Raw genomic sequence first — 144179 nt, 5'->3', positions numbered from 1 at the left:
CTGTTTGTGGGAATTTAATGGGTGCAGCCACTATGGTAAATAATGGAGGCTCCTTAAAAGATTAAAAATAGAACTACCATATATGATCCAGGAATTCCTCTTCTGGATATATATCCAAAGGAAATGAACAAAGAATTACAAAGAGATATTGCACTTCTTTGTTTACTGCAGCATTGTTCTAAACGGATGAATGGATACAGAAATTATGGTACACACACACAGCGATATTATTCAGCCATGAGAAAGAAGGAAATCTTGCATTTGTGACAATATGGATGAACACTTGAAGGCAGTAATACTAAGTGAGAGAAGTAAGACACAAATACTGTATGATATTACTATATGTCAAATCTAAAAGAGCCAAATTCATAAAAGCAGAGGACTGCCTGGGTAGCTCAGTCAGTTAAGCAACTGACTCTTGGTTTCAGCTCAGGTCATGAGCTCATATCTCAGGGTCATGAGATCAAGCCCTGGGTGGGGCTCCAGGCGAGACTCTCTCTCCCTCACCCTCTCTGCCTCTACCCCCTGCTCACTTTATAAATAAATAAATAAGTCTTTAAAAAAAAAAGGCAGAAAATAGATTAATGGTTATCAGAGACTGAGGAGTTGGGTAATTGGGGACATATTACTTAGGGATACAGACTTGGAGATCTAAATCACAGCATAGTGATTACAGAAAATACCATATTATAAATTTCAAAGTTGCTAAGAGATTAAATCTTAGTTGTTCCCACCACAAAAAATTATGTCACATAATTTATGTTAGCTAATAGAGGTATTAGCTAAGTGTGTGTATACACAGACACACACACACGCTATACCTGTTTGTTTAAGTATTTCAAACACCTCGGAAACCTTAAACTTATACAATATTATATTTTAATTATGTCTTTAAAAAAACCCAACAAACTACTCAGTTGAGTTAGGAGAAAAGGCCCAGCACTGCCCTTAGCTGCCTCATTTTAGAGGGCCTCTTAAAAGAATCTATGCCTAGGCTCTCCTGTAGCTATGGCCCTTAGGGCACAGACTAAAGGGCCAACAGGATATCCCCACCTGGAGCCCATCTCATTCCTTTAAAGACTGTGTTCAAGGTACCTGAGATAAATTTCCTACCTGAACAGCTCTGCTTCCAGGGTCTCCATGAGCCTCTTCACCCAGGTCCACCTTCCCTAAAATGCACCCCTAAACCTAAATGGTGGCCAAGAGGTGGCTATTTGCCAGGGGTTCAGAATTTAAGCACGTAGGCTGAAGAACCACAAAAGTTCCTTTGAGGCCTGTCATTCACAGAACAGGTGGAAGAGGAGGAGAGGGATGGGCTGTGGGGTGGTTCTCCTCTGGCTGCTACATTTTGACATGGAATCCTGAAAATTCTCAAATCCAAGCTATATGTACATGCTATGAACATATTTTTTTATAATTTTATTTATTTGACAGAGAGAGATCACAAGTAGGCAGAGAGGCAGGCAGAGAGAAGGGGGGGAAGCAGGCTCCCTGCTGAGCAGAGAGCCCAATGTGGGGCTCGATACCAGGACGCTGAGATCATGACCTGAGCTGAAGGCAGCGGCTTAACCCACTGAGCCACCCAGGTGCCCCTATGAACATAATAGCTTGTTTTTATAACAGTGAAATCTTTTGACCTACTGCTTCAAGGCCTGCAAATGTTAGGGGAGGGCCTAGGAAGAAGAAAAGCAGTGATTGATAAATGGGTTTCAGGTACAGCCCTTGCTAACAGAGAGGCTACAAGGGGGCCTGCTCAGTTGTGGTTAAGTTACAGCTACCGCCATCATCTTCAGTCAATGGAAACTAACTTTGTAGGTTCCCAGAGCCTTAATTGCTCTCTTACAGTGTTCTTCTATGGTCTTTCAGGCATGTAGCCGTAGGATTATCTGATAAAAAACTGACTTGTTTATTGGCTAAGATCATAAAGGCAGTGTAGTATAATGGTTAAGAATACAGCTCTAAAATCAGGTGTGGTACATAAACAATGAATTTTGGAACCCTGAAAAAAATAAAATTAAAATTAAAAAAAAATTAGACTGTTTTGGTTTAGTTCATAGATTGTGAGTCACTTAATGTCCCCAGGCCCAGTGATACGCTGGACCTGGCTTGTACCAGATGAATGGAAGCCCGTTATATGTGTATCTTCCTAATTCCATGTTCAGTGACATCACATTGGTTGTCTGCTATTGGCCCTGTAAGAGCATTTATACCATGGAAACTGGCTACAAATCAGGCCCACAGAAATTGGTTCAAATTAGTTTCTGCTTTTGTAAATTAGAAATCCTTTATAATAGTTATAATTAGTAATCTTTTATAATAGTTCCCACATTATAGGGAAGCTAGGATAAATAAGAATATGTGAGTCATATATAATCATTTAGCAAGTACTCAATAAATGCTACCCGGTTATTAATACTACACGGTCAGAATATACAAAGGCCAGCTCTTTATAAGGCAGAGGAAACTTCGGAAACGAAAGATACATTGGAAAGAGACAATGGAAAGATTTCCATTAAGGATGAAGTGCTGATGTGAGATCTTTGAAAGTCACGTTCCCAGTTCCATCTCTTTGAAACTTACTTCTTACCGGTTTTATGGTCTCTGTCAATAGAGGAAGTGGGAGGGGAAAGAAAGAAGGGAATCCTAACTGGGCAAGCCAGAAAGCCATGTGTGGTAAAGCAGAGATCTCAGAATTTTAGGTGCTGGTTTTTAGCCTCTAACAGCCAAGAGATAAAGCCTATAACCTTCTAAGAACTACTGAAGAGCAGTTGACCTGCTGAGTGTTACTTACTCATCACCTCCCATAACAGCAATGCCTCATATTTGATAATTCCTCATTTTCACACAGATTCTGGTTTAATTCCATAACAGCCCTGTGAAGCAGGAAACAAGCTTAGGTGAAACCATTTGCTGAGAGTTACGGTTAACTGAGTTTCAACACAAGTTGACTCCAAGTCCAAGACTCTGTATTAGAAATACAAATCTCAGGACCACCGTGTTTTGAAGGAGCTACCCCACCAAATATCAGAATTCAGTAGTCAATTCTTTCCTATCAGTTGATAGAATTCCAACTAAGGTACGACAGACATCCTGATAGTTAGTGATAGCCTTTTTTGGACTCTGGATTTATGTGGAGGTATTATTCCAATTATTCTCTTGTTACACTATTATCACTGAAGCATTCATTTTACAATCATGTGGATGAAGGTTGAGAGAGAAGAACAAGAAAACCCAGGGCAGTCTTCTATGAGTCACACTGTTCTCCTGGTCTGATTTTCAACACAAAATATAAAAGTCCTTTTTCTCAATTGACCAATTCTACTCAAGTAGCTCCTGAGTTTCGGGAGGGCTAAAGTCATTTCTCTTGCCTTTGGAAAACTAAAGATCCTCCAAAGCCATCTAACGACCCTCATGTAGTGACAAATTCAGGACTGTATCAAAAACATTATGGAAATGAGGCCCATTAGGAAGGACCTAGTCATTTTACTATGTTTCTTGCTCAATTGGTGTTCATTGATAAGTCAGGTTTTAACTTATTTCAGAATCACATATTGGATACGAGACAGCAGAGATCTGCCAATCCAGATGTGAGCTATACAAAAGCTATTCCTGTGCGACTAATATGAGGGCTTCCTCTAAGCCTAACAGCCACACACAGGTCATCAGGACTGAAGCTCCCCCTTCTAAGTGATCATCTTCCTACAATGAACACAAGTTATTTTCAAGGGGCCTAAGCTCAGGGAAGAAGGGACGGTACTATATAAGTTATAATAGCTGATTAATGCTGTTCTCTAGATTTTTGTGGAAGTGATGGATTCCAGTTCTGCTAACATCTAACTGGATAGTCATGAACCAAGTTTGTTTTCTCACTAACTTGAAAAAGGGGTTCCATGTGCTCTTTTCTAAGACTCTATATATCACAACCCATGTTATATGTAAGTAACATAAGAGCAACAGCTGAGTACAGGCCAGAAATTCAGAGTGGGCCATTTTTTTCTATTTTCGTAATTTGTAATTTTATCATAGAATGTAATAAAACATTCCCAGGAAAAGTATCACTGATTAAGGGCAATTTATATCCCTCAGTTCACTGCTACCCCTAAGCATCTGAGGGTTAAATTATGCTGTGAGGTCTTAGAATTAAGAAAAAGATTTTCTTGAACACTAAGCCACTTAAATCCTTGGGAGATGTGTACTTATTACATTGCACAAGGGCTACACAAAATGGTCTCTCCATTTTTGTGTTCTTAAAAAAAATTAAGAAATACAATCCCTTATTTGGATAGTAGTTTATAATTTACAAGTTTTCACACACACCGTTCACTTACACTGCATCTCCTATAATCTTCAGAGGAAGTGAACATTTTCCTCACTTAACACATGAGAATACTGACCCTTGTCCCAGGTGACATTACTGGTAATGGTGGTATCAGGAATAGAATTTGGGTCTTTTGAGCCCAGTGTTCTTTTTCTCACATACCAGCCACACTTCAGCATTAGAGATTTTGTTCCAAAGCAGTTCTATTACTTTGTTCAGGAAAAAACTTTAAAAACCTAGTACAAAAATTCACAAAAGATAAAATTACTTGCCATCAAAGCCTTATTGATGGTGGTACACCTGATTTCCAAAGTCCCCAGAGGCAGGTCTCTGCATGTTCAGCACCACGTAGGTGGGCTCTATACCATACACAATCACTGCCCCACAGCTTTCTGACCAAATCAAGTACATTAAAAGACAGGCATGATAACACATTACCAGAGACCTGAATAAATGACCTCACAAAGTGAAACAGACCTTTCTGAAAGCCTACCTGAGTACAAGCTGTTCCATCCTCTGACTGGGAACTGGTAATGGAATATTAAGAAGCCAAAACGGAGATTCCTGCTATGAAACTAACAACACAAAATACTGTAATTTTAGAAAAGTTTGTAAAAGATGGCTGATTGGCTATGTTGAAACTATCAGTGGTTAGAAACTATATATTGAAATCTTAAAAATCTAAAATCCATTTGAACTTTAAGAAGTTGGGGAATTGCAAACACGAACGGGCAGAATGAATCCGTACACCTGGAGTCCAACAAAATATCCAGGAACATTGGCCTATTGAGAAAAGCATTGCAATGTGATGACTATTCAAAGTCTTCCAGTTGGCATTCTGAGTTAGGACTGTAGCATCTTTTTTTTTTTTTTTTTTTAATGTGCTTGTTTTATATGAAAAGGATTTTAAAAAAAACACAACATACTAAGTATAAGCAAATTAGAACATTTTGGGGGCAGTTAAGATTAAAGAGATCGATTAAAGTTATTTTTTTTTTTTTAAGATTTCATTTATTTGACAGAGAGAAAGATCACAAGTAGGCAGAGAGGCAGGCAAAGAGAAAGGGGGAAGCAGGCTCCCTGCTGAGCAGAGAGCCTGATGCAAGGCTTGATCCCAGGACCCTGAGATCATGACTTGAGCCGAAGGCAGAGGCTTAACCCACTGAGCCACCCATGCGCCTCAGATCGATTAATGTTCTTAATTGTAATCCCTGAATTCAAAACATATACTGAACATAGGTGTTCTTTTATTCTTATCTTTGAGGCAACTTTCTAATTCTTTGGTAGCACTAGAAGCTCCCAGAATCTGTATACCAGATCTTTAATAATTTTCCAGCACTTTTTAATAAGTCAGAAAGAACCCCAAGTCTTTTTCCCATACCTGTAAGACATTATTGCAAACCTATAAGACATTATTATCAATCAGCAAGATGATAGCAGGAAAGCAAGAACTCCGGTCTTGTTCTATGTAGACTGGGGAAAAAGGAAATCAAATGGGAATCTCATCACTAAATTATCAAATGAGGCAAAGCTAATGGTTTTTTACCCTAGACTTATACCCAAGATTCAGGCATGACGCTAATGACACCACCACCTTGGATGCTGTGTCATGTTTGAAACGACTCAGTTCTCACAACCATCGAGCAGCTGGAGCTAACTGGAGATGCATCCTCTCCAATATATTATAGAGTTTTCCCTATTTAGAAAACACCGCAGTACCAATGTTGAAGTATCAGGACTGTGGAAAAGATTTAAAAATGCATTGTCCAACAGAATGGGAAGATGAGAAATCACATGCTTCATATCAGATTTTCTTTCATTCATTCAAGCCCTTCCTTTCCATGTGGTTCAAGAGGCAAAGGATTATAGTCTGTTTATTCCGTACTAGTACAAAACAGAATGAATCAATATTCTTACAATCTTGTAAGACTAGGATCACTCCTAATACTACTTTCCTTTAGTTCCTTCCCCCCTAATTTTAAGTCATCCATTCCTTCAAGATGCAGTATAGTCAGCATTACTGAAACAATATATTGTATCTAGAGATTTTCTAAATTTTGTAGGAAATTGAATCTATAAGCACAAAGATAGACTCTACCAATGAATTTTTGTGGGGTTTTTTTGGTTGTTTTTTTGGGTCTTTTTTTTTTGCTTTAATTATATCAAAAATTTTTTCTAAAGGGCACCTGCGTGGCTCAGTGGGTTGGGCCTCTGCCTCTGCTTAGGTCACTATCTCGGGGTCGTGGGATTAAGCCCCGCATTGGGCTCTCTGCTTGGCGGGGAGCCTCCTTACCACCCCCCTCCCCCGCCTGCCTCTCTGCCTACTTGTGATCTCTGTCAAATAAATAAAATCTTTAAAAAAGTTATTTCTGAGACTTAGTGTAAGCTAATTAGGTATTTGAAAATTGAGTATTCTTCCTCAACACAAATAAGAATAACCAATAATCTTTCTCATTTAAAAGATAGTAACATCATCCTTTTTTTTTTTTTTAAAGATTTTATTTATTTATCTGACAGACAGAGATCACAAGTAGGCAGAGTGGCAGGCAGAGAGAGAAGGGGGAAGCAGGCTCCCTGCGCAGCAGAGAGCCCGATGTGGGGCTCGATCCCAGGACCCTGGGATCATGACCCGAGCCGAAGGCAGAGGCTTAACCCACTGAGCCACTCAGGTGCACCAGTAACATCATCCTTTATTGTTATAAAACAATAAATAAAGTAAATTAGCCTGAAAGCTATGGCTTGTTTCCCACTCAGCAAAAAAAGTGTAACAGGTAACAAATAAGGTGTAATTTCCGTAACTGGGTGTTTTTGAAAATTTCAAGGTTTTCATTCATAAAAGAGTAAAAATCTGTGCTACACTTTTCTAGTCAGCTTGATTTGTCAGAAGATTTTACATCAATATTGACAGTCTTTGTTCTTCCTTTTTGCCCTATCATATACTCAAACTTAAAAGGCAGTTACTTGGGCATCTAGATGGCTCAGTCAGTTAAACATCTGCCTTTGGCTCAGGTCATGATCCCGGGGTTCTAGGATTCAGCCCCGTGTTGGGCTCCCTGCTCAGCGGGAAGCCTGCTTCTCCCTCTCCCTCCCCTTGTGTTCCCTCTCTCACTGTGTCTCTGTCAAATAAATAAATAAAATCTTAAAAGAAAAAAAGGCAGTTACTCACATTAAATTTATGTGTTCCTAAAAATGTATAGTAAGTTATATGGGCAAAGGTCCACATAGCATTTGGGGGCTGGGGTGGGGCAGTAGAGAAGTTATTCCTCAAAAGCAAAAATTCTGGTGCTAAGTATTTTACTTACCAATTTTTTTTTTTTTTAAAGATTTTATTTATTTATTTGAGAGAGAGAGACAGTGAGAGAGAGCATGAGAGGGGAGAAGGTCAGAGAGCGAAGCAGACTCCCCATGGAGCTGGGAGCCTGATGTGGGACTCGATCCCGGGACTCCAGGATCACGCCCTGAGCCGAAGGCAGTCGTCCAACCAACTGAGCCACCCAGGCGTCCCTTACTTACCAGTTTTATTCTTTCACAATCAAACATATCAATTTTAATCCAATGAGCATCCAATTTGCCAAATCTCTTGATTTCCAACCTTAGTTATAATGATCTTTTCCCTTTTCCTAGTCCTTTTTACAAACTGATAGCAAAAATGTAATAACCAGCGTGCCTGGGTGGTATAGTCAGTTAAGCGTCTGCCTTCGGCTCAGATCATGATTCAGGGGTCCTGGGATTGAGCCCCACGTGGGGCTCTCTGCTCAGCGAGGACTCTGCTTCTCTCTCTCCTCTGTGTGTGCTCTCTCTCTCTAGCTCTCACTCTCTTTCTAATAAAATCTTTAAAAACAAAAACAAAAAGTGTGACGCTGAAATAAAATTTCTCCCATCCAAGTACTAACCAGGCCTGACCCTACTTAGCTTCTGAGATCAGATGAGATCCAGTGCATTCAGGGTGGTATGGCCATAGACTGCAATCAAACTTCTGACTCATAGACAATGCTACCATGAGCTAACTTCAGTTATTTGCCTACTAATATAAAAAACTTATAAAAAATAATATGCAATTATAGGGAGCTAATTTGTGAAAACTGAATATATAAAAATGGAGAATTGCCTGAAGTAAACAAAATCAATACAAAATTTTAGAGTCGGAAGGAAATTTAACAGTGGTCTAACCAAACTTAATTCCTGGATAAAAAGAATGAGGCACAAACAGATTGAAACACTTGGCTAAAATCACACTTCTCGTGAGTGCCAGAGCTAGAACTAAGTTGGGCCTAGTATTACTAGTCAATTATTTTACATTACACAATACTCATAGTTTGGAAATTTTATTATTTGGAAATTTATCTTCAACAGATCTTTGTTAGAATTATAAAACAACCACAAAAACGTTCAAATTCTTTATCTATTCTTCCTTCCTAGCTTATGTTCTGTTGAATAAATAGTTAAACTTTAGAAGGATAAATGGTTAGGATCAAGGAAATAGACAATTTAAAGTGGATAAAATAAAGATCTGATCATAATGCTTTCCTCTAATTCTGAAATAGGTTGATTTCAACATTAATTCTTAGCTATTTTTCACTCACCTTTCAGACTTGCTTATACAAGGTTGTGTGGTAACAGATCTTAAGATGTGGAGTTGATTCAATTACAAAGTTCATTTGAACACTTCCTTCATAGCTACTACTGCAACCATGAAATCAATTTCTCCCAGGAGGTTTTAGTTTCAGAGAGCTCACATACATAATAATCTCAATCAATGAAAATAATAGGCAGCTTTCTGTTTATTCTTTAGAAGAACTACATCTCAGATGGAAAGTAAATTAGGGAGTAAGGCAAAAGTTAACCCAGGATAAATTTTTTCACTGACAGGAAACATCAGTTCACAATTTCATCAAGAGATCTACATTATAATGTATGGCATATTTAAGACACAAAACTTGACGAGATTTGAGGTGGCCGCTTACAATGAGAGCTTAAAGAAAGATACGTAAAAAAAGACACTTTATAAAAGGGATGGGAAAATTAAAATTGCAAGGCTAAATCAAAATGAAAATCTGAAAAGTTAAAGCATATTTATTTTTATTTAATAGTGATCACATGAATTATAAGAAGAAAAGGGATATTAGAATATCCCTTGGGTAAATGTATGCATGCTACGGTTAAGAATAAACATTGTTCTTACATATTATGGTTAGTGAGGACAGTATCAGTGTAACAGGGAACTGTGATTATTTAAAAATATGCAGAACTGATTTAATTTGTACTTTAGAAATAACTTGAATATAGTGTTACACATTGAAAAGAATTCAGAAGAATAACTAATACCAAATATACACTTGTGTATAAGAATTCAGAAAAGGCTGCAATCTGTAAAGTTAATCGGCTGTATTAAAAATGACACAAATCCAAAACAAGATGCATGTTATATAAAAAGGGACACTATAATTTACTTGCTCTGTTAAATCCATGGTTAAATCCACGAAATTTCCTTTTAATGAACATTTAGACAGAAACATGCAAATAGTCTTAGGTTCTACTTAGAGACTTCCCCAAACCTGCTAAGGCTACAATATCCCCCTTTCAGGAGCTAAGCAGGTATTCGGGTAGCTGCTTCCTCCTCTGCATCAGCTCTGTTTGCATTAATTTCTGCGAGCGTTCGGCCGAACCGTGCCCATTCATCATTTCGGGGGACAGCAATCTGCTGTTAAAAGAAAGACAATGTTTTATGTACGCTGAGATAAAAGATCATCTTACCCAGTATTTCAGTTTGTTTTCAAATAATTTTTCCATTAAAAAGTAGTAATTTCGTCTTTCCATAATTACAGAGACTATAACAATGCTTTACAATACATTTCAAAACAAAAGATGATGTTTGGGATGTGTGTTGTGACAGCCTCAGAAACACTTCTGCTGTTACCACCATCAGTACAAGAGAGAATAACAATGATACTCTGCAAATATGACTCCTATCCACTATTTCATGGATTTTGCTGGTGGGGTAGAATTCCTTAAAATTTTTTACTTCTTGCACTATTCCAAATATGAAATAGTTTTTGAAGTATGCTTCAAAGGGCTGGTTTCTTATGAGAAATTTATTTTTGTTTGGTGCATAAGATAACCATTTTCAATATCTTTTTTTTTTTTTAAAGATTTTATTTATTTATTTGACAGAGAGAGATCACAAGTAGGCAGAGAGACAGGCAGAGAGAGAGAGAGGAGGAAGCAGGCTCCCTGCCGAGCAGAGAGCCCGATGCGGGACTCGATCCCAGGATCCTGAGATCATGACCTGAGCCGAAGGCAGCGGCTTAACCCACTGAGCCACCCAGGCGCCCCACCATTTTCAATATCTTAATCCCTTCATCAGAAGGTAAGTGTTTTACCACTTTAGTGACTTACAAATAGCTAAAGGAGAAAAGAGGCTCATGATGTTTTTGCCTCTCTGAAGCATCCAATGACTAAAACTTGTTGATAATTGTTATCATAATATTGGAGAAATCTCAACACTGCCGAATTAAAGCACAAACCACCGAGTATAGGAAACCAATGTGCCTGCTTCTTAATCTACCATATTAGATTAGATTAGATTAGTCATATCCAATATGGTAACTACCAGACACATGTGACTGTTCACATTAAATTACTTGAAATAAAATTTAAAATTCAGTTCTTTCATTGTGCTAGCCACATTTTAAGTGTTTGATAGTCATATGTGGCTAGTGACTACTGGATTAGACAGTGCAGATATAGAGCAATTCCATCTGTGTGGACAGTTCAATTGGCTATTCTAAATGATTCAATCTACCTCCCTCCAGATCCAATTACTAGAGGCCACAGGGAGTCCAGAGGGGATGGGGACTCATAAGGCATAGCAAAAAAACAAAAAAACAAAAAAACAGTGACTAAGGCTTCTTTTAGCCAGGGCTAAAAAGAAGGAAATCACTCCTGAATATCATGTACAGCCAACCCAAATACTAAAGATGACACAAAGATGCAACTCATTCTGCTGGATTCAATGATAATGGCTTTCCAACAAGGTTCAGAAGTCAAGACTCACATTTCACACAGTCATCAAATAACTCTCAAAGATACTACTTTTGATTTCTACTACCTGGCCCAAGCAAATCTAAACATATAGAAAAATAAGAACCTAAATCTGTAAAGTCCTGAAGTCCGTAATGCAGAGTCTATAATTCAATTGTAACTCCAAATTTCTTCTTCCTGAAAAGTTTCTAATCTCTAGTAATGTATGCTTTAAGAAATAAGGTACTTCCAATATATGATATTATCCTCAAAATCTGTTGTGTGGGGACACAGAACATCCAATTTAGAAAGAAAGTTAATCTTAAGAGTTGCTTCTGTTGTGAAAAAAGTTTTATCTTTACAACCATATGGTTTATAAACTTATGAACCGCGAAGACTAGTTTTAGCCACAAAGATACCATAACCACAATGCCCTGAAAGCAAACAAATGTATCAAAATTATAGGCAGTGAGCCCCATACCTCTCCCACATCATATATGACAATCTGTCCTTCAGAATCACCCACAGCAATCTCTCTTCCAGAATGGGTCCATCTTACACGATTAAGAGCAGGATTACCCTCCACAGAAATGCTGGCAGTTGGCACCTGAAGTCATTTAAAATATAGTGCAGTTAAAAGTTTCATCAAGATTTCTATAAACATGTAAAACAGTAACTCTTCTTTCTTCCAATCGGGCTACATTTTTTAAAACAAAGATGAAAATAGATGAAGAATTTTCCCAACTTTCTTCCTGTTCAGTGATACATTATGAATGACATTACAGTCAATCCTTGAAAATGGTTTGGGAAAATAACTTAAGTTCTTATATAAGAAATTCTCACATGACTGGATACACACATCATTTTGAAAGATCTTCTCCTTAATAAAGGATTCTTTGTTGTTATTTTAACTTTTTTTAAGAAATCAAGCTGTTTGAAAACAGATGGACAAAATCCCATTTTAAAGAAACATTTCAAAAGCCCTCATAAACAGATTATGGTTCAATTTTAGAGGACAGAAATTACTTTTGTAGCTTGTGACTCTGTCAGCTGAAACCTGTGATTTGATCCACAGTTCCTAGAAAGAGTTCATACTGAAGGTGCAGTCTGGGTCTTGCCAAAGCTCTTGTTCCCATCAGCTGTCTAGAACAGGGTAGGATGACAGCACCAAGACAATGGCACCCCCCCCGCCCCCCGTCCCAGAATCTCCCTGTACTTCTCTTATGCTGAGGAAAAAGAGATTTATTTGCCACACCCAGAACAAACAGTCTGTCTGACTCAGACTGGAAGCACGAACAAATTTTTGAAACCTGATTAAAAATAATTCTTTTAATTGACACTAGTCATCCCCAGATGACTATTTTAACTCCTAGAATGCCAAAACTGTTAGAGAGAAAAACTGTAATTTAGATATATTTTTTGAGTTAAGGATTATAGGAAAGACCCATATTTAAGTATAACCCCAAATCTCAAACACCAAAATCCAAACTGAAAAAATACAATTGGTACCATTTTAGGTAACTATAAAAGTATAATTAATCCCAACCATCTAGTCAGATACTCTTTCTCCTAGAAGTATCTGAATATTCCTCCTCAAAATACTAAACCAGGAGCTGGCACACTTAACTACTCTTACATTTCTAATATATAACTTCCTTGGCCTGTATATCCAACTATTTTACTTCAAGTGATTTGGATGGCTGCCACCAGAAATATGAAGAAATAGGGAAAGAGTGGGATGTGGGGGAAGGCACCAAGAGACTTTATCCTCTATAACTGTTTCTGACAGAACTTCTAAAAAACATTATCTCTTACCACCACATATCAGTATAGAATTCAAGGAACATTTAAAAAATATATATCTAAAAGTAAGTAATAGCTGTAGTTAAATTTCATTTCCAGGAAGTAATGTTAGCATAGTAATTAGGAAATTTTGTGCTTTCTCTATTCATTTTATAGTAATAACACTCTGTTTTCAAGCATTCATGGAACAAGTCATCAAAAATAAATTTTTCTTTCATTTAAATAAGACAGGCTAAAACTAATGTTTATGGAAGACATACAATTCTGTCAAGGCTAAGAGATAATTTAGAAATTCAGAATTAAGGTTAACATACTTCAACAGTCTGAAATGATCTGCTTTGTAGCCTGCGAGTAAAAAATAACCCCGTTGCCTTATGAATGAGACTTTGCCAGGACACTACAGACATGATAGTGCTTTTCAGAAGTAAAAGGAAATGCCCCAGTGCTCTTGGCAACATTATTTCTCCCTTCAGTACTGCACAGCATGCTGTTTATTATTAAGGGTACAAAGCTTATTTGGTTTCTTTGTGATGAGGCTACAATCACTGAGCACTTTTACATTCCTTGGGATAAAAGGAATTTCACAAATTATTCAATAAATCTTCAATTTTCTATTTTTCAGTGCAATTTTTGTTATTTTCCTGCTCACCTCTGTATCATTATTGAGATTCCACAAATCCAGCCTCCCCATGCCATCCACACAAGCAAACAGGGCTGGGTGGGTGGGTGACCACATAACATCATAAACATAGTCTGAATTATCTTCAAATGAGTACAAAGGCTTGTTATTCTGAAAGCAAAAAGTTGATTCTTAGCATAGTCAAAATACAACATACATTCAATAGGTATGAACAACATTTTATGATATTTAACTCAGCCTAGAAAAAGTTCCTCCTACTTGTTTCACTACAGACTTACCTGGAGTTATGAACTGAGAACTGACTATTGTATTGAGGGTTCTTTTTAAGTTCTAGACACCACACTGTTTTAAAAAAGGAACAGAATATGCTTCAAAAACATGTGCCCAAGAGAAGACTCTGGGAGGATGATAGCAATGGCAGTTCACTTTTTGAATTCTTCTAACTCTCCCCATAAACCCAAACAAAGCAATGAAGATAGCAAAACCAAAGATTCAAAGACAATATGCACAACAAAATCAGGAGACAAAGCTCCAAATATAAGTAGAAAGAAACTGGGGCACCTGGGTGGCTTAGTGGGTTAAAGCCTCTGTCCTCGGCTCAGGTCATGATCCCAGGGTCCTGGGATTGAGCCCCGCATTGGGCTCTCTGCTCGGAAGGAAGCCTGCTTCCTCCTCTCTCTCTGCCTGCCTCTCTGCCTACTTGTGATCTCTCTGTCAAATAAATAAGTAAAAATCTTTTAAAAAAATCATTTAAAAAATAAGTAGAAATAAACTTCTACCAATAACAAGGCTTCTGTAGTACAAACATCTGTGTGCAGGAAGAAGTGTGGAAAGGCCTCGGGCTTCTGACAGCCAGAAAGCAAAACAGAAGAGCCTCGTAGTTGACAGCAGATACTCACTGGGCAGTGTCAGGGAACATGCTGAGTCTGAGAACAGCAGCAGAAACTGGGAGTTCAATGTAATTCTATTTATAAATAAGTGCAAGCAGACTCCAACGTGATATAAGTAAGGTCTAATGGTGCAGTCTGAGTTCTATAAACTCTCAAAATTAAAAAACCAAAGCTCCCTTTCAGGACAAAGTCTCACCGCAGAGAAACTGCGAGGAATAGAATCAGCTTTGTAGAATATAGCACAGCAAGGACAAAGGGAAAGAGAATGCTCAGATAAAACTGGTGGAGAGAACAGAAAAGGCACATCTCAGAAAGTACAAGACTGAGAGAGATAAGTATTTACTTTGCAAAAAACACAGAAGAGAAATCTTTAGCCTAAACTAGAAAAGCTATCCTATGCCCATTCCCACCCTCCTAAAAGTAGAGAAAAACTAATTTCACTAGTAGAGAGTAAGTGACAAAAAAGGATTTTGGTCAAATCCCACACGAATTTATTGTGGAAGACCTTCAATAATGCTGTCATGACAGTTAAATGGAAAATGGTAGACAAGATGGATTTGCACATGCACAAGAATGAAGAAGGACCCCTCCTTCCTCATACCAGACACAAAAAGTAACTTAAAATGTACTGGAAGTCCTAGCCAAAGCAATCAGACAACAAAGAGAAATAACAGACATCCAAATAGGTAAGGGAAAAGTAAAACTTTCACTATTTGCAGATGACATGATACAGAAAACCCCCCAAAACAGCAAGAAGTGCTGATTTTTAAAAAATCAGTAAATTCACAGGATACAAAACTGATGTACAGAAATCTGTTGTATTTTTATATATCAACTATGAAGCAGCACAAAGAGAAATTAAGACAATAATTCCATTTATAATTGTACCAAAAATAGTAAGACACCTAGAAATAAACTTAACCAAAGAGGTAAACAACCTGTACCCCCAAAACTATAAAACACTGATGAAAGAAACCAAAGATGACACAAAGAAATGGAAAGACATTCCATGCTCATAGATTGGAAGAGCAAATACTGTTAAAAATGTCTATAATTAACCAAAGTAACCTACATATTCAATGCAATCCCTATCAAAATATCAACAGTACTTTCCACAGAACTAGAACAGACAATTGTAAAATTTATATGGAACCACAAAAGAGCCCAAACACCCAAAGATATTTTGAGAAAGAAAAGCAAAGCTGGAGATATCACCATTCCAGACTTCAAATTATATTATAAAGCTACAGTCACCAAAATAGCATGATACTGGCACAAAAATAGACACAGAGATAAATGAAATAACAAACCCCAAATAAACCCACAACTATATGGCCAATTAATCTTCAACAAAGCAGGAAAGAATATCCAATGTAAAAAAGTCTCTTCAACAAATGGCATTAGGAAAACTGGTCAGATACATGCAAAAGAATGAAACCGGACCACTTTCTCACGCCATACACAAAAATAAACTCACAGTGGATTAAAAACCTAAATGTGAGACCTGAAACTATAAAAATCCTAGAAGAGAACACAGGCAGTAACTTCTCTGACGTCAGGTGTAGGAACATTTTTTCTAGGTATGTCTCCTGAGGCAAGGGAAACAAAAGTAAAAATAAACTATTGGGACTACATCAAAATAAAAATCTTCTAAACAGTGAAGGAAACAATCAACCAAACTAAAAGGCAGCCTATGGAATGGAAGACAATATTTGCAAATGACATATCTGATAAAGGGTTAGTATCCAAAATATATAAAGAACTTACACAACTCAACACCCCAAAAGCAAATAAACCAATTTAAAAATGCAGAAGATATGAAGACATTTCTCCAAAGATGTCCAGATGGCTAACAGACACAAGAAAAGATGCTTATCATGATCAATCATCAGGGAAATGCAAATCAAAAGCTACAATGAGGGCCCCCTGGGTGGCTCAGTCAGTTAGGTGATTGACTTCAGCTTGGATCATGATCTCAGGATCCTAGGACTGGGCCCCGCATGGGGCTCCTCACTCAGTGTGGGGGGTGTGCTTGTCCCTTTCCCTGTACCCCTCTCTCTGTGTTCTGTCCCTCAAATGAATGAATAAAATCTTTTTTTTAATATTTTATTTGACAGAGATCACAAGCAGGCAGAGAGGCAGGCAAAGGGAGAGGGAGAAGCAGGCTCCCTGCTGAGCAGAGAACTGGATTCTGGGCTTGATCCCAGGACCCTGAGATCATGACCCGGGCTGAAGGCAGAGACTTAACCTGCTGAGCCACCCAGGCGCCCCAAATGAATAAAATCTTAAAACAAAAAAAAACCCTACAAGGAGATATCACCTCAGACCTGTCAGAATGGCTCTTATCAATAACACAAAAAACCAGTGTTGGTGAGGATACAGAGAAAAAGGAACCCTCTTGCACTGTTGGCAGGAATGCAAACTGGCACAGCCACTGTGGAAAATGGTACGAAGGTTCTTCAGAAAGTTAAAAACAGAGGTAACCCTATGACCCAGCAATGGCACTACTGGGTATTACCCAAAGAATACAAAAACACTAATTCAAAGGGATATATGCACCCCTAGGTTTATAGCAGCATACATACAATAGCCAAGATATGGAAGTAGCTCAACAAACACACAACAAAAACATACATGAGTGTTCACAGCAGCATTCACAATAGCCCCAAATGGAAACCACTTAAACACTTGATAACTAATGAATGGATAAACAAAAAGTGGTATATCCATACAATGAGACAGTATTTGTCCAAAAAAGGAATGAAGTACTGATATATGCCACACATGGATGAACTTTGAAAATATGTGAAGTGAAAGAAGCCAGTCACATATTGTGATGCCATGAAATGTCTATAATGGGAAGTTCTGCAGAAATAGAAAGTAGGTCATTTCCAGGAGCTGGGTGAAGGGAAAGGAGGAGTGACTGCTAACAGATTTAAGGTACCTTTCCAAAATTTGAAAATGTTCTAAAATAAGACAGTGATGATAGTGCATATCTCTGTGAATCTAAGAACTGTACAATTTAAAAGGATGAATTTATAGTATATGAATTACATCTCAATAACAGGTTTTTAAAAAAGATTTTATTTATTTATTTGAGAGAGAAAGCAAGAGAGGGAAAATAAGCGGGGGGAGTGGAAGAGGGAGAAGGAAGCCTTCTGCTGAGCAGGGAGCCCAATGCAGGGCTTGATCCCAGGACCCTGGGATCATGACCTGAGCCGAAGGCAGAGGCTTTAACTCACTGAGCCACCTGCGTGCCCCAATAACAGTTATTTTAAAGAAAAGAGATAAAGTGAATTTCTTAAAAAGCGATAGACAGAAATTAACAAAGATATACCTATAAAGGCAGCCCCTAAAGAAGAAAACCAAAGCAATACTATAGAATACAAAAAATAACTCAAGAGAACTCTCCTAAAATAAAAGACAGCTTGAAACTACACATTTAAGAGTAGCCTATGCATCTACGACAATCAACCCTTTAAAGAAAAAGAAAAAAAAGTTTGATCAGCCAGGTTTTGTAAGGACAATTAAGGACAACAATGCTTTTTGCCAAAAGATGACAGAGTGATATGTAAGGTAATCAAAGAAAACAGTGTAAATATGGATTCTATATACAGCCAAACTGACCTCTGTAACCCAATAGGCTCTTGTGAATATGAGAATAATGCATCCACAAACACACGACTATAGAATGAGCTTCAGGTGACAAAAAAACTGAGGAAATGTCAACATACGGACAGGCAGATACCAAGTGATTCATGAGGGTAAACTCTTCTTTATGGAAGTGGAAACAACCTACAACTATACACAACAGTATGAACAATACAGTAAAAATGAAAAATCCAGACTGTGAGAAACTCTAACAAGACAACCCATCTGGTTTCTTCTTCAACAAGACGAATCGAGAAGAGAGGGAAGGAAGCCCTATCTTAAGAGAGAGGCTCAAAAGATGTGTTACTTGCAAATATATGGATCTCATTTGGATCGTGCTTCAAAAAATAAACAGTAAACAAAATTTTATTATTTTTTTAATTTTTAAAATTTATTTTCAGCGTAACAGTATTCATTGTTTTTGCACCACACCCACTGCTCCATGCAATACGTCCCTCTCCAATACCCACCACCTGGTTCCCCCAACCTCCCACCCCCTGCCCCTTCAGAACCCTCAGATTGTTTTTCAGAGTCTATAGTCTCTCATGGTTCACATCCCCTTCCAATTTCCCTCAACTCCCTTCTCCTCTCTAACTCCCCTTGTCCTCCATGCTATTTGTTATGCTTCACAAATGAGTGAAACCATATGATAACTGACTCTCTCTGCTTGACTTATTTCACTCAGCATAATCTCTTCCAGTCCCGTCCATGTTGCTACAGGAGTTGGGTATTCATCCTTTCTGATGGAGACATAATACTCCATAGTGTATATGGACCACATCTTCCTTATCCATTCATCCGTTTTTTTAATTGAAAACTGATTGGCTATTTAATGAAATAAAGAAATCTTTTCATTTTGGGGGGGTGTGATATAGAGTATCATGGGTTTTTTTTAAGACTTTTTTTTTTAGAGATTATGTATTGAATATTTGTAGATGACATAACATATCTGGATTTGCTTTAAAATCCAGTGGTACATATCTGGATTTGCTTTAAAATCCAGGGGTGGGGAGGGTGTGTACATGGAAATGAATCAAACAAGATGGGCCATGTGTTGATAATCATAGAAGCTAGGTATTGGGTACCATGGCTTCATTATACTCTTCTATTTGATTTTGTATCTACTTGGAATTTTCCATAAGAAAAAGAGTTTAAAAATATTTAAAATTTCCATTCAGATATTAATGTCAAGATTATGACTTAATAGCCAAAAATGTTTACCTGTAATTAAGAAATTTTTAAGCAAAACTTTGAAGTAAGCTAGAAACTGAAACTAAGAGGTTTTTTCCTCTCAAGATCACCATTTTCTATAACTCTCTTTGGCAAAAATGCCAAAAGAAGTCTCACTCTGAAGTAGCGGTTTTTTTTTTTTTTTAATTTTATTTATTTATCAGAGAGAGAGAGAGAGGGAGAGAGAGCGAGCACAGGCAGACAGAATGGCAGGCAGAGGCAGAGGGAGAAGCAGGCTCCCTGCTGAGCAAGGAGCCCGATGTGGGACTCGATCCCAGGACGCCGGGATCGTGACCTGAGCCGAAGGCAGCTGCCCAACCAACTGAGCCACCCAGGCGTCCCTGAAGTAGCGGTTTTCAACGTAGGATGGGCATCACATTCATATGTAGAGCTTTTTTAAAAAAATACTTACTTTGTCAGAGAAAGAAAGAGAACACAAGCAGGGATAGCAGCAGGGAGAGGGAGAAGCAGGCTCTCTGCTGAGCAAGGAGCCCAGTGTGGGACTTGATCCCAGGACCCTGGGATCATGACATGAGCCAAAGGCAGACACTTATCCAACTGTGCCGAGGTTTTTAAAACTCCAGATGCAGCCCCCTGCATCATACAATTAATTCATCAGTGTTTCTGGTGTTGCTGCACTAGTATTCTGACGCACACCATGATTAAGAGCCACCATGCTAAGGTACATTATTCCTAAGGTGATAGTATACTGCCTCAAGAATATTCCATTTTTAGCCCATTTTATGGTCTCCAATCAAGGACTTAACAACAGAAGTTGTTCAAAATCAAAATCATGTTCACATGCTCCACTCTGTAAGCATATATATAGGTCTACATAATTTTCTAAAGAAGGGGTTATCAATAGAAAAATGGATAAAAGATTTGAACAGAAATGTTACAAAATGGCCAAAAAGTACATGAAACGTGTTTAACCTCATCAGTCTCAAGGTGATGCAAATTAAAACCACAATGCAATGCAACTACACCTATCAGAATTACTAAAATGAAAAAAAAAAGGGGAGAAAATATCAAGTGTTAAGAAGGCTGCAGAACAAGGGAAGATTTCATATGCTATCAGTTGATTATAAACTGGTAAAATCACTTTGGAAAACTGCTTGGCACTCCTAGGTATATCCCCAACAGAAATAAGTGCTTATGTCCATCAGAAGACATCTACAAGTGATTCTGAGGAATTATTTTTCTTTAAAGAAGTATAAACAGGGCGCCTGGGTGGCTCAGTGGGTTAAGCCACTGCCTTCGGCTCAGGTCATGATCTCAGAGTCCTGGGAACGAGTCCCGCATCGGGCTCTCTGCTTAGCAGGGAGCCTGCTTCCCTCTCTCTCTCTGCCTGCCTCTCTGCCTACTTGTGATTTCTCTCTGTCAAATAAATAAATAAAATCTTTAAAAAAAAAAAAAAAGAAGTATAAACAATGCCAGTAGCAGCACTACTCTTAACAGCCCACACGGGAGCAAACCCAAATACCATCAGCAGTAGAACGGATAAACTGTGGTATACTTACATATTGGAATAGTATACAACTGAGAGAACAATCAATGAATCTCACAAACATAATGTTTATAAGAAAAACAGCCAGCCACAAATATGTAAATATTATATGATTCCATTTTTATGAAATATGAAGTTATATGCAAATTAAACTTATTTATGTCTTTTTTAAAAAGATTTTATTTATTTGAGAGAGAGAGACAGAAAGAGCACAAGCAAAGGGAAGAGAAGAGGGACAGGGAGAAGCACGTTCTCCATTGAGCAGGGAGCCAGATGTGGGGTTCGATCCCATGAACAGAGCCAAAGGCAGATGCTTAACTGACTAAGCCACCCAGCCGCCCCAATAGAATCTCTTTAAAAAGAAATAATTCCAAGGTCAGAAATATCTTCCTATATAACTTGACTGAGATATGACCTTTTTGAGAAGGAATGTGTCTATTAAAAGCAAAGGAAATATAAAGAAGCAGAAGATAGTACTGAATTCAAACATTGTCCAGGAGAGAGTCTCAGCCAAAGGATTCTAAGAATTACCACCCATGGCAAGGCTATCTCCATGTGAAAATGAATGAATCACACTATCTTCGCTTGATACCATTAAACATTCAAATTAGAAAACTTCCTTGTTCCAATTCCTTGCTCACCAAGCAATCTTCTGATTATAATTTGGCTTCCCACGTGGGTGATCTACAGAGAAACAATGAGCTGGTCAGGCCAGCATGAGTATCTGGGCCTTCTGGCAGTGGTTTCTCATTATTAAATTAATAAATTGACCCTCTCCTATCAGTGTCTTGGAAGCCTGTTAGTTCAGTCAGCACTCCCTAGCTAATCAACTCTAGTAGACTGACAAGACTTAAGTTTCTGAATTAGGAAAGAACAGGCTGGACACTGGCCAGTGGCAGGTTACTATAGTAAATGCTACCATGGAGGATTGGGTCCCAATGGTCAGAAAGCCTTCCCCAAGAAACACTTCAAATTCAAAGCATTTTTTCATTTGAACGTGTCTAATATGTGCACAGTTGCTATTCCAAGCATTAGGAATGTCTCTTCAACCTCATTTTAAATGTGGTGTTCTCTGAGAGTTAAATAATGAAGCTGTTAAAATATAAAAGAGAATTTAAGACATCAGAGATTGTGAAAAAAATTTAAGGCATGTATGGACTACTGAAGTCTGAAAACTACCTACTCTAAGAAATTATCCCATTAATGATTTTAACCTTGACAATTAATGGCAATACAATTCTGACAGGCAATGTTCTGACATTAGAATACACTGTGCATACATGGAAATATTTTGACCCCAAATAAACAATCCTTATATTTTAAAAGTAATTTGTAACAAGTATGGTTAAATGTGGCAGAACATTAAGCTAATTTACCAGGTCTACCCCTAATCAAGTTCTTTTTTTTTTTTTTAAGATTTTATTTATTTATTTGACAGAGAGAGATCACAAGTAGGCAGAGAGGCAGGCAGAGAGAGAGAAAGGGAAGCAGGCTCCCCGCTGAGCAGAGAGCCCAATGCGGGACTCGATCCCAAGACCCCGAGATCATGACCTGAGCCGAAGGCAGCGGCTTAACCCACTGAGCCACCCAGGCGCCCCCTAATCAAGTTCTTTTTTTTTTTTTTCCCTGATTTTTTTAAAAAAAGATTTTATTTATTTATTTGACAGAAAGAGATCACAGTAGGCAGAGAGAGGGGAAAGGAAGCAGGCCCCCTGCTGAGCACAGAGAGCCTGATGCGGGACTTGATCCCAGGACCCTGAGATCATGACCTGAGCCGAAGGCAGCGGCTTAACCCACTGAGCCACCCAGGCGCCCCCTAATCAAGTTCTTAACAGAATCCTCTGTTTACCTTCCAGTAATTTCACTGCTCACACATTCTTCCTACTGTTTTACAGGGCTGCCAAAATATTTCTGTCATGACTTTCAAATTTGGCATTTTGAAAAGGTAATAGTGTCCTCCAAATATATATATATATATATATATATTTTTTTTTTTTTTTAAGATTTTATTTATTTGACAGAGATCACAAATAGGCAGAGAGGCAGGCAGAGAGAGAGAGGAAGAGGAGCCCAATGTGGGGCTCAATCCCAGGACTCTGGGATCATGACCCGAGCTGAAGGTAGAGGCTTTAACCCACGGAGCCACCCAGGTGCCCCTCCTCCAAATATATTAAAAGTAATGTCTTGGTTGGTATAAACTTAAGAAAAATGTGGAAAATCCTCTACACCTCTGTTTATATTCTTTACTAAAAATAACTGCGTTTAAAAAAGTCTTGAAAACAATTTGATGACCCAGAATTCTGTTGCTGCATTTTAAATTCCTGACTAGGCAAAAATTAGAAGCTGACTATAGAAGTAGATCATTTTAAATTTGAGGCAGTGTCAAATTGAGGCTTCTGGGATTTTTTAGAGGACTTATTAAAAAGGAGAAAAAAGGAGGAATCTTGTTTTGCTATTAGGGAAGAGCCAGATCTTAAAGGATATAAAGATATAGCATATATAGATATCTCTTAAAGATATAGCAATTTTTGGCAACTCGTTCCTTCCACTTATGGGGACTCAATTCCCAGAGTCAGAAAACCCTTAAAAAAAGTAGAGGCTGAGAAGAAAAACATTTAAAGTCTGTTAAATCCACGAATGTAAGATACTGGTTTAAAAAGCTTAAAATGGAATTGAAACAATGTTTTTAAAGAGATTATTTAAAAACCTTGTCTACTGGGACACCAGGGTGCCTCACTCAGTTGAAAGACTGACTCTTGGATTCAGCTTAGGTCATGATGTCAGGGTCATGAGATGGAGCCCTGTGTCAGGGTCCACCATCAGCAGGAATCTGCTGGAGATTCTCTCTGTCCCTCTCCTTCTGTCCACCACCTCTACCCCGCTCTCTCTCTCTGAAATAAATCTAAAAAAAAAAAAAAAAACAACAAACAAACCAAAAAACACAGAGGCACCTGGGTGGCTCAGTGGGTTAAAGCCTCTGCCTTAGGCTCAGGTCATGATCCCAGGGTCCTGGGATCAAGCCCCACATGGGGCTCTCTGCTCAGCAGGGAGCCTGCTTCCCCCTCTCTCTGCCTGCCTCCCTGCCTACTTCTGACCTCTCTCTCTGTCAAATAAACAAAAAGATCTTTTTAAAAGACACACATAAAACACACACACACAGAAACCATAAAAAAGACCAAAAAAAAAAAAAATCACCTTGCCTATTACTCATAACCATTGTGTTGGAGAGCACAGAGACTCAAGTTTTTTTGGCAGAGTAGAAATAAATACCACCAACACAAGTACCACGAAACATAAATCCAAGATCAAAACAATAACACTGGAAGCCATAATATAACCAACTAAAAAAATATTTACTCAGCAGATTGTTGCTATTCTAGCTTTCACAGAGAATTACTTGTGTGCAAAAAATAAAAGGCAGTTCTTCTGATAAAGTTTTAGAGGGCCCTTAAACATGTATAAAAACACTCTGTTCTATGCTGGCTCATCCTTTGACCACTAACACTGGAGAGGTATGTACTTGTGTATGTGTGTGGGGGGGAGACATATGTATCACAGTTGAATGAATAAGTGAAGCTCACAGAAGGAAGCAATGCCTAGCTCAATTAGGAAAGAAAAAGATATGCCTGGCTGTCATTCTTATTCAGAAGGCAGTTCTATGTTGAAATACAGCAAAACACAAGAACAAAAAATACCAACCACCAATCAACCAGCTGTGTGCGTACCACAAAAGCAAGCATCAATCAGTCTGCTATCACAGACACAAGTTCTGTTCTTATTTAGGCAATGAAGAGGAATTCTTCATTTTCCAGTCCTGCTGGTAATATATGCAAGGGTGGAAGCCTCAAATTTAAAGCTAAAAGACTGGCAACTGAAGCCCTATTAAAATAAATCTATAAATTTATAAAAGATTCTTTCCAAATACTGAAAAACAAAGCTGGCCAATAACCTAACAAAGATATGTCTCCTGTGTTTTTATATAAAGAACTACTAAGGTGTAGCACATCCAGAAATACAGTAACTTATATGTGGCTACCTGCAGCCTATGCAGAAATAGTTGGCTTCATCTCTCCTATTCCACACCTTGCTTTGGTTTTTCTAGCTAGATTATATATTTCTTTGCTTGTGGTTATAAGAATCTTCTTCCCCTACCTTTTTCCACTGAAAACTCTCCTTAAAAAAACAAAAATTCAAGAACAACTCAAGAAAGAAAACAGATGATTGATTAAATGCATTCAGGGCTCTGTCTGAACCCCATGAAAGAGGAACTGAACATTGCTAAGTGCCTATTACATGTTAGACACTGTGTTAAGCACTCTTCTATATATTTCCTTCATTAGCCTTAAGTGCTATTTTTATGCTCACTAATGCCAAACATGAAAATGCTCAAATTTAAAAGGCAAGCTTTTAGAGGCAAAGTTTTCTAACTCACTTCATATTACATTGAAAAAAAGCACCACGAAGAAAAAAATTGAACAGTAAGTCCATCCCAGATTTCTGAGGCCAGCTTTTGATATATAAATACGGGTTCACTGTAACAGTAAAAAACATTTCTTAAGACCACTAGGTTTCCTTAAAGACACTGAAGAACCAAATAGAGTCTCTAAATTCTGTCTCATGATAAACTACTCAAAACGTCAACATTTAGAATAAGGCAAATAGACAATAAGTGAAAAATGAAAATGAAAAAGTATAGCTTAAAATTTAACTTCGTTTAAATAGAATCTGGGGGCGCCTGGGTGGCTCAGTGGGTTGGGCCGCTGACTTCGGCTCAGGTCATGATCTCAGGGTCCTGGGATTGAGTCCCGCATCGGGCTCTCTGCTCAGCAGGGAGCCTGCTTCCTCCTCTCTCTCTCTCTGCCTGCCTCTATACCTACTTGTGATCTCTCTCTGTCAAATAAATAAATAAAATCTTTAAAAAAAAATTCTCTAAATAGAATCTGCTGTTCTGATTATGCAGCTTTGCCAACTACAATGTAATACTGGAGAAAAGCCAGACAGAAAAGTCAAGGCTTCTAAAATTTGATATGCTCTCAAACGAAATTACAAGGCCTATCACAAGAAGTAACGTTCCCTACTTAGATTGGCCTTGAGACTTTCAATGGAACAGGGCAATGTCACATTTATCTGGAATTGCTGGACAATCAGCAATCACTTTATAACACAGTAGGTTTTTCAAATAACTGAAGCTAATTAAAAGGTAAATAAACTATTTAAATTTTTTATTGCAGAAAACAAAAATATATATGCCTTTATACAATATTTCCTTACTGATTTAAGTTTGTTATTATAGCCTTATTGTATAGGACTTATTGTACATCTGTTACCTGCCTTTTCTCCATTTTCCACCAGCTGTGTGAGCCTCTGCAGCCTCTAAAAGCTCTTCCAAGAGCAAATGTATGGCTTTTGTACTGGACTATACAGAGCTATGAATGGTGCTATGAGAGATACTCGCGTGCTTTTTTCCCCTACTCAGTTCAGAGTAAACAGTTCTGTGCTCGAAAAGCCTGAACTGAGAAGACTGGTCCTTGGTTATGTGTGAGGTTAACACTTTTTTTCACACTTTATGAAAACTACAACACCCAGTGGCTCACTCACTTTCGGTATAACTTCTTATCAGGTTTGATCTATCAGTGAATCATTCTAAGCTATTAGAAAGCTTTCTGTCTTTCCCGCGTAGAATTAGAGCACCACCTTGTGTCAGAAACCCAAGGAAATGAGCAGACATCTGTTTTTAGATACCTTAGTTGTCCAAAGTTTTACTGTCCAGTCAAATGATGAAGTGACAAAAAGATGTGAGAAGTCCACTGCTCCAACAGCTGCATGACAATGGATACCAGTGATTGGTCCTTGATGTCCCTCAAACATCTCACTGATTCCAGCTTTGCTATTTCATAAAAGTGAAAATATCAGGGAACTCTCTTGGAAGTAGACTGCTTATAAATACATTTTATTAAGGATTATATATATCAGATTTTGACATAATTTCAACAAACCTAACTCTGCTCATAACACATCAGAGTAACTTATGTTGAGTGTTGCTCAATCCAGATTTGATAACACTACTAAAACAGTAAATACATTTTGAACTATAAACATGGTGTTGACAATACAACTCACAAGTCCAATTATCTGAGGTGATGGAATAGAGATAAAGGGAGGCTACTAATTTTATATCAAAAGCTTTGACATGAAGGTGATCTGAATTGTGATGAAATCTGGACACTCTATTTTTTTTTTTAAAGGAAGAAATTGATAAGGTACAGCTAGACAATTTCAAAACAGATTGAACAGCAGGAGAAATACTAGTCAATTTAAAATGTGTACGTGACATTACTACAAAATTATCAGCAGGATGTACTAAAGCTCAAAGTCCAAATATATCAAAATGGAAAAACGACTGAAAATCTTATTTACAACTTTAAGGGTCAGTATGTGGCATGTGCATATTATATTTGCAACTGCATACATACAAAACCATAACACACCACAACCCGTAAGATCCAGAACATATCATGATCCAAAGTAACCTTTTATTTGAAACAGTATTTAAGTTTTAATTTTATATACCTGAACTCAAATACAATTTGTCAAAAAATAACGAGTGACTCTATGACAAATCTCTACTTAAACAAGGGGCAATTTGTTTTAATGAGACTATTAAAGGGAGAAATTTAAATAATTGCAAATTCCAGTTTAGATTTACCTGCCATGGCGGCATGCTGTGTACACAGAACCTTCTTCACTTCCAACAACAAAGTTGTTGACATCTCCAACAGGGAAGGACATAGATGTCACAGCTACTGCCTTTGACTGTTTATGAACCAATTCCATGCTATCCTATGTAGAAAAAATTAAGAAAATTATTTTATAAAATTGCAACTTTTAATTTTCTTAGAAACAGTTTCAGTTTTAATTGGTTTATAAACAATTATTTTATTATAATACTTATACAAATTTACTTTGATTAAATGAAGTAGGTTTGAAAATAAAGTATATCATGACAAAGTATACCTAACCGGTTAGGCTCATAGGCTGTTATCATAATACTATTATAAACATTTATGAAAAAACATAAGCTGGGATTTACATGGACTTAAAAAATAAAAATTTAGTCTCAAAATTTCAGTTTTCCAAGTTTAACTTACCTGTGGATGAGAAAGCATGTCCAGACTCCACGAACAAATTTTTCCATCAGTAGATATGCTAATCAGATTGTGAGCATTTTGTGTTCCAACAACATTTACACAATATACAGGATGCTAAAGAAAGAGATATTAAAAGAAGTTTTCTGGGATTATTTTGCCCAAAAAATGGAACCACTTTTACACTATAATCACAAGTATTCTGTTCACAAGAATACTGTTGATTAATAAAAGCTTGTCTCAGAAGATAGATGAGTTTTTAATAAAAACAGATTTCTAAAAAGACAACAACAAAAAAAGGTCTTCATTCTTGGTGGCCAACTGATGAAGAATTCATACATCAAAGGAAACACATTCTTAGACTACTCTGACAGACACTACTAAGTATTTAATGGTGAACCAGCACAGAAGTCTAATGGAAATAACCTCTTTACTACTTACTGTGTGTGCAGCAGCTGACAGCGGAGTTCTCTGCACTGGAGTTCTTTTATTGCTGCGGTTATCCCACAAGACAATTTGGCCTGAATATGTACCACCAACAACCAGATTTGGATGAAATTTTGCAAATGTAGCAGACATCACAGCTGACTGTAAATAAGTAAGATTTTTATATTTAAGGTTCAAATGGAAGAAGCCTGATAAGTTATAAAAACAAATCTATATGCAAACATTTTCCCTTTTAGTGTAAGGTATTAGAGGTTATAAAAAGAAGTAAATTAATTTGTTTAAAAATTTCACTTTATTTCATAATATAAAAATACACCTTTAGAATAGTTTTTGCTTAAGTCAAATGTAATGTTTACATAAATGTATTCAAACCATTTATAAGAAAGGTAAAAAAATTATTTCATTTGATTACAGTATTAAATCAAAAGACAACTGGCTCTAACAGTAATGTGACAACAGAGTATAAGCTAGTTTTGATTCAGTTAAGCATTTTTCTCAGAATTATGAGAATCTTTTAATAAAAAGATTGTAACTTATGCAACTAGAAAAGGCTTGCAAATTCTAACCTTCCACTAAACTCACTTTAAAAATCTGCATCTGTTTCCTACTTCAAACATTTAAAACCATCTAGTTCCAAAAAAATAAAAATAAATATAAAAAAAATAAAACTATCTAGTTCCAACTCCTCAGGCCATGTATAAGTAATTTAGTGGGCCAACTGTCTAATTGTATATTCAGCATATAAGTTCATGAGAAACTCCCTGTAGAAAAGACATTTTACAGAAGATTCCTTTTATATAATTAATTACAATAACAGAAAATCACAAATGCAAAGGACTTTAGGTGTGATTAAACATAATAGATGTCAGAAAAGCCACAAAAGGCAGATCATGTTGAACTGAAAAGTCTTCAGTTTTGTTAACATCTGTTTGCAAATATGAGGTGGTTTAGTAAATGCCAATCCAATGAAATCATTATGTTGACAAGAACAGAAAAAAGGCACTTGTCTAAATTCATTAATGAATTCTTAAACTTAGGGAAGACGGTTAAAAGACCATCTTACCTGGCAGTGAAACACATATTCTGGGGTAGTTTTTTTGTATTTCATATTCCACACGAGGGCCACACCATCAGGTTCATGAGGAGCATCTTCATTGTTATTATAGGAAGCCACGAGTAGCTCTGGATACTGTTCACAAGAATCAAGTAGGGAAAAAATTGCTATGTGTAAGAAATGTTTCACATTCTCAGTGACTCAACGGTCTTTACCAGATTATTTGAAAATATAAATATTCAACATTTCCCCAAGAAATGTATCATGAGAGTTATGATTACTGGGATGTAGTTACCACAGTTAATTATTTAAAATGTTTTAACATTAAAACACGCTGCAATTTTAACCAAAGGATATGGTGAGCAACTGAAATTAATGAACCTGGGTTGTGGCATAAATTCAATCTTGAGTTTAAATTAAAGTATGGTTTCAATCCTTTCTTCCAAATATATAAAATGAATACAATAACATTAGAACCATTCATCCATTATTACTTTAAATGATATATACTGATTTAATTATACAAAGTTTCCATAATTAAGAGTGCCTATTAATTTTAATTAAAAAACGAGTAACCAATTTTGTTACAGTTTACCTGAGATGACCAATCCAAACAGCTAACAACACGATGCTTTGACCAACGTTCATCAAAAAATTGTCGATTTAATGACAGTTTAGCACCTGCTTGAATCTCTCTACAGAAAAAGACCAAATCCAAAAAAAGAATGATGTTATAACTTATCACTCTTGATCGGAAAGTAACAAAAGTAATCTTAAAGTAACATTGCTAAAGCCATAATTTTAGCCATTAAACATTACCCTTCTTTGTCTTCCAAATCCCTTCCGCTGTAGTCAAAGAAGATATTAATCTGCTCAGAAAGTGCTCTCTCTACAATTCTTGTAGAATGGTCAAAGAAACTTAAAAATTCCTCCGAATGTAAGATTTGTTGCTTTTCTTCTTCAGTCAGCTCATGAGGGGGAGCTGGAAAACAAATATTTTCCTGAAGTCAGTCTAATTGATGTCCATCAAATCATGTCAACTCACTATCACAGTTTGGATCAATGAATGGCACATATTTTTTTCAATCAAATTCACCTCTTTGATTTAGAGGATTCTATTCTACTTTAACACATAAATAATAAAAAAATTTTAATAAGAATCAACAAAATTTTTGTAAGTTAATTCTTTAAGGTACCTTTACTATCATTTTCTTCATCTTTCTTTAAAGTTTTCTCTTCTTCAGGTTCAGTAGGTGGTTTAGGAGTCACTACGTCATCTTCTTCCTCTTCATCTGAAAAAAAAAAAAAAAACAAAAACACAAAAATTACTTTTATGAAAATAACCGAACTTTCAAGCAACAGTTCAGAAGGTGTACAACTAACTATACATAAATACAAAAGTAAACCACTTACAAGACAGAACAAGTAAGAATAATATGAATTCAATCAACACAATTTTAAAGAAATCAGTGGAACTTCTTGGTGTTTTACATACCTATGTGGTACCTCTAACAGTCATTCCAAATTTTGTAGCTACATAAACTGAAATAAGATATATAAGCAACTAGGACAAATTCCTCATGGAAATCTCTAAAAGCTTGCAAGCATTTATCATTCCAGACAGAACAACATGCAACTCCTGCATAGTTTTATGTAACATGCTGACACATTAATGCTGTGGAATGAAGAAAATCAAATGTCTAAAATAGCCTACAGAGCTGGCTGCTTACTTGTGATCTGAAACCATCAGTGTCTAATGGGTCTTCATATGGCATAAAGACGGCTTACATTAACTCTCAGGTTGCTATTTGAGAGGCAGATTTTAAAGATAATAGCTATGAGACCACATTTTCTATTCTGTCATTTTAAATGCAAGTCTCATTATCTATTGTTGCATGATGTGGCAATAAGCACTTAAAATCATGTTTTCTTAACTTGGAACAAAAATATATATTGAGATAATATACAGTGTTTATAGGAAGACTTTATTACTAAATCTCCTCTCCAAACCAAGAACTTAAAATCACTTACTTTAAAATGTTGTAGAACATACAACTCTGCATACCTTCTCTCTTACTATGTACTGAGACAGATTTTTATGAAGAAAATGCTTCTTTTTATTGCCTGAACAGATGTGTCATTTGTCTATAAGGGAATGGCAGCAGGCGTCTGCAGCAGAGTGCATCTTAAGTAATGAGGGCCTATTCAATAAGGGGACTTGTTATTTATAGTCATTTCCCCGACCCATGTTCAAAATTATCTAAAGCACACATACATGCTCCGTACACAAAAGAATGGTCAAGGATGGGAACCAGCTGCCAAGTCATGGTCCCAGCAGCCAGGCCAGCTGACTAGATAGCAACAACCAGATGGCACTGCTGGGATTGTGTCTTTCTGCTACAAGGTGGCAAAAGGATGGCACAACATTCTTCCGCTTGGCTGCTTCCAATCCCGTCTCTCCCCAATGGTGAGCCTGTGCAATTACCCACACTCCAGGAGGCCTACAGATAAGCCTTTACCCTGCAAACAAAATGCAGCTTGTAGGCCACACCAGCTGCCAAACCACACACATAGTGTTAGGTTTGGAGAGCTATGAAAATCTTTCTAAGTCTATAGTATTAGCAATAAAAATAGAACTGTACCTGTAGGAAAGAAAGCTTTAAATGGCACTGTATAATGCACACAATGATACAACCTCCAACTTAATCAAAATGATAATGACGTATGCCAATCCTACATTACTTGAAATTGAGCGATTTTTACGTTCTGACAAGTTTACAGAACTAGGATAAATGGCACGAATGATTTCAATATATGCTCATACTTTTGAACCAAATGGTGAAGGTTAAAATTTTTCCTTTCAAGGGCCTCAATCAGCCACAAAGGAAAACAGTAATCACTGTCTTTTCAGCCAGCCCAACCGCATTTGTCAGCCCTTTCTCCGTCAATGCAGCCAGAGCAATCAACCTGCCAAACATTCAGAATGGAAAAACAATCTGAAAATACAGGGTATAATGCACCTGCCAGTGAAAATGGCCATTTCAAGAAAAGCTAGTGATCTCAGTGACCCCGCTGAGGAGGCGGTGGTGCAAAGGGGAAAGAACACGTAAAAGAATTCTTAGTGATCGCCACTCTCTTGCACATTGACACTTCCTTACAAAGCATGCCAATTACAGCTTTTGTGCTACTTAAAAAAATGAAAGCTTTTTTGGGGGGCAAAATAATCACACAGAGACACAGAAAGACAGTACTCCTTTTAGATGAATTCTCATATACAACAGATTATTAATCTGAAAACAGTATAACTGGTGACAATTCTATACTGTGCTGCTCAAACGTGATGAAATTCTACCATAAAGTCACCTGTAGGTATAATGTAATAAAACAGTTTAATTACATTTAACTCAGAAGTTGACTTTTAGAATAATGATATATTTACTTGAATTAAAAATTAAGTTTGAGTGTGTGTGTGTGTGTGTGTGTGTATATATATATATATAATATATATATTTCCATTTTCTGACTATCAGTTATCCTAAACAGTTTTGTTTACTAGCAGGGTTTATGGTATGTAAATCCTAAAATCAAGGAGAGGGATTTTGAGACACCCTGGACAGGTCATTCTTGAGCACTGTGAATTACAAATTACAGCCTCCTATCCACATTGTATTTTCCTCCCTCAACTTTGTTGCATTATACGGCTTCTAAGTACTATTTCCAATGACAGGTGTCAAATTCCTGTCATAATGCATATGGTCAGTACTTTAGTGCTAAGTGACCTCATAATCTACATATTTAACAGAAAAGATCTTGTTTATAGACCATCTTTTCCTTCTAAAATTTAAAATGTAGATGAAGTATGCTAGACAGTGATCTATATCTGCCTCTTACATGGCATTTGCCCACAGAGATCGGTTTAGTTGTGGCTGAATCATGAGTTATCAACTATTTAGATACATGTTTTCAGGATTTTGTTTTGGAGTTAATGTACATAACTCTCTTTCTACATGGATGAAAAACTGATTTAAAAACTATGATAGGTCAAAAGATTAAACTAAATAAAATTTCAAGGAACAAAACCCCAAATCATCTGTTCTTCTTAAAAACTACAAAACACTGTATTTTTATTATGAAGTTGGTCTTAAACAATTATATATATCAAATATTTGGTAAAAATGCCCATCAGTAACATCAGATCAGAGAATGTTTCTCCGAACAAATACACTTCTCTTTTTAAAAACTAATATGATAGTTGCTAAAGGACTACTGACACGAGCAAAAATATAGTATCATAATTCTGAAGATTTTCTAAGCTAGTCCTTATTACATGATAAACTATAATGTATTTAAAACAGAAAAAGAATGCAACAGAGCAGGAAGACTGAAAAATGGGACTGCCATGTCACATCAATTTATTGATGAATATTCATTGCAATATGCTAAGTGGTTAACTCCATGCTTTCTCTGACAGGGAATCTAAGGTTATAAACTGAGCAGTAAAGAATGCATAAAAGTAGCAGTTACTTTTAAAATGACAAATCTCTTGTCAATGAATGCTAAGACTAAGTTTAATGAACCATTGAATTTTTACTTTGAGTTAACATCAAAATTGTGATGTATTTTGGTGAGATGGAAAGAAAAGCTGCTCTGTAAATTAAGCTGCACCTAGAAATAACACCAAAGAATGAAATTCCAGTTGTCGGAATAATCTGTTACAACGGAGTAGGTTAATCAAAGTTAAATCATCTGTAAAATGGGTGGCTTTTGTTAAGCTGAAGGAAGGAGTCTTCAGAACAAGTTTTCTCATCTGTATGTCACATTACACTTAAGAGACATCTAAGCTAAGAATAAGCCACAAAGTACATTTTGAATTATTTTAAAATGTTACAACACATTTAACAGGTAATATGCAACATCCTAGGAAATCCTCACTAAATACTGATACTTTTTAAATCTATCACTTATCATTATTAATTCTTACTATGAAATGAAAAACAATCTCCTCATTGGTGCATTAATGTTCAGAAAATGTGTTTTTTGTCTATAAATGTATCATGTAGTTTCATCAAATTGGTGTGCCATATTTTAAGATAGTTTTAATGTCCTATAGAGTATTCTTAATTTACAAAGTAGCCTTATTGTTTATAGTATACCACGTCTAGAAATCAGAAAATTTACTGCATATAAAAATGATTTAATTTTCAAAAATTCAACTTGTGAATAACTTTACAAAATCATAAAATGAAATTAGAGAAAAATGATTTAATTATTAGTTTTTAAAATATAAGTTAGATATGAACAGTTTTCCTACAATATTCTCAAAATAATCCTTTCTTTTCTAGATCAAAATCATTTTGAATCTCTTCATTTCAATACAGTTGTCCATAATTTCATCTATTTATACCTTACGCTTTAAAATCATGTTATGAGGGGTGCCTGGGTGGCTCAGTGGGTTAAAGCCTCTGCCTTCAGCTCAGGTCATGATCCCAGGGTCCTGGGATTGAGCCTCACCATCGGGCTCTCTGCTCTGCAGGGAGCCTGCTTCCTCCTCCTCTCTTTCTGCCTGCCGGCCTCTCTGCCTACTTGTGATCTCTCTCTGTCAAATAAATAAATAAAATCCTTAAAAAAAAATAAAAATAAAATCATATAATGAGAACCTTATATTGGGATAAAACTTCATGAATGGATCAATGGAATCCACTCCTTTTATATTTTTAAATATCTAGAATGATATGCAAGATCTCCTGAATTTCTTAATAATTTAGATCTTCACCAAGGGAAAATATACAGCAGTTTTTAAATTAGTAAATATTTTGAATACAGATCTAATGCTAACTTAGGGGAAAAATAAGAAAGAAGTGAAATTTTAATTATAACCAGGTCTTTTTTATACAAAGTTCAGATTTATCTAGACAGTATTGGCATCACTGACATAGACCTTGATATCTGTGATTTCATAAGTACTACATTCTTCTGATGCCATAATTTCACATATGCTGATTAATAGTCTTTAAGATTAAGAACACATGCTTTAATTTTCAATTATATTTATATTCTCAGAGATTCCCTGAGGGTTGAAACTCATTTATTACGTCTTATTTATTCCAGAATTTTTTAAAATTCAATTTTGGACAAGGGTAATTTTTACCAGGGGCCCCACAAATTTAGTCTACCTGGGAAGTATGGATTACAGACAGATGTTAAGATCATGTGATAACAAACTTAGGCTATTTACATATAATGCTTTTCTATATATTATAAATACTAATTGACATTTTCCTAAGAAGTATCTGGCTACTAAACCAATACCAAAAGTAACTGTAAAACTTCACACAGATAAAAAAAAATTGGAATAGTAATAAGAACTGTACCTGACTGGAAATCAAAACCAGGTTCTGGTTGAGCCCTATGGTCACCCACCAATTCCTACAATTGTCAACCAGAGGCTCATCAATTAACTTCTTCAGGCCTCAGTTTCCTCAGGTGTAAATAAACTGATAATATTAGATAACATAGGATTTCTTGCTCTTTAGATAGATCTTTAAAGAGCAAGAAATCCTATGTTATCTAAGATCTATCTAAAAATAGCAAGAACAAAAATCTATACCGAAAAGGTAGATAAAAATAATGCCATTTTCAAAAGAGTTAAAGACTTTTAAAAGGTAAGGGAAGAAAAGTAACTTTTCCAAGAGTGTATCTGTGGACACCATGAGAAGCTCTTTACCTGCAGAGAGCGAAATTGACTAAGGTCACATGTTCCTAGTCAATTTCATTCACAGTAGGTGCTTTAAGACTGCAAAGCACCTCAGTTCAGAAACAGTACTACCAACTTACAGAGTAAACTTGAAAGCAAGAAAATGCCTAGAATGGAGAAAAAGAAAAACAAGGCAGAATAAAAACCACTGCTTTTTAAAAGAATAGATTCAGCCATTTGGAAAAAAAAATGGTAGAAAGATAAGAGTTAAGCCTAAGACCAATTTTTATCTTCAATTTAGTAACTCATATTACTCCTGCACTGATTACACTGACTACCCAAGTTTAATTTACTCCTCTGCTACACTCAAATTATAATTTCAGCAATTTTGTCTCATGGTGAGTTTTGGAATTTGTTACATAATTCTTAAATGGAAACCAACCAGGCTAAGTTTGAGAACCACTGTATTAAAGCAATGGATAAGTACAACCAGTGCTAAGCACAAAGTGTTTTCATTATAAAACCTTAATTTCAGGTTTTTTCTTTCCCTCTTTCTACAACTTCCACAAATTGGGGAAAGAAACTTAATGGTAAGAGCCCTAGACACAAAAATAATTATAATAATATAGAAAGGAATTGATCTCATTTTTATAAATAGTTCCAAAAGCCAAGGATGGCCCCAGAGTATCAGGATAAATTTCTCATTCTCCTTCACTTATATAACTTTAAAAAAAAAAAAAAAAAAAAAAAAAGGTAGGGATGCCTGGGTGGCTCAGTCGGTTAAACATCTGCTTTCTGCTCAGGTCATGATCCCAGAGTTCTGGGATCGAGTCCTGCATCAGGCTACCTGCTCAGTAGGGAGTCTGCTTCTTGCTCTGCCTGCTGCTCTTTCTCTTTCTCTCTCTGACAAATAAATAAATAAAATCTTAAAAAAAAAAAAAAAAGAAAGGATGACCTAATGCCTCCATATATAGTGTATACTCAATAAAACTGTAGAATATAAATACTTGTTAGGTTGAAAATGAATAAACACGGACCTTAAAAAATTAATATCTAAGTCTAATCCGCATAGGAAAATTTTTAAAGGCACTGGTGCTGATGCAGACATACTCATTAGAAAGAGGGCTGAGTTCACTTATCTTGTCACTTTCACCTCCAATTAGTAAAGATAAGAAAAATTACATTTAGCACTATGAAAGATCAAAGCTGTTTATTCATTCCTGTAGATAATTACTATAAAGTATTATCCTGATGCAGATACACCAATAAAAAGTTAATTAAACCACACTATCCTATAATAAAGTGTTCTTCAAACTACAGGCCTAACTAAACCAATAAATTGAGCACATTATGGTCACTTTTCTTTTCTTTTTTTTTTAAGATTTTATTTATATTATTTGATAGGCAGAGATTACACGTAGGCAGAGAGGCAGGCAGAAAGAGAGAGGTGGAAGGAGGCTCCCTGCTGAGCAGAGAGCCCAATGCAGGGCTTGATCCCAGGACCCCAGGATCATGACCTGAGCCGAAGGCAGAGGCTTTAACCCACTGAGCCACCCAGGCACCCCTATGGTCATTTTTCATTAAAAAAATAAGTATAGCAAGAGAAAGGGAGATGCTATTTAATAAAACTTTTATTTGTTATACATTTGTATCCATGCCTGTACTATATTACACTATAAACTGGAATTTTTATCATAGGTTAATACCATAAAAGCATGAAAATGCTGCTTCAGTGGCAGCATGAGAAAGCTCACCTTAAAATCAGACTAGGTTTAGAATCTTAGCTATTAGCTCTGTAAGCCTTGATAAACTCTTTCAGTTTTACCTTCTTCGTGTGTAAATAAAACCTATACTTAACTCTTACAGTTTCGGTGAGAGGATTAGAGATAATGTAAAGTGCTTCACACTGTACCTGGTATGTGAGCACTCTTAGTGTTTAAAATTTTCAGCTATTAATTTACACATAACATTTGAAGAACATTACAAATGAATAGCTAAAATTATATTTGAAAGATGTTAACAGGTTCAATTTTGTTCAAAGTATTCAGAGGGATACCTAGAACACAAAATAACAACACATCTGTATCTACACAGTTTGTCACCATGGAACTCAAGAAGGCTTTAAGGAGAATCTATAATAGTTTCATTTATGGATCTAAGAGCAAACAAAGACTAGAATATGATAGTCATATTAAAAGCAAGAACTGAGACTAATCATACTTTTTCACCCAAACTCATCAATAATTATACTATAGCATTAACACTTGAAAATAACCTATTTCCTAGTAGTTACTTCCAGAGTAAATGCATGAAAATAAATAATGCAAGTAAGCAAAATCATACTCCTGAATTAATTCCTTCACCAAAAACTATGTTCTTACCACATGACAGGCACTATTCAACCAGGCATTACAGCAATGAAGAAGAAACAGTCTCTATACTCACAGAAAATCCAACAAAGAAAAAGTTTGGTGATGCTAAAAGCCTTGCCCCAAATAATTTAAAACTGAAAAAAATAGAGTTCATCTTGTGCTTCTGGATCATCAGCTTATCTAACAAGTCATGATCTTTCAAATTTTTAATTACTTACAAAATAAAAACAGGAAAAAGAATTAAAAAAATTTTTTTTTCTATTTATTCGACAGAGATAAAGCGAGAGGAGGAATACAAGCAGGGGGAGTGAGAGAGGGAGAAGTAGGCTTCCCACCAAGCAGGGAGCCCGATGCCGGGCTCGATCCCAGGACCTTGGATTATGACCTGAGTAGAAGAGAGACGCTTAACAACTCAGCCACTCAGGCGCCCTGGAAAAAGAATTTTTTAAAAATGCCAGTCTTATAGGGCTATACACTCAAATTAGTTCAGTGGGAATAAGTTACATGTTAACATTTAAAATTTACACACATCTCAAAATAAACAATTAAAAATGCAAATTTCAAAGGATAAAATCATATGTGTGTATATATATTTATATGTGTGTATATATACAGACAGAATTTTAGAAAAAAATGCATCTTAGAAAACTGGAAACAAAATATTAACAGTGGTTATTATACAGTGGAATCATGACATTTCCTCTTTATATCCTTTCTGCATTTTTTAATTGAAGTATAACTGTCACAAATATCCTGTTAGTTTCAAATACCTTTTAGTTTCAGATATACATATAGCAATTTGGTATTTTTAAACACAACAAAATGACCCTAACAATATGTCTAGCTATCATCTGTCACCATATAAAGTTATATATTATTGAATATATTCCCTATGCTGTACATTATATCCCCATGACTAATTTATTTTATAACTGGAAGTCTGTACCTCTTAATCTCCTTCACCTATTTCACCCACCCCCAATGTCTGCCCTGCTCTGGTAACAACCAACAGTTTGTTTACTGTATCTATGAATCTTGTTTCTGTTCTGTTTGGTTTTTTGGTTGTTTTTTAGGTGAAAATGCAGTATTTGTCTTTCTCTGTCTGACATATTTCACTTAGCATAATACCCTCTAGATCCATCCATGTTGTCACACATGGCAATATTTCATTCTTTTTATGGCTGAGTAATAGTCCATCTCCTTTACCCGTTCATCTATTGATGGACACTCAGGCTGCTTCCGTATCTTTGACTACTGGAAATAATGCTGCACTGAACAGAGGGGGGCATATACATCTTCAAATTCATGTCCTTGTTTACTTCAGATAAATACCCAGAAGTGGAATTGCTAGATTGTATGATGATTCTACCGTTAATTTTTTGAGGAACCTCCACACTCTTCTCTAGGGTATCTGTACCAATTTACATTCCCACCAACAGTGTACAAGGGTTCCCTTTTCCCTATATCATTACCAATTCTTGTTATTTTTTGTCTTTTTGATACTACCCAAAACGACAGGTATGAAGTAGTATCTTTAGTTTTGATTTACATTTCCCTGATGACTAATAACGTTGAGCATCTCTTCATGTATCCATTGACCATCTGTAGGTCTTTTTTGGAAAGATGTATATTCAAGTCCTCTGCCCATTTTTTAATTGTTATTTTTTATATTGTCTAAGTTCTTTATATATTTTGGGTATTAACCTCTTCTCAGGTATATGATTTGCCAAATTCTTCTCCCATTCAACAGGTTGTCTTTTAGTTTGGTTGATGGTTTCACAGAATCTTTTTAGTTTAATGTAATCCCATCTATTTATTTTAGCCTTTGGTGCCAAAGTCTGAGAAAACTGGTCTAAAAAACTACGTACAGTTAAGACCTATGTCAAAGAGCTTACTGCTTATGTTTTCTTCCAGGAGGCTTATGGTTTCGGGTCTTACATTGAAATCTTTCATCCATTTTGAATTTATTTTGTACATGATAGAAGACAGTGGCCTAGTTTCATTCTCTGTATTTTCTATATTCTCCATGATATACTACTCTAATAATTAGGAAAAAATTATTGAGAAAAAAGGAATTCTTCACTTAAACTGAATATATGATAGGCATTACCCAAAATAGCTTCAGAATGCTTTATATTTCAAACAATCCAAAATGCATTTCATAAGTATGATGGAATAACTAAAAATAAATCTCCGAATTATTAGATGAAGAAAACCAGCCTAATATCCTTTTTAAATGAGTCACTATGCCCTCATTTGGGCTATTCTGCTCACTTGTTTGAGTTAACATATATAATAATGTAGCTTCAGAAAGACAGACATTAAAATACTTAAATATACTGATTAATAAAATATTATTTTCCAGAAATTATGGAATCTTGCAGTGTTCATATTCTCCATACTGTTAGTTCAACACTTTACCTTTCCTTTTTTCTTTTAAGTTGCTTAAGTCTCAAAATTACCATCAGTGGCTTTTTTTCTAGAAAGATGAGGATTTTTCTCCTGTGAAAGCTATTTTACCAATCAGTGGAGCAGTAGGAATGAAAAAAATGTATTCACAGACATGAACATTCACATGATCAAGTAAAAAAAAAAAAAAAAGGCCTGGATAAAAATATTATCCTGCTTTCCAAATTTTTGAAGTGTAATAGTATGTACGACAATGTCAACCCTTTTTGGGGAACAAGATGAAAGTGAACAGAAAAGTTTAAGGTATTTATTTCACTTCCATCCTTACTGGGCAGTGAAAGGAGAGTTGTTAAAAAGTACATAGATTGTAAATAGGTATAATCCTAATTTCTTTTGGTATATATAAACATGTAAATTTAAAGATTTTCTTTGGTAATAGCTAAAGGTTTCAAGAACTTTTTTTTTTTTTAAAAGATTATTTATTTATTTATTTGACAGAGAGAGAGAGAGATCACAAGTAGGCAGAGAGGCAGGCAGAGAGAGAGGAAGGGAAGCAGGCTCCCTGCTGAGCAGAGAGCCCGATGCGGGACCCGATCCCAGGACCCTGAGATCATGACCTGAGCTGAAGGCAGCGGCTTAACCCACTGAGCCACCCAGGCGCCCCCCCCCTTTTTTTAAAAGATTTTATTTATTTGTTTTACAAAGAGAGAGATCACAAGTAGGCAGAGAGACAGGCGGGGGTTGGGGGGGGGGAGGAAGCCGGCTCCCCACTGAGCAGAGAGCTCTATCTATGTGGGGCTCAATCCCAGGACCCTGAGACCATGACCTGAGCCGAAGGCAGAGGCTTTAACCCACTGAGCCACCCAGGTGCCCCACAATAACTTTTTTTTAAGGGGGGGGGTGGCGGAGGGACAGAGAGAGAGGGAATGAGAATCTTAATCAGACTCCATGCTGGGACACGGGGCTTGATCACACAACCCTGAGGTCATGACTTAAGCCAAAATCAAGACTTGGATGCTTAACCAACTGAGCCACCCAGGTGGTCCAAAGATTTTTTTTTCTCCATTTTGTTTACCTGTATTTCCTGGGCTTTCTGAAGTGAATATTATTTTTGATTCTCCTTAATGGAGAAACATGGTAATGAAACTGAAATTTTAAAAATAAATTAATTTAAATATGATAAACAAGGTTTTAAATGTTTGATATTCCACAATTAAACAGGAATAAGTTTTCCAAGTCAAAGAGAAAAAAATGTTCCTTATGCACAGACTGTTAAAAGGAAAATTTATTCTTGGACCACAATCTAAAATATCAACAACTCTAAAAATCCATAACTCATTTGGTGGTAAACCCTGATATGATCAGAGGTAAAGCTATTTATAATCATTACTTATTTTATTTGGTTTGAATATTCATATCTTCTGCTATCAAAATATTAATGCCCAAGATGCTGCTAGAGTGTTTACTTACAGTACATATATTTTACTAGTAACTTTACTATAATCTGACAAATTCTGAATTCAAATACGTATGTGGCTTCAAAGGTTTCAGGTAAGAAACTGTGGACCTCTACTAGAGATATTATGTAAATCCTTTTTATGTGTGACATAAATTGATTAGTCTAACTGGAAAAAACAAGAACTATCATATTAACTTTATGTTTGAATCATTAACTATCTGATGAGATTTTAAAAATTAGTTCCCAGTATAAAAATGTTAATTCCTTCTGGTTTAAGAATCAAAAGACTCCTGGGGTGCCTGAGTGGCCTAGTCTGGTAAGTGGCCAACTCAGCTCAGGTTATGATATCAGGGTCCTGGAATAGAGCCTTGCATCAGGCTCTGTGCTCAATGGGGAAACTGCTTGAGGATCTTCTCTCTCCCCTGCCCTCTGCCCCTGCTCCCCCCCACCTCTAAAGTAAATAAATAAATCTTTAACATAAAAAATCAAAAGAATCAAAAGACTCAAAATTCAATATAATGCTTGCATATACATCTATTACACACAGATTAAAGTCTGCATATGAAATCAACATTATAAGAGCCCTTAGATCATAAAACCAAAAGTTTAAGAATTAGGTCTAGATTTGTTCATTAATATAGATAACAATGACAGCATACCAGAATATCATATGCTCTACAAAATAAATTTACACTGTTTCATTTACTGTGTGATCAATTCTTTTAAAGGATTATCCTCAGTGACAGAGAAATAGAACATTCCTAAGCTTTTTTGATTCTAAAGCATCATACATCAATGAAGACTAAAAACTTAAGTTTTTTTTTTTTTTTAATAAATTTATAATGTATTATTAGCCCCAGGGATACAGGTCTATGAATCGCCAGGGAAAAACTTAAGTTTATGTTAACAAAATTAAAAACCATAGTTTATACTTTAACTTCTAAAAGAAAAAGGTTTAAAACTCTAAGAAATAAAAACATCAATACAGAAACCTAAAAGTATTAGTTTTAAATGTTTCCCTAAGAAATTATGCCAAAAAAAAAAGAGGAAGAGAAAAAACAATTTATTTATTCAATATGGGAATTCAATGATCACCAAATTAAGAATATTCACTCACCTTCTTTGGGTTGAGCCATAACTGGAGTCTGAGTTTCCTTTGTATATGTGACGATTTCTCGAGGAGGAAAGTCAACTTGTGTAATTTTAGCCATTCCAAGTTTAATAGGTCCTCGTCTAAATAAAATGAAGACAAATGTTTTTAAATACAACAAATGAAACATTTAAACTACATCAAACCATGTTATTTTGGAAAATTAAGAATTAAACATTGTGTATCCAACATTGTAATTTAAATCCCTGTTTTATTCGAGAAATATCAGATGAACAATAAATTGGCTTTATTTTAACAAAGGAATTTAGAAGGTAGCAAAAAACAAAGGTATTTCTGAATCATTCAAGATGTTTGTTTTTCACTTTAAAAAGGCAAATAATTTAGTTTCTTAGAGCAAATGTGTGGGTAATAATAGAGTAGGAGGATAGGAATTTCAGAGTGACTACTAAATATGGTTGGTTACGAGAAATGTTCTTAAAAGGGATATGATTCAACTTTTTTGAAGAGGCAGATATATGGATCTCAGACCACGTTTAGTTTCTTTCACCATTAGGAGACTTAAGCTTTAAGAATGAAAAATAAGTTTCTGTTGAAGACCTTCCTTCCACTTATATTTTGCAGAAATTGAGAATCATACAGTCAATTTTGATTTCAAAATGAAATATTTAAACTTCTAAATCTCTAATCTCTGCATGGTCAGTACTGTCCTTGATTCATATATGGACAATCTACAATGCAGATATTCTACTCCTGAATTAAAGCAACAGATATTTTGAATACAAGAAAACTGTTAAAGTCACTTCTGTCTTAAATAGAGGGGATACATTCTTTTCTGACAAATAGAAGAAAAGAACTGTAGCTGAGGAATATAGATCAAATTAAAGATATCTTTTATTAGATATATTGAGGATCTTTTCTTGATTTATTAGATATCTAAATACTAAATCAAATAATACAGTATGCTTCCAAGCTCCCCAAGAAGTTCTCAATTATACAACTGTCTTAAAAGAATGTCTAATAAAAGTATTGATGTAATTTCAGAATGTCAAGCAGAGTATCTAAAATATATACATATATGTAATAATAACTATTTTCTTATAAAACATTTTCAAAATCCTATGCAAAAAAGTATAATAAAATTAGTACATTAAATGGGTTAGTTTTCTTTAAGATCCCAAATGTGGGCTACAATAAATTTTTTAATGTGTTTTCCACTTTAGGAATATCTTAGCTTTAAAGGGGAAAAAAAGCATATAATCAAAGAATTAAACAGGAAAACCTAAGTAGATTTGAAGTAATCTCATATTCTAAGAATAAAATTTGAAATACAAAACACTGTATTCTGAATTTTAAAATGTAAACTACTTGAAAAGTAAATCATTCACGTATCTGGGAAAAAACGGCCAAGCCAAGAACAACATTAGGAACAAGTTACCAACTTGGCTGCGTATAGAGTCTAATTAGATAAAAATCACATTAGAACAAACAAATAAAATACTTAAGATTTAGGAGTAGAAGGGTAGGGAGGTAATACCTCACTTATCCAAAGCCACTTTTCCTGAGACTAAAGAAGCAACCAAGGTTGGGGGGGGAGTCACAGGGCAGCCAACAGAGAAGCTTCCAGTTAATGTACAAGAAGCTCATATACTTTTCTTACAAGCCCGAATTCAAGGCTTATTTACTCTTATTTTAGACATAATTCCAAAAGAAACGATCATGTGTTTTAGAAGGTGCAAATTATCATATTACTGAGTATGGCACAATGGCAGCACCAAACATAATTTGCATTGGGATTATAATAAATAAATGAGTGAATAAATGAATTAAAGAATAAATCAATAGCAATCCAGGGCCATAGTGTAGAAGACCAACAGCTCTGTTCCTCTTAACATCTTAGAAATCATGAGAAAATTTTACTATAGGAAAACAAATTAATACTTGTATCAGGTAACCCAGAAAAGGTTCAATTATATGTAGAATACATATCAGAAAAAGTCTGGGAAGTTTATAATCCAGGTTAGAAAAATTCACATCAAAGATATAGAAATAACCAAAGGACTCTGGACACTTTAATGGTAGACTTATGGTACCTAGGAAATCAGATACATAAAATATTTCTTTCACTAATGACAGAGGATAAATGAGGTGTCACGGTAAAATATTAACTCTTTTCCTAACTGTATAATGTACATTAGAAATTTAAATAAAATTAGGAGTTTCGCAAAGAAGCAAATTAATTATAGAAGAGGGAAGGTAAAAAATCTATTCAATACCCCAAATCGGAATCTGAGTGAAGCTGAAGAACTGATGGATCTGTATCCCAATGCAGCGTCCTAAATGGTTGTAGGACAACCATGAAGCGTTAGCAAAAAAGGCCATAAGTTAGTCAAGCAAATAGATTCTATGAATAGGTAAAGCTAAAATACTGTTCACAATTAAACACCACATGTTCTGGTTAGTATGAAATAAATACCAGGTTATCACTCAATGCTCTACTGCACACCATAAGCATAAGTTGGTTAAAGATGCAAACATATAACCCAGAATAGTTAAAAGACAGTATTTTCAGATTACAGGAAACTAATATTGCCTTATAATGGATAAGAACAGCCAAAGCATCCAACAACACAAATAATATATTATTTTTGGATAACAAGCTAGGCTATAAAAAGTTAAAATTTTAATTTTCTTAATTAAAAAAGCATTAGTAAAAACATCTTAGTTAACATATTATAATATTGCCCAAAGCATTAAATGTGTGCAGAAAATTGTCATATTGCTAAAGGAAATGAATCAACACATAAGCCTTTTGGTAAGAAAACCAAGGACTATTCCACTGGGATACAAAAAAGCTAAAGTTTCCAAAATGTGACCCCTGTGCAATTTATGGGTTAAGCACAGCCTTGAGCTTACATGTCATCTGCTTTAGAAAACAACTAAAGATTTCTGTCTCTAGGGGAAAAAAATTTTTCCCAGGAAAAATATTTTATGTTCAAAGGACTTACCTAAATTAACTAAACTTCTAGAGAATACCAATTCTAAATAAATATTTCGTTGTGTTTAGCCTTGCCTACCGGGTAAATGACTTACATGGGATCTTTTCCACTTAAGCCAAATCTTATACTACTAGAACAAAAGGTACTTTATCACATGGGCATTCTTACAAGTTAGCAGTATATAAGATAATTATGTACAGTACTGTATGATACTCATAGTCCCTATTAAAAAGTTAAGCACAATATATGTAATACTATCACTTTTGGCTATATATATACTCATGCATATAAGGTATAACAAGCAACTGAAACAGCTACAATATTTAAATACAACAAATAAAAAATAAATAAATACAACAAATAACTTCTATATGTTACCTGTATAAACAGTTTATCAGTAAAAACACTCAGATGAATTGAACTAGAGAAATTCTTCATATTAAGAATGTAAAGACGGGGCGGGGGGGCACCTGGGTGACTCAGTCGGTTAAGCATCTGCCTTCTGCTCAGGTCATGATCCTAGGGTCCTGGGATCAAGTCCCGCATCGGGATCCCTGCTCAGTGGGGAGCCTGCTTCTCCCTCTCCCACTCCCCCTGCTTGTGCTCCTCTCTCGCTATGTCTATCTCTGTCAAATAAATAAATAAAATATTTTTTTAAGAAAATGTAAAGACGGGGCGCCAGGGTGGCTCAGTGGATTAAAGGCTCTGCTTTCGGCTCAGGTCATGATCCCAGGTTCCTGGTATCAAGCCCCGCATTGGGCTCTCTTCTCAGCAGGAAGCTTATTTCCTTCTCTCTCTCTCTGCCTGCCTCTCTGCCTACTTGTGATCTCTGTCTGTCAAATAAATAAATGAAATCTTTAAAAATTAAAAATAAAAATGTAAAGAAAGATTTGGGGATTTAAACAGGATTATGTATGTGCAAAGAAAAGGTCACTATGAAGATCTACTTTGTACTAAGCAATGAACAGCAACAAACTTAGACTTTGTTAAATCAGAAGGGGTTCTATTAGGTGCTCTCCAAGGAATATGACAGGTGTAGTTGTTACCAGTTACCTAAAGCTCCTTGCTGAGGATGTCATTTAAGTCTAAAATTAAGCAAAACTTTACTTAAAAATATACCCAGTACTGAAAATACATTACACAGCATACAGAATTATGTTTATTACAGGCATCAGTAGACATACAAAGTAAAATTCCTATATAATCCAAAGCCTGAAAGGTAAACTAATTAAGAATGGGAAAAGAAACAGGAAACATGGATTACCCAATTGAATAACTGTCAGCTACATTCTAGAGATAACAGAAGTGACTAAGAGAACTAGAAACTTAACGAATTCAACTCCAAATCTGCAGAATTAGGGAGATATCACTTTTCATGGCCTTTTATATTTATTCGTAAATTACAACCAGGCCAGAAATTTCTGGCATTTGGAAATAGTGATTCAGGTATGTCTTGACAGCATTTTTTGGTAATGTCTAATATATCTTTTCCAGATATTGAGTGATATTGAGTGATATATCTTTTCCTATCCCTTGACTAATCTTGGACTGTCTTCCAATTAACAGAGTTCAGTGTGTGGGTTCACACATTTCACACATCTTCATGTATTTTTCTGTGCTTAATCTCTTTATTCTTTCATTACCAACATGCCTGTTCAATTCAAATTCATTCTGTTTCATTATCAGATCTTGGGATTCTTTTCAAGGGCCTTATATTTAGAAATGCTATTATTTCACTGCCAATAGCACCAATTAATCAACAAGATTAATTCTCTCTCTCTACTACGGAATCTGGAGATGATGTAGTAGAATTCATAGTTTTTACTCTTGTATGTATACATAAAATACATAAAAAAGAACATATGCAGCCCTCTTGAAAATTAATCTATGGTCTCATAGGAGACAATGTATGTAGTAAGATAACCAGGTCATCTCAGTCAAAAAGAGGAATTTTTTTTTTGCTCTCCTGTTAAACTGAGAAGAAACTAAATTTTATATTTATTTCCTAATAAGAACAAACCTCTAAAGGTATTTAAATACCTGTTTTTTTGTTTCATAACTTATCATTAAAAATTTATACTCAAATGAACACAAGTTAGCACACCATGCTTGGAAATTTTCAGTGTAGTGAGTAATATCTTTAAATTAATGATGTAATCACTAGCATGTAAGTTCCATGAAGGCAAGAACCATGAATATTTTATTTTCTGTGGTAACCTATATAATATTGAAAATTAACTTGGCAATTTGATGGAATACATATTCTATATACAAATAAATATTTTTCTTAACAGTATTTACTCCTTGTACCAATTCACAATATTCCAATGGGTCTCCAAAAAACCAGGGAATGCCTGGATGGCTGAGTTGGTTGGACATCCAACTATTGGTTTTGGCTTAGGTCATGACCTCAGAGGTCACGGGATCAAGCTTCATGTTGGGGCTCCGTACTCAGTGGGGAGTCTGCTTCAGTTTCTCTCCCTCTGACCCTCCCCCTGCCTGCATTCCCTCTCAAATCAATCAATCAATCTTAAAAAAAAAAGAACAATCTAGTAGATGTTACATAGTTTTGAAAGCAAACTTACTAATGTGACATTTAAATAATGTACTATTCAAAATCAAGAACACAGAGTTCAAAATGAACACAGTATAATATCTACATAAAAAATTTATAATATAAGTAAATTTAATGAACATAAAATTATCTGGGTAAATATTTGTACTACAGTAAAGCTGTAGAAAGGGGGAAAAAGCTTCTCTTGAAAATACCACTTGCTTATTAGCAAAGGAATACTAACATATTTGTACAAAAACATAAAAGTATGAGGTATGAAACAAATTTAGTCTTAAAAATGAGTTTAGGGGCACCTGGGTGGCTCAGTGGGTTAAGCCTCTGCCTTCAGCTCAGGTCATGATCTCAAGGTCCTGGGATCGAGCCCCGCATGGGGCTCTCTGCTCAGCAGGGAGCCTGCTTCCCTTCCTCTCTCTCTGCCTGTCTCTCTGCCTACTTGTGATCTCTGTCTGTCAAATAAATAAATAAAACCTTTTTTTAAAAAAATGAGTTTAGACTAAATAAATTTAGCTTTTAACAAATAATATATACTACTTTATAAGGTACTATTATTTCTAAAAAAAAGGCTGATTTTTTTTTTAATGATGGTTATATTATTTATTTCCAATGACAGTAAAACTGAGATTTCCAATTTTCGTTCTATTTACAAAACAGTTTTGGAAAACACATCTCAAATCCAAACTGGTGAGACCTTTTTGTCTTCTAATTGTTAATGATAACCTGATTTGAACCAGAATTGATTAAAATACTGAATTTATTATCTAGCTCTCTTGCTTCTTTTTTCTTGCCTTTTAGGTACTCATTATAACTTCAATCAGAGGAACTCAGGCACAAAGAAGATAAAACGTCTCAAGTTTATTTCTTATTAAGAGGTATGTTAAGAGATTCTTCTGAGGAGGACATTTAACTTCCTACCTAAAATAAGGATTCTGAATAAAGATTTTAACTATAGGGGCGTCTATATAGCCCACTATATAACTATAGTGGGTTAAAGCCTTTGCCTTCGGCTCAGGTCATGATCTTAGGGACCTGGGATCTAGACCCACATCGGGCTCTCTGCTCAGCAGGGAGCCTGCTTCCCTTCCTTTCTCTCTGCCTGCTTGTGATCTCTGTCAAATAAATAAAAAACTTTAAAAAAAATTTTTTTTAGTATGTTTAATCTTATTTCAGCTGACATGAGGAGTCAGAACGTATGACAGTTTTTAAAAAGCTTGCTCTGTGTGTGTGTGTGTGTGTGTGTGTGTGTATGTGACAAAGAGGAATAAGTAAAAGTACTTTCCCCAGTACAATGTTTGGAGAGAAGCTGAAATCTTACTGAACTTTTGGAAACCAAGTCCCAACATGTGTGCAGGATCCTAAAACAAATATGAAATACGGTTTTATAAGGAAGACATGAGGATAGGAAAAGTTGACAGAAAACTTTTTTTTAAGTGAGGTATAATTGACATATAATACTATATTACTTTCAGCTATACAAAAGAATGATTTGATATTTGTATATATTGTGAAATGATCACCACAATTCTAGTTAACATGTGTCAGCATACATAGTTACGAAATTATTTTTTCTTGTGATAAGAACTTTTTTTAAAATTTTTTTTATATTTTTTATAAACATGTAATGTATTATTAGCCCCAGGGGTACATGTCTGTGAATCACCAGATTTACACACTCCACAGCACTCACCATAGCACATACCCTCCCCAATGGAGAACTTTTAAGATCTCTCTCAGCAATCTTCAAATATGCAATATAGTATTATTAACTATAATCACCATGCTGTACATTACATCCTCATGACTTATTTATAACTAGAAGTTTGTACCTTTTGAAACTCTTCAACCATTTTGACCATTCCTTATCCCTCACCTCTGGCAACCACCAACCATCTGTTCTCTGTATCTATGAGCTTGGATTTCTTTGGCTTTGTTTTTTTTTTTTTTTACATTTCACACATAAGTGACATAATTCAATATTTGTCTTTCTCTGACTTGTTTCATTTAGCATAATGTCCTCACGACAGTAAACACTCCTGTTTCCTTAATAGTTAACTCTATTTGATAATTTTATGCAGTATTATTTTCTATCTTGATTAGAACTACTGACTCAATAGAACACAACTGAAGTGTTTAAACAAACTATTTAGACTTTCAATTACTGAATGGACAACTAACCTCAACAGAGGTTTCACATTATTTATAAACTATTTTACATTATTTTGATACTAGTCATGCCATAACATTTATACTATTTTATACTATCATACACTATTTATACTGTTTATATTATATTGTACATACAAAACATTCACACAATAGTCTATGATGTATGCTTAGACATAAAAAAATTAACATCTCTATTTTAATAAAAATAATTAGTGTAAAATCAGTTAACTATTCAGCCTAAATTAATCAAGAAGGACAGCTAAAATACTATTAAAAATTTTCCCCTAATTTAAAATAAGTGTCTATGCCACTTAGATTTCAAAATGTTAGTTTTAACATAGCTATTTAGAGTCCCTCTAAAGCATCAAGAGTATGTTTTAAATGCATTCTATCATTAAGCTATTAAAAGAAATTTACTGTACCTAGATCCCACTGCGCCATCTCCAGAGTCTTGGCTTCCAGCTTCACTTGGTGTGCTCACAGATTTGGAGGATGGAGACATAGGAGGAGGGACTAAATAGTGAAACAGACAGGTATCCGCTGTTACTATACGGAGAGGTTGCTCAGCTTATGACGTTTCAAAAGTAATTTAACATGAAGTAATTAACAAAAGAGAAAAAAATGGCAAACCAAAAAACAAAAATACATGAATGAAAATGAACGTAGAAAGAACAGGAGAAAGATAAAGTTAACAATGCATGCTGAAAACTCATGCAATTTCTCTGGCAAAATGCATTTGGGTTTTATATATTAAAAAAAAAAAGGCAAGATTATGAAAGGATGCATCTTCGTCCCAGCCAACACCAAATGTGGGCACTAATTTTCAAAGGAGTGCATTCCTTCCCCCCTTTCTAACTTTTCACTTTTAAGATCACCAGATTATAAATACTACTGATAACTGTTATCAAAATTAAAACTCTGAAATATTCTTCAAAAGTCATTTACTCTTAGTTTTCTGAGATTTATTTTAAAATGTTAATTTTTGTCCAACAATTTTTATTTCAGAAATTAATGCCTTAAATGATTTCATTTTTCCTTTACCAAGAAAAGGGGCCAATTTAGGGAAAATGACCACAGCTAAAGGAATGGCTCCTTTAAAATGTCCATTAGTTTCCAACAATTTGGGTAAAAAATGCAAACAGGCCATAAAACAGCATGCCTTCTAGACATGATGCATAACATAAAGTGATACATGCAACTTAAATAAGGCAAGATTTATGGTAACTTCCTTACCCCAGTATTCAGAAAAAACTGAAGTGTACAGACAAAGATACAGACACCCAAAATATTCTTAATCCCTTCTTATAGAAAAATACACATTTTTCATAGTATATAAAACAAACAGCAAATGCTTTCCCCTAAATCAGCACTCTTAACATTATATATCAACAGTTAAACGTGCACATTTCATGCTATTACATTTGTAAAACATTTTGATTACCATTGCAGGAAGTATAGGAGGATCATCACTGCCATCTTCTGGTTAAATTTTACCATAAATGTCCCCCATCCCAAGTATCTTTTTAAAATAATTTTTCAGTATATAATATTAAGTGACTACCACATTCTATGTTGAGCCTGCAAGCCCTTCTTTTAATAGTCTACCTAAAAGAAGGTAAGTTCCTAATTATAAAGGAACTAATCTAAAGAACTACATCTTTAATTAAAAATCTGTTTGGGGGACAGTCACACACACTGAACCCTTAAAATGATATTTAAATGTTTATACATGATATAATAAAAAAAGGTGGGTTTGCTAATCTAACAAAATGTACAATGAAAGTATGATAAATTACATCTTTTGCCTTTTTTTTGGTAATGTAAACTCGACATCCAACCTGAGGCATGAACTCTCAACCCCGAGATTTAGAGTCATATGCTCTACTGACGAGAGCTAGCCAGGTGTCCCTAAGATGAATTACATCTTAAACACAGGCACAAAACTAATCATCCTTATTTTTCCAATGGCAAATTCTATTGGTAATCAATAGTAAGATCAAAGAAAAGAAAAGCATAAATAGAATGCTTCCTGAGATACAGTGATTAAGTCTTACTTAAATTCCAAAGACTATAAAAACATAATTGAATGTTTCTAATATTGTGACTACATCTCTCAGAAACAATGATAAAATCAGATCACCTTCACATAGTTCACAGGTGGATGGCACTGTGCTAGGTGCTGTGTATACAACTCAAAGTAGCTAAATATGATCTGCATCTAAAATAAAAGAACATTAATGTCTCTTAACTTCATTTAGGCTACATTCCTCATCTTTTTGTCTGTTTCTCAATGTGAGGCTTTCCCTAGTCTAAGTCCTAACTGATACAGGAATAAATAGTATCTTACTTGGTTAAAACTACAATATAAAAAAATGTTACCTCAAACTCTTTATGGAAACAGGTTAAACAGTAATTATATGTACATAAATATATGAACCTAGCCAATAAAAAAATAAAAGTTACCAAGATAAAAAATAAATTACAGGGGTGGTGCTACCAAATTATCACAATTTATCAGCCAGAAGCAAAATTAATCACCATGGCATCACATTTGTAATTCAATAAAAACCTCCATCCCAGAACTGTATAATTTCTCACAAAAGATAGTTTTCAAGCCAGTTTATGGAAGAATTCATTAAAGACTCAAAGTTATTATCTGGCTCACCCACTTCATCTTGCAATAGTAAATAACATATACTACAGAAGAGACAAACCGAGAAAAAGCAAATTACCATTATTGAAAAAGGAGTAATATTAACAGAAAAAAAATGGAATGGTAGTGTTGTTTGGTCACTACCATATTTCAATCTAATTAGTCTAGAAAAATCAAAGATTACAGTAATTGCACAGTAAGGCAATGCCACCATACTCTCAGATTCAACAAACAACCCCTAAAATCAAAAAGCATGAATTGAGGGAGGTTAAAAAAAACTTCTGAAATCATAGCCCCTCAAATCTCAAAAAAGACTCAATTTTAGAATTCATTTGTAAAGATGGTTTAAGAGTCCAACCAGCTTTGAAAATAACAAAAGCCATTACTAATTAGCTTTTAACAAGTATCTGAGATATAATCTGCTTAAAAAGAACAGCAATTAGGTCATATTACTTTTATTCCAGTCAAATATATATATATACACATATATACTTAACATGTATACTCATTATATATTATATATGTGTGTGTGTGTATATATATACATACATATATATATATGGCCTAAAACAAGGCTTTAAAGAGAACAAAATAAAAGATTTAACATTAACATATGTGCGTATTTGAACAATTTTAAGCTTATTAAAAGGTTAGAGCAAAGATACTTATTTCCTTCTTTGAGAACCAGAGGAGAAATATGGAGTAAACTGAAAGACAAATCTACACCATAGCATTCACTGATCATGTAAATAATATTGAAAGACCGTGACTCTTTAATTATCTAGAACAAAAACCCAATCAAGAAGACCTTTCCTACCAGTTTAGATCTTGGCCTTCCAAGGATATAAAATCATACATTGCTGCCTTTTGGCCTGCAAAGAAACACCTAGATATTTTTAAACCAGAAAGCACTAGGAATGCACCTAGATTTATGATTAGGATTCAGTTTGAGGTGGCCACTCAGAACTATGCAAACGTCTCAGAGATGAAGGATGACACACAGCCCAATTATTTTCTCAGTAGAAGAAAGCCTCTGGCAAGAAGGGGCTTTTTCCAGGAAGGAGAACCTAGGAAAGGTGAACAGCCAAGGAAAGTGAATGCAGGGAGTATGAGCTGGTATGAGACAGTAAAATGGAAGGAGTGACCTTCTGAGATAACCCCAAAGTTGTAAGACCTCCTCTAGCTAATCTAGGATACTTAATACTCAAACATAGCCCGCACTACAATAATACCCCCTTGTGGATACTCTTAGCCTAGAATAATAACATTTAACTTTTTTGTAACTCCCTCTTTTCATCCTTAAAGGTATTGCTTTAAACCTTAACTCTCCTAAATATTAATTTCTCCCTTTTTATGGCCTTTTCTCCTGATAATGAAGATTAAATATCCTCCACTGATCTCTAAATGTTTTGTTTCCTTTATTTATTATTTATTTATTTGCTTCCTTTATTCTCTTCAATGTAATTCAGAGCATCAGATAAATTTTTTTAAAGAAATTAATAAAAATAAAATCCTGTGGTATTAAAATACTATAATGAACCATTTGTTAAAATTAGGCTAAACTTGAAGAAATGAGCTGGTACATAGAAAGCACTCATTCCATCTAAGAATCAGATAAATAAGTACTAGGTATATACTATACAACATGATGACTCTAGTTAACACTGTTATATGATATGTAAGAAAATTATTAAAAGAATAGATTCTAGAAGTTGCCATCAGAAGGAATTTTTTATTTCTGCTTAGTATATCTGTATGAGATGATGAATGTTAACTAAACCTACTGTGGTAATTATTTTATAATATATGTAAATCAAACCATGATACAACATAACTTAAACTTACATAGTGACATATGTCAAATATTTCTCAACACAGTGGAAAAAATGAGATTTAAGGTATTCAAAAGTTACAAGGGGTGCGAGGGAAATAAATGATGCAATTCTTGTTTTTGACTAGCAAAGTTCTTTTGTTTTTTCCTAGTAAGAGAAAATCCTAATAATAAACTATCATACAAATCAATGTTCTGTGGCCTACTGATACACACTCAGGCTATAGAATACTTGGCAGTGTATGTTTTCATCTCTTTACAAGATGGTTAAGATAGTAGTTACACATACAAAAGAGATTCACTTTACTTTTTCAATCATCAATGCTTAGTAACTCCATATTGAATATAACATGTCTTGAAAGTTGTACCTAAAATTAATTTAAGACTGGCCACTTAAATTTAGTTTAAAAAAAAAAAAAGACATGCTTCTTTTATGAAATGGTCATATTTCATTTCCATTATGCTTTTTCTAAAATTTAAACAATCAGATTTTGTTTTTGCTTTTAAAGCAGATGGCTTTTATTTGGCCTTACAAGAAGAAAGACATATGACCTAATAATAATCCAACAAATATTTAAGTGTCTATGCTGTGCTGGACACTATTCTCTGTTTTCAAGGATCTCTGACAAAAAGCAGTCAACTCACCCATAAATAAGAAACTACCAATGATGAGAAGCTAAAAGAGATTTTATTAGCTATAGCTTTTTTTAAAAATTCTTTTCAGAATTTTTAAAAAAAAGAAAAAAGTCTATTTTAGGAAAAGAGATTGATATTTTTAATAAATCCTCTTGAATATTCTAGCAGTATTTTTATACCTCTATAATTTAAAAATATTGACTAAATACATTCTGTAGTGAAAAGAGAAACAAGTATCCATCCTAAGTCATGATATAAGATGTACTTTGTATTTTGGGCTACTGTCAAAAAAGTTTGGTAGACACTGCCTTCATCTGTATCCTGTATTCTTCAAGCCTAATTTTAAATAAATACTGGAAAGATCTTTAGGAATCTGTCAGAGAATAGAAGAAGGTGATAACCACACAACCCATTTAGTATGGCTACTATAACCATTATAGATATAACCATTATATCTATTATAATGGCCAGACAAGATATAATAAAAGGAAAAAAATTATAGGCATGATTCTGAGTATATATGCAGAACTCCTAAATAAAATATTTGCAAATGCATTCAGCAATGCATAAGAAAAAAATCATCTCGGGGCACCTGGGTGACTCAGTCGTTAAGCATCTACCTTCAGCCCAGTTCATGACCCTACAGTCCTGAGATTAAGCCCCGCATCAGGCTCCCTGCTCGTCGGGAGGCCAGCTTCTCCCTCTCCCACTCTCTCTACTTGTATTCCCTCTCTTACTGTCTCTCTTTCCGTGTTGAATAAATAAAATCTTAAAAAAAAAAGACAAAAAATCATCTCATAACTAAGTTGTTTATTCCAGAATGTAAGCATGCTTTTACATTAGAATGCTATCATTATAAATCATCAAATTAGTACATTAAGAGGAAAAAAAGCATATGATCATGTCAAAATATGAGAGAACTATGAATCTGTAGCAAATATTCTGGCAGTTTTAAAGAAAGTCCAAATTCTTTGTGAATTCCAATTGACAGAAGAATGTAGTGGAACTGATCATTTCTAAGAGTAAGTCATAAAAATAACAGCTTTTTCCTGGCTTTCTTTATCTTTGGATCTCACTCTGGAGAACCTGATATTCTGCAAGGATACTCCTGCAGTTCTGTAGAGTGGCCCATGTGGACAGGAACTCAGGTCTTTCACCAACAATAGCCAACACCAACATGCCAGCTATATGAGTGAGGCACCTTGAAAGCATATCCTAGCAGCAGGCAAGCCTTCGGATGCCTGCAGCTCTGACTGACATCTTGACTTCAATGCCATGAGATACCCTGAGCCACAACCACTCAGCTAAGCCACTACCAAATTCCTGATATGCAGAAACTATGACAGATAATAAATATTATTGCTTTTTAAAAAAATCAAACCAATACAGAAATAAATAGAAAACTTGAATAGACTACAACCTTAAAAGGGACTTAAAATGGTGAATAACCTCTGCCTCAACTACACCCTGAAAAAAAAAGTTGTAATATCCCAGGCAGTTTTACAGTTGAATTCTACCAAGTTTTAAAGGAACAGGTAACATCTACCCTTTAAAAGCTATTCTACAAAATATCATAAGGTAAAGCTGTCCAATTTATTTTAAAATCATAACCACGATGGCCAATGAATACGGGCAGTACAAGAAAATTACACAGAATACTTAAGTCATAGTAATTGAAACTGTGGGTTAATAGTGTAGAATCAAACCAAGTGGATGAACAGTGAAAATACAGAGCCCAGAAATGTCATGAATATATGGGAAGTGATTGTACAACAAAGTTGGCATCAGTATCAGTAAGGAGAAAGAAAGACTATTTAATAAATGGAACTGAGGAAATTAGCTCACTATATAGAGAAGAACTAGATTGGATCCCTACCTCATACTATATTCAAAAATATAATCCAAACATCTAAAGGTAAAGGCTGAAATTATAAAGCCTAACAGAAATAATATAGGAAAATATATATTGTGTCTTCAAAGAAAGGGTTTCTTAAAAAAAAAAAAAAAGCACAAAACCACAAAAATTCACTATAAACAGATAAATTTATATTAAAACATTTTGGTATACTAGTTTATACCCATTCAAGTTGGCAAAAATTGGAAAGTCAGAGAACATCAGGTGATGATGTGGATATGGTAAAATAGTTACTTTCTCATTCACTGGCACTTGGAGGGTAAACCTGTAGTCATTCTTGAGAGTGGTATGTAGACTCTAATAAATGTAAAGTAAGCCTATACACAATAACACAGTAAGTCAATTCTTAGGCATACATCCCAGAGAAACTCTTCCACAGTTCTCAAAAGTAAAGTATGTATTCTTTGCAGTGTTTACTGTGATAGCAAAGAGATGGAAGCAATCTAAGTGCCTATCACTTGGGGAACAGATAAGTAAAATATGGTATATAATGGAATACCATGCATCAGTCAAAAATAAGTAACTAGATCTGTATTTAGCAACATGGTTAGGTCTCAAATGCTGCTTAACAAAAAGGTACAAACAGAATGATACATAACACAATGTGTTTATGTGTATGAAGCATATATGCACACACATATATATGAAACCTTGAAGTATGTAAACACAGGTAGGGCAGATTAAAAGCACATATGTTAAAAATGCAAAAATGGGTACTTAAGCAAGACTGGGAAGGGGGATGGAACTAGAGATGGGGAGTAAGGGAAAAACAGGCACACTCACTCACACACACACACACACACACACACCTCTGAAGAACAGTCTTTCAAGACTTGATAATGGAGGAGGGCCATGAACTGAGAGATATGAGCAAGTGAATCAGTAAAACTGAAATACTAAAAATAGAAAAGGGGAAAAAATACCCCACAGGAGGAAAACAAAGCCAGCAACAGAAAAACTGATCAAAGACTATACAACTAAAGAGAAACTTGGTTTAGTTACTATTTTATTAACAATACTATTCTCATTCATTTACTTTTAAAACTGCAATATGAATGTAAACTTATTAAAGACATATACATATATTTCAATCTTCAAATGCTATCATTACGGGAAAGACAAATGAGCTGAAAGAAGTAACAAGAAGCAGACCATGAGAGTAACCAGCTTTTTCATCTTGAAACCTTTTAGAAATATCAGCTCTAGAAACAGTTATGTTGTAGTTCACGAAGGCAAATAGCAGTTATTATTTCTGGTATTTGTTCCCTGAACTAGATGGAATTAGCTGCCGACAAACTAACCCTAAATGACAAAGACCATGTCAAACTAAAATACTATGTAACTTTTTCTGAAAATAAATAAAATTGGAAAAAAAAATACTATGTAACAGCATCCAGGTTAGAATTATTTTAAGTAAGTGTTTAATGCTTTCTGACATGTAACTAGATTGTCTTCAGTACCTCTACTATTTCAGCTTTTTGGTTTAGTACTCTTATCAAAATGAATGGCCCAAAAAAGAACAAGTCAAACTGCTGCATAAAAGGCTACCAATATTATTTCCCTTATTAGCAATGAGAGCAGAAGACTATCTTTCCCTTCTCCTCCTATATCTCTGAACACTAACATACTTTTAGAATTTTGATTCATTATACCTCTGTTTAACCTACAGAAACAAATATAGAGTTAAGATCAGGAGTTACCTTTAAGCCAAATACAGTATGGCATAGAAACTTGTTCAACAAATGTTGAAATAAATTACTGATTTAATAAGAGAAGTCAAATGGTTGTTCAGTGTATGTTAGTAAGTACACTTAATCTTGCAGCTCTCATAAACAAACAAAATAACCATTTATTGGCACATGTGAAAAAAGATAATTCTGAATAAAGTATAAGATTATTTTTAAGAGACACAAATAAGAAAAATATGCAAAATATATTAAACTCAATTGTATTCATCTCAGATATATCTGAGCTGAATAACATCTATTCTTGGCTCTTATAAATGGATATATTCTTATCCTTACCAATGGGGGATTCTGGAGTTAGCCCCATGCTTTGAAGCAATGCTTCAGCTTCTCTTCTTTTTTTTTCAAGATCTGATTCTTCTTGCACAGGAGCAACTGCTTCCTTCTTCTGATCAGTCTATTTTTAAAGTTGAAAATTTAAATTTACATAGACTATGTAACATTTCTGCTTGCAAAAAAAGGTGTATTTTAAATAATAAATGAACACTGTTTACTCTTGGTGGGGGTGTGACTTGGTTTTGAATGCACATTACACTCATTACATGAAAATCATTCCCAGTAGAGCTCTAGTAAGTAATTTCCAAAGGATATGTAATCAAGGAGTTCCCACAAAAGTTTTTACCTAATAGGTAAATTCAAAAATCCAGCCAACTTCTATTTATCTACAGTAGGAAATGGCTATTCAGTTAGGAATTTAGGAAACCTCCCCCAGTGGCACAAAAGCTTAGATATAAATGCCACAACATTATAAAAAAAATTACTTAACAGGTAACAAATTTTAAGTAAATGGACAATGCGATTTGTTGAAAATCAAGTGTGAATACCTCAGACTTCTGTATGAAGTCTTCATTGTATTTATGCAATTTTATGTAGAAGATGTTTGTCAAAAATTCACCTGGAAAAAGGTTTTTATTTCTGTTTTTTAAATTATAGGTCTTATTTTTATGACAATGAAAACATGGTTGAATTTGGTAAAGTTAAAATTCACTTTTGCGTAATACAGAACATTTGTTATCAAAATTATTGCCAGCTTTCAATTCACAGACCTGTACCCCTGGGGATAAAAATATATTATGTTTATAAAAAATAATTAAAATAAAATAAAATAAATTATTGCCAGCTTTTATTTCAGTCACTTATAGTTTTAGCAAAAATCTTCCAGGTAAACTAGATAAGCCTCAATAACCTCAGATCATCCAAAACATCTCAAATGAAATTTAAGCCTTCCAAGGGAAAGTTTTCTATATACACCTCAGATGCCTATTTTGTCTAGACAACTATTACTCATACAATTATTCACAGTGAGTTCTGTCAATCATAATATTCCATGATACCACTTTAACTTAAAAAAGTCATCAATGGGGGGCGCCTGGGTGGCTCAGTGGGTTAAAGCCTCTGCCTTCAGCTCAGGACATGATCCCAGGGTCCTGGGATCGAGCCCCACATCGGGCTCTCTGCTCTGCAGAGTGCCTGCTTCCTTCTCTCTCTCTCTGCCTCTCTGCCTACTTCTGATCTCTGTCTGTCAAATAAATAAATAAAATATTAAAAAAAAAAAAAAGTCATCAGTGGACTTCATCACAATAGCCAAACAGGCTATATTATCAAGTTGACACTTTACCTGTATATATAGCAATGTATTAGTAGACTCACTGTTTAATACTATTAAGTTATCTCTTGTAATGTTTTATAACTTTTAAATCATCTATAAATCATATAGTATATATTCCTAGACTATTTATGCCAATTATGGCCATCTTAGAAAACAAAAATCAAACATGCTCTCAGCACTGAAGGGTTTAAGGTTATAGACACTACTTTGGAATGGCTCTATCGGACATGTTTCTATCACTTAACTTTTAATCAAAGAGCTAACTTAAACCTCCAACTTTCTTACAATAATATATCACAGAAAGGTTCAGAATAAATTAGAAAATTCTTCAAAGGCCTTTACAGCATCATAAAAATGCTGCATGCATATTAATTGTACTTTTAATTTTTCTGATTTTTCTTTTCCCTTAAGAGATTTCTAGAAATCTTGGTTATTAGCAATCAAATAGAAACTTTGGTACTAATGTCACACTTGGGACAAATTATATTACGCTGATCATTTAAACATACTAATTTAAAACATACCTGTGGTAAAAGTATGCAAATCTGTCCAAATAGTTGGGAAAAATGTACATATCCATAGAGCAACAAGTAAAATATCTCCAGCTCAGGGTCAATGTATATTTGCCATGCATGATAAAATAGTAATATGAAAAGTCAGAAGACATACCTATCTAGTCTATCCTTAAGGTAATATTAGACCTACTGCTTGGCAAAAATATTTCAAGGAAAATGTTTCATAATGAAAGAGATAACAAATTCCCTAACCAATTAAATAACCTATTATATATTTCTCTTTTCTATTATTTATTCTGACAGATTGTTAGCAGGGCAGACTAGCAAAGCATTCAGATAAGGAAATTCAAATTCCAAACTAAGTTATGATATATATGCCATGTTTTATGTGCTATTACAAGGAAGATGTCCCTTAATTTACATAATCAAACATACACCTAGAAGAGAAATATGTAGATTGAGTTTTATAAACCAAACCCTCAAAATGCAACAATCTATACAAAATATTTTTATTCAGTAAAAAAATCACATTTTAATTTATTAATTTTGTCATTTTCACATACCTGGCTTCTTTAAAGTACAATTCACCTACAATGCCATATTTGCAGTCACAACTGCTGGATTTTTAACTATTCTGAAAGTATTATATAAAGGTGTAAGTATTTGATATTAAATCCAATTATTTTACATTGTTTACTTAAAAAAATAAAACATACCTCCTTTTTCTTCCTTTCTTCTTCTTTTCTCTTCTTTTCCTCTCTGATTTGGGCCAACCGCTGCTTCTTTCGTTCCAATTCTGCCTTTAATTCACTTTTGTCCGACATGTTTGTGACCTTAAAAAACATATAATCATTTACCATCATTATTACGTTGGTAAAAGTAGCGCTCTTTTAAAAAATGCATCTTCAAGAAGAAAATTGTCTCAAGAGGCCATGTAGTTCACTGCTATCAAAAGATAACATACAAACTCTACTTTTTAAATATGGAAGCATATATATTACTAAGTCTTGAAAAACATAAAGAAATGTACATAAATATTCAGAATTGAACAAAGTAGCTGGCACCAAGTAAGCTCTTCACATGCCCAGATTTAACGCAATGTCTCAGACTCTTAAAACAGAGGACACGGGCTGGCATCAAGGAGCTCTTAAGTTATACGACATAGAGCAAATCTATTACCAGTTTTGCATTCATCCCTAAAATTTTGATTTAAAAAATACGCGGTCAGACAAAATTCCCGTAAATGACGTGTAACTAATAATATTCAGGACAAGCAAAACACAAAATTTACCATGATTAACTATCAAATATATTCAAAGTAAGTATACTTTTAGTCAAAGCCCAACAGCAAAGTCTGACCAGCTCATCCTCCCAGGCCGGAAGCTCCGTGGCTGACAAGTTCACTCTCTCAAAACTACAAGGAAGAGAAAGCCTCTGTCATTTTGTGCTACAGCCTCCACGTTCGGGCACTTTGCAACATACACGGCAAGGGAAGGCCCTGTCAACGCCGTGTACGAATGACTTTTGTTTATAAAACGGGGGCAAGGTGGAAAGGAGTCACTTTTCCCCTGAGGTCACCACCAAGAGGGCGCGGTCTAGGATAGTGCGTCTAGGAGGGGTCCGCCGGGCGCCGGCAAGCCTCGAAGCTCCGCGGGCCACCCTCCGGTGAGTCAAGAAGGGAAACCAGTGGTCTCGTCTCCCCTGGCCTTCCTGAGTCACCGCACCTGGCTCTCCCCGCCCCCCGGGAGCCGGGCCGGGCAGCGCTGTCAGCAGGAACTGCCAAACCGCCCTTTGAGCCGGGACATGAGACACATAGGGCCGAAAAGCGTTGAGGCTAGCAAGGTCAACTCACCTGTCAGCTGGCGCGATGGGAGAAAGAGTCCGCCCGCCTGCAACGTCCGGATAACGTCCCTCTCCTTCACTCCCAACTCCCAAGAGTCGCAGCCACTAGCTCCGCGGCTTCCCGAAGCACACAAAGAGGGATGGGCGGCGGCTACTACGGAGAGAGCTTAGGGACAAACAGCTTCACCAGAACTAGGTCGCTCCCGGAAAAAAGGGGTGGAGCCCTGCTGCGTGAATTTCAGCCTCTCTGTAAGTTACCTCTGTAAAGTAGAAACCGAGAGATAAGACAATGAACCCACTCAGTCTAGTGTCTCGAAGTGTTTCCACTTTTCCAAGAACTGGAAGAATATGCCTGATGTCCTCCGGCTAGGTAAGCAACCACACACCCTCGCCTATACCGATGCAGACGACCGGAGAGAACTACAATTCCCAGCTACAAGGAAATCCTGAGTGCCGCGAGCAATGCATTCTGGGAGTTATGGTCGCTGGTAGTCGCAAACCATGCCGGGACATGTAGTGTTTTCCTAGGCTTGCGGTTTCCCACTTCAAGGCCTTCTATCTTAAGTATTCCCGAGAGAAGCTTCCAGGACTTCCCTTTAACGTATTCTGGTCCGTTGGTCAGTGCTCACAAAATCGTATGTGTTATATGTTAAAATCTTTGACTCAACATTGGCCAGATTTTAAGAAGGGTTCTTTCCCAGTGGTGAACTTATGTATTTCATTGCACATGGAGAAGAACTTTTTAGGATATATACATCAGTTTTAGGGAAAAAAATGCCTTATAGAGCTTTCATGTGGCACCTAAGGCAATAGCTAAAATATAAAACTAAATTTTGAAAATATAGTGTAACCCATTCCGTCAGAAATGTAACCATTTGTCTTTAATTAGAAAAAGATTTGGGGGGTGCCTGGGTGGTTCAGTGGGTTAAAGCCTCTGCCTTCAGCTCAGGTCATGATCTCAGGGTCCTGGGATCGAGTCCCGCATCGGGCTCTCTGCTTGGCAGGGAGCCTGCTTCCCCCCCCCCCTTGTGATCTCTCTCTGTCAAATAAATAAATAAAATCTTTAAAAAAAGAAAAAGATTTGGAAGTCTTTACTCGGTTTTTCCTAGTATTCTTGATTGGTTGTAAACTTGCTTGGCTGGAGTGTTACAGTTACGAAAATTCGCAGTAAAAACTTTTATTATATTATTATTTTTTTTAACATAGGCCTGGAGCCCAATGCTGGGCCTGAACTCAACACCCTGATATGAAGACCTGAGTCAAAATTAAAGTCTAGAGTCAGGTGGTCCAACCAAATAAGCCACCCAGACACCCCAGCAATAAAGACTTCTAATCCCCATATCTTCTAAGTTTTATCATGTACACATGGAATATTCATTTGAGTCTACAAATAAAGTGATTACTGTTGGAATAAATAAAAAGATAAATAAATGTTTATCAGGATTGCAAATAATTCTCCAGTACTTCATTGCAGTGTAGTAGGTAGCATTTTGATTTTCTCTCAAGAATTTTTGAAAAGGGAGAATTTTACACTATTGAAATCAATCATTTTGCACTATTGAAATGAAGCAAGAATGGTTTCCACAGCTGTTAGGCTTTTTAATATACAAAAAAGGAAAAGTTATTGGAATATGAATTTGCCAGAAATTTAAGGGTCAATACACTTTTTCAATTATCTTATTTAAATAAAGCAGTATTTGGAAACAAAGCTAACACCAAAGCAACATCTTTCTTATTTTCTAGAGGGACATTGCCCAAATCTAAAATTAACCTTTAGGATTTAAATTCTAAGCCCTTGGGCCTATGCCTAGTCTTTTCCTTATCTTACCCTGCCTATATAAAAGATAAATATCTCAGAAATAAATTTGAGAAAGAAAATTCATTTTTAAGACTTTTCCCCATAACCTGAAAGCTCAAAGAGTCCTATAACTGTACTACCTTTTTTCCTTTGTAATATTTAGTTTTTAATTTTTATTTAGCTTTTTATTAATTTGAAAATTTGTTATTGGTTGCCTACCATGTGCCAGGAATGGTACTAGGTGCTCTATGTAAGACCTAAAATGCTTATCTGTCAGGACACTCAGTTCAACTAAGTATTACAATGAGACTCAGTAGGGAAGTGATGGAAACATTCTGGAAAAGAAAAACTTCAGAAGGAGATGATTCCATAGCTCAATCTTTGATTTCAGAAGATTGAATAGAAGTTTACCAAACAAAGAAGATGTAAAAAGTTGCCTTAGGAAGAGGAAGAAATATGACCAATGTACATAATATGAGAGCATGGACTACTAGAAAATCTGGAAATAATTTGAAATGACTGTAGGCTAGGGCAAGAATTAGGGGATTAGGGAATGAAGTCACAAGTAGGGGCAAAGTCACATATCCTAGTTTAGAATCCTGAAGATGTGAATCCACTGACAGATTTTAAATAGGAGGCTGGTACAAGCTTAGCATACTAGACATTTGACCTTTGGAAGTGGTCTGAAGAAAGTATGATGTGATGGTATTTTTGGCCCTCAGACTCATTTCCTACCCTTCTTTGCCAACCTCTATGCCTCTGGGGACCTTGGCTTCTTTGATGACTCCTTTGTAGTAGTGTTTAACTAATGAGAGGCATAAGCAAGGTTATCAGAAGGCAGATGGAGGGTGAAATTTGGCATCTCTTCCCTACTTGTTCCCTCCACTGATGTTCTATCCCCAAAAGTAGCTTCATTCATTCCTGGCTACAGCTCTTGCAAGTGGCCCCTCCTCCATGGCTCTACCTTTCACTGGGCTCTAGAAACTTTATTTTCTCATTTTGTCTCCTTAGCATCCCCTCTGTAGCTAGTTGCCAAGTGCCTCATCAACTCTTACTTGCTCACTTACCTATGTCAGCCTTTCTGTAACTGGTCCTTTCATTAAGTTATCTTTATTTGAATTCTTTGGGTGAATTCTGTTTCTTTTTTTTTAAGGTTTTTTTTTTTTTAATTTATTTGACAGACAGAGATCACAACTAGGCAGAGAGGCAGGCAGAGAGAGAGGAGGAAGCAGGCTCCCCGCTGAGCAGAGAGCCTGATGCGGGGCTCGATCCTAGGACCCTGGGATCATGACCAGAGCCGAAGGCAGAGGCTTTAACCCACTGAGCCACCCAGGCGCCCCCTGTTTCTTGCTGAGATTCTAATTGATACAGCTTGGTTGAACGGATGGGAATTGGAGAGAAGAGACAGGGTAGAGACTAGAAGCAAGGAATATAGTTGGAAGGCTTTTGGATGGAGCCAGAAACCACTTGTGTATGAGCCAATATATCTGCAGTGGGAATTAGGAAAAATAGACTGGAGAAATGTCAAGGTTGTGCTAGAATTTTAGAGCAATAAAGCGGGTTAGGTATCCAAATTGACCTTTCTCTGGAAAAGAAGTAAAAATGGTGGATAAAATACCTTCCTTCTTGCTTCAATGAGCTGGCAAGAAGGTAAAAGAAGTTAGGACAAAAGAAGGTGGGAACCCAGAGGGCATATGCCTAACTTGGTGAATTTTCATAGTTTGTAGGCAGGAGACCACAAAAGACAAAGCCCAAGGCCTACTCTAGACTGCTATTTCAAAAGAAAACCTCCCAATACTTCCTTGATGGAAGAAATCTACCTCCTCCTTATGTAATGCCTAGCAACTTTGGCACTGATGGAGTGGGAATGAGGAGGCAAATTTCTAAGAATGTGCAATCACAGGTGGGCCTTCACATGGCTTTTCAGCCTGAAATTTCAGTACCTGGATGGTTCATGAAAACATGGGTTGAAAATTTGATTTAAAGATATCCAGACTTATCACGTACTCAGGTGCCTGGGAGAAGCAAACATGAATCTTTTTGGAGGGGCTCCTCTTATTTCAAGCTTTGAAGAATTCAACACTTTTGAAGAATTCTAAGATAAATTTTAAGAAATATGAGCTCAAGAATCAGAAAACACACAAAGAAAGAAGGCACCAAAAGCAAGAGCCAACCAACCAGAACAACAGATACTAGAATAAGATCCACAAAAGCTTCTGATTTTAGGATATAAGACACAGGATATAAAATAAATATGGTTAAATATTGTAAAACATAAAAAGAACTAAAAATATGACTAAAACAACAGATTTTAAAAAGAACCAACTAGATCATCTGGAAATTAACAATCTACTAAATGAAATAAAAGACTCAAGAGATGAGTTGAACATAGCTAATAAGAGCAGTACTACCCTTACCTTGGTCCCTGTATTTTGGAGTTTTCTCTGGTCTTCATCCTGCCCCGAGGAATCTGAATGGCTAAGGATATGGCCAGTCATATGAAATCTATATGCCCCCTTACAGATCATACTTCTGACACCAGGGACCCTGAAATTCCCACCTCAAATAGTCCCAAGCCTACTTCCAGTTCCTTATGCATACCTCTTCTCCAGGTCTCTCCTCCTGAGGGTAAACTGCACTTTCAGGGGGTGGCCAAGAAATGGCTCTCACGGGGCAATAATGGGACCTGGATTTGTAGGTTGGCTGTCTAAGTATGTATATGCAATGGTTGTTGCAGTATGGAATGGAGCTGAGGATAAAAAAGAGAAGGGTGTGGAGTTAGCAGTTAGGAGTCAGCATTCCCTGTGCCACCCTAGTATAGGACAGAGCTCTAAGAATCCAAGAATTTTAAATTCAAACCTGGTTTTTGTCAAGATAGGAGGAGGGAATATATTTTATTTAATTTTTTGTTAGTTTAATTTCTGGCTTTTAAACGTGCTTCTATATGATGTGACCTTTCATTTGTACTTTTTACCAGGGCCCTAGAAATATTAGGGGTAGATCAAGAAGAGAAAATGTTTGTATTGAAAGGTAGTACTAAAGAAATTATCCAGAATGGCAGTACAGAGAGACAAAAAGGGACTATGGGAGAAAGATTAGAAATATGGAGGATAGGAAGAGAGGGTTTAACAAACATCTAATGAAGTTCTAGAAGGGAAGTGGAGAGAGGAGACAGCAGAGGCAATATCCAAAAGGGCACTTTTTCAAAAGTGGCAAAAATCACCAATCCACAAATCGAAGAATTCCAATTAGTTATAAATGGGATAAATAAAACCTAGAACTTGACACTGCAGAATGAAACTGTAGAAAAGAAAGGAAAACAAAACAACAACAATAAAAACCAACCCTGGAAATAACCCAAATGTCCATCAGCTGGTGAATGGACATTCATATATATCCATACAATGCAAAACTACTCAACAACAGAGAGGAACACTCAACAGAGAGGAATACTCATATGTGTAATGGCATGAATGAATCTTGGAAACATCACATAAAGTCAAAGCCAGACAGAAATGACTACATACAGTATGACTGCATTTCTGTGAAATCCTAAACAAGGCAGAACTATGACAAAAGCAAATCAGTGGTCACCTAGGGCTGAAATAGAGAATGGCTCACTGCCAAGGGGGCATAAGGGAACTTTTTAGAATGATGGAAGTGTTTTGGTTACTGTGGCTTTGTAGTAAGTCTTGCTATCAGGAAGTGTGTGACCTCCAATTTTTTTGTTCTTTTTCAGGATTGTTTTGGCTATTTGGAGTACCTTGAAATTCCATATGAATTTTAGGATGAATATTTCTATTTCTCCTGAAAGAGCCATTAGGATGTTACTGGAGAGTGTATTAAATCTGTAGATCTGTTTGGGGAAGATTGCTATCTTAACAGTAGTAAGTCTTCCAATCTATAATCAGATTATTTTTCCATTTATTTAGCCCTTTGATTTCTTTCAGCAGTATTTTGTTTTGTTTTCAGTGTAAAAGTCTGGCCCTCCTTGATTAAATTTTACCTAAGCATTTACTTTTTTAAAAGCTATTATAAATGTAATTTGTTCCTTAATTTCCTTTTGGGATTGTTCGTTGCTAGTATATAAAAAACCAGCTGAGTTTTGTGTGTTAATCTTGTATCCTGCAACTTTGCTGCATTTATTTGCTTTAACAACTTTTTGGTAGATTCTTTAGGATTTTCTCTTTCTCTTTCTCTTAAGTGTCCTAAAATTTCTATCTCATTGTGATTAAAGGATCACTGGCCAAACAAGGATGCTTACTTGTTTTTTAAATCCTAAAATCTGATTAAGTAACTAAGGGTATAGCCATAGACTGCAATACTATGAATCCATTAAAATTAGCATGGTGGTTCTCTATGTGCTGATGGCAAATGACTTTCAATATAATTTATAATTAGAAAAATTAAAGTACAGGAGAGTTTACTGAGAATTATTCAGTGTATATAAACAAAGAAACATATCCTTGTGTGTACTATTTTCACAAAGATACACAAGAAGTGAATTAATAATGAATGTTTCTAGAAAAGAAAGTTAGTTGTCTTGGGACCTAGGGTAAAACAAAGACTCTCGTGTGGCCCATTCAATCTTTTTAAAAATATGTAAATTTGTAAACAAGAAAAGCACACAAAAAAACACCTATGTATGGTTTTGTTTTATTTCATTTTAACACTTTAAAAAAACCTCATTATCAACATTGATGAGAAATGTAATGTAATGGCTAAGAAAAGGTCACTATTCCAGATATTAGTTCAAACCACTGTTACCCCTACTTAAGCTGTCAGGGCTGAGGAGTCATAGTCAGCATTAGTACTGAAGTAGTTTTTGTTTGGGGGGAATGGTTGGGGAGATTTACACTTTAAAACTTCTCAGAATAGTTAGTAAAATAGGGTAGAAATAGAAGAAAAATGCATTTTTTAAAAAGATTTTATTTATTTATTTGACAGAGAGAAATTACAAGTAGATGGAGAGGCAGGCAGAGAGAGAGAGAGAGAGAGGGAAGCAGGCTCCCTGCTGAGCAGAGTGCCCGATGCGGGACTTGATCCCAGGACCTACTCATGACCTGAGCCGAAGGCAGCGGCTTAACCCACTGAGCCACTCAGGCACCTGAAAAATGCATTTCTTGAACATATTCCTATCCAGAATTACACTTGAACTCAATATGCCTACTTATGGAAAGTTTATAAAAGTAACACTGAACATACAGCAGGGTTTCATTTATATAAAAATTTAAGGCAGGCAAAACTCATCTAATGCTGTAAGTCAGAATAGTAGCTGTGAAGGTATGGGGGTACTGACTGGAAAGTGGCATGGGAGGTTTGTGGGGTGCTGGTAATGTTACATATTTTGGCTTGGGTGTAGGTTACATAAATTTATATAATCTATAAAAATTTATTGTACAATTGTACATTGTAAACGTGTATATATTTTATGTATTTATATAATCTGTAAAAAAATTCTACCCTTACGAAGGATCCTCTTTACTGTATCTATATTTAATTAAGAAAAAGAAGTTAAGGGACGCCTGGGTGGCTCAGTTGGTTAAGCAGTTGCCTTCGGCTCAGGTCATGATCCCAGCGTCCTGGAATCGAGTCCCACCATCGGGCTCCTTGCTCGGCAGGGAGCCTGCTTCTCCCTCTGCCTCTGCCTGCCATTCTGTCTGCCTGTGCTCGCTCTCTCTCCCTCTCTCTCTCTCTGATAAATAAGTAAAATCTTTTAAAAAAAAAGTTAAGAAAAAAGTAGCATATTGAACTGTGGCACTTCAGCCAACCAACAAACATATAAACCATCAGAAAGATACACAGATAGATACACCCAAATCAGGGGAGGAAGGAATTTGCAAGGAATAGAAATGTATTAGACTATTCAGTGATCCAGGCATCTCAAAATTTTGTAGGGACTTTAATAAGTCTATCCTAGGTAGCCAACTATAGCATTTATAAATGTTTGTTGACAACCTTGTGACATGCATGTTCATCAAAGTTTTTGATGAAATTATGTTACAAAAAAGAAAATTATAGTTGCATTAGCAATGCATGAGGCTCTCTGGTAATTATATTTTTAGTATTCTTCTGTAAAATGTCACTTGTTTGATTATAACTTTGCTAAAATGAGATGTGCTAAAATTTAAGATATACATTCCTATGGCCTTTTTACCAGGCAAAGAACATGCAGCATTTCTCAGGACCTTTTCATAAATACTCTATCTCTCCTATTTTTCCTACATGTTAACCTGCTAATATTTCACTGTGATTGTCTAAGTTCATGAGGGTTCTACAACCCTGCTTCTGTGACCTTACATTGTTCATCTTTTATATGTTAACAGCTCCTTCCAAAGTCATTTGTGTTTTTAAAATGTTCCAGATACTTCCTTCACCTTCAAGAAATGTAGTTGACCTTGTCTGTCAGACATTGGCACAACTACTTATTTCCTTCCAACTTTGGGAACTATCTTAACTTTCCCATTTCCTCTCATGCCTAAATAAAGTTCTTTAAGAAGCTATCTTCACTCAGGGGAGTGTTCATGAGGTGGCCAGCAAATCTCTCCTCATAATTTAACAGCATTACTTTACTACCATCCTTATTATAGTTCTAGTCTGTATTTTTCCCTTTGGAGTGTTTGCTGCATTGTTAACTTAATATAGGTTTTTTTTTTTTCATTATTTCCTCTACTTGTCTTGATGCACATATTTTCTTTCCTAGTGTCAAAATAAGGTGATGGTAAATTATGAGTCCCTTCTGAGCTGAGGATACTTTTGTAATCTGGTAACCTTTGGCAGGAAGCACATATCCTAGTGAATGATGGAGCACTTAAGAGTGATTCGCCACTGAGCATTACAGAAAATAGGCTGAGGGTTCAAAAATTCAAGGCAAGTTCCTTCTCCTCAGCGTGGTGTATATACTGTGCTCTCACTTTTCTACCCCCTATTATGTGGTTAAGAGAGAGGAGATAATGATGGCTTCTTAAAGTTACCTATAATGCACTCAAAACTCTGTTAGGTGTAATGGTTTTAAAAGGCAGAATGAAAACACAGCTAGAAGATCAACACAAAAGGAATCATTTTCTGATAGAGAAAGCAAGGCTTGCATGCCTCCTGATACACACATGCAACTCCCATTAACTGTAATGGGAATTATGAGGCCCCTGTTAAAGGAGTATGTACCCCTCCAAGTGTGGTACGGAGATACTCTTTCACCCCCAGAATTTCTTGTATTGATTTGATTTCTTGTGGTAGGATCAATTTTGTATTATTCTTTTAAAGTTACTATTGGGTATTCAGTGTGTTGTCTTTCTAATGTAAGCATGAAAAACAATTACTGGTTGGCAGGCAAACATTGTTAAACAACCACAAACCCTGTGTGAAGTTCAAATCAGACCCAGATTGATTAATTTTCGGGTTCAAAGTCTTGACCTGTAACATTCCTCTTTGAATAAATATTTATTCAACATTTGACCTACTGACTTTAGGCAAATTTCAGCATGGTTATGACTTTCTACATTAACATGGAAATGAGCGTCTAATTATACAGAACTGTTGATTAACAACATGTACAGATTTGCATAATGGGAGAAGAACTTTGGTTTGTTCAGTGATCTTTCCAGAAATCTTGATCACTGACAGAAGCTTAGCTTTTAAAATGTTGTCTGTGTGGGGATGCCTGGGTGGGTCAGTCAGATGATCATCTGCCTCTTGATTTCGGCTCAGGTCATGATCTCGCGGTTGTGAGATCGAGCCCTGCATCGGGCTCTGCCCTGAGTATGGAGTCTGTTTAGGATTCTGTCTCTTCCTCTCCCTCTGCTCCTCCCCCAACTCTTGCACACACACTCTCTTTCTCTCTCATAAAATAAATAAAAATGTCTCTGTGTATGTATAAATATAATAAATACATAATATACAAATATAGATATTTATACACTAGGAAATATTTATGCAACATAACACTCTCCTGAGCTCTCCAGCCATACATCCAACTCTCCGGAGGCTGGATATCTTCTGGAGATCCTACAGGCACCTCAAATTCAACATGTCCAAAACTGACCTGTCATTTTTCCCAGTAAGGCTGCTAACTCCCCTGTGCCCAGACTCACCGAATGAAACCATCATTCCTCCAGTTATCCAAGCACAATCCTGCCAAATCATCCTTTTTCAGATTTCTTCTCTCATCATTGGATTCCATTTCCTAAATATTTTCTGCAGGCCATGGAAAGGGATCTCTGAGGCTGTGTGAGCAGGCTCCAGCAGGCATGACTAGCTAGCATCTGCGCAGGCAGGTGGTCTTCTGCAACAGCAGGAAAATGAGAATCCAGCCACAGGGCAAAGTCCAACCAAGCCCTGGGCCCAGAGAACTGATGATAGGGAGAAAATTCGGTAGTGATGAAGGAAGCCAGGGGTGGAAACAGAGATAAGAGGTATGTTCCTAGAATTGAGATGGCAGGCAGGGACTTGGTTACACATGTCCTAACAAAAGTTGCTAGAAGATATAAGGTGAGAATTGGATCAGCATTACAGGTGACTTTAGGCAGAGCCAAAGAGGTATGGGTCCCCCAGTCCTTATATTTCCCTGACCCTATTAACCTTAAAGTCTGGAATAGAAATGAAGGAAAAGGTGGAGTTAGATGATCCCAACTGTCAGCTTCTAGGACTTTGGGCCCAGAGATGTTATCACATCAGCTATCACTGGGTGCCATCTGTATCTCTCTCAACAATTGCCCCCTCATCATTTTAACTTACTGCCTACGAAGCTTTTCTCTGAATAATTGCACAATTTTAAAAAGAACAGTATTTGTATCATCAGTTAGGCTGCTTGCAGGTGTATCCTGGACTATCAAGGTACCTGAGTGAAGACAATAAATTGCAGGGGCACAGGCCCCTACCATGCTTGGCGCAGTTGGGTCCCTGGCCCTAAGACCTATTTCCAGCCCATGATGGGATCTCAAGAAATAGTTGTTGAAGTTTGGATGGATATTGTAATTATAGTAGTACTTACTACCTTGGACCTTACAGATTTACAATTCTAATAGTTCAGATGTCACAAACTGGAATCTTGCTTTTCTCATTGGAACAAAATAAACAAGGAAGATTAGGAGTGACCCCTGATAGATTGTTTTCATGCAGCTGTGTAGCAAAACATTTGGATTAAAATCAGTGAATGTACTACTTAAAAATCATTTTGTGACACTCAGAGAACTAATGGAAATCAGAGAAAAATTATTAGAAAAATTAGAAAATTAGAAAAATTAGCATATTAGTATGCTCAGAAATAAATAGGCAGAGAAAAAGACAGTTTGCAATAGAGTACCTACAAATGGTTAATATGTGTGAAAATGATCAATTCCTAGTAGTGAACCTATGCAAATTTAAATAAGGAAGTATAATTTTGTAGCTCTCACGTTAGAAACTATTTAAAACTTCTGGGGCGCCTGGGTGGCTCAGTGGGTTAAGCTGCTGCCTCCGGCTGGGATCATGATCTCAGGGTCCTGGGATCAAGTCCCACATCGGGCTCTCTGCTCAGCAGGTGGCCTGCTTCCCTTCCTCTCTCTCTGCCTGCTTCTCTGCCTACTTGTAATCTCTGTCTGTCAAATAAATTTTAAAAAAAAAGAAACTATTTAAAACTTCTAGGCCTCAACAGGTGGACAGATATTCTTACCTGCTTTCAATAAGTGTACGTGCTGTTGTTGCACCTTTTAAGAAAATAATTTTCAGTGCTTGAAAAATGTTTGCATCATTTAACAGTTTGCTCAACACCTTGAAAGCCCATCTTACAGAAAAAAATTTTAAAAAGAATATTTACAAACATTTTCATAACCTTTAAAAATAATTGTGAACAATTTAGAAGAAATCTGGATGTCCAACTATAGAGAAAAATAGGAGTCAACTGTGGCATAGGCAACATGGTGGAAACATTTACCACTGCTGAAATTATGTTTCAGAAGAGTTGATGACATGAGAAAACCCCTTGTTATAATGACAAGTGAAAAATATAAAAATATAAGTTTACATAGAAGGTATGACTTCAACAGTTCTACAGAGGGAAAAAAATATAGGGGAAATTAGCTAATAAGTCAACAGTGAATGGCTCTGGATGGTGAGACAGCAGGACCCAGAGGAGAAGTTGGCAAAGAAGAGTTAAATGGTCCTAGAGAGAAAGGTGTTCACATGGGCGTGGATATAAAAACCCCTCAGAAAGATCAAGGGCGCCTGGGTGGCTCAGTGGGTTAAGCCGCTGCCTTCGGCTCAGGTCATGATCTCAGGGTCCTGGGATCGAGTCCCGCATCGGGCTCTCTGCTCAGCAGGAAGCCTGCTTCTCTCTCTCTGCCTGCCTCCATCTACTTGTGATTTCTCTCTGTCAAATAAATAAATAAAATCTTAAAAAAAAAAAACCCTCAGAAAGATCCAAATAGTCTTAGAAAGCACAATATCATCCATATGACAGACATAGGAAATGTGACATCAAAGAAAATGGCATCTTTAGCAGCTTTTGGACAGTTAAGGCTCAGAGAGCCTTGCCTTGTGGGAAGAACTTGATGCTGAGATAGTGTTTGTCAAACTGTGTTCCATAGAATCCCTGAGTTCTGTATGAGTATTTTTAGAAAGGCCATAAGCTTCTGATTCAAATTTCTCTGGTGTCTACATTGCCATAAAAACTACAATTAACCCCATTAACCCCAGTTTCAAATGTCTGTGTTTACCAAAGTGTGCTGTTTGATTAACTTATATAAGAAGTAAATGTTAAATGTTATAAAGCTGAATGTGTGAAATAAATCCATTCTGAGAAAATGCTGGTCTTACCTATCTTGCATATTGGGGTTAATGACAATTTTGTTAGGGGGAAAAAAAAAGGTTCTGCTGTTTAAAAACAAAAGTGGAAACTACTGCCATCTGGGTCCCCTGGGTCCCCAGGGCTGTGCACTGTACAAAAGTGGTAGATGTTGAGTCAAGGCCCACATTATGAATGCTAATGAGTCTGGGAGTTATCTTGACGGCAACAGAGAATCACTGATGCATTTTTAACCCGAGGTGTTACATGTTCTTATTTATATTTTAAAACAGATTTTTGGTAGCTGACTTCTCTATTTCATAGGGTTTCACGGTGAAGTAAGGAAAGAAAAAAGAAATACATGAAAAGTATTTAGAAAAGTGACTATCACATAGTAAGTGTCCAACAATGTTTATGTTTATGATTATTACTGTTACTACCATGATGACTTTTCCAGGGAATACAGGAATAGAGGAAGTATGTGTGTAGGGAGAATCTTTCTCTACCTATACTTCCAACAGACAATTTGAGATTTAGAAACCTTTGGGAGCAGTAAATCTTCAACTTTTTTAACTCATTAGAAAAATGGATGGAAAATGCAACCTCTCCTTGAATAAAGTCACCTACACACAAAATATTGCACACAATTTTGTGAATTGGAAAAGGGTCCTTTAAAGCCCCTTTAGTGTAAGCTCTAGACTTCCTGGGGTCCCCGTTGGGACAGGGAGGGAGCTGCAGTTCCTATGGACAGTGTCTGCAGGGCACTACAGTAAATGTGGTGATGGAACCCACACACATTTAGAGTTTTAAAATAGCCACTAGCCCCATGCAGCCAACATTCACCGAGTAAAACTGTGTGTCATGTCCAGACCTATGTTGAACATTATGGAAAATGCAAAAATCTATGAGACAAGACCATAGAAGTCAAGATCTCACATTCTGTGGTGGAGAAGTATTAACCGATGCTCGAAGTTCAGAGGCACAGGGCCAAGAGCCAGCTTGTTGGAAGTGGCACCTCGGTGGCTACACTCATTATTCTAAAGCTAATGGTGAATTAAAGACATATTGACTGAGCTGCTGCAACTGATAAAAGCATCCAGCAAGGTGCCATTAAGGGACTCAACAACAATGTAATGGTGGGGAAGACATTCCCAGAAAGGTATAATGACACAGCTGGAAAGCCATTAGTTACTAATGCCACTTCCAGATATCAATTATGAAATTCTGTATAAGAAAATACTTGGGGGGCACCTGGATGGCTCAGTCAGTTAAGCATCTGCCTTTAACTCAGGTCATGATCCCAGGGTCCTGGGATCAAGCCCCACGTTGGGGTCCCCTCTTTCTTGCTATTTCTCCCCCTCCCCAAATAAATAAGAAAAATCTTTTTTAAAAAGAAAGAAAACACTTGGCATATAATAGCACATAAGATTATATCTGATTTGTTACAGAGAACAACATATACCTTTGAAAAGGTTTTTTTTTTAATCTCTTATGTTTTCAGGTAAGAAAAGTGGCTAATTACCAGCAGAAACTGCTGAGTGAAAATTCATAGCATGATACATGCCTGTTGGGTAAATATTGCCAATAAAAAAATTAATGGAAATGCAAAATTGTACATGGTATTGTGCTGATTGATAAGACTGTGGCTCTGGCTTAAAGTAATTTGATTAATTCCCAACGTAATTTGTGGAAACTCCCTCTTCAATGTAAAGCTACATTTAATCTAAAGAAAATTAAGCAGCCAAAGTCTCTGCCTTCTAAGTATTAATGCATTTACTCATTCACTCAACAACTATTTACTGAGAGTGCTCTGTGTCAGGCATGGTCCTGGGTACCAGGAAACATTGTCAACAATACTGTCAAGGTCCCTGTACTCCTGAAAAATATAGCTCGAATAAATAATGATCAACTGTGATAAGTGCTGTGAAGGAAAAAACCTGGGGTAGATAATAACAGACTGAAGAGCTTTTAGGATAAGGTGGTCAAGGGAAAGCCTTTGAGGGGTTAATACAAAGACTGGAACTGTAATGTGGCCAGCCTTGAAAAGGCGATCAGGGGAAGAAGGAGTGGAATTTTTTAGCAGGTAGGCATCTGAACCCCTTTTAAGGCCTTCTCACTATGTGAGTCTTGGTGAGATGCAGACTTCTCCAAAGCCCACTAACTCACTTTCCTAGTCTTCCCTGCATTTGGGTTTAGGTGCTTGACCCAGGCTTTGACAAACAGAGTTACCTGCCCAAGGCAGTGAATCAGGAGCCACTGATACCACTGAAGCAGAGCCAAGAATTTCTTTTGGTGGCAATGTCTATAGTAGCAACATGAAGTTTCTGGAGCAATGATTCCAGGATTCCTTTGTGTAAGAGAACTTTGCCTTCAGAGGCAAAGGCAACAGAGTCCTCTTCAGACTAGTTCTGAGCATGACATTGCCTGCAGGTCTGTTTGTCTGCCTTTGCTTTGTTTCTTATTCTCCAACCTGGTACTACAGACTTCCTGGAAATTCTGTGAACCACTCAATATACTCCAGCGCATTTCTCTTAGGTTTAAACCAGCTAGGGTACATTTCTGGGGAGTCCATCTAAGTATCCCAATGGATGGGGAGAGGGGTGGAGAGAATGTATGGGAGCACACTGCAGTGCTGAAGAACATTGCAAGTACAGGCATGTATAAAAGCCTGAAAATGGGAGGGCAGGTGAGAGAGAGCTTCGGAGTATTTGAGGAAATGAGAATAAACTGAAGAGGTTGGCATTAGTGAGAAAGGTAGCAAGCAGAGAAGATGGATACAGCTGGGGAGCCAGTCAAGAACCAGAGCAGGGAGGTCAGGAAAGTGACAGATGTAGCCTTTTTTCAGGGAGATGTAACTAGCTCTCGTGTCCTAATCAGATGTGTGTCTACTGGGTCAGCAGGACCCTAAGGGAGGGGTGAAGGGTTTTGGTGGGGTAGTTGCCACTCTGCTGTACAAGTTATTCCAACCACACTCTACTCAGAAGGCTGAGGCTAGGCTTGCAATTTCCAACCCAATGATCTCTCTGTCTCTCCTTTGAAGAACCCAGGCAGTCATCTCTAAAGGTATTAATAGTATTAATTTGGGGGCACCTGGGTGGCTCAGATGGTTAAGCATCTGCCTTTGGCTTGGGTCATGATCCTGGGGTCCTGGGATTGACTCCCATTGATGAAGTTCTAGAACCTAGGTGAGGTTCGGTGGGCTGAGGTCCGGAGCCGATGACCAAGAAAGAATTCTTGAGACATCTTTGGTGCAAAATGGTGGTTTATTAAAGCACGGGGACAGGACCCATGGGCAGGCAAAGATGCAGCCGCCCCGAGCCTGTGAGGAGTGTCTGGTTATATACACAGGAGTTGGGTAGGTGAGGACAAAGGGGTGTTCAGAAGAGCTATTGCCCTCATCACCATGTTGGGCTCTCTGCTCAGCAGGGAGTCTGCTTCTCACTCCCTCTCTGCTCCCCCCTGCTTGTGCTCTCTTGCTTTCTCTGTCAATAAATAAATAAAAATAAAATCATTTTAAAATAGTATTAATTTGGTTAGATGTTTTTGAGGCTTTGTTCTATCTACCACTAGACAGCTAACTCTCTGAGGGCACAGTGCAGGAGAGAGGGGATTATGATATGCTTTGGACTAAGATAGAGCTGGATTTTTTTTTTTTTTTGGTCCTGTCAGTTACAAATTATATGCTCTCAGACAAAATTGCTTCACCTCTCTGAACCACAGTTTTCTCGTCTGAAAAATGAGGATATTAGTACCTAGTTGAAGTTTATACACACTGTAAATGACCACACAGTGCCCACAACATAGTACAAACTCTGTCAATCACACAGTAGGTACTCTAGAAACATTAGCTCCTTTACTCCTTAGTATTTCAGTGAACTGAACAGGATCTTCAGCAGCTAGGAAAACAATATAAAATCCTTGCTTTTTATACTTACTTTATTATGAAATGCTAATTTAAAATAGATTATACTGCTTTCTTAGTTCAGAATTTAATCTTTAAAATTTCCTTTTTTTTTTTTTAAAGATTTTATTTATATCTGACAGAGAGAACACAAGCAGAGGGAGCTGCAGGCAAAAGGAGAAGCAGGCTCCTAAGGAGCCTGACATGAGGCTCCATCCCAGGAACCTGGGATCATGATCTGAGGCAAAGGCAGATGCTCAACCAACTGAGCCACCCAGGCATCCCGAAAATTTTCTTCTTCTTAAAAATTTCTTTTTTCTGGAAAATTCTCCTAGAGCTTTATTGCCATTCATTCAGTTCACTCCAGCAAAGTTACTTAAAATTTTTTTCAACATTTTCCCCCTTCAAGTATCCCTAAAGAAATACTATAGAGTATAATTAAAACCCTGTATCCAAGGTAGATTTGTTATCCTGAGAAACAGAGAGAGATTATTATTCAAGTCCTGACTGTCTTAACCAAAGTATTCCCTTATATAATATTTCCTAACCTTGAGTCTTTTTCATTTTAAGAACTTGAAACTGTATATGCTCTATGAGTGAATCATAAGAGGCTAATAACTTAAAAACATTACAAAACAAAAACCCTAGAGCTCCCCAAGCCCATTGCTTTGCTGACTTGCTTAAACAATCTAATCTAATGAACTGAGTGTCTTTTAGAATTCTTTTCTTTCCTCCTTGGCCCCTAATCCTTTAATACATTTACTGACCTCTGTCTTCTTCTGATTTTTTTCTCCTGTTTCCTTGGATTTTGGCGTAGTTTCTCTTTTCAAGTCTGGAGTATGCAAAGGGAAAAAACGTTGTTCTGTCAATGCATGACGCATCTCTTCAAATGGCATATGTGACAAAGCAGTCAGGATGAAGGATTCATTTTTCTCTGTCCTCTATTTACTGTAACCCAGAAGAACTTGCAACCAGGGAGAGGCCATACAAGAAATGTCTTGATTTACATAATGGAGTTTGTAAATGTTTACAATGTCATTGTTTAATGTCATTTTTGAAAACCCACACTCCTCTTTTTAAAAAACTCCATACTCTTGGCACTGTAGTAGGACTCCTGGCACTGAGGGTACCTACTAGCCCTGGCAACTGGAGCCAGTGAAAACACTACTGCAACTTCCTACAGAGGGAAGGGAAGAAGCTTTTGTTGATGCTAAGGCCAAATGTGAGAAATAATTAACAACTGAAGAATATTCTTATAGGATAATCAGGCCCTTGTAGTCATTTCTTGGTACGTTTGCCTTGGACTTCTAATCACTAACAACAGTTCAGATTCTCAGAGGAACAATTCTATGTCTGGTGAATACTTGCAGGCGAAACAACTGGAGATGCTTATTGCAAAGAAAAGCAAAAACATAGGGAAATCTATCCATAGCATGGGAAAGGGATGACCAGGAGAGCTGCTTTTTTTTTTTTTTTTTTGCATTGCTTTTGAGGTAGAATTGTTTTAGGAGGATTTAATCAAGGTGACTTTGAAAGTCTTGCCTTATCCTCATGGGTAGGGTTAATCTTGTTTAATAGGGAGGAGTCGATGCTCAGTTCTGCTCTTTGGTGTAAGTTTGCATCCAAATACATGCTTTCTAGAGCTCCAAGACCAAACTCTACTTCATGAGAGGAAATCAAATATCTGAATCAACAGATTACTTTAGGGGATTAGAACAATTGTTCTGTCTCTGTTTAACTTTAGTATTTATCTTTTTAGTATTCAGGTGGCATGCATCAATGGCTCAGAGAGAACATGTTTTCATGAAGAGATTTGAACACACTTGATCACGTACTTAAAACTCAACTGGGGAGTGGGGGGGGTTCCCTGGGTGGCTCAGTTGGTTAAGCATCTGCCTTCAGCTCAGTCAAGACTCAAGGGTGTTGGGATCGAGCCCCACATTGGTCTCCCTGCTCAGCAGGGAGCCTGCTTCTCCCTCTCCTGTTCCCCCTGCTTGTGTTCTCTGTCAAATAAATAAATAAAAATAAATAAAAGTCAACCAGGATAATGTGCATCATGCCAGATACTCTCAGTGTACAGACTTCTCCCCAGCACCCCAATAGGCGGGCTAGGTCAGTCCAGGTGTGTGTCTTTGTGTCCCTGCATGTTCAGTGGTGCATAGGAATGGATGGAGTTAAGTAATTTGCTTTCAACTTAAAAGGCTGAGGTCCATGCTCAGCCATACTTTAAAAAGTGATTGCTACTTTAAATGGAATATTCTGGAATACAATTAAAACAGAGCACAACACCCTAAATTCCATTTAAATTCACTTCTGATGAATATGTAAGACTCTTATGAAGAGGCAGTTGTCTTTCTCTGTTTTTTATCTTTCCTTTACAACTATCAGATCATTGAAATTAACCCATCCAGACATCAGACTTAAGGCATCTTACATGTGCCTTGCATCTCGTATATGTTCAATGAATGTTTGTCACTACACGTTCATGTCTCTGGATTTCCTTTAGTCTTTTATACAAACTACACAATTTAAGCTTGTAATAATGACATAATCCTACTTGATGAAACTGCTATTTGTGTTACCTTATCTCTTGGTATTAGTTCCTCATGGCTGGTATAACAAATTGCACAAACTTAGTGGCTTAGAAAAACATAAATTGGGGCACCTGGGTGGCTCAGTGGGTTAAAGCCTCTGCCTTCGGCTCAGGTCATAATGCCCGGGTCCTGGAATCAAGCCCCACATCAGGCTCTCTGCTTGGCGGGGAGCCTGCTTCCTCCTCTCTCTCTGCCTGCCTCTATGCCTACTTGTGATTTCTATCTGTCAAATACATAAATAAATAAAATCTTTTAAAAATAAACTGTTTTTAAAAAAAGAAAAAGATAAATTTATTATTTTACTGTTTCATAGTTGAGGGGTCTGAAATGGGTTTCACCGGGTGAAAACGATTGGCAAGGCTCTAGTCCTTTCTGTGGGGGGTAGGGGGAAATCTGTTTTTCTGTCTTTTCCAGATTCTTGAGATTACCTGTATCCCTTTGATCACAGCCACCTTTCACCTTCAAAATTAACAATGGCCAGCCAAATCACGTTACATCATTCTGACACTCTTTCTGCCTCTTACTTCCATATTTAAGGACCCTTGTGATTTCATTGAAGCCATCTGAAGCATTATCATCATCATCATCATCACCACCATCTCCTTTTAGGCCAGCTGAGGAGCAACCTTAATTTCATCTGCACCTTAATTCCCTTTTGCTATGAACAATATATTCATGAACTCTGATAGTTAGGATGTGAAAATCTTTGGAAGGCCATTACTGGTGTCACATTTTTCTATTTCTCACGACAACAAGAATAGGTTAGATTGTGTTTTGGTTGGTTATTGAACTAACACAGTAAAAGTCTCCAAGGTGATCTATGGAGTTTCGGTGGTCTTTGATGTTCAGATATTATGCCAGTTGCATTAGAATTCAAGTATGAAAAATAGGGACTTAAAAAACCCAAAGAAATAGTTTCCATTGCCTGTACAAGTTTATAATATTTGAAAAAAAAAAGAAGAAAAAAAGAAATTTTGTGACAGTGTCTGCAAAAACATGTGAGTAAGCCAAGAAAAAAGACACAGGGTCTGTGAAACAGAGAAGGCAATGTAGGATGTGGGAGGAGGGAATTCTCAACATTTAACAGGCATTTAACACAACCAAACCAGATGGGAGCTGGCCAACGTGGAACTCCAGTAGGATATCAGTAAAACAATTAAAATGGAACTGCTAGATTACTTGATGCTAAATGAACTGGAAGGATGTTTATACTTCTTTCAGAGAGTCTGGGGATGAATCCCCAAAACTTACACAAATGAAAATCTGAGGCAATTATTGCCAGAAAAAAAAAACAATGTACCATAAAGCAAATGTATTTATGGTATACTGTGTAGTCTTCTGTGCATATTGTTAATAGCATGATAATAATGTAAACATTGAATACTGATTGAATGAAATTATGTTATAACTCCATAGGAAGATGAAGAAGAGATGAAGGAGAGACTATGATGGTAAGAAACAAATTCTCATTTTCCATAGCAGATAGATAAAATCTAAAACTGAAGAAATAGTGGCCTAAGAATATTATTTGAAACAAGGATAAATAGGGGCACTGGGCGGCTCAGTTGGTTAAGGATCCAACTCTTGATTTCAGCTCAGGTCATTATCTCAGGGTCCTGAGATCGAGCCCCGCATTGGGCTCTGTGCTGAATATGAAGCCTACTTAGAATTCTCTCTCTCCCTCTCCCTTTACCAGCTCATGTGTGTACACTATCTCTTTCTCAAAACTTTTAAAAACAAAAACAAAAACAAAAAAGAGAGAAAGATAAACAGGTAATAAAAGAGCAGATATTATCAGTAGGGAAATTTGTGGTACAGCCCTTATACTATTATTTGACTGTTTAAATTACATATGTGCATTAATTAAAAATTAAAACAAAAATTTGTCCACATTTTGAAAAATTTTTAAAAATGCAGGCATCGCTTACAAAGGTAAAAATCCCAATATATGACTCTCTCTGTCTTTCTCTCCTATGGCAAGTAGTAGTGCACAGGAACGTTCATTCTAACCAAAGTGATATTTGTTTTGTTCCTTGATTCTAAAAATTGAAACACTCCAGAATGATTTAGCCAATTGACAAAGCAATGAGATGGGCCAGGTAAAGGTCCTGGTGGTGTCCGTACAGAGTGATGAGAAAGACTGGACTGGGATGGCAAGTTACTTCAGGAAGAATTTAACAGAGATGAAGATGGTATCAACAAGGAAAAAGTCTTGCTTATGTTTCCGTCAAACAAAACTGTTCTCAGTTGCCTGAGTGTGCCATGTTTTCTTTCTAGTCAGTTCTTCACATGCATTTATGAACCAACCATAACTAGTTTCATCACTGCTGATATTATCTTACATATCAGAAGATGCTGAGGACCAATGCATGTATTATGAACCCTTTTACCTTATGTGTGGGGACTGTCCATGTTTACGTGGTGCGGGGTTGTTGTTTTTTTTTTTAAGATTTTATTTATTTGACAGAGATCACAAGTAGGCAGAGAGGCTGGCAGAGAGAGAGAGGGGGAAGCAGGCTCCCCACCTAGCAGAGAGCCTAACACAGGACTCCATCCCAGGACCCCGGGATCATGACCTGAGCCGAAAGTAGGGGTCCAACCCATTGAACCACCCAGGCGCCCCCCTGGTGAGGTTTAATAATTCTCAGAGTGACCTGTTCAGAGGAGATAACTCAGTTCAACTCAGCTTTAGCAAAACCTCCTCCCTCTGTTCTGCTATCTTATTTTTTTCATCTCTCCACCTTCCGATCTAATCATGATAAGCATTGGCTGGCCAACAATTTAAGCGGCAGTGAAACAAGATTTTGGAAATTAGAACTGTCTCAGGAATTTAGCAAATACGGTTATCCCAGCTTCTTGATTGTGTGAATTTTTTTTCTTAGGTACCAAGGTTGTTGGGTGAGATACTAGATTTACAGGTTAGTTTTCTTCTACTTGTTTTCTGGGTTAATTAAGAGTCCCTAAACTTTGTTACACATTTTCCCCCTAAGTTTGATTAGTAGGGTTTGATTAGTTGGTTCCAGGAAGAGGTGTCAGAACTGGAGCAATCAGTCCAAGCCAAGCCAGGCAAAGAAAGATGTGGAGGCAGCCTGAGGCAAAGCAACAGCGTCCAGGACCAAACAATGACAGTGGCTCCATCCTACTATAGCTCATTCATTCAGCCAGTACTTACTGAGCATCCTAGTGTCTGGCACTATTCTTGCTGCTGGGGCCACATCTGCAGTGTCACAATTCTGCCTGACTGTATCTTTTTCAGATGCAGCCCTGCAAATGGAAAAGAATACAGTTAAAATTTCTATCCCCTAATAAAGATCCAACCCAGAGTTCTTACCTGGCTGCATTTGACCGCAAGTTTCATGGGAAACAGGCTTTCCCATGAAATCTCCAGTGTTCCCAGCTTCTGATGCCTTAGGGGGAACGAGCTTCATTTCCCCTGTAGTAGTTCGACTTCTTCAGACTGTTCGCCCACCCTACCACCTCCTGAGGAAAGAACTAGACTCCATGAAAAGCCACAGCTACTCGTAGTAGAAATCAGTCCCTAATGATATTACACTTGCACAAATTGAAATGGGGTTAAAAGCTCAGATTGTGGATTCTTAGATTTCTTGCTAAGCTGGAAGCTTTTATGGGCTCACTTTAAATTGAGAGGCAGAGTTTAGACCCTTTTGTTATTTAAGAGACTGAGCAAATTAGCAAGTCCGAAGCAAATCTTTTTTGATTACTGAACTATTACAAATGCCTCCTGGCCAAAGAATAACCTCTCTCCAAAGGGAAATGTTCAGTGGGACCTTTTGCTTAAATTCATAAACTCTGTTAAAGCAAATCTCTCACATTTCCATTAAGTCAGTAAATTACTTCCAGGGGAAGAGGATAAAATGCCAACGATAAAATGGCTGGACTATATTAATGATGGGAGGTGGGACTGCAAAGGTAGAAGAATTGATGCTACATTTACGGTGCAGAGAATTTCAGGCTCTTTCACGTGCTGGGCTAAATGTAAATGATGTCACCTTCTCCTCCCCTAGCGAGAGACAAAGTTATCAGGCTGCAGAAGCTTCACTGAATGCGTTGTGTGGCTGACATTAAAATGGCTACAAGGTTATTTCTTTCCATATCTATTCCCTTGGAAATTTTTTTCAAGATTTTATTGTAGATGGGAAAAATGCATAATGCTACAGGAAACAAAGCCCTAGACACATTCTTGCTACTGGATTATTGCCATTCTATCTCAATGCTGATTGAAATCCAAGACTTGGTATCAAAGCCTTAATGAGATGCTGGCAAATATCTTTCTGCCCCACTGGAAATGTAATCTTTCTATTGAACATTTTGTCCCAGTGAATTTCATCTGCAACAGCATTTTGCATTTGAATCAGAGAGGTCAGTGCTTGATAGCAGACCATGTGGTGCTGGCTCTGTTCGCTTTGGGATGAAATTGATCCCCGAAGGTGTTCAAAGTACAGCAGCGAGTCATTATATATAATTAGCTCATTGTTTCATTCAGATGATTAAAGTCATAACTGCTGCTCAATTTGTTGTGTTTCTAAAAATCAGATTTTCCTATCAAAATGACTTACCACTTCCCATGTCCACAACGCTCCCAAATATAGGAATTAGTATACTGTCTCTAAAATGTATCTTCTATGTTCAAATTAATTTACTTAAGGAAACTCATGTATGTCATAACAGTTGTCCCTAAAAGGTTCATATTTTTCTACATTTTTCTCAGTTTTATTTGAATGAAGTAGCTCATGCTGTGAACTTAGGCTAAAATTTAAAGTTAAAACACTATGTTTATTGTCTAACCATTAGCGACTCCTGAGCCTTTGAACTGAGTTAATTACCAAGCAAAGTGCTAAATTGTATTCTTATTTGCTAAGGTTGAAATAGCAGAAAAGGGAGCATCCAGCTAGTTGTCTTCTATACAGATTACAAGCAATAACAAAACACACTTGCAAATATTTGGCTTGGGAATCAATTTAGTCCATATCTGTAAGCAATAAAGCCTATTTCTAGAGTAAATGAGCAATAAAGCATATTTCTAGAGTAAATGTTAGATATGTGTGTGCATGTGTGCATATGCATATACATATATATTACATACATTATGTGTGTGTATGTATATACATGTTTTTACAGTAAATGTTTGCCACCAAAATATAAAAATTGTTGCTTTTCCTGCTGAGCTAACATCAAAAGATTAAGCATTTAACTGCTATGTGGGCATGGCTTTTACAAGTAAATTTGCACATCAAAAAGGCCTAGCATATTCCCTTTTAAATTCACTTAATTTAAATAGTGACAGCTTACTGTTCTATGCAATATGATCAATTTAATTAAAAAATGAATAGAATTACTAAAGAGATTTGCCTATATTAACAGACCAAAAGATTGGGCTACAAACCCAGTTATTGGGATTCTGAGTATAGAAGAAATTCAAGAAAATGATCCATTAGTAAATAAAAGAATTTTAACTTTGAGTAAAAATAAGACCTATGACAATTGGTTATGAATCTGTTAAATACAGAGAAAAAAGTGAAAATTTTGGTATGATTATTTAGTAGGCCAACTATTTTCTCTAAGTAGAAAATTAATTCATAAAAACATTTATTTATTTATTTATTTTAAAGATTTTATTTATTTATTTGACAGGCAGAGACCACAAGTAGGCAGAGAGGCAGGCGGTGGGGGGGGGGGGAAGCAGGATACCTGCTGAGCAGAGAGCCCGATGCGGGGCTCTATCCCAGGACCCTGGGATCATGACCTGAGCAGAAGACAGAGGCTTTAACCCACTGAGCCACCCAGGCGCCCAATTCATAAAAATATTTAAATGTGCTTGCTGGATTATACAATCTATGTTTAAAAACTTAACATTGTACAAACACTTTGAACCAGCAATTCCACTTTTCAGAAACTATACTAAGGAAATTAGGAATTTAAAAAGGAGGTATAAAGGAATTTAGTTACAATTGTTATAGTGCTATTAATTATAAAAACAAAAACATTGGAAAAGCCCAACAATCTCACACTAATGGTTTAATTATGCACATTTAATATAAGGCATATAGAGCCTACATAATAGAATACTATGTATTATTAAAATTACATTGTAGAAATTTAATTGCAGAATTATTGATATGGAAATATATTTATAATGTTATACTGCCTTAAAAAATGCAGTTTATATGAGTATATATGTATGGTCCCACATATGTGAATATACGTATGGATGCATATGTGTGTATTTTCGGGAAAAGTGGCCGCCAAGATAAAGTGTGATTTCTAAGTGGTGGGTTATGTGTGCTTTTTTCATTTTCATTTTGTTTCTCTTTTTTTGATTTGCACATTTAAAAAATCACAACAGGAATGAATTGCTCCATGGTGCCAGAAGCATTATGTATTGTTCCAGCCACAATTAAACCTGGCTTTGACATTATCCTCTTAAAACCAAGGGAATCCAATCAGTAATTCTCTGACCCCCCTCCTTTTCTTGAGATTATAAAAGAACCCCGAGGACATTGGAGAAGGGCCTCTGCTGTGGAGTTCTTTGTGGTTGGTTCTCCTGATTCTCCTCACCAATGTAGCATGTTCCTTTTTTTTTTTTTTTTTTAATAAATTACCTTGTTATGCCTTTTGTTTTCAAAAGTGTGCTTGATGTCTTTTTTTGAAGCTATTGACATTTAGACATTATTTAAAAAATTTATAACAACAACAAACTATTCTTAATAGTTTCAGGCAATAAATGGTACCAATGAAAATACAATCCTTATCCCCAAGAAACATAATTAAATTAGCTATTTTTTACTGCTTCTTGGAGAAAGGTGAAAAGCAGGTCTATAGACAGGAGAGATTTGCTCAGGGTAGTCCGTTACATGTCTCCCTCAGCTCCCACCACCTCCCACGTTCACCCTCTCCAACCCTTGCCACTAACGCAATGCTGGGCATTTTGATCGTCAGTTGGACCAAACAACATTAGATTGAAATCCTTCTCCAGCTGAATGGACTAGACTGAATGCTAGGAGATCACTGGACAGGCTGCAGTTGGCCTATGACTGACCGTGAACAGCTCCTTGAAAACAAACCAAACAATCCTATGTTGTTTCTTGGTGGCTGGCTCCAAAGGATTTGTTTCTGTAAGACCTGAAGGAGGAAGGAACCTTTACACCAAAGGTCCCTAACATCGACAGCACCCACCAGACTCAAAAGGGCTGCAGAGACAAGCAGACTGAAGCCCAGAAAACCTGACAGAATAAAGACAGTCCTAGTAACAGTCTGTTGGGCACCTGGCAGTTACATTTGAGTCCTATCCTTGTCACACTACTGTGTCCTTTCAGAAAGAGCACAATTTAATTGGATACAGGTTGCTTAGTTCATGGTTTGGGTTTTAGATATTTAGTTGAGATTAGCAAATGAGACCCCTAATAATGGCTGTCCAGCATGTAATGGATTGCTTTACAAGCAAGAAGTGGTCAATTGCCCTCCATCTTCACTAAAGGCAGGTTGAGAGCCTGAATTACAGCCTGAGAAAGTTCAATTGCCATTTCAAAGAGCCAGTCACTTAGGTATTGATTACCTGCGTTTCTCCTCAGTGTTAAAATCTACTCTTTATTAAGCACTTACAATGCATTAGGTTTTGTGCATTTCACACGCTTTGTTTCTCCACTAAGTCTGTACAATGACTGTATGGTAGGTCTTACATCCCCCAAAGCACAGGTGAAAGAACGGATTTTTTAAGATTTTTTCATGTTTACATAGGACATAGTTAAATGATGGATCCAGGTATGTCTTATTTCAGAACTTTACCCTTAACTGCTACTTTTAAACCATTTAGGATGCTTTTGGCTCTAAGACACAGAAAAAGCCCAACTCTAGTTGCCTTCAACGGTAAACAAAAAATGCCATAACTAACATAACCAGAGGTCAGAGGGAACGTAACTCCCCTGGGGCCCAGTTCCTCTTCACAGAGATTCCCTTGGCTCTGCCCAGCCTCACTTCCTTTGTTTTGGCCTCATTCCCAGGCTGATCCCCGATGGCTCATGAGCCCAGGCATCATAATCAGACACAACAACAACCAGAGCAAGAGAGGGACTGTGTATTTTTTGTCTCTCTTTTGAGAATAAAATGAGGAGATCTTTCCTGGAAAGCTTCTCCTCCCCTAGAAGAATTTCTCTCGTGTCTATTTTACCAAGAATAGGTCACATCTATAGTCTTCAAGTACTTCCTGAGAAGAGGAATAGGATTACAACAGATTCATCATCTGGGGTGAAACAGATTCTAATGACTTGGGAGCTTGGACCACTCTACCGCAACTGTTATTAATTAACTGGATTCACAGACAAATTTTAGACCTACCACTAGCAATGTCATGAACTTTGGATATTAGCACTACCCCAAGCTTTAGCTTATTTCCTATCTTAGTTTTCTCACCTTCTTAGCTTTTTTAAAATATTGGAATATGTGTTTTATTATAAATGACACAAATCTTTTTTAGAATGAGGTGGAGTAAAACCAATAATGATTAGCTACTTCAGCACTTAAATTTAAAAATAGTGCAAACTAACCTGTTTCATTATCTGTAAACTTCTTCAATGGAACAGGGCTAGTACAAATTATATGCATACATATGAAATTCCTGATCTATTCTGCAAGGCTGGGTTATGTGTTTAGGAGGAACTCCCTGATAGTGATCATTGCTAAGCCTAGGATCTGACATCTCTAGAGGTCTCTACGTATGCATAAGATTAAAACCCTACACCTCTGGCTGGAATAGTTTTGCTGGATGAAGAGGGCTCAATCAGTTAATTATTTATTCAAACTTATCTCTTGGGGTGCCTGGGTGGCTCAGTCAGTTAAGTGTCTGCCTCCAGCTCAGGTCATGATCCCATGGTCCTGGGATCGAGTCGGGTTCCCTGATTGGGAGGGAGTTTGCTTCTTCCTCTCCCTCTGCATCCCTTTCCATTTGTGTTCTCTCTCACTCACTCTCTCTCAAATAAATAAAATAAACCTTTAAAAAAAAAACCACCTCTTATTTTTCTAGACACTGAGCAGGGTAGGAAAGTATGAGTTCAGATTCTGTCCAAAAGAACTTTACGAACTGGATGGGGAGACAACAAGCCCTACGTAAAACAATCGAAGTCATACACTACATGATTCAGGCAACTGTGGCATGAGCTCTCACTTCTTCCGTTGGCAGTGAAAGGGTGTTGGGCTGCATATAATGTTTTGTTCTGACAGTGCCTTGAGATTCTATAATCTTACAATGCTTCTGTGAATCTGTCATTATTTCCTCTTTCCATGTTTCTATATTGAGATTTTAAAAGGTCAAGAAATGGACCTAAAACAGTATGGAAAGTCTTGAAAAACAAACAGACTAGTCTAGAATCAACACAGACTCTGCGAGATCAGGACGTTCAGCTGATGGATTTTTCAGGTGCTTTTGTTAGGGGAAAAGTGAAAATCACAGCAAAAGCAGCTTATGTCAGGTTGGGATTTATTCAAAACAGAAGAGACCTTCCAGGTCAAGTTGTGAGGTCTTCTCCTAAGCCCTCAGTATCTGCAACTAACAAATGAGGCCCCAGGATGGAGCTCAGCTTTAGGCACTGAGAGATCCTGATCTACCAAAGAAAGATTCAAATATGTTCACTGTGACATACTTAAGAAAGAAAGCACCAGGCATGCAGTAGGTGATCAGTAAATATTTGTTGATGTAATTGAATAAATTGAGTGAGTGAATTGATAAATGAGTGGAAAAATGAATGAATGATTTTCATCAAAGTGTTTCAGGCTGGGTTCCCTGTTAAGCAGACTCAGGAGAAAGAGAAGTAGGAGGGAGAAGGGGATGTGGGTAGAGAAGGAGGAGGAAGAGGAGGAGGAAGGGAAGATGGAACAGAAAGAGAAGGAAGAGGATGAGGAAGAGGAGGATGATCGACAGAAAAGTTGAGCTCTGGTATAGTCTGAAATGAAGACCTCACCTCACCACAGTGGGGCTCTGGAGCTGGAGTGTTTTTGCAGTGTTGTTCCAAGCTGGCCCAAGAAGGCCTGGTCTCTACAGCTCCTTTGATCACTTTGATCCACTTTATATAAACTTTTTTTAAAGGAATTTATTTATTTACTTAACAGAGAGAGAGAGATCACAAATAGGCAGAGAGGCAGGCAAAGAGAGAGGGGGAAGCAGGCTCCCCACTGAGCAGAGAGCCTGATGTGGGGCTCAATCCCAGGACTCTGAGATCATGATCTGAAACAAAGGCAGAAGCTTAACCCACTGAGCCACCCAGGTGCCCCTATATCCACTTTCTTATGGGCTGTCCATAGAAGGAAGCCTTAGGCAAAGCAGATTCCCCAAAGAGGCAATCCCCAATGAAGGCTGACAGGAGAGACTGCCTTCTGGTAACCATAGCAGTAGTTGGAGAAATAAGTCTGCAGCAGATTGAATAGTGATCACCAGAAAGAGATATCCACATCCTAACTCCCACAACCTATGAATTTGACCTCTTTTGAAAAAAAGAGACTTGGGGTGCCTGGGTGGCTCAGTGGGTTAGGCCTCTGCCTTCGGCTCGGGTCGTGATCTCGGGGCCCTAGGATCAAGTCCCGCATCGGGCTCTCTGCTCGGCAGGGAGCCTGCTTCCCTCTCTCTCTCTCTGCCTGCCTCTCCATCTACTTGTGATTTCTCTCTGTCAAATAAATAAATAAAATCTTAAAAAAAAAAAGAAAGAAAAAAAGAAACTTTGCAGATGTAATTAAGTTGAAGATCTCACAATTTGATCATCCTGGCCTACGCAAATGGCCCCTAAATCCATGACAAGTGTCCTTATAAGAAACAGAAGAGAAGACAAAGAGACACAGGAAAGAAGGCCAGGAGAAGACAGAGGCTGGAGTTCTCCAACCCAAAACCAAGAACCACCTGGAGCCACAAGAAGTTAGAAGAAACAAGGATTCTACAGTTGAGTCTTTGGAAGGAGTGAGGTCCTGCTTCACTTGGATTTCAGACTTCTGGTCTCCAAAACTGGGAGAAAATAAGTTTCTGTTGTTTGAAGCTACCCAGTTTATGGCATTTCCCCCCATCATTCCTAGAAAACCAACACTAAGTCCTTCTTCCTGAAGGGGTATTTGGGTAACTTATCACAGTGTCCACCAACACTAGGATTGAGAAAAATGGCATTTCTGGTTAAAATCTATGGAAACTCAGAAATCCTTTGGAACATTCCAATTCAATTAAGGTTTGGGGGAGGGCCTGCTCGCAAGAAGTGATACAAAACAGACGTTGACAATCTTAACAATCATTAAGGTCACATAGATTCTGAGGCTGGTTATCTGCTCTCAGCATAAAATGGCCTAATTAACTAGCAGGACCCTGTAGAATTCCTAGAGGGAGGCTTACTTGGCAGTCTCTCAGAGATACCTACTTTACATTCATTCTTACCTTGAAATGGTATTTTTGCTATAGTATGTCTTATTTCCAAAGAAATACTTCTTGTTCTAATATGGTAGCTGTGCATTTATAGCCTTTTTATTTAAAAAGCCAAATTATACACATTATGTGTCTGTAATTGCTTATAAACTGTGTATGGTATAATTTAATTATATTTTGAATAAGAGATTTGCATTTTTTGTAAGAGCATTTGGTATTTAGCTACAAAGTTACTAAAAAAAATCAAATTGACATGGAGGGTTTTAAAATATTTACATTTCAACTAAAATAAAGGAAAAAAAGGTCCCAGATTTTTCTTACAGAGAATTAAAGTAATCATTACCATTCAGAAATAATGATCCATCAAGAAAATTGCATTTGTGCTATCTGAAAGAAGAGAGGATATATGTCTATGAAATATAAAGCATAGAACTAAAGGTTCATAGAAAAACCTGGAAAATCATCATAGCTTATTTGTGAAAAGCCTCTTGCCCTCATGAAATTTTGATGTGTTCTTTACATAACTGAATTGTTTCCCTTCATTGTTGAGTGTCACAAGGCAGAGAGGTCTAGAATTACCGTGTTATGAATGTGACTGAATTGATTTCAAAAATATTTCAAAATAAGTAGTTATGAACAGAGGACTGAAATTCCCATTTAACAATCAGTATTATTTTAAATGACTGCAAGATTTTTTTTCACATCTAGGCAGTACTAATTGGTCACACTGAACACAAAGAAATGTTATATTTGGAAATGTTAAAAACATCAGTTAAAATATCTTGAAACTTGGGCTTCAGTACAATTTCCTTGATGCTTTTAAGTCCAAGAAGCTCTCTAAGGAAGAAGAAAGTGAATAGAGCAGGAGGGAACAAATAAAGAGAAAGGTGGAAGAGGTGTGGGTAAGGAAGACTTGGGAGTGGGATGAAAGGAATTAAATTAAAAAGCACAGAAACAAATGGGACAAGCATTCAAAGAAGAGATTTCCAGTCTTAAACTCTTCTAGATAATAGAAAATCAGAGAACACTACCTAACTCATTTTGGAAAGCAAGTATTGCCATAATACCAAAGGGCAGATAGGGGCACTCTAAGGATAAACATTTACAGGGCAATTTTTCTCATGAACATGGATATAAAAATCACAGATAAAATGTTGGGAGCCTGAATTTAGTATAAAAAAGGTAATAAACTGGGGCGCCTGGGTGGCTCAGTGGGTTGGGCCTCTGCCTTTGGCTCAGGCCATGATCCTAGGGTCCTGGGATCGAGCCCCACATTGGGCTCTCTGCTCACCAGAGAACCTGCTTCCTCCTCCCTCCTTCTCTCTCTCTCTCTGCCTGATTCTCTGCCTACTTGTGATCTTGGTCTGTCAAATAAATAAAATAAAATTATTTTTTAAAAAAGTAATAAACCATGATGCGATTAAGTTTATTTCAGGAAAGCAGAATTAGTTCAATATTAGAAAATCTTTTATCATTGTCGTATTAACAAAATGAAGGAGAAAAAGCACAAGAATGTTTTGACCAATGTAGAAAAAATGTCTGACATACAGCAAAAAGAATTCATGATTTTAAGCAATGCTTAGCAAACCAGGAATGGGAAGGACCTTTCATTCTGATAAAAAGCAGCTACCAATTACATAGAATAAACATTAAATGTGAAATATTTCCTCTCCTCTCTGAAGTCCCTCTTTTTAAAGTCATGAATGAGACAAGGATGCCCACTGTTATTACTACTTCCAGTTCAGTATTGTATTGGAGGTATAATGGGAGAAGGAAAGGAGAACAAGAAGTAAAATTGCCAATATTTTCAGGGAATATGTTTGTTTACATAGAAAATCTAAAAGAACACACAAATTATTACAAATCTAAATTGCCCCAGTCAACAGATTTCTAGAATCCACAAACAGAAAATATAATTCTAAAAATATTCATCATCTAAATATTGTATTAAAAATACCTATGAATAGATATTAAAGGAAGATAATAAATGAAAATATCAAATGAGACTTAAGTAAAAAGAAGAGAAATAATAATAGGAAGAGAGAACCAGTATTATAATGGTATAAATATTCTCCAAATTGATCTAAAAATCAATGTAATTCCAACTAAAATCCCAACAGAGCTTGGCAAGCTGATTCTAAAGTCAGGTGTAGAATAGCAAAGGTCAAGAAATACCAAGACACACAGACACACACAAAAAAAAAAAAAAAAGAAAGAAATACCAAGACACTCTAGAAGGATAACAAAATGAAGAAATCTGCTCTACCCTGATATTAAAACTTAATATAAAGTTATAGTAATTATGCCACTATGGGATTGGCATAGGGGCAAATAGAATGTAGAGTCTAGAAGTTGACCCACACATATGTGGAAACTTGCTCTAGCACAGAAGTGGTATTACAGACCACTCAGAAAAGGAGAGTTTGTCAACTAATGGTACTAGAAAACTATATGGGAAAAAAATGAAATTGGAATCTATACCTTACACCATACCCCAAATTTCAGTTTCAGTTTGCATTAAAGATTCAAATGTGAAAAGTAAAATTTTTTGTTTTTTAGAAAAAATTATGGAAGAAATATTTTATGACCCCAGGTTCTTAAACAAGATTCACAAAGTTCTAACAGAGGAAGTTTGATGAATTTTAGTACATTAAAATTAAGAACACTTGATTATTAAAGAGCCACCATTAATAAGCCAATAGGCACATGAAAAGATGCTCAGTATCACTAATCATCAGGGCAATGCAAATCAAAATCACAATGAGGTATCACCTTATACCTATCAGCTAAAATAACAAACACAAGAAATAATTAATGTAGGTGAGGATGTCAAAAAAAAGAAACTCTACTAGAATGTAAATTGGTACAACTACTATGGAAAACAGTACGGAGGTTCCTCAAAAAATTAAAAATAGAGGTACCATATGATCTGGCAATTCCTCTAGTGGTCATTTATCTGAAGAAAAAGGAAACACTAATTCCAAAACATATATGCATCCCTATGTTCATTGCAACCTTATTTACAACAGCTAAGATATGGAAACAACCCAAGTATCCATGGATACATAAGTGGATAAATAAGATTAGATAGATAGATAGATATGATATACAGATATATATATATATGTGTGTGTGTGTGTGACAAAGACAAATACTGCATGATTTCATTTATATATGAAATCTAAAAAACAAAACAAAACAAAATTCAGACTCATAGATAGAAGAGATTGGTGGTTGCCAGAGGGGGGTTGTGGGGGTGAAAATGATTAAGAATTTCCAGTTATAAAATAACTAAGCACTGAGTGTTATACACAACTGATAAATTATTGAATACTACATCTGAAACTAAGTATGTATTATGTTGGCTAACTGAATTTAAATTTTAAAAAAGGCCCCAATAACTTGCAACAAAAATAACTAAGTTGTGGGTATTTAATGTACAGCATGGAATATAGTCAATAATATTGTATTAATTTACAGATTGTAACATACTAATTGTGGTGACCATTTATCAATGTATCAATGTCAAATCACTATATCTGAAACTAATATGACACTGAATGTTAAGCATGCCTCAATAAAAAACGAAAAGACAAGTCATAATCTGGAAGAAGATATTTGTAACACACATAATGAACATATTGGCATCCAGAACATATAAAATGTTAAAAAATCAATATAAAAAGTTAAGAACAACCCAGAAGAAAAGTGAGCAGAAAGCATGAGCAGGCATTTCACAGACATGTAATATGACTGCCCCCAAAATGTATGAAAAACATGCTAATCTTAGTAGTAATCAGGGAAACACAAATTAAGATCATAAGAAGTTATCAGTTTTCGGGACGCCTGGGTGGCTCAGTGGGTTAAGCCGCTGCCTTCGGCTCTGGTCATGATCCCAGAATCCTGGGATCGAGTCCCGCATGGGCTCCTTGCTTGGCAGGGAGCCTGCTTCTCTCTCTGCCTCTGCCAGCCTCTCTGCCTGCTTGTGTGCTCTCTCTCTCTCTCTCCCTCTCCCTGACAAATAAATAAATGAAATATTTTTAAAAAAAGAAGTTATCAGTTTTCATCCTCCATATTGGCAAACATTTCAAAGTTGGAAAATATCAAATTCTGGTTAGGATATGATGCAAAAAGAACTCTCATATACTATTGGTAAACATATAAGCCAATATAACTCTTTTGGAGAAGAGTTTGCCATTATCTCATAAAAATAAAGATGGGCATCTCCTCTGATTCCATTCCCTATATGTATACCAGAAGAAATACATTCATATGTTCACCAAAAACATTGATATTTATATTATTCAAGAATTGGAAACAACTCAAATGTCCAACAAAAGAATGGATTAAAAAAAAGAATAGATACAAAATGGCAGTATGTTCATCCTTTAGACTCTCATGGTACAATATAAATGAACTATGACTGCTCAGATCAAGAGCTGAGTCTTATGAACATGATACTGAGATGAAGTTGAGATGTAGAGCAAGTTGCAGAAATAAAAAGTACATTATATGAAGCCCAAAACATGCACAACTAAACCACGTATCTTTTAGCATTGCAACTCTATGTGGTAAAGCAATAAAGTTAAACCAAGAGAATCGTAAACATAATTTCAGGATAATGATTCTCTTTGGAGTGGAGGGTAGGACCAGGGAGAGGCAAATAATGGGCAAATGTGGGTACAAGGGAGTTCATTTTTTTTTAAGATAAAATATACATGTATTTTTAGTTTGTGAAACATTTCAAAGAGAGGAAGCCATCCTAGAACTAAAATAAGTCTGATTTTACAAATGGGTCAAGTGAGGCCCTTACTTGTGCTTATCAGAGTAATCCGTTTGTGCTGTGCTAATGTTAATAATCTGAGGGAAAAGGAAACAAAAACCGCGAGAAAGAGGAAGTTAGAAAGTAAAATGATGGGAAGAAAGAGAATAGGAAAGAAGAAACTTCCAGGTAGGATGGGTTTAGAAATATGTTTTGGTGTTTTAAAAATCTGATCACCACCTCTTTAACCAATCTGCTAAAAAATAATGCACCTAGAGACATCATCAATTCACATTCTGTAATGCAGAAAGAAAACACCTGCTTGGTGTCTTGTCTCTGGAAATCAGGTAGAAAACACTGACTACCTGGGAGAGCCCGTAGTCGTCTTCCATTCGCACATTTAAAAAAAAATTAAGACAGTATTTTTTTTTTTTTTTAGTGCTGTTGTAGGTTTATTTATCCATTTACCTACTGAAGAATGTCTTGGTTGCTTCTGACTTTGGGCAATTATGAATAAAGATGCTATAAATGTCCATGTGCAGGTTTCTGTGTGAACATAAGTTTTCAACTTCTTTGGGTAAATGCCAAGGACTCAACTGCTGGATCATATGGTAAGAGTGTGTTTTGTTTTGTAAGAAACCACTAAACTGTCTTCCACAGTGTCTGTACCATTTTGCCTTCTCACCATCAGTAAAGGAGAGTGTCTGTTTTTCCACATCCTTGTCAGCATTTGGTGTTGTCAGTGTTCCAGGTTTTGGCCATTCTAATAGGGGTTTAGTGGTATCTCATTGTTGTTTTCATTTGCATTTCCCTGATGACATATGATGTGGAGCGTCTTTTCATGTGCTTATTTATCACCTGTACATCTTTTTTGGTGAGAGATCTCTTAGGATCTTTGAACCACTTTTTAATCAGGCTGTTTGTTTTCTTGTTGAGTTTTAAGAGTTTTTCATATATTTTGGATAACAGTCCTTTGTTAGACATGGCTTTTGCAGATATTTTCTTTGTGGTTTTCTCACTTTCTTGACACTTTCAGATAGAAAATTTTCATTTTAATGAACTCTAGTTTATCAATTATTTATTTCTTTCATGAATTGTGCCTTTGTCATGTCTAAAAAGTCATTGCCAGGCTTCTGAATTGGTGAGAACATGAAGATTCTGGGAGGTGGTACAACTGGACAGGACATGGAAACTTCTCCCCACTTTTCACACACCTTACCCTATGCATCTCTTCCATCTGGCTACCCCTGTATTCTTTCATGATAAACTAGTAATCTAGAGGCCCCAGGGAACGGTGGAAAGATACAGAGTCTGAGACCAGTCTTGGGCTTTGATCCTGTTTCTGTCTCTTCACAGCCCTGAAGCTTTGGACAGTTCACTAACTCTGTATCACTTTTCTACATTGTAGGATAATCTGTCTGGCATATAAGAAATAATCAGTAAATTTAAACAGGCTAACCCAATCTCAAAAAAAAAAAAAGTCATTGCCATACCCAAGATTATCTAGGTATTCTCCTATGTTATCTTCTTTTCATAGTTTTCCATTTTTAATTTAAGTTTTTTATTTATTTTGAGTTAATTTTTATGACGGGTGTAAGGTCTGTGTCCAGATTTCTTTTTGCATGTGGATGTTCACTTGCCGGAGTACCATTGTTGAAAAGATTATCTTTGCTCCATTGTATTGTCTCTACTTCTTGTCAAAAATCAGTTGACTATACTTACGTGGGTCTATTTCTAGGCCCTCTACTCTAATCCATGGATCTATTTGTGTATTCTTCCACCAATACAAACTGTCTTCATTACTGTAGCTTTATAATAAATCTTGAAGCTGTGTAGCGTCAGTGCTCCAACTTTGTTCTTCTCCTTCAATATTGTGTCAGTTATTCTGGGCCTTTTGCTTTTTCACATAAACTTTAGAATCAATTTGCTGATATCTATAGAATAACTTTCTGGGATTTTATTGGAATTGCATTGAATCTACAGATCAAGTTGGGAAGAACTGGCATCTTGACAATATTGGGTCTTCTTATCTATGAACATGGAATATCTCTCCATGTATTTAGTTCTTTGATTTTATTCATCAGAATTTTGTGATTTCCCTCACATAGAATTTGTACATATTTTGTTAGATTTACATCTAAATTTTCACTTTTGGGGTGCTAATGCAAGTGGTATTATGTTTACATTTTCAAATTCTACTTGTTCATCTCTGGTATATAGGAAGGTGATTAACTTTTGAATATTTTCCTGTATCCTTCAACCTTGCTCTAAATTGCTTATTATTCCAGGAGTATTTTTTCCAATTTTTTTTCAGATTTTCTACATTGGCAATCATGTCATCTGTGGTGAGAAGAGACATCCTTGTCTGATCTTAGTAGGAAAGCTTCATGTTTCTCACTAATAAGTATGATGCTAGCTATAGGTTTTTGTAGATATTCTTCATTGAGTTGAGGTGTTCCCCTCTATCCATAGTTTATTGAGTTTTCACCATGAATAGTATTGGATTTTATCAAATGCTTTTTCTGCATCTATGGATATGACCATGTGATTTTTCTTTTTCAGTCTGTTGAAGTGATATATTACATTGATTTTTTTGGAATGATGAACCAATTTAAATACCTGAGCCACTAGCACATTTTAACACTGATTGATTATATTAGTTAGTTGAGACCTTGGACCTGGAAAGGTTGAAAGTTAGGGTCAGGTAAACTAGGGAAGTAGGTATGGCAGGAAAGGAAGAGTGCTCAAGAGGGTGGGTGTGAAAACTTCTGGCTGGGGAAGGAATAGGTAGAAGGAGAGAGCAGAGGTGAAGGGGACTAGAAATCAGGCCCTGGGGAAGAAAGGAATGGTTTTGTCCAAGATAGACCTAAGCCTGACAAAAAGAAGAAAGGGAAAACAGATTATCACTATTTCAATACATACTCCATTGACTCTGTGGGTACATCTATTATGGATATTGTTATAAAATGGTGATGGAAAACTATAGAAATCTAACATCTACCCAAGGTGGGACTACAAGATTCCTTTATATGTAGTATGATTTCAGAAGGTTGGAGATGATCTTGAATCTTGGCTGAAACTCCATAATCCCTATACTAAATGTCTGAAATTCTGTTACTGGATGTCTTCATGAAGATATGTCTCTTTCCCTCTGCAAGGAGAATGGCATGTATTGCTTTCTGGAATCTCTTTTCCTTTGAAGTTAGAAAGTTTTATAGGCTGAGCTGCTGAATAATAGTCTAGAAACTGAGCCCAACATAAAATTCGAAGGACAAGCCATAATGCCATCAAGCTTAGTGAGAGGAAAGTGGTGGCAATTTTTTAATATGCAGACTTTTTTTTTTTTGGCATTTTGGTGGTGGTTATTGTCAATTATTTTATTTATTTTTAATTTTAATTTTTAATTTTTTTAATTTCTTTTCAGTGTACCAGAATTCATCCTTTATGCACCACACCCAGTGCTCCATGCAATACGTGCCCTCCATAATACCCACCACCAGGCTCACCCAACTTCCCACTCCCCGCCCCTTCACAACCCTCAGATTGTTTTTGAGAGTCCATAGTCTCTCATGGTTCATCTCCCCCTCCAATTTCCCCCAACTCCCTTCTCCTCTCCATCTTCCCATGTCCTCCATGTTATTTCTTATGCTCCACAAATAAGTGAAACCAGGAGATAATCGACTCTCTGTGCTTGACTTATTTCACTCAGCATAATCTCTTCCAGTCCCATCCATGTTGCTACAAAAGTTGCGTATTCATCCTTTCTGATGAGGGATAATACTCCGTAGTATATATGGAGCACATCTTCCTTATCCATTTGTCCATTGAAGGGCATCTTGGTTCTTTCCACAGTTTGGCGACTGTGGCCATTGCTGCTATGAACATTGGGGTACAGATGGCCCTTCTTTTCACTACATCTGTATCTTTGGGGTAAAAACCCAGTAGTTAATATCCAGACTCTTAACCAAGGAAATAAATTTTTTTTAAAAAAAAATACGGAACACTTCACGAATTTATGTGTCATCCTTGCTCAGGGGCCATGCTAATCTTCTCTGTATTGTTCCAATTTTAGTATATGTGCTGCCGAAGCGAGCACAGGAAATAAAAATGTTAAACAGAATTTCAGTGAGACAGTTTTGATCAATTAATCGCCAATAAAATATCATGTTGTACTATATAACACATAAATCTTCATGTACCTCAACAAATAGATGCATTTTGCATTACACTTTGTTTCCATGTTTCAAACAACTGAGAGTTTTAAATTAAAACTTTTTAAAAAATCTGTTTCAAAACTTACCCCTGGACCAACAATGGCTTGCCATGTTACTGGACTAAGATCCAATATCTCTCTACTCACATGCTTGTATATGGGTTTTTCACCCTTTATACTATAGAGCAAATATTGAATGGTACTTGATTATCAAGTTACTATTAAATGAAATAGAGGTTGCTTTATATATTCACCCAAAGAGGTATCTTTTAATGTATTGTCACAAAAGTAAACAATGAACTTTAAACACTTCCTGTACATCAAATTAGCTTCTCATTTTTCCAAACGACACATATATTTGGCACACTTTCAAAAGACATATTATGGCATTTTAAATTCACCTATTTTGCAGTTTAAACTATTTTGCATACATTTTTTCATGATTCACCAGGACAGCAAAGAATCTCTCAGGTTGATTTTAGCTGTCAAAGGAGACCATGTGATTCTTTGCATCCACGAAAACAGAATTTTCCAGAGACCAAATAGTCTCCATGGGAGTGTGCTCTTTTTCTTTAGTCCAAGCTCTGGTTTGTGTGTGTGTGTCAGACAGTGAGGACACTGTCAGCTTCTGGCTAAGGCTGAAGGAGGTGAGGAAAGAGAACCTGTAGGGACAGAGAAGATGAAAACTAAGCACCAGATAATGCTTGATATGAGATGAAAAGAATTTCTGAATCAATGAACTTTCCAAAACCATCTATGGATTATCAATGTGCTGGAATACCCTTCAACCAACCAGAGCTTGGATCAAACAAAAAGAACACATAGGTGGTGTTTAATTTCCCATGGAGACTGTTTGGTCTCTGGAAAATTCTGTTTTCATGGATGCAAAGAATCACATGCTCTCCTTCAACAGCTGTAATCAACCTGAGAGATTCTTTGCTGCCTTGGTGAATATCTCAGCCCACTCAAGATCCACTAAGGGGAATCATGTAAAGATGTCCAAGAAACTGTGAGACTGTCTTTAATTGCTGACACATTATCCAACACTTCTTAGATTTCCACACTATCACTCAATCATTAGTATCCTTGAAGGGAGACATGACATAAATGTATATATTTAAAATTGATTCCATAAAATGATGCTAACTAATATTTTTATTATATGCATTAGGGAACATTTTAATTCTTCATTTTCAGATATTTCTGCTTTTTCAAAACTGCCAGGCATTTTGCCAGAACTTTACATTTCACCCTTTTTAGAAAATGTTTCAGAAGCACTTGATTTTGTATTGTATTCTCCTATCTAGGCAGATCATATAGCTGAGCTCAGAATCTTCAGACATCTGTCCCTTCAACCAAATGCATTCATCACTCCTTCCCAGATCCTTGGAAAGTTCAACCCAGAAGCCCCCTTGCCACATCCAGCAAAGCTCCGCATCAGCCACCACATGATCTCAGTGCAGAGCCCTTGCTCTTCATTCCCCCACTTTGGGAGCCACTGTCAGAGTCAGAGATATCACAGGTCTACTTTACTCACAAACATGAAGAAGCAACTAATGCTGACCGAGCATTTAGAAGACATCAATTCTGTCTTGAGTAACTTCTCATTTTACCTTCTCAACAAGCAACACTGGGAGATGGGAATGACCACTATCTGTACATCTGGAAATGGAGACTGAATTAGAGAACTTCGCCATACTAAGATATTTGTGTAGCTGAGATTGGAAGGTATGAATCACTTAGTATTTTCACTGGTAACTAGATTATCACTAAATATAGTTTAGATATATATGTATGTGTGAGCAATGCTCGCAACCTGTATTTGATTCTAGGATAAAAATCTCCAGTAGGTCAGCTCCTCTCATTTGCTTTCTGCTGGTCACTGTGGTCCTTTGCATCCATTTACGGAATTAAAATTTTTAGAGAATAAAATAGAAATGTGGATGATGTATATATTTTTAAGTGCTAATTTGTCTTTTTACAAATAAAATGTCGTTTGTGTGATGGCAGCATTTGAAGCTTCTGGGCGCAAGATTTAGTGTTGGCACAGAGATGTCCTAAGCACGGTGCAAAGCCACCCTGCCCGGAGACCAAGAGCAGACAGCAGTTCCTGGGAGATTCTTGGAGGTGTAATGCCTGGGTCCAGAGGTAGGAGTCTCTGGAGGGGGTTTTCTCTCCCAGCTCTGCCGGGAAGGAGCCCCCTGGGCCCCTGAGCATCGCAGCCTTGGTGAGGACACTGCTCCCCAGCATCCTTGGGAGGGCACAAACCAGCAAGCAGGGATTGGAAATGGAGGGGACACGATGAGTGACTAGAGCTTGCAGACTGGTTTAGAAGCAACTGGAAAATATCCCTCTGGAATCTCTCAGAAACAGCTGGGGCAGAAGGTCATTGCCAAGAGGTTAGGAATCTCATGGGACTCCAGGCCACTGCTTCATGATGTTCTGTCTCTAGTTTTCTTCTGCAACCTCTTTGTTCCCTGCAAGAAAGTGGGGGAGAGCCTGGCACTGGGGCTGATTGCTTGCACATGAATCTCAGTCCTTCTCTCACCATGTGGCTTTTATTGTCTCTGAGCTTGCATGTTCAGGTGCGCGAAGACAAGGTGCAGTACTCCCTTCACTCTGGGAGGGGCAGTAGGAAAGGCTGGCAGCCTGAGGCTGAACCAGGTGGTACTACGCAGTCTCCATTCTCCACCCATTCTCCACCAGGCATGGGGAGCGCCATGTGAATTCTAGTCCAATCTCTGGAGATTCTAGTTCAATGCATATAAAAGGAAGGCCTAGGAATGTAGGGATTTTAAATCAGTACTGACCTGAACTATCTGCGCAATGGAGTCTGCTTTACTATTATGTAGGTCACATAGAAGGGTATAGTAAAATCTAAATGGTCTGCAAACCAACTCCTTTTGGGCACCTTTAAACACCATAGAATATGGGTCAATCTTAATTTTCTTTTTTTTTTGATGATAATTCCATTATAATTAACATGCAGTGTTATATTAGCTTAGGTGTACAATACACTGATTCAACATTTCCATATAATACTCAGTGCTCATCAAGTAAGTATACTCTTTTTTCCCCCCACAGATTTATTTGAGAAAGAGAGAGCAAGAGAGTACAAGGGGTAGGGGGTGAGGGCCGAGGGAGAGGGAGAGAGAATCTCCAGCAGACTCATCGCTGAGTGCAGAGCCCAATGCTGTGCTCATCCCAGGATCCTGAGGTCACCACCCCAGCCAAAATCAAGAGTCGGCTGCTCAACCAACTGAGCCACCAAGGGGCCCCAAGAGAATTATACTCTTAATCCCCTTCACCCATTTCACCACCACCCCCACCCCCTCTCTGGGAACCATCAGTCTGTTCTCTACAACCAGGAGTCTGTTTTAGATTTCTCTCTCTCTTTTCCTTTGTTCATTTGTTTCTTAAATTCCATATATGAATGAAATCATATAGTATTTGTCTTAATCTGACTGGCTTATTATACTGTCTACATCCATTCATGTTGTTGCAAATGGTAAGATTTCATTCTTTTTATGGAATAATGGAATAATGTTCTATTATTATATATACTATTCCATATATATGTGTGTATATATATCCCATCTCCTTTATCTATTCATCTATCAATGGACACTTGGACTGCTTCTAATACGGGCCTATCTTAAAATGGTCTGAGATATTTTCCCTTTGAACCACTTCATTAAATTACCAGCAACTGACCCATTAACAAACCAATGACAGAGAAAATAGTCTTATATTGTGTAGGCAAAGCATATAAATCTACTTCGATATGAAGGGAAAATTGGCATCTGGGTTTGCACTTGGCTGCCCTCAAAGTTAATTCACTCATACATAAAATTTTAAAGGCTGCAAGAAAAAAATGTTTTTCAATGAGTTCCTTCAGAATAAATTTTGCAAAGCCACTTTTGGGTGCTTTTCCAATTTTTCCAGAAATTCTGGTCCTCAGACTAGGTAAAAATAGTATCTGGAAATATAGATGAATGATTATTAAGAAAATGTGCCCAACTTTAAGTGTAAAAAGAGAACTGGAGCCTAAAACAAGCCTCATTTTTAAAAAAAAATTAGGTCCAATAAAACTATGCAAAGCCTATGTAGACTTCTGTGAGGTACTGTTGTTTTGATAACGACCCACCTCACCAACTCACCCTGAAGGCAGAAAATATCTGTTTTGTTAGCAAAAGCCTGGGCTACTTTGGAACAGTTAGCAAATAATTGCTATATTTACCATAAAGTCAGTTGTGGTAGTCAACATTCATTCATGTGGTTCTCGGCCAGCTACTGTGGTCTCATCTCCCTGTACAGCAGCAGGAGTGAACAGGCAGAATCCATGTGCATACCCCAGAAAAGACCACAATTCAAATGCAGCACCTGGGCCACTTGTGAGGCTCTAGGATACTACAATCACAGTCCAGATGAACATGTCTACAATCTATAGTCCAGACAGGTAAACACTACGATCCAGGTGAGTATGCACCTGCGGCCCTACAGATCCTGGGGCAAAAGACAACCACAGGAAAACATCATCCAACAAACCCAGGAACAGAAGCATCAAGAGCCAGAGATCACGTGGGCCAGCACACTCCTTTCCGTTTCCACTCTCCGCACCTTTTTCCAACACCAGTGCCGACAGCTCACAGAACTGCAATCTAGGACGAGAGGACAGGCTTCCTTCCTGCTAAGTCTAATAGTGCCCACTTTGGATTCCAGGTCATTTTTGTCTAAGTTGACCTATACATCCAATGTGTGATTTATACTGAGTTGCTGACCTTTCACCATCACTGCTCTAATCTGCTTTGTATTAAAAATAATCACCATTGCTTCTTTTTCTTTTCCAAAGAATGTGGGTACACTTAAGGGTGCAAATATCAGCAAAGTGTTATTTTTTTTAAGATTTTTATTTTATTTATTTGTCATAGAGAGAGAAGCAAGAGCAAGCACAGGCAGACAGAGTGGCTGGCAGAGGCAGAGGGAGAAGCAGGCTCCCTGCCAAGCAAGGAGCCCGATGTGGGACCCGATCCCAGGATGCTGGGATCATGACCTGAGCCGAAGGCAGCCGCTTAACCCACTGAGCCACCCAGGCGTCCCCAAAGTGTTATTTTTAAAAATAACATTAAGTTGGTATAAAAAAAAGAAGCTAATGCTTCTAAGTGAAATAAGTCAGCCAGAGAAAGACAAGGACCATATGATTTCACTTTATGCAAAATCTAAAAAACAAATAAACAAACAACAAAAAGAGAAACACTCATAAATACAGAGAACAAGCCCATGGTTGCCTGAGGGGAGGTGATGGATGGGTGGGGGAAATATATGAAAGAGATTAAAAGGTGCAAACTTTTAGTTACAAAGGAAGTAAGTTATGGGGGATAAAAAGTGTATCATAGAGAATATAGTCAATAATATTTACTAACTTTGTATGGTGACTGGTGGTAACTAGGCCTATCATGGCGAGCATTTTATAATGTATATAATTGTCAAATCACTATGTTGTGTACCTGAAACTAACATATGTCAACTATGATAAATAAATACATAAACAAGTAACCAAAAAAGGAAAAGAAAAAGAAAACAAAACAAAAAAACCAGAAGCCACAATTTAACTGGGGGGCGGGGAAACTAATACAAGTCTTGGCCAAGTTTAAAAGTCAGAATTTATCAGTGCCATTGATAAATGCACACCCTCCCTTCTGCCCATTTCTCCCCACCACCCTCACAAAGGTTGTTACAAAAACACCTCTCAGATTGCTGGGGTTGATTACAGTGCCCTCATGTGTCTCTGCCTTGCAATGCCATTTTAAGGCTTTCAAAGAATGTATTATTTACATTCACAGTGTGATATAATTAGTAATGGCATTTTTAAGCAGCAGAAGCAAGTCCAAATCTTTCAAAATACACATACAAGATTGGACAAGCTTTGAAGAGCCATAAATGGCTCAGATTAGTCACCCCTGGGCTTATGTCATTGAATTTTAAATTTAATGACAAAAAGTCAACAAAGATTTGACACCAAAGAAATAAATATATCTAAGGGGCAGTTGATGAAAATATTACATTCTCCTTGAAAATCAATTCAAAGCCACCTTAAACCTTGAATTTTTATGCTTTTGAAACCAAGTTGCTTTTATCTCCTCTGTTCAGATTTTGAAGAACTCTAATTGTACATTTTGTGAGAAAATGCCTGTTTGACAGTAGCTAACTCTTCCATTCCTTAGCGAAAAGTCAGAACTATTTATTTCAGAAAGGTTAATTTCAAGTCAAGCTTCACTTTATGTTTTAAAATAGGCCTTAAGAGGGAATATTTAAGCATAGCCTCAGTTTAATTGGTTTAGCACCCTGGAAACTCATGTTAAAAATAAGGACATTTTAACAAAGAGAAACTGCCATGGCAGAGAAATTATTACATTCCCTGCTCCCTTTGGATTTTTAATTCATTGTTTTACAAGCCTACCTCAACTGAATTGCTTTTAATTTTTTTTTTCTTTTCTCCCCATAAGCTTATAGAGTAGTCTCAGCCCAGGAAACTGCCGTCATTTGCTGAAACTGGCAAATAGGTCATCCTAGTCAGTAACAGCAACCAAGAACAGGTATCAAAAAATGCAATTTCAAAAACATAGCTTTTAAAAGAACATACATAACATTTTTCTCCTTGCTGCAAGAGCCAGTAAATGTTAGAAACAACATTTAAATTGAGATTTTCTGTGAATATCATCCTGATTCTTCATCCCACAATTTTTGGAGGAGAGAGTTAAGTTCCAGGTCATTTGAACAAGATCAACCTTGTGAAAAAGAAAGACTTATCTCAGACCTTACTCTTTAAGAGTCATATTCTGAAAGGTGTTATGGTCTTTCTAGGAAATCCCCCTTCCAGCTCTTGATTTCAGATTTTATTTCATTCCCTATGCTACTCTCCATACAACACGAATGGACAAAGGCCAAAGCCATACATGGTAAGACCTTGAGTCCTTCACAGTTTGGAGAAAGGTTTAACCTGTGATGCAAGGAGCAGGAACAAGAAGTGGAGACAAAGCAGTTTTGTGAAGAAACTCCAAAAGATTAGCAAGAGTCAATGAAAGCCATAGTCCAATAAAAGACTGAAGGAATCAGATATGAAGCAACAAATAGGTGTTTCCAACCCCAGTGCGAAGCTTACAGGTCTGCCCAATGGCATCAGACTGTGAGAACCGTAGAAACTTTTGGTATAATGACTCCGCCCAAACTCCAGCCCCAAGGAACACGACCAAACTCTGCTGTGGCTTCTAGTAGCCTAAAGAAACATAAAGACAATTTAGATTCCAAAACCAGACAAATCCCAAACCAAAATGAACAAATGAACCCCATTATGTTTAATGTAAAGATTACAGGAGCTAACACGAAAACGAATCTCAAGGGTTTTATTTTTGAAGGTCAAAGAAAAGCCTGGTCAATGTACAATGAGGCATGAGAAAGAGGGATACATAACTTTGGGAAAACCACTGAAGTTCCTTCTGTATTACAATTACTGACTATATTCAAATGGTCATGTTTTAACTAGAATGAAAATCTTATTTGTTAGCATGGTGTTAAGAAAATTCAATTTTAATAATATTGAAATTTAGGGTTTGGATATAAAACAAGACAAAAGCATATAAGGATTTTAAATTTTGTGTCTAACACATTTTCCAGGTGTTAATTTTACTAGGAAATTTGCCTCGACACCCAAAACTAGATGTCAGTGTAAAGATGTAGAACTGCCTATAGATGGGATGATCTGGAATTTGATCCAAAGCAATGAATTCATTTTATGTGGGAGTTGGAGGGGTCAGAATGTCATGTTTGAACACCACATTGTTTAGAAGACTGTTCTTAGATGTATATGTGAGTCCATTCCCAATCCAGAAATAGATACTCATGCGAGTATCTTGGAGCTTGGCCCTCAGATGTCCCAGAAGCTTGGCAATAAATGGTCTGCTGCTTGAACAAAGACTACAGAATCTGCATTCAGGAATGTGAGTACTTTGGAAAATTAGGGAAAGAAGGGCAAACATCAACTCAGCTGTTCAAATGGGTTTTCAGGTATGGGGTTAAATGTTTACATCTGGATGTGAATAAGCAAATATGCTGAAATCATCCATCTGTATTGTTGAGGTTTTAGTCCCTCAGTAACACATTGTATGGGTAAAGAAATTTTCAATTAAAAAAAAATTTTTTTTTTTTAAAGCATGGGGGCTTGAACTCATGACCCTGAAATTAAGAGTCTCTACCAACTAGCCAGCCAGATGCCCCAAGAAAATGTTTAAACAGGGGCACCTGGGTGGCTCAGTTGTTAAGCATCTGCCTTGGGCTCAGGTCATGATGTCAGGGTCCTAGGTTTGAGTCCTACATCAGGCTCTCTGCTCAGCAGGGAGCCTGCTTCTCCCTCTCCCTCTGCTGCTCCCTCTGTTTGTGCACTCTTTCTCTCTGTCAGATACATGAATAAAATATTTTTTAAAAGAAAATGTTTAAATAGTAACGTGAAAGTGGTAACCTAAACAAAGGCTACGATTTATTTAATAAATATTTATTGAACTTCTGCTACCTCCATGGCACTATCAGGTTTAGCCTAACAACCTGAGTAAGAAAATGTAGAAGCACTTACAATGTTTATGAGGACTCTCAGGGTTAAAAGGGAATGAAATACCATTCAAACCAGCTCAAGTGATAAAGAGAATTTAACGGCTCATTTTGCTGAAAAGTTCAAGAATTGCTTCAGGTATTGCAGGATCCTAGGTCTTATCTCTTTATCTCTTAGCTTTGCCTTCCTTGAAAAGATCTAGATGAGCTAGAAAGGGAACCCACAGTTTAAAGTCTTTAAGGTCATACATACAATCACCATTAAGGAAAATCTCCCTTGAGACTCATTTCTCTTGGCCTAACTCTCGGACTTTAAAATGAAAGATTTGAGCAAAACCCCAATGAGAAACCACCTCACACCTGTCAGAATGGCTAAAATAAAAAACAAAACAAAACAGGAAACAACAATCATTGGCAAAGATATGGAGAAAAAAGAACCCTCTCACATGGTTGGTAGGAATGCAAACTGGTGCAGCCAGTAAGGAAAACAGTAAGGAACTTCCTCAAAACATTAAAAATAGAATCACTATATGATCCGGTTAATTCCACTACTGGTTATTTACCCAAGGAAACTGAAAACACTAATTTGAACAGATCTATGTACCCCTATGTTTATTGATACATGAATTATAATAGCCAAGCTATGGAAGCCAAGATGTGGAAGCAATCTCCTAGACATAGAATCCTGGCTCTTTTCTTTTTTTTTTTATTAATATTTTTTAAATTAATATTTTATTTATTTATTTGACAGAGATCATAAGTAGGCAGAAAGGTAGGCGGAGGGGGTGGGGAGCAGGTTCCCTGCCGAGCAGAGAGCGCAATTTGGGGTTCGATCCCAGGACCCTGAGATCATGATCTGCGCCGAAGGCAGAGGCTTTAATCCACTGAGCCACTCAGGTGCCCCAATGAATAACTTTTCAGTGTAAGTATGTACCAAATATTTTATGGGACATACTTACACTAAAAAGTGCTCATCGTTTATCTGAAATTCAAATTTAACTGGGCATCCTGCATTTTACTTGGTCAACCAAATCCTAGACCTTAAGTTTAATTTATTAATTTCCTCATTCATTCATTTGTCCACCTGTCCATCTATCCACCCATCAACTCATCCATCTATCCATAGATTTATTCAAACAGATATTAACTGGGCACCTGCTGTAGGACCAGACATTCTGCTAGGCGCAGGGGACAAAGTGATGAACAAAAACATACAAGATTCCTGCTCTCATGAGATTTTCAACCCATGAGAGTGACAATAATCATATAATCACCAAGGTAGATAAATAATTGCTTGGTGAGTTACGTGTGCTGAAGGAAAGGAGAGCACATTACAAAGGACTAGAGGTCAGTGAAGGCTTCCTTCCCTATGGAAGTGGTGCTTGAAATGAAAGCTGAAGTCTGGGTTGGATTTTACTGAGTGGGGGAAGAGTATTCAAGATGAAGGAACCAACCAATACTTCTTGTCTATGTTGAGATTAATGATTGTAGAGTTGGACTGAAAGATTGGTTGGCAATCTTTTTGGCAGAGTTGAAGAAAAACATGAGTAGTGGCTCCCTCTCACCTCCTCAGTCATTCTGGCTCCTCTTGTGACCATAATGGGACACTTCCCATGAGTAGCAGTACCATAGTTACCATAGGTGAACACTTCTTCAGATGTCAATATAAGGAAACGTGGGCATCAGAACATATGACTTATGATGCCATTTCTGCAAAGACATTACTGGTTCTATTTCACTTCAGTTATCCAAGATGAAAATTCTGCATATTAACCACAAATAACACCAGGAAGTGCTTTCTAAGTCAGGAGACCTGGATTCTGGCATTTATTCTGTTTGTAGCTACGTAGGTGAGTGGCTAAATGGACATACCATTTAGCCTTGACTTCCTCAGCTAACTAAAGGATTCACACCATGAATTCAGCCTACCTCACTGAATTATGAGGATTATAATAACATGAAACCTAATATTTGAAAAATGAGTTTTAATGTTCCTTTATTATTGATCATACCAAAATAGTTACTACCATTGTTTTTGGTGCGGATAACTTCTATACAATATTCAATGCAGTGTGTCCCCTAAAGTTAGATTAGGTACACTGAAACTTGAACACTAAATGTGACATGAACAAGTGCCTTTCCAGCTTTTTTTCATCTGTTTAATAGAATAATCATATAGCTTTGGCTAGTGTTCACCAATGTGAAGTTGAGGTGGTTGATGTGCTTAGAGTTCCTTGAAAGTTGGTTGTTTCCCAAACACATATATAAATCTTAGTTATTACTACTATCATTATAGCTGATATTTCTTTTTTAACACATTAACTTCACTCTGCTGAACAAACTGTTCAGTTGTTTGGAGGACTCATTTTGTCATTCCTCTCTTCTTGATGTGTCTCGTTGCTGCTGAACTAAACAATTCTTCAGCTCCCAGGGTGCTTATTTAATAAACGATGCTGTGCAGTTCCCAAAGAAAGACTTTCAATTTTCCTCTTGTGTGATGGCTGTGATCAAGCTCCAACACCCGCAGTCTTGTTCAATGAGAATGTATACTGGAAAACTCACTCACTACCTTGCTTGCTGCCTTTAATCTGTTAAGTTCTATTAACTGTAGAGGTACCTGATGCTTTTCTTCTCCTCTTGACAATTTTCTCCTCATCTTACCCCCAAACTTGGAAAAAAGGATTAATAACTATATATATTTTAGTAAACTCTCTGAGCTTTAAAAGATACTATGAAGGTTATAGGTATTTCACACATTTCTTAAAATGCACACACACGCGCACGCACGTGTGCACATGAAATACATTCTGGCTAGAATTTGAGGAGAAATAACAGCTGATGGACCAAAATGGTAGGGTCATGGAGTTGTCAGAGATATTGAAATCAAGTTCAAATTCTTCATCTCACAGATGACGAAACTGAGGTTCAGAGTTTACATGACGTACCCAAGGTCACATGACAAAAGCAGCATGAAAATATAGACCTCCTGAGGCCCAAATCCAGCCCACCACTGCCTATTTGTGGAAATAAAGTTTTATTGCAACACAGCCACACCCACTTGTTTTATTGCCTCTGGATGCATTTTTGCCACAGTGTCAGAAATGAATAGGTTGTTTTTGTTTTGTTTCAAATTCTGTTTACTTTTTTAATTATTATTTTAAACATTTATTTATTTGACAGAGAGAAATCACAAGTAGGCAGAGGCAGGCAGAGAGAGGGGGAAGCAGGCTCCCCGTTGAGCAGAGAGCCCGACGTGGGGCTTGATCCCAGAACCCTGAGATGATGACCTGAGCCAAAGGCATAGGTTTAACCCACTGTGCCACCTGGGTGCCCCTACTTCTTTTTTGGTGCAAAAGCATGAGAATAACACCCATTAGTTACTTATTTTTTAATTGAGGTATAATTGACCTACAAGATTATATTAATTTCAGGTATACAACCTAATTATTTGATATTTATATATATTGTAAAATGATCAGAGAAGTTTCAACAGTGACTATATGGCTTACAGAACATAAAATATTTAATAGGCCTCTGCCTCCAGCCTACAGAAGGGGAACAGGCAAGAAGTGTATATGAAGCGGGTGCTGGGGTGGTATTGGAGGCAGCGAGGCCTGGATTGGTGCACATGATTTCTCTCATATTCCATTGGCAGGCATGAGTAATATGGGCCCACTTAGATGCAAAGACGGTAGGGAGAGGAAGTCCTGAGCAGCAGATTCCCAGTGAAAATTCTACCCTAAGGAAGTGGGATCATGATTCTGATGGATAGCTAGCTGTCTACGCTACCATTAGTCAGAACCTGTTTGTTTCTTACAGTGTGGTAGACACATTTGGCAGGTATCTGTTCAGTAAATGGCCCCCATCTCTGAGAACTGTAGCTTTCCAGAGGGTGGGCCCCTTTGGCCATGTCTTTACTAATGCCACCACTTGTTATACATCATTATTGAATTAAAGGAGGACATTGGCTCTAAAGATCTTTCCAGAAATTTTGATCACATACTAAGGGATGATAGGCTTTCTCTCTTTTTTTAAAGTGTTCTTCATTTACTAAGCTTTTTAATTAAAGTGATATATACAGACTCTCACTAGAGGCCACATTTTGTTCTAAATCTATTCCAAATGTTACATATTGCTGGGCCCTTTAAAATAATACACATAGCTTATTAGGCTAGGCTAGGAATATAACACCATGAAAATAAAAAACACTTTCCACAAAGTGGAAAGGCAAAAGGTCGCTAACTTTCAGTAGTCTTCAACACAATGTAAAATGCAAGCAAAATAACAGTATTAGCATTTTAATTGGTAAAATATAGGAACACAGTGCCTGTGTGGCAACCACAGTTAGAGGAAGCAGAGGAAACCACACTGAAGAGTAAGTGAAAGATGAAACAGATGCACAGAGAAGAGACAAGAGGCCATGTGGCTCCAAGAAGAGCATAGCATCTTTAGCTCCTAATGGTTATTTGGGTTCCTGGTTTTCATTCTGCACCAGGCCAATCCATACTTTCTAACTTTGAGACTTTTAAAGGTACCCATTATAGTGGACATATATGCTTTTGTCTAACCTGCACCCTTTCCTTTGTTTGGGGGATCAACTCCTCCTCCATCCCATATCACTTCCAATCACACGATCTTGCTTTTTTATCCACAGTGACTGATCGTAGGGAGATGCACATGACCAAAGGCAGGACAATCAGTCTTCTTCTGGGATGTTTTTGAGATGGAAATGGAAGAAAGAAGCTCTTTTCTCCAAAGAAGGGGAATCAGCCAAACTATGTCCTGGCCAAATTCAGCCTGTTTTGCCTTTGTTTTTTGAAATAATTATGGACCCACAGGAAATAGGGAAATCCCAATACCCATCACCCAGCTTCACCCAATGACATCTTATGTAATTATCATATATTATTAATACCATGAAATTAACACTGGCACAATATTATTAACTAGACTGCAGAACTTATTCAGATTTTACCAGCTGTTCACTTTCTTTTTATGTTTTTGTATATAGTTTTATGGCATTTTATCATGTGTACAGACCTACAACTATCATCATGATCAAGATACAGAACTGTCCCATCACCACAAAGGAACTCTCTTTTTAATAACATACTCCCATTTCCTTCTCCAAACCTGGCAATTACTAATCTCTTCTCCATCTCTATAATTTTGTCATTTCAAGAATGTTATATAAGTGGGATCAAACAGCACATAATCTTTTGAAATTGGACTTTATCACTCAGCGTAATACCTTGAGAGCCATTCAAGTTGTTGTAGTTATAGTCTGTTCCTTTTTATAGCTGAGTAATATTCCATTGTATATACCACTGACTGTTTAACCATTCACCTTCTGAAGGATATTTACGTTGTTTTCAGTTTCTGGCTATTACAGATAAACATTCACATATAGTTCTTATGTTAAAAGTTTTCATTTCCTAGGATAAATGCTCAGCAGTACACTGCTATGTCAAGTATACACTGAACTTTTTAAGAAATTTCTAGAGTGATTTCCAGAGTGGTTATACCATTTTACATTCTCATCAGCAATACAGGAGATCTAGCTTCCTTGTGTCCTTGCAAGTAATCAGTACTGTCAGTACTTTTTTTTAAGATAATATTTGTTTTTGAGAGAGAAAGGGAAAGGGAGCAGGAGTGGAGGGAGGGGCAGAAGCAGACTCCCCACTGAGCAACGAGCCCCATGCAGAGCTCAATCCCTGGTCCCTGAGATCATGACCTGAGTTGAAGACGGACACTTAGCCAACTGAGCCACCCAGGTGTTCCAGTACAGTCAGTACAGTCAGTATTTTTATTTTAATCATTCTAATAGGTTTGTAATAGTATATCATTGTTTTAATTTCCATTTCCCTATGGCTAACAATTTTGACCATTTTTCATGAGCTTTGTTACTACGTATACATCTTCTTTGGGAAAGTATCTATTCAAGTCTTACACCTATTTTCTAACTGATTCACTTGTTTACTTACTGTTGAGTTTAGAGAATTGTTTATACATTTTACTTTTTTTTTTTTTAAAGATTGTATTTATTTATTTGACAGAGAAATCACAAGCAGGCTGGCAGAGAGAGAGGATGAGCAGACAGCCCGATGCTGGGCTCGATCCCAGAACCCTGAGATCATGACCTGAGCTGAAGGCAGACACTTAACCCACTGAGCCACCCAGGCACCCCTGTTTATACATTTTAGATATGGGTTCTTTGTAAGATACATGATTTGCAAAATCTTTTATTCCATTTTTTGTAAATAAAAAAAATCCTGTTTTTATAAATAAATGTTTACTGTAACTTTGTTGTACTTTTTTTTTAAGATTTTATTTATTTATTTGACACAGAGAGCGATCACAAGTAGGTAGAGAGGCAGGCAGAGAGAGAGGGGGAAACAGGCTCCCCGCTGAGCAGAGAGCCCAATGAGGGGCTCAATCCCAGCACCTTGGGACCATGACCCAAGCCAAAGGCAGAGGCTTTAACTCACTGAGCCACCCAGGCGCCCCCTCTGTTTTACTTTTACAAACAAAGTTTTTATTGGGACATAAACTTACTTGTTTGTTTACATATTGTCTATGGCCACTTCCATGCTACACTGGCAGAATTGAGTAAGGTGCAAGAGAGACCATATGAGAAACATCAGACACCACCAGAAGTCTGCAAAGTCTAGAATATTTACTATCTTGACCTTTACAGAAAGTGTGCTGACCCTGCTTTAAAGTGGGGGAGGTGGACAGATGAAAACCCAGAGCTGCCAGAAGCCATGTTCCTCCACAAATGGAGAAAATCAATGTACAGTAGAAGAGAATAAGGCAGATCTGCATAGAAATTAGAGACAAGACCGAGAAGTAGGAGTCCAGGTGGCAGACCATTTTGTCTATGCTCTAGCAGTTCTGTGGAAGACAACACAGGTCCCCTTTTGCCTAAGCAGTTTTGAATTGTGTGAAGGCAGGATGGAGACTTGCCATAGGGCATAGACAGCGTAAAGGAAAATCAGGATGAGGACCACTGACCAGCCTCAAATAGCCATTTTCGGATTTTCAAAAACCATGCGTCTTTACAATTCAGTAGAACAGATGACAGCTCCTAGTTTCTAGTGTCTTCTAATTTAATAGTAGATCAGTATTCTTTTTTCATTTATCCCTTTACAATGAGTTCTTTAATAAGTGAGCGACAGTTGTGTTTCCTCTGTGTTGTACAGAGAGAGAGAGATTTTAAGAAACTGACTCATGAGACTGAAGGCTGAGAGTGATGGGTTATGAGATTGTGGGGTTTGGGTGTTGGAAAAAAAGAGGCTGGCCCCAAGAATCCAAGGGTTTGGCTTTCCTTGCAGAAGGCAGGAAGCGTTCTACAGGAATCTCCTACAACTGTGAGACAACGTAGACTTAAGTATCTCCAACAATTGTCCTGGTTAGGACTTTTATTCATTTCTAGAAAACAGCAGAGCTGAGTCAAATGGTGGAGAGAGAACTGGGCAAAGTCAGGCATCTGAGTTTTAATCCCAACTTTGTATGGTTTATAAATATGTGTTGAATGAAGAAGCAAATAGCCTCAGTGATGTGAAGTTTATCATTAGCTCTTACTACATCTCACTTCATTTGCAAAACAGCAATGGTAATTGTGGTATCTGCCCTACTTCTCTCAGAGAATCACTATGAAGATTTTTAAAAGGAGGAAATGAAAAAAAATTTGAATGAATACAAAGATTGGTTATTGTAGGCAATAGAATAATGGCCTCCTAAAGCTACCCTGTCTTACTCCCCCAACCGGTGAATTTGTCACTTTATAAAGAAGAATTCCGATTGCAAGTGGAATAAAGGTTGTAAATTAGCTAACTTTAATATAGGGTTATCCAGGATTATCTGGGTGGGCCTAATGTAATCACAAGGGTTTTTAAATGTGGAAGAGGGAGGCAGAATTAGTGTCAAAGTAATGTGATGTGAGAACGATTCAACCAGCCATTGCTGGCTTTAAAGATAGAAGAGGACCCAAGCCAAGGAATGCAGGTGGCCTCCAGCTGGAAAAGGAAACAAATTCTCTAGAGCTCCCAGAAGGAACACAGCCCTGCCAACACTTTGATTTTAGCCCAGTGAGACCCACTTTGGATTTCGCACTTGCAGAATGGTAAGATAATCAATTTGTGCTGTTATAAGCCCTGAACTTGCAGTAATCTGTTACAGCACCCATAAAAAATGAATATAATTATGTTAAAATGTTTTAGATGGCACTGGTCCTTAACACCCTAGAACAAAAGATGGGTCTCTCTAGATTACTAACCATAATCGGATGTTTGGTATACAAACTAAGGTATCCATGGGTAAGGCTGCCAGTTTTTAATTCACTTGAAATATCATAGTACCAATCATCAGCTACATTATATTGATATGCATTTTCCATGTTTGTGTTTGTTGTGGATCAGTGTTTCTTAAGGTGTAGTGTGAGGGTATATTAATTTCCTAGGGCTGCTGTAACAAACTGGGGTGGCTTAAAACAACAGGTATTTATTTTCTCATAGTTCTGGAGGCTAGAAGCCTAAAAGAAAGGTGTCTATAGGGACAGACTCCCTCTGAAGGCTCTTGGAAAGATTCTTTCTTTGGCTCCTTCAGCTTCTGGTTCACGGGAGCATAACTCCAACCTTGACCTCCATCTTCACATGGCCTTACTCCCTGTGTGTGTCTGTGTTGTCTCTTTCTCCTTCTAAGGACACCAGTCTGGGATTTAGAGCCCATCCTCAGATTAGCCCATCCTTTTTTTTTTTTTTTTTATATTAGATAATAATTGTTTTATTTTAGATAATATAAGGATGATAAGTATTTATCATTCTTCAATACAAACAAGAATATTTACATTTTAATTCCTAATATAGTTTTTTTTTTGTTTTGTTTTGTTTTGTTTCCCAATTTATTTATTTTCAGAAAAACAGTATTCATTATTTTTTCACCACACCCAGTGCTCCATGCAAGCTGTGCCCTCTATAATACCCACCACCTGGTACCCCAACCTCCCACCCCCCCCGCCACTTCAAACCCCTCAGACTGTTTTTCAGAGTCCATAGTCTCTCATGGTTCACCTCCCCTTCCAATTTACCCAAATTCCCTACTCCTCTCTAACGCCCCTTGTCCTCCATGCTATTGGTTATGCTCCACAAATGAGTGAAACCATATGATAATTGACTCTCTCTGCTTGACTGATTTCACTCAGCATAATCTCTTCCAGTCCCGTCCATGTTGCTACAAAAGTTGGATATTCGTCCTTTCTGATGGAGGCATAATACTCCATAGTGTATATGGACCACATCTTCCTTATCCATTCATCCGTTGAAGGGCATCTTGGTTCTTTCCATAGTTTGGCGACTGTGGCCATTGCTGCTATAAACATTGGGGTACAGATGGCCCTTCTTTTCACGACATCTGTATCTTTGGGGTAAATACCCAGGAGTGCAATTGCAGGGTCGTAGGGAAGCTCTATTTTTAATTTCTTGAGGAATCTCCACACTGTTCTCCAAAGAGGCTGCACCAACTTGCATTCCCACCAACAGTGTAAGAGGGTTCCCCTTTCTCCACATCCTCTCCAACACATGTTGTTTCCTGTTTTGTTAATTTTGGCCATTCTAACTGGTGTAAGGTGATATCTCAATGTGGTTTTAATTTGAATCTCCCTGAGGGCTAATGATGATGAGCATTTTTTCATGTGTCTGATAGCCATTTGTATGTCTTGATTGGAGAAGTGTCTGTTCATATCTTCTGCCCATTTTTTGATGTGTTTGTCTGTTTCGTGTGGGTTGAGTTTGAGGAGTTCATTATAGATCCTGGATATCAACCTTTTGTCTGTACTGTCATTTGCAAATATCTTCTCCCATTCCGTGGGTTGCCTCTTTGTTTTTTTGACTGTTTCCTTTGCTGTGCAGAAGCTTTTGATTTTGATGAAGTCCCAGAAGTCTATTTTCGCTTTTGTTTCCTTTGCCTTTGGAGACGTATCTTGAAAGAAGTTGCTGTGGCTGATATCGAAGAGATTACTGCCTATGTTCTCCTCTAAGATTCTGATAGATTCCTGTCTCACGTTGAGGTCTTTTATCCATTTTGAGTTGATCTTTGTGTACGGTGTAAGAGAATGGTCGAGTTTCATTCTTCTACATATAGCTGTCCAGCTTTCCCAGCACCATTTATTGAAGAGACTGTCTTTTTTCCACTGTATATTTTTTCCTGTTTTGTCGAAGATTAATTGACCATAGAGTTGAGGGTCCATATCAGGGCTCTCTACTCTGTTCCACTGGTCTATGTGTCTGTTTTTATGCCAGTACCATGCTGTCTTGGTGATCACAGCTTTGTAATAAAGCTTGAAATCAGGTAAGGTGATGCCGCCAGCTTTATTTTTGTTTTTCAACGTTTCCTTAGCGATTCGGGGTCTCTTCTGATTCCATACAAATTTTTGGATTATTTGCTCCAGCTCTTTGAAGAATGCCGGTGGAATTTTGATCGGAATGGCATTAAAAGTATAGATTGCTCTAGGCAGTATAGACATTTTAACAATGTTTATTCTTCCGATCCAAGAGCATGGAATGGTCTTCCATCTTTTTGTGTCTTCTTCAATTTCTTTCATGAGTGTTCTATAGTTCCTCAAGTATAGATCCTTTACCTCTTTAGTTAGGTTTATTCCCAGGTATCTTATGGTTCTTGGTGCTATAGTAAATGGAATCGATTCTCTAATTTCCCTTTCTGTATTTTCCTTGTTAGTGTATAAGAAAGCCACTGATTTCTGCACATTGACTTTGTATCCTGCCACGCTGCTGAATTGCTGTATGAGTTCTAGTAGTTTGGGGGTGGAGTCTTTTGGGTTTTCCATATAAAGAATCATGTCATCTGCGAAGAGAGAGAGTTTGACTTCTTCATTACCAATTTGGATACCTTTTATTTCTCTCTGTTGTCTGATTGCTGTTGCTAGGACTTCTAATACTATGTTGAACAAGAGTGGTGAAAGTGGGCATCCTTGTCTTGTTCCTGATCTCAACGGGAAGGCTGCAAGCTTTTTCCCATTGAGGATGATATTTGCTGTGGGTCTTTCATAGATAGATTTGATGAGGTTCAGGAATGTTCCCTCTATCCCTATACTTTGAAGCGTTTTAATCAGGAACGGATGTTGGATTTTGTCAAATGCTTTTTCTGCATCAATTGAGAGGACCATGTGGTTCTTCTCTCTTCTCATATTAATTTGTTGTATCACATTGATTGATTTACGAATGTTGAACCATCCTTGTAGCCCAGGGATGAATCCCACCTGATCATGGTGGATAACCTTTTTAATGTGTTGTTGGATCCTGTTGGCTAGGATCTTGTTGAGAATCTTAGCATCCATATTCATCAGTGATATTGGTCTGAAATTCTCCTTTTTGGTATGGTCCTTGCCTGGTTTGGGGATCAGGGTAATGCTGGCTTCATAGAAAGAGTCTGGAAGTTTTCCTTCTGCTTCAATTTTTTGAAACAGCTTCAGGAGAATAGGTGTTATTTCTTCTTGGAAGGTTTGGTAGAATTCCCCAGGGAATCCGTCAGGTCCTGGGCTCTTGTTTTTTGGGAGATTTTTGATCACTGCTTCAATCTCGTTATTAGATATCGGTCTATTCAGGTTGTCGATTTCTTCCTGGTTCAATTTTGGTAGTTTATATTTTTCCAGGAATGCATCCATTTCATCTAGGTTGCTAAGCTTATTGGCATATAACTGTTCGTAGTAACTTCTGATGATTGTTTCTACTTCCTTGGTGTTAGTTGTGATCTCTCCCCTTTCATTCATAATTTTATGAATTTGGGATTTCTCTCTTTTCTTTTGGATTAGTGTAGCCAGTGGCTTATCGATCTTATTGATTCTTTCAAAAAACCAGCTTCTAGTTTCATTGATACGTTCTACTGTATCTCTGGTTTCTCCCTCATTGATCTCAGCTCTAATCTTGATGATTTCCCTTCTTATGTGTGGAGTTGGTTTGATTTGTTGTTGATCCTCCAGTTCTTTAAGGTGTAGAGACAGCTGGTGTGTTCTGGATTTTTCAATTTTTTTGAGCAAGGCTTGGATGGCTATATATTTTCCCCTTAGGACCGCCTTTGCTGTATCCCATAGGTTTTGGACCGAAGTGTCTTCATTCTCATTGGTTTCCATGAATTGTTTCAGTTCTTCTTTGATCTCCTGGTTGATCCAAGCATTCTTAAGCAAGGTGGTCTTTAGCTTCCAGGTGTTTGAGTTCCTTCGGAACTTTTCCTTGTGATTGAGCTCCAGTTTCAAAGCATTGTGATCTGAGAATATGCAGGGAATAATCTCAGTCTTTTGGTATCGGCTGAGTCCTGATTTGTGACCCAGTATGTGGTCTATTCTGGAGAAGGTTCCGTGTGCACTTGAGAAGAATGAGTATTCTGCTGTTTTAGGGTGGAATGTTCTGTATATATCTATGAGGTCCATCTGGTCCAATGTGTCGTTCAATGCTCTTGTTTCTTTATTGATTTTCTGCTTCGATGATCTGTCTAATTCTGAAAGAGGCGTGTTAAGATCACCTACGATTAGTGTATTCATATCAATATGACTCTTTATCTTGATTAACAGTTTTCTTAAGTAATTGGCTGCTCCCATATTGGGAGCATAGATATTTACAATTGTTAGATCATCTTGGTGGATAGTCCCTTTAAGGATTATGTAGTGTCCTTCTGTATCTCTGACTACAGTCTTTAGTTTGAAGTCTAATTTATCTGATATGAGAATCGCTACCCCAGCCTTCTTTTGAGTCCCATTGGCATGAAAGATGCTTCTCCACCCCTTCACTTTCAGTCTGCGTGTATCTTTAGGTTCAAAATGGGTCTCTTGTAGACAGCATATGGATGGGTCCTGTTGTTTTATCCAATCTGCAACCCTGTGCCGTTTTATGGGTGCATTTAGGCCATTCACATTGAGAGTGATTATTGATAGATACGTTTTTATTGACATCGAGTTACCTTTGAAGTCTTTCTTTCTGTAGACTGTCTCTATATTTCTGTTCAATGCTATTCTTGGGATTTTTCCTCTTTTATAGAACCCCCCTTAATATTTCCTGCAGTATCGGCTTGGTGGTTGCATAGTCTTTTAAGTCTTGCCGGTCTTGGAAACTCTTTATCTCTCCATCCATTTTGAATGTCAGTCTTGCTGGATAAAGTATTCTTGGCTGCATGTTCTTCTCATTTAGTGCCCTGAATATATCTTGCCAGCCTCTTCTGGCTTGCCAGGTCTCTGTGGACAGGTCTGACGTTATTCTGATGGGCTTCCCTCTGTAAGTAAGGAGCCTCTTTGCCCTGGCAGCTTTCAAGAGATTATACCTACAATTATAATTTCTCAATTTGACTATCAGGTGTCGTGATGTTTTTTTGGAGTGTATAATCTTGGGTGGAGACCGTTCAGCCTCTAGTACATGAACGCTGGTTTCATTCGCGAGATTCGGAAAGTTTTCATGAAGGACTTGTTCCACGACATCTTCTAGACTTCTTTCTTTCTCCTCCCCTTCAGGAATTCCAATAATTCTGACGTTGGAACGCTTCATGGCATCACTTATTTCCCTAATTCTGCTTTCGTGGGATCTAAGCTGTTTGTTCCAGGCTTCCTCCTGATCCTTTCTCTCTATCTGTTTGTCTTCCAGATCACTAATTCTATCTTCTGTCTCAGTTACCCTAGCTTTGAGAGAGTTTAGATTGGATTGGAACTCATTGAGAGCATTGTGGACCTCCTCCCTGGTAGCTTTAAGCTCCGCCCTAACATTGTGAACATCCTGTCTGGTCGCTTTCAGTTCGGCTCTAATCAATTCTGTTTGGTCATCCATGGCTTTCTCCAACCTAGCTATTGCCTGGATAATTGTTAGCCTGAATTCTCTTTCCGACATATTGTCTATGTTGATAGCCGTTAGCTCTGTTGCGGAAGGTCCATCCTCTGTATTTTTCTTCTGTTGGGCATTCCTCCTCCTAGTCATTTTGGTGGGAGAAGACTGAACAGATGTAGCTGGATGTATCAACTCTGGTGCAGTCAAGGTGCACCCTGGAACACTTCCTGATCTCCGTCTCAGAAGCCTCAGTCTGGGTGCAGAAGCTGAATAAATTCCCCCTTGGACGCTGGCAGTGCAGGTTCCAAGTTAAAGACCCTGGGGGCGCAGGATCTTTTGCTCGTCCCCAAAGCCAAGGCAGTGGCGGCTGTCTGGGAGCTCCTGACCGCCAGAGAGGTTCCAAGCAGCGATCGCACACTGAGATTTTGCCGCTGGCCGGGGCTGGGAGTGCCCGGCTTGCGCGCACCTCTTTTCAGAGGCGGCTGTGGGTCGGGCGCGCGTCTGGGGCACTGAGAACGGGGCGCTGGTCCGTAAGCCGCAGGCTGGGCTTTTGCGCGCCTCTGTCCGGGGAAGAGTTTCGCGGGCGCGCGGCTTAGACTTTGAAACAATGGCCCGGGTCAAGAAGCGCCCCAGGGCCTTAGAAACCCAGGAGAGCTGGAGCGACGTGCACGCGCATCTCAAGCTTTGTGGTAGGGCTAGCGCGCGTTCTGCAGACCGGCTCCCATCCCCTCACAGGAGCCGGAACCCCGAGCTCTGGGGCACGCTGGCGGCTTAGGGACCAGGAGCCGGTTTCTCCGCCGCACTCTCTCTGCCTCCACGCTGGGGAGGCCGTCTGGGACCGGGGACTCAAGCCCCTGTCCCTAGCCGCCCCGATTCCCACAATTTGCCCCCGCGATCCTTTGCTCTTTTGGAGTGCTTTCAACCAGTCTCCGAGTTAATGCTGGTCCCCAGACGCAGGGCACTCTCGCTCGTATCGGGGTATTACTTTTGCACCGGTCGCCTCTGGTGGCTCCCTCCCCCTTTTGTTTATCTTCGGATATCAGTCCGCTGTTCCCATTCCGCTTTACCTGCTCACTGGCGTCTTCTGCCCCTGTAGAGATCCAGACGTGTATAATTCTGATCTCAAGCTGATTTCATGGGTGATCAGAGTTCTTTGGTAGGTAATCAGCTCACTTTGGGGTACCAGCTGAAAAGACGCCTCTTCCTAGTACCTCGCCATCTTGTCCCCCCCCTAATCAATCAGATTAGCCCATCCTAATCAATATGACCTCATCCTGACTTGATTACATCTGCAAAGACCCTGTTTCCACATAAGTCCATGTTCATAGGTACCAGGAGTTAGGACTTCAACTCACCTTTTAGGTGACACAGTTCAACCTACAACAGAGGGCTACTTCCTCAGAATCCCTGTTGTGCTTATTAAAAATGCAAATTCCAGGTGGTCCCCTGGGAACCCCAGAGGACCACCTGGAATTTGCATTTTATAAGCAATTAAGTAAGCAGAATTTGCAAGTAAATAAGCAGATTTCTTATTCTAAATGAGAATCTGCTTATTTAACAAGCTCTTCTCATGAATATTAGTCACCTAAACTTTAAGAACCATTGATACGTTTAACGGTTTTACTTTTCATAATTTAAAATGGTAAGGAAAGATAATTTAGCTTAAAACCACTTTGGTCTTCCAAATAATTATTGTATATGTTATGGAAGTGAAAAATGCAGGGAGCTCTCCTTCTGTGTACAATAGTATGCACAATTTCCACAAGAGGGTAAAGGCTCTCAAGAAAAACAACAGGTGTTCAAATAGTTCCATAAACTCAAAGCTGACCTGTTTTAACTTTCAAGCTTCCCTGAAATGACCACCAAGTTGCGAAATTCTTGGCCTAGGAACAAAAGGGGTACCCAAAAAAAACACTGATGTGAAGGAAAACACAAAGGTGGCCTTTGAGCCCCTGAAACACAACATGGTCCCAAGAGAAAAAAACAAGCCCTGACAGGTTTTCTGAGAGTGACACCGGTGCCTATGAGGAGGTGGCCCCAGGGGGTGCTGGGGGAACAAAGGAACAGAGAGAAATTCTGGGGAATCTGACGGAGGCAACTCAAGTTTCTGGTGATGAGGGAGCACAAGGCTGGCTGAGGACAAAGCAAAGGCTGGCACCTTGCACCCCTTCTCCACCCGCTCCCCTCCCCTTGGTGATGTGTGTGGCATTCCTCAGGCACCCCTGACCACCATAAGAAACAAATAGTTAACTTGCAGAGATCACAATCCTGCAAGACAGGAATCTCCCAACTATCTTGATGTTAATGGCTTGCTAAAAGACAACATTGGTCTACCCGCACCTTGTAGGCCCTCTTTAGCATATGAAAACTCCATTGAAACCTCCCTTTCCTTCACCTTCCCCCAACCGCAGGGTACATAACCTGCCATCCCTCACAACCCGGGGCAGCAGCTCTTCCTGCCCATGGGTCCTGTCCCCGTGCTTTAATAAACCACCATTTTGCACCAAAGATGTCTCAAGAATTCTTTCTTGGTCAACGGCTCCGGACCTCAGCCCACCAAACCTCACTTAGGTTCTAGAACTTCATTACTGGAAAGTTCTGTGTTGTGTTTGTCTCTCTTCGGAGAATGTTCTCTCTGAGCCAACACAAGTGTTATGTATGTGTCCCAAATAAGTAGCATCCCTCCCTTTGTTTTTTCTAGTCAAGATTTATTTGAAGAATATTAAAGTACATAGGTTGTATATAGAAATACCAGGAAGGATGTATGCCAAAAGGGAAACAGTGGCTCTCTCTGGATGGTGGGATTTTGGGTGGTTTTTCCCTTTATACTTTTTTGGTTGTTGCTGTTGTTTGAGAATGATATAATTTTCTGCATTTGATTTTGGGTTTTTTTTGTTTCTCTGTTTTTTAATTTTTTATTTTTTATCCCCAGGGGTAATCGCCACATTTACACACTTCACAGCACTCATAGCACATACCCTCCCCAATGTCCATAACCCCACTCCCCACCTCCCTGCCCCCAGAAACCCTCAGTTTGTTTTGTGAGATTAAGAGTCACTTATGGTTTGTCTCCCCCCCAATCCCATCTTGTTTCATTTATTCTTCTCCTACCCCCTTAGTCCCCCCATGTTGCATCTCCACTTCCTCATATCAGGGAGATCATATGATAGTTGTCTTTCTCGGATTGACTTACTTCGCTAAGCATGATACCCTCTAGTTCCATCCACGTCGTCGCAAACGGCAAAATTTCATTTCTTTTGATTGATGAGGAAGTAGGAGGCTGGCTGAGGACAGAGCAAAAGCTGGCGCCTTGCACCCCCTCTCCACCTGCTCCCCTCCATATGTGTAGCATTCCTCAGGCACCCCTGACCGCTATAAAACGATAGATAGTTAACTTGCAGAGATCACAATCCTGCAGAACAGGAATCTCCCTTGTTCTACAGATGTCCTAGAGATCTAAACAGGGAGGTTACCTTATCAATACACAAATTTCCAGAGGCAAATAACTCTCAGTTCCTGAGGCCCTAATGTCTCCCTCCCCACCATAAACTGGAGGAGGCTGAGGTAGAAGGGAATGTAAATGATAGCAGGATCATAATACCCCATCAAGAATCTCCCAACTATCTTGATGTTAATGCCTGACCTAAAGACGACATTGATCAAGCCATAAGGGCAAGGACTCCCCCCCCCCCCGCGCCTTGTAGGCCCACCTTAGCACGTGAGAGCTCTGTCGAAATCTCCCATCCCTTCACCACCTCCCCCCAACCGCAAGGTATATAACACGCCTACCCTCACAACTCGGGGCAGCCGCATCTCCGCCTGCCCATGGGTCCTGTCCCCGTGCTCTAATAAACCACCTTTTGCACCAGCGACGTCTTAAGAATTCTTTCTTTAGCCGTCGGCTCCGAACCTCACCCCACCGAACCTGACCTAGGTTCTGGGACTTCATCATGATGGCTGCATAGTATTCATAGCAGCAATGTCTACAATAGCCAAACTATGGAAAGAACCTAGATATCCATCCACAGATGAATGGATAAAGAATTTATCCATTCTTTATGGATAAATGAGCATTTATTATTTTGTTTTAATGAGCATTTATTATTTACAAACTCTAAACCACTATAATTGTAAGATAGTTGTACACATGTATTTGTGCATGTGAGATGGTAGATAAAATAAGAGCAAACAACTGAGTTAGTTTTGAATAGAAGTCCAGTCCATTAATTAAGATTCATTTTTTCTCCATAGCAGACCAACATACCCTGAAGTAAGTCTGTAACAATCAAAGGAAAAAGAGAGAGAGAGAGCCCTGTGGCTCTCTAACAAATAATTTTATTTTCTCCCTCTTCCCCTCCTATTCTCTCAAATCTGAGGATGAGGATGAAGGAAGAGAGGAGATGAGTCAGGGGAGGTGTGGGGGCTGGGGAGTGGCCTGTTGGGCCCAGGGTGTGGCTGAGATCAGGGACCAAGAACCTAGGGATTGGTTGGAAAATGGATGGAAAGTGGGAACACTTTTTCAAGTCTATAAAGCCGCCTGCGGAGATTTTTATTTACTTATCAAGCGTGGACCAGACAAACAGTATTGTATTAAGAAACCAATTATTTGACTACTGGTTCAGGTTTGGAGTCCCATCTGCCCTGCAGGGTCACCCTACTCTTTTTTTTTTTTTTTTTTTAAATAGAATCCCATGCCTTATCAGATGTCTTTACTTAACATGGCAGTAAAAGTAGTTTTTCTCTGGGTATTATCCCGGCTCTTACATAATGCTTTCTAGAACATTTCTAGCTAACAATGGATTTATAGGATTTAAAGTTTTAAAATACAAACTTACAGAATTAAACTTAGATTTTTATTTTCTACGTGTTTGAACAGGTAAAAAATAACTTTGTAATCTTTGCCATACAGCCGTATATACCCATAATCCACACTTGCAACCACAACATGGTTTTGCTGGGGTAGGGATATGCTGGAATGACCATAGACTTGTTTCAAAACTCATCCTTACACAAAGACCCTTTGAAATTACAGTGTCTGTGGAAGGGAAGAGAATGGAGAGATGCTAAGATGAAGCATGTTAAAACATTAGAGAGGAGCAGACTCCTCTTCAATTTTTTTTAAAAAACAAAGATGTAAGCTGGCTAATACTGGTAAGGGGGATAGCATTTTCAATAGTAATAGGCGCTGGAAGCAAAGAGAAGCATTTCAGAGCCACATGAATGTTCTAGTGAGGTGAGAGGGAGGAAGAAAGGCTTTGCCAGCACAGGTAGCTGGGTTGTTCTGGTGTGCAGCTCTGAGCCTGGGACTAATTTTTTTTTTTTTAAGATTTTATTTATTTATTTGAGAGACAGACAGTGAGAGAGAGCATGAGAGGGGAGACGGTCAGAGCAAGAAGCAGACTCCTTACAGAGCTGGGAGCCTGATGTGAAACTCAATCCTGAGACTCCGAGATCATGACCTGAGCTGAAGGCAGTCGCCCAATCAAATGAGCCACCCAGGCGCCTGAGTCTGGTAGGAATATTGCAACCCTGCTGAGAAAGGCTCATCCCTCCAGTGTCCAGGAACCCAAGAGGGCAATGGCTGGGCCAGAGTGAGTAAGGAAAGGGGGCCTGAAAAAGAGGCAAGAGAAAAATTGATATTTAACATTCTGCTTACTCCTAAAAAGTGTGTGCAACTCATCTTAGAGAGAAATTACTACTTGCCTTCAAATAGCCAAGTGTGACCTCTTTGATCTAGCTGTAGCAACTTCTTACTAGACACATCTCCAGAGTCAAGGGAAACAAAAGCAAAAATGAACTACTGGGACTCCATCAAGATAAAAGCTTCTGCCCATTGAAGGAAACAATCAACAAAACTAAAAGGCAGTCTATGGAATGGGGGAAGATATTTGCCAATGACATATCTGATAAAGGGTTAATATTCAAAGTCTATAAAGAACTTACCAAACTCAACACCCAAAACCATATAATCTGTGGGGAGTCTGCTTCTCCCTCTCCCTCTGCCCCTCTACTCCTGCACTTGTGCTCACTCTCTCTCTCTCAAATAAATAAATAAAATCTTAAACAAATTAAGAATTTACCAAACTCAATACCAAAAAACAAGTAAACCAGTTAAGAAATGGGCAGAAGACATGAATGGATCGTTTTCCAAAGAAGATACCCAGATGGCTAACAGACACATGAAAAAATGCTCAATATCACTAGGGAAATGCAACTCAAAAGCACAATGAGATACCACTTCACACCAGTCAGAATGTCTGAAATCAACAACCCAAGAAACAACAAATTCTGGAAAGGATTTGGGGAAAGAAGAACCCTCTCACACCGTTGGTGGGAACACAAACTGGTGTAGCCACTCTGGAAAACAGTATGGAGTTTCCTCAAAAAGCTAAAAACAGAGCTACCCAATGATCTAGCAATTGCACTACTAGACATTTGCCCAAAGGATACAAAAATTTAGATTAAAAGAGGTACACACACTCCAATGCTTATAGCAGCATTATCAGCAATAGCCAAACTATGGAGAGCACCCAAATGTCCATCAACTGACAAATGGATAAAGAAGATGTGGCATATATGCAAAAGACTATTACTCAGCTATCAAAAATTGAAATCCTGCTATTTGCAACAAGAGTTTATTATGCTAAGTGAAATAAGTCAGTCAGAGAAAGACAAATACCAAATGATTTCACTCATATGTGGAATGTAAGAAAGAAAAGATGAACATATGGGAAGAGGGAAAAGAAGAGAAGAGGAGAGCGAAACAAGCCATAAGAGGCACTTAACAAGAGAGACCAAATCTGAGTGTTGAGGTGGGGGATGGGCTAGACAAGTGATGGGTATTAAGGAGGGTATTTGTTGTAATGAGCAGTGGGTGTTGTATGTAACTGATGAATCACTGACTTCTACTCCAGAAACCAATATCACACTGTTTGTTCACTCACTAAAATTTAAATTTAAGAAATTAAGAAAGAATGTAAGGCCAAGGGAGGAAAAAAGCCAAATAGCCAAATGTGATGTTGCTAAGTCCTGAATGAGAGGACTCATTTGGCAAGCTCCCACTATGTCCTGGCACTTTGCTAGATGCTTTTTACATTATTTTGTTTACTTTTCAAAACAATGCTGGAGACAGCATTATTGTGTACATTTTGCAGAGGAGGAAACTAAAGCATAGGAAGGTTAAATAACTCATCGAAATCACAAAATTAGCAAGTGGCGGAGTTTGGAGGATCTACCTGGCTGGAAAACCATTGCTCCCTTGACTGAGTAGAAACACCATGGCAAACTAGAGAGTTCAATCTCCACTTTTGTTTTGGCTTCTGGTCACTGTTGCTATCCATTACAGAAGGACTTTGGCCTTGACCTTTTCAACTCATTCTTTACTATAGACATTGCCATCCCATGGTGTTTTAGTCCAGGTCCTTCAAGACACAGACCCCAAGGAAGAATTAGAAGTGGATCGCTTCTCGGCTTTTTGGCTAAGATCAAGTGAAGAATTAGAAGTGGAGAGATTTTATTAGGGGAAATGTTGATGTGACTAAGATGGGGCAGGGATGGGAAAAGGCTGAGAGTTGTCAGACTACAAAGCAAGTTGATCCTGGTGAAGAAGAAAGTGAAGGAAGATTGAATGGAAGGTTCCTGGACCACTAAGCAGTCTCAGGAAGACTTAGTAAAGCTTATGGGAGGTAATGTGGTCTATCCATAAAATGGATTATTACTAGGCCATAAAAAGGAATGAATACAGAATATTATTCAACCTTATAAAGGAAGGAAATTCTGTCTTATGCTACAACATGATGAACCTGGAAGACATTATACTAGGTGAAATAAGCCAGGAGGACAAAGACAAATAATATATGATTCCACCTGTGTGAGATACCTAGAGTAGTCAAACTCATAGAGACAGAAAGTAGAATGGTGGCTGCTAGGGGCTAGGGGTAGGGAGGGAGTGAGGAATCATTTTATGGACATAGAATTTCAGTTTTACAAGACAAAAAGAGTTCTGGAGATTGGTTGCACAACGATGTGAATGCACTTTACATACTGAACTGTACACTTGAAATGGTTAAAATGGTAAATTTCATGTTATGTGTATCGTACCACAATTTCAAAAAGGGCAAAACAAAGTGGGGGGGAAAAGGAATGAAGTACCAATATGTACCATGACATGGGTGAACCTCAAAACCACTGTGGAAGCCAAAAAAGCCAGACATAAAAGGCCACAGGTTGTATGGCCCCATTTACACTGAACAGTCAAGACAGGCAAAACCCTGGAGACAAAAAATAGGTTAGTGGGGACGCCTGGGTGGCTCAGTTGGTTAAGCGGCTGCCTTCGGCTCAGGTCATGATCCCAGCGTTCTGGGATTGAGTCCCACATCGGGCTCCTTGCTCGGCAGGGAGCCTGCTTCTCCCTCTGCCTCTGCCTGCCTCTCTGTCTGCCTGTGCTCGCTCGTTCTCTCTCCCTCTATCCCTGACAAATAAATAAAATAAAAAATCTTAAAAAAAAAATAGGTTAGTGATTGCCATAGGTGGTGAGAGTAGAGAATGAGGAGTAACCGGTCATGGGAACAGTTTCCTTTTGGAGTGATCAAAATGCTGTGGAATCGGGTGCCTTCGGCTCGGGTCATGATACTGGAGTCCCGGGATCAAGTCCCACATCGGGCTCCCAGCTCCACAGGGAGTCTGCTTCTCCCTCTGACCTTCTCCCCTCTCATTCTCTCTCTCTCTCTCTCTCAAATAAATAAAATCTTTTTAAAAAATGCTGTGGAATCAGATAATGGGGACAGTCCCGTGACTTTGCGCATACAGTAAAAACTATTGAGTTATATACATTCAAAGTGACTTTTATGGTATGTGCATGATATCTCAAGGAAGATGCTGTTTTTCAAAAATGCCTCAATGGATAGCAGAGCCCATCAGCACGGGGGCCTCAGTCAATTACACTCCCTGCCGTTGCAGATCTGGAAGGTGCCTTTTCATGGCGGCCACACACGAAGACCTATTACAAGTGTATTTTTGGTGTTGATCATAATAGTTACCTAAAATGCATTAAGTGCAGTTCTGAGAAGAGTAATGGGCTAAATTATTTCCCCCAAATGATTTTCTTTTCCAAGATTCAGTAAATGCATGGCCCTGATTTTCTCACTGAGGGTACATGAGTTTTGATGCCGCTATTTCAATGCTGCAACCAGTCTGCTTCTGAGAGAGCAAAGGCTATGTCAGCAGAAAATACGAAATGGTTTCAGATCTACTTTGTGACCCTAACAAACATAAAAGTAGGATGAAACAACTTGGTATTTTCAACTGCTGACCAGAGCCACACTTAGGCAAACCGTCATGGGAGTCATTGCTGCTATCATCTTCACTTTGGGCAAATGAAATAGAAAGAATGAGGGATGGGATGAGCCCCGGGAAAATAAGACAGGAATGCTTGTGGCTCAAGGTACATGGTAATTTTTTAAAGTTCCAGATTTACTAGCTTAAATGGAAGATAAACCAACATCCAATTTAAAATAAATTTCCCTGAGAGGTAGAAGGAACAAAAGGAGGGAATACTACCAGAAGCCGGACATTTCTCAAATTACTTTACTTAGAGATATGACTTTGGAATGATGTGACTGTGATACGTGATTAAAATAAAATGGAATAACTATGGAAATTTAAAAATGCAGTTAGTAAACCTAACCCTGTATTGAGTGGGTAGCTTAACTGCACAGGAAAGAACTATTTCAAGGTATTTTAAAAACCATAATAACTTGACCGGGATGTACTCTAAGACAAAAAGAACTATAAAAACAAACACATTTTTTTCCAGTAGTCATACTGTTAGTACCAATAACACTGATATAGTTTATTCTAAACTATTTTGTATGTAATAGGATAAAGTAAATGAGTAATTATGTTAACTCAAGGGGAGCCAAGATTTTCAATATAAAAAAGTTACAAATATAAAATCAGAGAAGTTAAATAAAAACCATGTAATCCTAAATTTCATTTAGAAATGTAAATGCATAATGCATTTTCTATTAAAAAATATTTCCTAGTTCTATGTACTAGAAAAGCCTAGGGACAATGATGAAACCCAGCTCGTCTACCACAGCACCCAGACTATAGTTTCTAAATACAACTCCTCACCAAAAGGAATTGGTCTCTTGGGGAAATGGCTAATTAACTGGGTCAAAAATGATTCTGATGGGCTTGGAATATCTTGTCATATTAGAAAACAAGGAAGCTATGAAAAACTATGGGGGTCATGATAAAAGGGTTCAGAGGCCAATTTAATGAGGCTCCCATGGGCCAAAAATGGGAACAAATTTAAGCATCAAGATGAATAATAACTGCAATGGAATGAAACACATTAAAAATCTGTGAGTTTATAATAAAGCTAAGCAAGCAAAAAAATATTGATCATCTTTGGAGAATGCTAGGAAACCAAATCATTTTTCTTAAAAAAAAAAAAAAAGAAGCATTTATTCTGCCGTTCCCATATAAATTGTATCTCAGGACCATAAAATTGTTGATGAAAGCAAGTTTTCTTGACAGAATTAAGCAAATAAGTGAAGAAGAATGATAAAAATAGAATATGATTATTTTGCCACCTTCTAATGAATTTATGGATATAGACAATTATCATCAGACAATGATCATCAAGGGGCTGCTAACATCACAGAAGCAACCAGACATTTTCTGCCCCCTAGTGGAAAGTCAGGATTTTGAAGTATTCTTGAAAAACAAGCAAACTTGAATCCAATATAGGTGTCAACAACCTGTGTCTATTCAATTTCAATTTCTCGGACTTAACCTGTATGTACTGTCCAATAAGGCAGGCACTACCACCTATTCGTGGCTATGTGAATATAAATTAATTATAACAAAATAAAATAATTCTGTCCCTCAGTCACACTAGCACAACAGCCAACATGCAGATATAGAAAATTTCCATCATCACAGAAAAGTCCACTGGACAGGACTGAAAATCCAACCTCTGGTTTGTAGGAAGTACAGGGAACTGAAGAACGTGATTCGCACAGCATTAGGACTCAATCACTAAATCTAGGATATGGGAAACTCTATAGGACAAATGATCCAGCTCTTTCAACAAATAAATTATAAGGGGAAAAAAGGAGGAAGGCGGAATGGATAATTTAAAAGAAATTTAAGAAAAACAACTAAATGTAAAGAATGAGCCCTTTGAATCCTGATGGTAAAACTCTGAGAACTATTAATGAGGCAAAATTTAAATATTGATGATACTTGATGATATGAAGATAGTCTTTTTTTTTTTAAGAATAGTGATACTTTGGTTATGTCTAATGAAAGATCTCTTATCTTATAAATATATATTCTGCTTAGGATATCTACTGTTTAGGATATATATATAAACTGATATATCCTAACTGTTTACGAAAGTATGATTTGATATCTAAATTTATCTTTAAAGTAATCCAGTAGGGAAAGAAAATGGATCAGGGCATAAATGGAATAAGATGTGCTATATGTTGACAATTCTTGATGTTGGACATTCCATTAAACTATTCCTGTTTTTGTGTATGTCTGATGTTTTCCATAAGAAGCATTTTAGGGCACCTGGGTGGCTCAGTTGGTTAAGCGTCTGACTCTTGATTTCAGCTCAGGTTATGATATCAGGGTTGTGAGATTGAGTCCCATGTGGGGATCCATGCTAGGTGGGGAGTCTGCTTAAGATTCTCTCTTCTTCCACTCCCTCTGCCCATACCCCACCCCTCTATCTCTTCCTTTCTTTAAAAAAAAAAAAAAAAAAAAAAAAAAAGGAAAGAAAAGGAAAAAAAAAACATTTTAAAAATGACTGGTTTGTCTTTTAGATTCATAGAATAGGTCTGAATCCATTTGGCATTTTTTTTGCTGTTGCATGTTTTTTATTCTCCTTGTCAGAACATTTGAAAAATAGAAATGGTGGCATCACAGTGTGCCACATTATTCTCCGACCTGCTTCTCATGCTGTGACATTACCTAAACTTGCTTTCCCATTACATTAGCTGCAAGACCACTAAGGAGGTGCCCACTAGCTATCTGACACTCAATGTACATCCCAAAGAGATCCTGACATCCAAAGGACCATGGAAAATGCTGGAAGTACAAAGATGAATAAAATACAGTTCTTGAATTTAGGGAGTTTACACTGTCATGGGGAGGCAGTCATATAATAAATAAATTACTATAATAAAGGAGGCACAAAGTTTAGAGTGGCCTGAAGAAGAGATTGGTGATTTCTATCTTGGGGTGGGGTTAGAGAAAGGCTTCATTAAACAAGGCAGACTTTGCACAACAGTTTAGAAGAATGAAAATGTGCTTTCCAGGTTGACAGCAGAAGCAAGGACAGACAGGCATGGAAGTGGCTGGTATGTATGGGAGACCAGGCACACAGTGACTGGCTGCTCTGATGGTGTTGGTAAGTAAAATTCCCGAGTCTTTCCAGTAATGCCAGTCTTATGAATGAGAGATTTGTCAGTTCAATAAATCCAATTCAATAAACTCTCAGTTCACTTAAGGGAATACCTAGCAAAGCAAATGAATAACTGAAAACATTCTACCACTGAAACACTTTCTATGCACTGAACATTCTCCCAGAGTCCGTGGAAAACCCATAAGAATATTGGGGGTGGGCAGGGATTTCCTGGTCTCGTTAGAGAGGTAGGATTTACTCCTGTGGAATAATTACAAAGAAGGAGTAGCCCTCCCAGGCCAATGTGATTCCTTCTCTAGGCAAACTGATCTGCAAACACAAAAGGAAGAAAGAAACAGAAAAAAGTCAAGACATGATAAAATGTTAGGGATTTTAAAATCCCATCTATGCTAGGATTGCAACTATGTATGTATGTATGTATGTACAAGGAAGTCATGCAAATTTAGGGACGAGAGGAAGCCTAGAAAATGGAAACCAGCTGATTTTTTAGTGGGGTGGCATTGGGATTTTTTTTTTTAACTCTTCAAAAATTTTAGCTATTGGGATGCCTGGGAGTCTCAGTCACTTAAGTGGCTGCCTTTAGCTCAGGTCTTGATCCCAGCATCCTGGGACTGAGTTCCACATCAGGCTCCCTGCTAGGCTGCTCCCTCTCTGCTTGCTGCTCCCTCTGCTTGTGTTTTTTCTGTGTGTCAAATAAATAAATATTTTTTTAAAATTTTAGTACTATTGTGTTAATAAGTAGAGGAAACTTTCTAAAGCATACAGTAATTTGGACCTAAAACAGAAATATCGTTCTTAAAGATTGAGAGGAAATGGGAGATAGTAAAAGAATAAGGTCTAAATAATCTTATAATTTTGGCAAATTCTAACTAATCAGTTCTCCTTGGCTGGGAAGAAATGATAAGAAACCTATAATAAGTAGAAATCACATTAGAACAAAGCTATAACATCTCTCCCGTGCAGGTTTTGGGTAATTCATTTGGTTAAATAGGTGTGCAGAAAGGAGACCGTTTCCCCCAAACTGAACAATTTCGAAGTCTAATTTGAGGTCAGGTCCCTTTTAAGCAGTAGACGGTTTTTGTCTGGCGAATACGGCAAATGCCAAACCTCTCCCGCTTGTCCTCTCTCTGGATTATTTGCTTACTCCGGGAAATGAAAGGATGGCACGGTTGGTGAACCAGGAGTTGTTATTCTTTGCCTGCATATCATGTTGGTTTTTTTTGTAAGAAAAATCATAAGAATATATAAAAGTTTTTGATGAATAGAACCCTTTATTTTTAGCAGAAAATGGATGGAACCGTTTGGGGCTTTGCGGCTGCCTGTTGCTCTCGTGTGAGCACTTCCCACTGCCTCGACTTTTTATTCTGCTGCACGCTCGGTGCCAAGATTTACATGGCCGCTGTGGGGAACAACTAGATTTAGCATAAGTAAGAATAACCGCTTTTCCCCTGGGGAGAGACAAAAAGGATAAGTGCACGAGGCGCAGAGACAATATTACTGGGAGTTATATTCTTGTTCAGCTCTTTTATTCACTCTGAATCCTGGATTCTGTTGCAAATAATAAAAGCAAGAAGCCAGTTGGCTTGGAGCCAAGGTCTGGGATTAGCAGAAGAGACTACTTTGTTTTGGGCTAAAAATATGTTGGTCAGTGATGGTTCCACACATTACAAATATGGCCATTTGGATTACAAATTGTTTTTTTCATAAACTGAGATATCGCCAAGAAAGTGCAAATTAATAACGATTTGAATTGTTGGGAAAGACACCTAGGAGCACCTAGGTCAGAGCACCTAGGAGCCCAGGCAGTGTTTGTGCACACCTCTTACTGCTTGAGACAATTCCTCAATTTGCAACACGTTCTCTGACTTTGGGTTGGATTGTTACTATTCCCTTAACAACCTGCAGCTTCCCTTAGTTCATATTATGAGGTAATTTTTACTCTAACACTAAACCCAAATGATGTCATTTTTTTCCTTTTCACTCTCATCTCAAATATTCCCCATTCTCCTCCCTCCCCCTCCCCAGAAAATAAACTAAATTGCTTGCAAGAACTCATTTTGAATTCAGGCAAATCTGGGTTGGAATCTTAGCTTCCTACATGCTACCTATCTTTGATGATCCTAGGGAAATTACCTAATTTTTCTTTACTTCAATTCTCTCATTGATAAAATGATAAATGATAATGGTACATATCTCATTGGGTTTTGGTGAAGATTGTTGGGAAAAAACATAAAGATCATTTTGCCTTGCACCTATGCAATGGTAATATTGCATAGTAGTAATGAAATTTTATCTTGATTACTATGGGTAGAAAGGCATTCAGAGGGAAATTTATAGCTTAAAATATAAAAAGATAAGAAAGCTTTAAAAATGAAATGAACATTCGGGGCACCTGGGTGACTCAGTGGGTTAAAGCCTCTGCCTTCGGCTCAGGTCATGATCTCAGAGTCCTGGGATCGAGCCCCGCGTCAGGCTCTCTGCTCAGCAGGGAGCCTGCTTCCCCACCCCCCTCTCTGCCTGCCTCTCTGCCTACTTGTGATCTCTGTCAAATAAATAAAATCTTTAAAAAAAAAATGAAATGAACATTCAACTTAGAAAGTAAGAAAAAGACAAAGAAGATGTTTATGTTATAAATAGGATTAACTTCTAGTTCTGTGGAAGACTAGATGTCCAGAGAATGTCTTCCAATATGGAATTTAAAATTCTGGATGAAACATACTTTTATTTATTTATTTATTTTATTCACTTGACAGAGAGAGAGCACAAGCAGGGGAAGCAGCATCAAAGGGAGAGGGAGACGCCGGCTCCCCATGAGCAAGGAGCCGGATGTGGGGCTCCATCCCAGGACCCTGAGATCATGACCTAAGCCAAAGGCAGACACTTAACTGACAGAGCCACCCAGGCACCCTGAAACATAATTTTAAATATCTTTTAAAATACTTGGCTGGCTATTGGAAAAAGAAGAATACTCCTGCCATACATAATAAAAAAGTACAAATCCTGAGATGTAGGTCTGTCTGATGCTGGTGTTTGCCACAGAGGTTTCTAGCTAACTTTGGTGGCCATATGCCAAAGAGGACAGAAGGAAATACAAGGCCCGTAAACGCTGAGGGGATGGCCTGGAAATTTTCCACATGAAGCCAGAATTCCAGAAACGTTATATAAAGTACATTCAAGGTGGCTGAATGGGGCGTGGTGGGGAGGGTGGGATACCCTCCAGAGAAACAGTGAGGGGCATTTACCTGTCGTCTTAAATCTAAATAAAAAGGAAAAAATGGGGGAAAATACTTGGAGAATATCTAACCACAAATTTGTTACAACACATGTTTGGGGCCAGAATTTATACTATCTGTGTTACCTACCTCCTAATAAATCTAAGACAAATATTTGGTTAAAAGTGCTCCCAAGAGGCGCCTGGGTGGCTCAGTGGGTTAAAGCCTCTGCCTTCGGCTCAGGTCATGATCCCAGGGTCCTTGGATCGAGCCCTGCATCCGGCTCTCTGCTCAGCGGGGAGACTGCTTCCCCCTCTCTCTCTGCCTGCCTCTCTGCCTACTTGTGATTTCTGTCAAATAAATAAATAAAATCTTAAAAAAAAAAAAAAGTGCTCCCAAATATTTGGGAGCAGAATAACAGAATAAACCTAAATGAAGTAGAAGGATGGAAATAATAAGCGAAAGAATTAATGAAACAGAAAATAAACAGCAAAGTACCTCTTTTGAAAGGATTAAGAGTAATGACAAACCCTCAGAGACCTTGACCAAGACGGAGGAGAAAACACCAACAACACAGCATGAGAAAAAGTACATAACTTAGATGCTAAAAGGAGTTAGCATCTTCAACACCTTTGCCAATGAATTTGAAAACAGATGAGATGCACAGATTCTTAGAACAATGTTTCTCAAACTTTCACCTGTACCCGGATCATCTGGAAAGTCTTTAAAAACACAGATTGCTGCCCCCAGTCCCAAGAGATCACCCAATTTCATGGATCTGAGATAGAGTCTGAAAGCTTGCATTTTTAGCCCAATCTCGGATGGTGAAGCTTTGAGAACATTGTCCCAGAAAATATCAATTACCAAACACTCTTCACAAGAAAGAGTATTTCATAGCCTAATGCTTCCCTGCTTTTTTCACATAACGGCACACATACAGAAAAACCTCATAATATTGTACGGCGCACTCGGGTAAACAGACGAGGCTGCTCTTGGCTGGGGTTAGTCTGCCTTTGAACTCTGCTTATCCCAGTCCCGCCTTGACCTCCTTGGTCTTGGCAGCCCCAGGGATGGAAGAAGCAACATCCTCGGCTCCCCTGCACTCCGGACTCCACGTACCCATGTGCTTGTGCTCACACAGACTAGTTTTTTAATGCTGCATAAAAAATCACCGCCAGATTTAACAACTTAAAATTACACAGTGTTGGTGAGAACTTGTAATAACCGTTAACTATTACACAGTTATTATCTCAGTTTCCGGGATTCCTGCGTCCGGAATCTAGATGCGGCCCCGCCAGGTCCCCAGACTCTGAGCTCTACCAAGGCTGCAGTGAAGACCCGGGCAGGCGCTAGAGTCATCTTCAGGGAAGAACCTGCTCCAGGCTCACGTACTTGGTTGCTGGCAAGAGTCACTTCCTCCCCGGCTGCTAGGCTGGAGGCTTCAGTTCTCTCGGCTTGTCCTCTCTGGTCCTCACTCCTTGCCATGTGGGTCTCTGCACAGCTGCAGCTTGCTTCTCACAGGTAAGTGAGAAGAGCCAGAGCAGAGCTGGCCGGAAGTCAGCCATTTGAACCCTTGTCTCGGGGGCGGCTCGCGTCACTTCCGCTGTCTTCTATTGGTGGAGCCCACTTCATGGGGCGGGAATTACCCATGGAAATACCCACGGGCAAGGAAACGGAGAGCTGGAGTCCATTAAGGGTCATCCGGAAAGCTTGCTTACGGCGTAGAAGGGACACCGCCTGGTGGGAGGGTTAATGCACGTGGTCAGCTTTCCTGGGGCGTTCCAGAGGGCCATCTAACAGTATATGACAGTTACGGTTATTACAAATTCTCACCAACACCTGCTAACGTCAGACTTCTTTATTTTTGCCAATCTGATGCGTATAAAACAGGAGCTCATTGTTATCCTCCAATAACTACTGAGGATGAGCGTTTTTTCGTACGTTTATTTACCACCTACATGTGTTCTTCTGTTCAAGGCTATTCCAATTCGTTCATCGGTGGAGTAGGTTGTTATCTTTTTCTTATCAATTGAAAGGAGCGCTGATGTCTGGTTACTAAACCTGAGTGAGTCTCTTCCTCCAGTTTTTGGCTTCTGTTTTCACTCTCGATATCTTTTGAGGACCAGCTGTTTTATTATTTTAATGTAGCTGAATTTATGTTGCCAGTTTGGTGTCAACAAATCCTTTCTTAACTCACAATTAGAAAGATAATCTACGTATTCTTCTAAAATTTTAAAGTTTTGTCTTTGTCTTTTATCCATCCAGATTTGATTTTTGTCTCTGGTGTTAGGTAGGAGTTCACTTAACTCTTTCCCCCTTATGACTCATCAATTAATACCAAAGGGTCTGTCCTCCTCCTCCTAACCTGCAATGTCATAGATAAGTTTTCCATATATTCATCTATTCATGGGTCTGACTCTGGACTTTGTTTTGGTCCATT

General features: G+C 37.5%; 1 protein-coding gene, 1 long non-coding RNA gene and 1 other non-coding gene across 6 annotated transcripts; all 3 read right to left on the bottom strand.

The window, feature by feature from the left end:
* Nucleotides 1-9081: 9081 nt before the first annotated feature.
* On the bottom strand, nt 9082-64624 carry DYNC1I2 (dynein cytoplasmic 1 intermediate chain 2). 4 transcript variants are annotated; one of them, XM_044242329.1, is made up of 17 exons: nt 64241-64624; nt 63105-63221; nt 60544-60661; nt 51907-51997; nt 46024-46083; nt 43757-43872; nt 30902-30997; nt 30525-30687; nt 30301-30400; nt 29715-29840; nt 28646-28792; nt 28208-28321; nt 27766-27899; nt 26802-26946; nt 13791-13931; nt 11820-11945; nt 9082-10016 (listed from the first exon to the last, which is right to left on the bottom strand). In XM_044242329.1, exons 2-17 carry the CDS (start codon nt 63210-63212, stop codon nt 9906-9908), a joined length of 1896 nt encoding a protein of 631 aa, XP_044098264.1. In that variant the 5' UTR covers nt 63213-63221; nt 64241-64624; the 3' UTR covers nt 9082-9905. The 4 variants fall into 4 exon arrangements, with proteins under 4 accessions (XP_044098264.1, XP_044098263.1, XP_044098266.1 ...); XM_044242328.1 differs by having other exon boundaries at nt 9082-10019; nt 64241-64623; XM_044242331.1 differs by lacking the exon at nt 46024-46083 and having other exon boundaries at nt 64241-64622.
* Nucleotides 64625-81463: 16839 nt separating this feature from the next.
* On the bottom strand, nt 81464-143285 carry LOC122902589. The gene is made up of 3 exons (XR_006383828.1): nt 143132-143285; nt 86455-86546; nt 81464-81520 (listed from the first exon to the last, which is right to left on the bottom strand). It is a non-coding gene; the product is annotated as an uncharacterized LOC122902589 (long non-coding RNA).
* LOC122903779 lies at nt 103441-103547 on the bottom strand. Its single transcript, XR_006384005.1, has one exon. It is a non-coding gene; the product is annotated as a U6 spliceosomal RNA (small nuclear RNA).
* Nucleotides 143286-144179: the final 894 nt, after the last annotated feature.

The sequence above is a fragment of the Neovison vison genome, chromosome 3 (assembly GCF_020171115.1).
Source record: "Neovison vison isolate M4711 chromosome 3, ASM_NN_V1, whole genome shotgun sequence".
Taxonomy (NCBI): Eukaryota; Metazoa; Chordata; class Mammalia; order Carnivora; family Mustelidae; genus Neogale; species Neogale vison.
The sequence above is the reverse complement of the archived record's forward strand: the minus strand, read 5'-3'. Positions and strand labels throughout refer to the sequence as shown.

Bases quoted from the DNA above. Each gene is read 5' to 3' on its own strand.
- DYNC1I2 (XM_044242328.1), bottom strand. From the start codon at position 63,212: ATGTCGGACAAAAGTGAATTAAAGGCAGAATTGGAACGAAAGAAGCAG. The intron at 43,873-46,023 runs GTATTGAATAGA...CATTTTATTTAG, and splicing joins CACTCAGATTCCGATTTGGG to ACGAGGACCTATTAAACTTG. The intron at 10,020-11,819 runs GTATGGGGCTCA...TTCTTTTAACAG, and splicing joins TCATATATGATGTGGGAGAG to CAGATTGCTGTCCCCCGAAA.